Source organism: Myotis daubentonii, chromosome 8 (genome assembly GCF_963259705.1).
Source record: "Myotis daubentonii chromosome 8, mMyoDau2.1, whole genome shotgun sequence".
NCBI classification, from domain to species: Eukaryota; Metazoa; Chordata; class Mammalia; order Chiroptera; family Vespertilionidae; genus Myotis; species Myotis daubentonii.
Genome location: NC_081847.1, coordinates 55,344,203 through 55,488,381, shown reverse-complemented (window position 1 = coordinate 55,488,381; position 144,179 = coordinate 55,344,203). Strand labels below are relative to the sequence as shown.

Genomic DNA, 144,179 nt, shown 5'->3' with positions numbered 1-144,179 from the left:
AGGGCCAGAACGCTTGCCTCATCACTGGGGCGACGAGGCAAGCATTCTGCTCTGGCCGCTCTGTGCCCGCTGCCCAGAGGCCCTCCACAGCCAGGGTGTAATGTTTTCCTCATCGCCATGGCGACAAAGCAAGCATTCCGCCAGGCCACTCACAATGCCCGCTCTCAGTGGCCACCCCCTGGGACTGGGGGACTCCGGCAGGGCTGAGAGGACTGGGCACTGCCATCTTGTGGCTATGGGCACTGCCATCTTTGTGGAAGAGTGATGGTCAATTTGCATATTCCCTCTTTATTAGATAGGATATACTTTCTCTTAGTACAAATTTTTTTTTAATGTTCCACAAGATACGATTGCTAATAGCCCCAAATAATTTTAGTTCCTCTATAATATGAAGCAAAGCATAAATAAACCTATGTTCGGTAACACTAATCCTTACCCAAACTCTTACTATAGCACACAATAAACTAAAAAAAAAAAAAACACACAATTTTCCACACTAAGCCATTCCTCTGCTGGTCCTCTGTAGACTGACATTCTTTCTGCCTCACCTTTTCCTCTCCATGTCTGCTGAGGTAAATTGAACTGCCTCAGCAAAATGGTGCCACCTGAAGCAATGAGAATGGTCTCTGGCTTGCTTCCTGGCAAAGCTAAGCTACCTTGGGCATTCACTGGATGCCAATACCACAGGCTCAAGACACAAGCGCCACATGCGTCAGAAAGGAAACTCAGATGCTCCTGCAATATCTGACACCTTAGGAGACAGAATCACATGATGAACCACTGTAGATACCTGAATATCATTATTTTCTTTACATTGCTAATAAATCACTCTTTAGAAACTGTTCTAAACTTTAACTACTAAGAATCATCGTGACCTTTTAGTTTCCAGAATTCATCATCTGAAGTTTCCCTCTCTGAAATTGTAAAATTTGCCATGCTATGAGTTTCTCAGATTACCTACAAAGGACACAATTTCATTTACGTAATATTTCTCATTTTTACAAGACCATGCATCCAGACTGACCCTGGTCTTATTTTAAGTGCTAAGAACACTGTTACTATTCCATTTAAATACTAATACTCTTAAAACTAACAAATAATTCTTCTACCTCTAGTCTATATATATAGACAGAGAGAGAGAGACAGAGGGGGGGTTAATATGCAAATTAGGCCGGGATGCCATAACAGTCATGACCAGCTCAGGAAGAGGGGCCTGGTGCAGGCCCAGAACCTGAGAGAACAACACACAGGGCAGCCGGCCCCCAACCCCAGCCCCGTGGCCGCGGCGCTGGGGCCGGAGCGGAGACAAAAACCCGCAGGGGGGCCAGGTTTGATTCTGATCAAGGGCATGTACCTAGGTTACAGGTTACTCCCTGGCCAGGGCCCAGGTCAGGGCTCATGCAGGAGGCAACCAATCAAAGTGTGCCTCTCACATTGATGTTTCTCTCTGTCTGTCTCACTCTCTTCCACATTCTCTAAAAATCAATGGGAAAATATCCTCATGCGAGGATAAAAAATAAAAAAAATAAAGAAATGTCACCCTGACCGGTTAGGCTCAGTGGATAGAGCATCGGCCTACGGACTAAAAGGTCCCGGGTTCGATTCCAGTAAAGGGCATGTACCTGGGTTGCGGGCACATCCCCAGTAAGGAATGTGCAGGAGGCAGCTGATCGATGTTTCTTTCTCATCGATGTTTCTAACTCTCTATCCCTCTCCCTTCCTCTCTGTAAAAAATCAATAAAATATATTTCTTAAAAAAAGAAAGGTCATATCCTATGAGACATCTTGAAAATGCCTAAAGAAAGCTGTCATTTTTTGCCCTAACCAGTTTGGCTCAGTGGATAGAGCATCGGCCTGCAGACTCAAGGGTCCCAGGTACAATTTCAGTCAAGGGCATGTACCTTGGTTGTGGGCACATCCCCAGGGAAGAGTGTGCAGAAGGCAGCTTATCGATGTTTCTCTCTCATCGATGTTTCTAACTCTCTATCCCTCTCCCTTCCTCTCTGTAAAAAAATCAATAATATATATATATATTAAAAAAAAAAAAAGCTGTCATTTTTTCGTGGTGAAGGAACTGGAAACTGTGTTCATGAAAACACCTTGGTGGCTGCAGTGGCCGGCAGTGGCAGCAGCAGCGGGGTGATGGTGGTGGCACCTTCCCCTGATAAGCCCAATCGCCTCCCACAGAGGGAGCAGGCCTAAGCTGTCAGTAGGACATCCCCTGAGGGCTCCCGGCCTGTGAGAGGGGTCAAGCTGGGCTGAGGGACCGCTCCAGTGCATGAATTTCATGCACCAGGCCTCTAGTCTATATATATATAAAACTCTAACGACTGTCCAACCATTCACCCAGTAACTATGACACACAATGACCACCAGGGAGCAGACACTCTGATCAGTAGGGGAGGGAGCCCAATTCCTCATGGAATCGGCCATGGGTTAGGTTGCTGCTGGGCACTGTTGGCCCTGAATCTGCTTCACCCGCATCCCAGACACAGAGAGGAGGGAGGAGGGAGCCCAATTTTTCACATAATCGACTGTGGGTTAGGTTGCTGCTGAGGAGAGGATAGGAAGAGATTAACCAAAGATCTTATATGCATACTATAGGCCCGGTGCACAGATTCGTGCACGGGTGGTGTCCCTCGGCCTGGCACACAGGGATCGGGCCGAAACCAGCTCTCTGACATCCCCCAAAGGGTCCCGGATTGCAAGAGGGCAAAGGCCAGGCCAAGGGACCTCACTGGTGCATGAATCCATGCACTGGGCCTCTATCTACACTAATAAAAGAGAAACATGCAAATTGGTGTCACTCGCTACACCCACCAGCCAATCAGGATGAGTATGCAAATTAACCCAACAAAGACGGCGGTTAATTTGCATATGCAGGCACGGAGCAACGACTGAAGAGGCTTGGCTTCTCCACTGCAGCCAGAGCGGAGAAGCCAAGCCTCGCTGTGGCCGGAGCGAAGAAGCCAAGCCTCACTGCTGTGGACGGAGTGGAGAAGCCAAGCCTCAAGGCTTGGCTTCTCTGCTATGGCCAGACCAAAGGCCTGGGTCCTGGGTGCCGGAGGAAAACTGGTGCCGGAAGCCAGGGTAAGGAAGGCCTATTGCACGAATCTTTGTGCAACAGGCCTCTAGTCTATATATATATAGAAAGCCAGCGACCATAACACCAGAACGACCCAAATGACTGGTCACTATGACACCTACTAAAGCCAGCAAACCCGCCCAATCAAGGGTGGGGCCAGAAGGCCAACCTCCCACGGCCCCTTCCCCCAGCTGTCCCTGACCCTGATCGGCCTGCCCTACCCTGAACGGCCTGCAGCCCTTCTCACCCCGCCGGCCACACCCCTGATCACTCCCCCTACAGGGGCAGGGCCAGCTGGTCAACCACCTGCCCGGCCCCTCCCCCTGGGCAGCCCCCCCACCACAATCAGGGCAGGGCAGGCCGGCCAACTGCCTGTGGCTCCTCCCCCCGGGCAGCCCCGCCCCTGATGGGCCCCCACCACCCCATTCGGGGGTGGGGCCAACTGGCCCACTGCCCACAGCCAGTCCTGCCCCCAATCAGCCACTCACCCCAACAGGGAGCGGGGACCGCTGGCCAATAGCCCTCAGCCCCCTCCCCCAAGCTGGCCCAGCCCTAACTGGGCCCAATCAAGGCGGGCCAGCCAGCCAACCTCCCACCATCTTCTCCTCCCGACAGGCCCGACTTCGATCCGCCCCGACTGGGACCGGGCTGGCCGGACCCCGCCCATGCACTAATTCGTGCACTGGGCCTCTGGTCTATACAGTAGGTTCTCGGGTTACATCGGAGATCCATTCCTACAGCACAACATAACGCAATTTTCGCCATAAGTCGGAACCCACCTACATAAACACCTACGTAACTCACATGGAGCACATACACAGCAGTAATGAAGTGAAACTGTAGAAGGCCCCCTGGGAAGGCACATGGGCATTTTTCCTTAATAAGTGTCAGCTGAACCCAAGGCAACAGGCAGAGCCCCATCTTAGATACACATCTTACCAAGAAGGCAGAAGTGTTCTCAGCACTGACTTTCATCTTTGCTCTGGTGTCGGGGAGTAGGTTTTTGTTATGTAAATCTAGTCTAGCACCAGGAATGAATACTACTCGGGCCCACCCAAGCTCCTCTATCTTTCAGTTTTGGTGAAACCTCCAGGTATTTGGGGTATAAAATAAATATGCTACTTCGGTGCTGGGTCCGTCTCTCTCTCAGAAGAGGATGGCAGTCCCACCTGGTCCCAGCCTTTTCCTTCCATCTTTGTGTCTTGTCTCTTTATTTCATTTCTCAATCCCCAGACCCCCTATTCAAAGAACCAGATCATTCTCTTTCTGTGCTGGACACGGAAAAGAGAGACCCCGCCACATGAAACAGTAAAAAAAACTTAAAAAGATAACAATTCCTGACCTTTACTTGTGGTAAATAACAAAAAACATAAAGCACGTATGTACATACATTGAAATGACAGAACTTTTTTTCTATATAAACTAGTGGCCCGGTGCACGAAATTCGTGCACGGGGGAGGGTGTGTTCCTCAGCCTGGCCTGCACCCTCTCCAATTTGGGACCCCTCGAAAAATGTCCTGCCAGTTTACAGGGATTGGTCCTAAACCAGTAGTTGGACATCCCTCTCATAATCCGGGACTGCTCTGCCCACACTGCAGCCACCGACCGCTACTGCCTCAGCCACTGCCTGCCCAAGATCCATGGCTGTGGGGAGAGGGCCCGCGCCCACGCCCCGCAGAGAATCAGCTGGGTGGGAGTGCTGTACGCTGGCAGTGGGGCCAAGGACCGGTCCCTGGACCCCGCCAAGTGGGCCCAGCTGCAGAGGAGCCTGGATAAGAAGCTGGGCGAGCTAAGCAGCCAGAGGAGGAGCAAAAGGAGGGAGAAGGAGATGTGAGCCAGCCCTCACACCCTCCGGCCTTTTCTTAGCAAATGCAAGTGGGAGCAAGCGGCTGTCCATGGTGCTTTCTGTGCCTTATAGCTGCTCCGGTGATGTGACCAGGGCTGCATGAGCAAGCCAGGGGCCTCTGGGAGGGGGTGGGTGGGCCCAGCGTGCCATGCCTTGCGCTGGGGTGGGGGCGGGCTGCAGTGGCTGTTCTCTGGACCTTCTGGGGAGAGCCGCCCCAGGTCTGTTTTGCTGGCACCAGGGCCCCCTGGGGCTCTCCGAGGTCCCTTGCCAACTGCCTTAAGAGAACCTTTAAGAGAGGTTCCGGGAGTCCGGGTTGTGGCCTGGCCTGCGCCCCACCCTCCTGCCCTCGGATCGCCATGGCAATGGAGGGGCGCAGGCCCTCCCGCCCTTCAGTTGCCATGGTGGGGGTCCAGGGTTGATGCCTGGACTGTGCCCCGCCCTCCTGCCCTCCGATCGCCATGGCGATTGAGGGACGCAGGCCCTCCCGTCCTTCAATTGCCATGGTGGGGGTCTGCGGCTGCTGCCTGGCCTGCGCTCCAGCCTTCCTGCCCTCCGATTGCCATGGCGGGGGTCCAGGGTTGCTGCCTCGCCTGCGCTCAGGCCCTCCCGCCCTCCGATCACCATGGCAATTGAGGGACGCAGGCCCTCCCGCCCATTGGTTGCCATGGTGGGGGTCCGGGGTTGCGGCCTGGCCTGCACCCCCCCCTCCCGCCCATCGACCGCCATGGTGGGGGTCCGCGGTTGCTGCCTGGCCTGCAACACGGCCCTCCCGCCATCCTATCGCCATGGCGGTGGTCCGGTGTTGCGGCCTGGCCTGCGCTCCGGCCCTATGCCCTTCAATCGCCATGGTGGGGGTCCGTGGCTGCTGCCTGGCCTGCGCTCCGGCCCTCCTGCCCTCCGATCGCCATGGCGGGGGTCCAGGGTTGCTGCCTGGCCTGCGCTCAGGCCCTCCCGCCATCCGATCGCCATGGAGAGGGTCCGGGGTTGCTGCCTGGCCTGCAACACGGCCCTCCCGCCCTCCGATCGCCATGGTGATCGAGGAACACAGGCCCTCCCGCCCTTCAATTGCCATGGCAGGGGTCTGGGGTTGATGCCGCCCTCCCATCGCCATGGCGGAGGGGGTTGCGGCCTGGCCTGCGCCCTGCCCTCCCGCCCTTCAATTGCCATGGTGGGGGTCCGTGGTTGCTGCCTGGCCTGCAACACGGCCCTCCCGCCCTCCGATCACCATGCCGGGGGTCCGGGGTTGCTGCCTGGCCTGCACCCTGCCCTCCCGCCCTTCCACCGCCATGGTGGAGGTCCGCGGTTGCCGCCTGGCCTGGCTCCGGCCCTCCTGCCCTCCAATTGCCCTGGCGATCAGGGCCACAGGCCAGCCGGCAACCCCAGCTTTCCCATGGCAATCACCCGCTGGGGGGTGGGGAAAGGCAGCCGTTGCCCACCCCCCAACTCTTGCCTGCCGCCTGGGTTGCTGATCACCATTCTTCAGTCCTTCCCCTTTCGCCTCTCATCATTGTGAGTATGCAAATTAACCGCCATTCGTGCACTGGGTGGGGGGGGGTGTCCCTCAGCCCAGCCTGCCCCCTCTCACATACTGGGAGCCCTCAGGCGTTGACCCCCATCACCCTCCAATCGCAGGATCGGCCCCTTGCCCAGGCCTGACGCCTCTGGCCTAGGCGTCCGGCCCGGGCAGCGGGGACCGGCAGTTGCAGCAGCCCCATGATCGTGGGCTCCGCTTTAGGCCCAGGCAAGGGACCCCTAGCTCCTGGGACTTCCAGCTTCGACCGTGCCCAGCTCCCATCACTGGCTCCACCCCTACTTCCTGCTATCACTGGCCAGGGCGGCAAAGGCGCCTGATTCTCCAATCATGGCTGGGGGGCAGGGCAAAGGCGGCCCCAGGGCCGCCTTTGCCCTGCCCCCCAGCTCTTAGCTCCCCCCTGGGTTTCCGATCACTGTCAGTGGCAGGGGGCTTCTTCCTGCTTTCCCTTTCACCTCCCTGCATTGTGCCTACATATGCAAATTAACCGCCATCTTGTTGGCAGTTAACTGCCAATCTTAGTTGGCAGTTAATTTGCATATAGCCCTGATTAGCCAATGAAAAGGGTAGCTCGTACGCCAATTACCATTTTTCTCTTTTATTAGTGTTGATAAATGGGAAATGGCGACATAACCACAAAATGACATACATCGAGTCCAACATAACCCCAGGACTGTCTGTACTAATAAAAGCCTAAGTGATCCTCACGCAACACCCTCACAATGTCACAAGATGGCCAGCAGGGGAGGGCAGTTGGGGGCGACCAGGCCAGGATTAGGCATAAACGGGCAGTTGGACATCCCTTGAGGGGTCCCAGATTGGAGAGGGTGCAGGCTGGGCTGAGGGACACACCCCCTCCAGTGCACGAATTTCATGCACCGGGCCTCTAGTCTACACTAATAAAAGACAAAGATGCTAATTGACCGTACCTTCACTATGCCCACCAGCCAATCAGAAGAGTATGCAAATTAACCCAACAAAGATGACCATTAAATTTGCATACTGAAGGTGGGGCGGGCCATGCCAGACACCGCCCGCAGGATCTGGACCACAGATTGGGGACCAGGGAGGCTGGGCGGGCAGCGCCAGAAGCCACCCAGAAAGGCGGAGCCGGCAATCACCCCGGCCAGAAGCCTGAGGCCTGGGCAGGGGCAGAGCCCGCTATCTGAGTACACTGGGGATTCCCTGCCCAGGCCTAACGCCCTTCTGGCCTAGGCAGGGGCGGAGCCTGCGATCGCATGGGGCTGGGGGTCCCCTATCCTGGCCTAATGCCCTGGACAGAGACCTGAGGCCTGGGCAGGGGCGGAGCCTGCGATTGAAGCGGGCTGGGGGGTCCCTGCCCAGGCCTAACGCCCCAGCCAGAGGCCTGAGGCCTGGGTAGGCAATCGGAGCGGGCTGGGGGTCCCCTGTCCAGGCCTAATGCCCTGACCAGAGGCCAGAGGCCTGAGGCCTGGGCAGGGGCATAGCTGGCAATTGCCCAAGGCTGGGGGTCCCCTGCCCAGGCCTAATGCCCTGGCCAGAAGCCTGAGGCCTGGGTAGGGGCAGAGCCGGCGATCGCACGGGGCTGGGGGTCCCCTGACCAGGCCTAACACCCCAGTCAGAGTCCTAAGGCCTGGGCAGGGGCAGAGCCGGGGATCGGTGTGAACTACAGAGGAAACACCTTTTCTGACCGCTCACTGGCTAAGCTCCCTGTATGCCAATGGTAATATTCTTAGTAACTTGGGTAATAAGAATCCAAGAAGGTGATGTAGGGTTTTTCCACCTCTCTCCTGGAGAAAAAAATGAAGGTCTGCTGCTGGAGGAGATAAGAAATATCATATCCTGCCCTAGCTGGTTTGGCTCAGTAGATAATGCCTCAGCCTGCCTACCACAGGGACTGGGTTCAATTCTGACCAAGGCATGTACCTAGGTTGCAGGCTCTTCCCTGGCTGGGGCCCAGGTCAGTGCTCATGCAGAAGGCAACCAATCAAAGTGTTCCTCTCACTTTGATGTTTCTGTCTGTCTTTCCCTTTCTCTTCCACATTCTCTAAAAATCAATGGGAACATATCCTCAGGTGAGGATTTAAAAAAATAATAAAGAAATGTCATATCCTATGAAACACATCTTGAAAATGCCTAAAGATAGTTGTCATTTTTTCATGGTGAAGGAACTGGAGTCCATGTTGAAAACACCTTGGTGACTGCGGTGACTGGCAGTGGCTGCAGCAGTGGGATGATGGGGCTGGTGCCTTCCCCTGATCAGCCCAGTCGCCTCCCACAAAGGGAGGTCAGACTGTGGCTTAGGCCCGCTCCCCAAGGGGAGCAGGGAGCAGGCCTAAGCCATCAGTAGGACATCCCCTGAGGGCTCCCAGTATGTGAGAGGGGGCAGGCTGGGCTGAGGGTATAGGCCCCTAGTCTATATTATAAAAGGCCAGTTACCATAACGCCATAATGGCCAAACGACCAGTCACCAGGAGGTGCATTGATTGGTCCCATGGCACAGTGGGTCTCTGGGTCCCGCAATGCGGCGGGTCTGTGTCTCATGCAATTTCATACGCTGGGCCTCTAGTCCTATATAATAAAGACGTAGTATGCAAATGGTCATTACACCTTGACACGTAACAACCGGATCACGGATCAGCAGGAGGGTGGGGCAGCAAGCTACAAGCAGGCAGCAGGGAGTTATGGGAGGGGACAGGGCAGCAAGCTATGAGGGAGGCGGGGAGAGCTACAGGAGGGCAGGGCAGTGGGCGGAGAGCTACAAGAGAGCGGGAGCAAGCTATTGGCGCATGAATTCGTGCACAGGGCTACTAATCTATATCCTATGTAATAAGAGAAACGTAAATTAACTGTCCCTCTGCTATGCTCACCAGCCAATCAGAGTGAGTACGCAAATTAACCTGACAAAGATGGCGGATTAATTTGCATACACAGGGCGGGGAAGTTCTGGCTCCGTGGCCGCTTGCGCGCACAGGCACCAGGGAGCCAGGAGGTGGGGTGCGAGGACGCCAAGGGCGGATCGGCGCACACAGACACTAGGGAAGCTCCGCCTGGCTGGCGTGCGTGCACAGGCTACAGGGACCTGGGTTCGGGGCGGTGCACATGGGCGCCGGGGGGGCAGGGCAGCGTGCTGGGGAGCCAGGGTCAGGGCAGTGTGTGAGGAAGCTGGGGATGGGGCCTAGGGCTTCCCCCTACGTCGTCATGGCCCTATTGGAGTGCGTGTGCGGACGTCGGCAGAGGTTCTTGCTCTGCGGCCGCTTGCATGCACGCCAGCACCAAAAGGCCTGTGTCCTCGGGACAGGCATCCTCGGGAGCCAGGCCACCCCAAACCTGTAGGCCCGCGCCTAAGCCCCTAGTGGCTGGGGTCCCGGAACGTGTCAGAGGGTGCACATTGGGCTGAGGGGTCTCCCCCCACCCCCATGCATGAATTTCATGCACCGGGCTTCTAGTCTTACCGAATAATAGACAAACATGTAAATTAACCGTCCCTCCGCTACGCTCACCAGCCAATCAGGAGAGTATGCAAATTAACCCAACAAAGATGGCGGTTAATTTGCATATGTAGGGGCAATGCAGAGACTGAAGGCTCCGTCCAGAGCCATTAAGATTGAAGGCTCCGTCCGGAGCCGCGAAGACTGAAGGCTCCGGCTGGAGCAAAGGCCTGGGTCCTGGGTGCCAGAGGAAAACCGGTGCCGGCAACCAGGGGAAGGGAAGCCCTATTGCATGAATCTCTTTGTGCAACGGGCCTCTAGTATATATATATTAGAGAAATATGCTAATTAACTGAGACGCTGTAAAGGGTCCACCAGACAGGAGTAGGTTGCGCGCACAGTGGGGGACTGGGATGCAGGGGCCTCCACACACCTGCGCTGGGGGAGGGCCTGATCAGCAGCAGTTGCAGCTGCTTCAAGGGCCAGAGAGGGAGGCAGGGCCAGACCAGCGACTCAAGGGTGGGCAGCGCCATGCGATTTCGAATCACGCACTGGGCTCCTAGCCTACACTAATAAAAGAGAAAGATACAAATTGACCATACCTTCACAACGCCCACCAGCCAATGAGTATGCAAATTAGCCCAACAAAGTTGGAGGATTAATTTGCATACACAGGCACTGGGGAGCCGGGTCAGGGTGGGTACTTCCCCCGTGTCACCATGGCGATGCTGGGAAAATTCCCGTTCTGCAACCCCTTGCACACACGCAGGCGCTGGGGAACCGGGGTCGGGGCAGCAGGCAGAAGCTGGGGGCGGGGCCTGGAGCTTCCCCCGCGTCACCATGGCGATGTGGGGCAAGCTCCCGCCCTACTAGAGTGCATGCGCGGGCACCAGCGGAGGTTCTCGCTCCACAGCCGCTTGCGTGTGCACCAGCACCAAAAGGCCTGTGTTCCGGGACAGGCATCCTTGGGAGCTAGGCCACCCCCTAGGCCCGGAGCAGCCAGTGTCCTGGAACGTGACCGAAGGTTCACGTCAGGCTGAGGGGACGTCCACCCCCCCCCCCCGTGCAAGAATTTCATGCACTGGGCCCCTAGTCCTAGCTAATAAGAGTAATATGCAAATTAGGGGTCACTCCGCAACAAAGATGGCAGCACCCATAGATGCTGGGCAGGACACTGGCAGCGTCTCCCCGGCAACGTGAGCCCAGCAGGCAAGCAGGGCTGCAGGCAACATCCGGCAGGGCCTGCTGGATGGTTGAGGCAGCGACCCGCGGGCAGGCAAGTGGGGCCAGCAAGCAGCACCCAGCAGGGCCTGTTGGGAGGTGGCAGCAGCGACCTGCAGACAGCACCCAGCAGGGCCTGCTGGGCAGTCACAGCGGAGCCCAGGCAGCAGGTAATCGGGGCCCGCAGGCAGCACCCAGCAGGTCTTGCTTGCCCATCCTAGTGGTATGGAGCAGGCAGGCCCCACAGAGAGCAGAGAACCATGGGGAGTGAGCCCAAGCTGTCAGTAGCACATCCCGAGGGCTCCCAAATTGGAGAGGGTGTAGGTCGGGCTGAGGGACCTCCCCACCCTTCACCCCTCTCCCATGCACGAATTTCGTGCACCAGGCCTCTAGTCTACACTAATAAAAGAGAAACATGGTAATTGGCGTACGACTGCTACCCTTCCCATTGGCTAATCAGCGAGATATGCAAATTAACTGGCAGCCAAGATGGCGGCCGGCAGCCAGGCAGCTGATGCGAACAGGGAGGCTTGCTTGCCGCAGCATGAGGAAGCCAAGGTTCCCCGTCTGCAGCTGGGGGGCTCTGAGCTCCTGAAGCAACAACTCCAAAAGATACAATGTTTCAATTATAGAAGCTATAAGATGGCGGTTAATTTGCATACTCAGGCTCCAAGCGAAGCGAAGCCAAACAGCCCTGAAGCGGCAGGGCAGAGAGGCCTCAGGACCCCGGGATCAGCGGAGCCGAGAGGCGTCCCGGCCCAGGATCAGCGGAGCCAAGAGGCCTCCCGGCCTGGGATCAGCTGAGCCGCGAGGCCTCAGGACCCCGGGATCAGCGGAGCCGAGAGGCGTCCCGGCCCGGGGATCAGCGGAGCTGCGAGGCCTCAGGACCCCGGGATCAGCGGAGCCGAGAGGCCTCCCGGGCCCGGTTATCAGCGGAGCTGAGAGGCCTCCGGCCCGGGATCAAAGGAGCAGAGAGGCCTCAGGACCCCAGGATCAGCGGAGCCAAGAGGCCTCCCGGCCCGGGAGCCGCAGAGCCGCGAGGCCTCAGGATCCCGGGATCAGCAGAGCCGAGAGGCCTCCTGGCCCGGGATCAGCGGAGCGAGAGGGGTCCTGGCCCTGGGATCAGCGAAGCAAGGAGACCTCCCAGCACCGGGATCAGCATGACAGGGGGCAGCGACCAAACCCCTGATCACCCTGCAGCTCTGTGCATGACAGGGGGCGGCACCCCAACTCCCCAATCGGCCCTGCTCTGAGCCTGACCAGGGGCTGCACCTAGGGATTGGGCCTGCCCTCTGCCACCCAGGAGCAGGCCTAAGCCAGCAGGTCGTTATCTCCCGAGGGGTCCCAGACTGCGAGAGGGCACAGGCCGGGCTGAGGGACCCCCCCCACCGCCGAGTGCACAAATTTTTGTGCACGGGGCCTCTAGTATATATATATAAAAGTCTAAGCAACCACACAGCTAGTAGCTATGATATGCACTGACCGCCAGGGGGCAGACACTCAATATGGGAGCTGCCAAGCTGTGGTGACTTGGCAGCAGTGGTTCTTGGGTAACGCACCCCGAAACCAGAGAGGAGGGAGCCTAATTCCAGGGTGTATCACTCAAGAACCACCCTCTCACAATCCAGGACCCCTCAGAGGATGTTGGAGAGCCAGGTTCAGCTGGGTCCCCACAGGCCAGGCTGAAAGACCCGACCTGCCAGAGGGATCCCACTCACTCTGCAGATGCCCTTCAAGCCCTGGCAGCACTGCCCCAGGTGCAGATGGCCAGGGAGGGACTGTGGGGGTTGGCTCCATGGTGTGTCTGGCCCGTCTCGGCCAGTACCGCCCCACCAGCCACCTTCTAATTAATTTCCTTTCAATGCACACAAATCTATGCACTGGGTCACTAGTCCTATCTAATAAAAGATAAACAGGGTAATTGACCGTACCTTCGCTACACTTCCCATTGGCTAATCAGGGTGATATGCAAATTAACTGCCAAGAAAGATGGTGGTTAATTTGCATATGTAGGTGCAATGATGGGAGGCAAAAGGTGAAGGACAGAAGAACGGTGATCGGAAACCCAGGTGGCAAGCAAGAGCTGGCCACCCCCCTAGGGGCCACCTTTGCCCTGCCCCCTGGCCCTGGATCAGAGAACTGGGGCGCCTTTGCTTGCCCCCAGCCGGTGACTGCAATTGGAAAACTGGGCTGCAGGCAAGGCGGCACCCCTGGGACCCAGGAGCCGCCTTGCCTGCGGCCCGTGATTCTGATCGCAAAGGCTTAGAGGCGGCTCCGGCTGGGGCCGTGAAGGCTTGGAGGCAGCTCCAGCCGAAACAGACACGGACAGGGACAGGGGGCTGGCCTGCAGCCTCCGCAGCGAAGCACAGGCCTGGAGAGGAGACGGCGGGCCTGCCTCCCACAGAAGCAGCACAGGTCCCTTCCACCTCCCACAGAATCTGCATGAGTCCCTCCATGCTCCAGCAGATGTGGCGTGACTCCCTCCCACCTCCCATGGAATCAGCGCGGCTACCTCCTGCCTCCGGTGGAAGCAGCACATCTCCGGGCGGTGCACTGCGTTTCCTACCAGCTCCCACGGAAGCAGTGGGCAGCCTACTGCGCAATATTGCGCAATGGGCTACTGGTCCTATATAAAAGCCTAATATGATGCAAATTTTCCCCTTGGGCAGTCCTTCGACCAGGAGTTCAACCACTCGCTATGACGTATGTTGACCACCAGGGGGGTGATGCAGAACATGGCAGGCGTCAGCAACACGCTGCGACCCCTCGCCCGCTACCTTGGATGGGGGTGTCGAGGATGGAGGTGCTATGAGAATGTGAGGTATCTGCCCAGCTCACTCTCACCCCACCCCCCCGCTACCCTCCCTAGGGATGCCAGGGCTCATGCACTGGGGAAGTCCCTGCACTTAGGTGCTGGGCACCCACAAGGAGCCCGCCCCACAGCCACAAGGCCTCTTCTGGGTGAGCCAGGCCGCAGCCACCAGGACCACAGGGGCCGGTTGGGCTCCCCGTGGGTTCGTGCAGAAACCGGTCTGCGAGGCCAGCCAGGAAAGAACACACTGCCCGCCCTGCTCCTGTGCGGTGCTGCTGGGCATCCCAGAAGCCCACGCTGTGCCCCAGCCCGTGGCATCCACCTGCACTCATCGCATCTCCACATGGGGACTCGGGCACTCAGGCAGAGGGGGGCACGTGGGGGGGGCCGGGGACCCATGTGCTGCCCAGGGCCCAGAGGTCATCTGGTACCTGCCCTTTCACACCAGACGCTCATACTTCTATCGCCAGCCAGGCCTAGGGACCGCACCCATGCAGGAATTTCATGCACCTGGCCTCTAGTTGAAAAATAAAAATCATAGTGACAGAAATGAACTGAGACAGGGCTGGCCTCACTTGGACCTTAGCCACTTATCCTAGCCACTGCCCCATGCCTCACATCCTGCCTGCCTCTTGTGTTAGGTCCTCCCCACTGCTCACCTCACACCTCAAGACCCAGCCATGCTATTCCCAGGTCACCACTTGCCGCATGTCTGCCAGCCACCTGCCTCATACCTGAAACATCATTCTTGACTCAAGTGGGCCAACTTTCTCTCCTTATGTCCACTCTGCTCCCTTCAAGTTAAACACACCTCTTGCATCAATTCCCACTCTGCCACACACATCATGGCAGGCTTTCTGCTTCAGGTTCACAGCAAGGCTAATCCCCTAACTTCCAGATCCAGCTCCAGCCTCAAGTCCAACCATGCCCCTCTACTCCAACGTGGCCCTGCCTTACCACTCAGGAAAAGGCCCTAGTGCTAGTTTTACCTGTGACTACTGTTTGCCTCGTGTCCCCACACCATTTATGATATAACTAGAGACCCCATGCACTGATTCTTGCACTGGTGGGGGCGTACAATCTGTGGGAATTGGCCCGCTGCAGGAGCACCGCTCATCCCGGTCAGCCAAGTGGTGCTCCCACTGTGGGAGTGCACTGACCACCAGGGGGCAGCTTCTGCATTGAGCATCTGCCCCCTGGTGGTCAGTGTGCATCATAGCAACTGGTTGACCCGTCTTTCTGGTCATTCTGCCATTCGGTCGCTGAGCTTTTATTATATAGGACTAGAGGCCCAGTGCACAAAAATTTGTGCACTGGTGGGAGGGGGCGGGGGGTGTCCCTCAGCCCGACCTGTGCCCTCTCACAGTCTGGGACCCCTCAGGAGATAACCACCTGCTGGCTTAGGCCCGCTCCCCAGGTGGCAGGCCCAGATCCTGTGCTGGGTCACACCGCCCCGGGTTGCACACAGCAGGCCCGGATGGCAGCAGGCAGGAGGCAGATTGTGCTGTCCCACCCTGCCTGCAGTATGCAAATTTAACAGCCATCTTTGTTGGGTTAATTTGCATACTCTTCTGATTGGCTGATGGGCGTAACAAAGGTATGGTCAATTAGCATCTTTGTCTTTTATTAGTGTAGATAGGATACACATTTTTTTCTAATGTCCTGAAGAGACATGTTTATCATACAGAATTTACCTACAGATTTGGGTCTAATACTATACCTTCTATTCTGTTCCATTAACTCATCTATTTGGAAGTAGTGCATTCCCAAATCCTGACCAAAGGAGGTGATCACAAAAAGTATTCACAGGCCCGGACACATACTGGACTCAAGCCAGAATGGAAATTTTACCCACAGGTCTACTGTGTCCTTCTCCAGACACCCCTCTTCTCAATAGCTAGATGGAGCCAGGATAGAAAATCCACCTCCAGCTCTCTTATCCCTTACCTGAGGACTCCCAATGCAACTCACATAGCAGACAATAGATAAGTGGATCCTAAGAAAAAAGGTACCTACTATGAAGGGCTCCTGCTGGATAACTGGGCTCAAATATTTTAGAAAAACAGAGCCTCATGTTCATTTCTACACAGGGGCTTCTCATGCAAACCTCAGCTCAGGGAGTGACCTTCAAACTTCCTCCCACATTGAACTGACATCTAGGTTGGGCAAAGAAAAAATGACAGGACCAGACTGGAACACATGGATTAGAGTAGAGCAGTTGTTTAGCCTGAAAGGGAACTCGTCCAGAGCAGCCTCACCCCAGGGTCTCCTCAAAGCCATAATGCTTCATAATTAAAAAGTAGCACTATAGCTAGCCAGTGTTGCTCAGTGGTTGAGTGTCAACTTATGAACCAGAAAGTTATGGTTTGATTCCCAGTCAGGGCACATGCCCAGGTGGTGGGCTCAAACCCCAGTGGAGGGCATGCAGGAGGAAGCCAGTCAATGGTCCTCTCTAATCATTGGTGTTTCTCTCTTTCTCTCTCCCTTCATCTCTGAAATCAATTAAAGGAAAAAAAAACCAACTATGAGATACCACCTCACACTTGTTAGAGTGGCCATTATCAATAAAATAAGCAATAACAAGTGTTGGAGAGGTTATGGAAAAAAGGGATCCCTCATCCACTGCTGTTGATTCCTCAAAAAATTGAGAATAGAGCTAACATACAACCCAGAAATTCTTCTCCTGGGTTTATACCCGAAAACCTCAAAATCGTGTATTCACAAAGATATACACACTCCTATGTTCATTGCAGCATTAATCAAGGTGGTCAAGACATGGAAAGAACCAAAGTGTCCCACAATGGACGACTGGATAAAGATGATGTGGTACACTGTTCAAATCCTGCCATTCTTTACAAATGATGTGAAATGATTTTTTTCTTGCATTATCAACATTTAAAGGGTGCAGTCAGCTGTTAGTAACTGTGTAGTAAATAAAACCCTGTGGTGTCTCAACTAATAGTTAAGAGTCTCAGTTGATTTCTATAACGTTTGACCTAATAACAGCCCATTTCACTCTGAACAGACATCGTATCACCTTGGAGGCATCAGCCCAGGGGTCCATTCCAATGTATCCTGCCCTTGGGAGAATGAGTGAGTGTCACCACGGGAGCTTCTGAAGTGTTTTCTCACAGACACAGGGAGGCCAGCTTTGTTTCAGAACAATTCTCTTCACCCATTCTCTGTCATGGTGTTGGGACTGTGTCTCCTGGCTTGCTTTCATTTCTACTGCTAAAATTCTGTCTTGATCACCTTCCTCTTCTGTTCCCGCTCCCTCTTAGATGCCTATATGATGCTGTGAACAGAAATAAATTATTTATACAAGTAAAAAAAAAGAAAAAGATGTATATATATATATACAATGAAATGCTACTCAGCCATATAAAAGAATGAAATAGCACCATTTACAACAACATGGATGGACCTCGATAACATTAAACTAAGAGAAATAAGTCAGTTAGGAAAAGCTAAGCAGCAGATGATTTCACTCATATGTGGGATATAACACTGAAACTCATGAACAGAAACAGCAGTGTGTAGGAAAAAAAAAAAAACACAAAACAGAAACAGCAGTGTAGTGGTTGCCAGAAGGAAGGGAGGTTGGAGAAGGGGGTCCCACTATACGGTGACAGAAGATCTGCCGAAACCGGTTTGACTCAGTGGATAGAGCGTCGGCCTGTGGACTGAAGGGTCCCAGGTTCGATTCCGGTCAGGGGCGTGTACCTGGGTTGCGTGCACATCCCCAGTGGAAGATGTGCAGGAGGCAGCTGATCCATGTTTCTCTCTCGTCGATGTTTCTAACTCTCTATCTCTCTCCCTTCCTCTCTGTAAAAAATCAATAAAATATATAAAAAGTGCCGGGGTCCAAACCCAGCAGGTCCAGGGGTCCCCAAAGGTGTGGACGGAGTCGGCGAAGAAGGAAGGGCATGGAGACAGCGTTCAGTTGATCAGCAGCCTAGCCAGGATCTCTAGCCTGGATCTCCAGCCAAGTTCTGGTCTGGATCTCCAGAGAGGTTCTGTGTCCATGTTCTCTTGCTAGGTTCTCCAGCCAGGTTCTGTCCAGGCTCTCCAGTCAGGTTCAGTGTCCAGGTTCCAGTCAGGTTCTCCTGCCAATCTCTGTAGTCAGGTTCAGTCCAGGATCCCTTGCCATGTTCTCCCACTAGGCTCTGTCTCTAGGCTCCGAGGCCAGTCCCTCTCCAGGATCCTCCGGCATGCTCTCTCCAGCGAAGTTCTTCTGTCTCTAGGCTCCGTGTAGGTTCTGTCTCCTTGATTCTGTTCTAAGTTCTGAGAGTTTCTGTCTTGTTACAACTGTATTTACACCAGTTGATTCAATCCTATCAATCTCTATTACAAAGGTTAGGGCGTTTCTTATCTCCATTCCAGGGAGAAAAGATTATGTAGTTTAAGCATGATTGTTCGTAGTTAAAGGGATTAATTACCTGCCTGGCACTTAGTTGAGGGGTTTTATTCCCTCCCTAACTTCAGGGGAAAATCCCTACCTGGGGATTCAACCTTTCTCGGAGAGATGACTTTGGTTAAAACACAGCGCCAAGAAGGTGAGCAAACATATTAAGAACCATATGCCATATATGCCAGGTCCCTTGAAACAGCAAGGATGGACCGGCTCCCGGCAAATTCCCCCTTTTTTATTTTTTAAAAGCAAGCATTAAAAAGAAAAACCTGAAACGCTCTCTTGTATCCATTTTAAGAGTAGGATTGGCACTTTCTGCTATTACCTGAGTCCTGATCTATCACCCCAGGGAGAGCTTGCCAATCCTGCACTTTCCCGGGGTGGAAAGGCTGCAGTGGGGTTAAGGATAAGGCTCCTTGGGCCTACCTTCTTCCATGCCTCTACATTTACCTTTCCGGCACCTTTCCTTCCTCAGAAAAGCATGGACGTATTTCTTGTATAAAATGTTCTGTCTGACTGGGAGTAACCTTAATTCCTCTGCTAACAAGCATATATGTTAAAAGATCAATACAGAGTCTTTTTTCTTTAGACTCAGTATGGCACATCTTCTTAATCTAAAGTTCAATACAGAGTCTTCTTTCTTTGGACTCAGTATGGCACATCTTCTCAATCTAAGTTCTGTACTATCCACCTTCTTACCCTATTTATCCTCTATTGCCGGGAGCCGGTCCATCCTTGCTGTTTCAAGGGACCTGGCATATATGGCATACGGTTCTTAATATGTTTGCTCACCTTCTTGGCTCTGTGTTTTAACCAAGGTCACCTCTCCGAGAAAGGTTGTTTCCCCAGGTAGGGATTTTCCCCTGAAGTTAGGGAGGGAATAAAACCCCTCAACTAAGTGCCAGGCGGGTAATTAATCCCTTTAACTACGAACAATCATGCTTAAACTACATAATCTTTTCTCCCTGGAATGGAGATAAGAAACGCCCTAACCTTTGTAATAGAGATTGATAGGATTGAATCAACTGGTATAAATACAGTTGTAACAAGACAGAAACACACAGAACTTAGAACAGAATCAACAAGACAGAACTTCAGAGACAGAATTCAGAAGACAGAACCTTTGGGGACCCCTGGACCTGCTGGGGCTGGACCCCAGCACTCTATAGGGGGGTCTGTAGCACCCTGGTGGAGTCCTATCCATCCCGAGCGTGGGGGTTCTCAATGGGGGGGGGGGCTTACCTATGGGAATCCTGTTCCAGGGGTTCCCAAAGGTGTGGACGGAGTCGGCGAAGACTATCCACCTTCTTCCTACGGTGGAGTCCTATCCGTCCCGAGTGCAGGGCGCTTTACCTAGGGGTCCCTGTTCGGGCGCCAGATGCCGGGGTCCAACCCCAGCAGGTCCAGGGGTCCCCACAGGTGTGGACGGAGTCGGCGAAGACTAAATGACACGGATGCTGAGTTCAGTTGATCATCATAGCCGGGTTCTCTTGTCAGGGTCTGGTCAGGATCTCTAGAGAGGTTCTGCTCTGGATCTCCAGCCAGGTTCAGTCCAGGTTCTCCAGGCAGGTCCAGTCACCAGGTTCTAGTCAGGTTCTCTTGCCAATTTCTGTAGTCAGGTTCAGTCCAGGATCTTTTGCCATGTTCTCTCGCTAGGTTCTGTCTCTAGGTTCTGAGGCCAGTTTCTGTCCAGGATCTTTTGCCATGCTCTCTCCAGCGAAGCTCCCCCGTCTCTAGGCGCTGTCTTCTGAATTCTGTCTCATGAGTTCTGTGTTCTAAGTTCTGGGTGTTTCTGTCTTGCTACAACTGTATTTATACCAGTTGATTCAATCCTATCAATCTCTATTACAAAGGTTAGGGCGTTTCTTATCTCCATTCCAGGGAGAAAAGATTATGTAGTTTAAGCATGATTGTTCGTAGTTAAAGGGATTAATTACCCGCCTGGCACTTAGTTGAGGGGTTTTATTCCCTCCCTAACTTCAGGGGAAAATCCCTACCTGGGGATTCAACCTTTCTCGGAGAGGTGACCTTGGTTAAAACACAGCGCCAAGAAGGTGAGCAAACATATTAAGAACCGTATGCCATATATGCCAGGTCCCTTGAAACAGCAAGGATGGACCGGCTCCCGGCAAAAAAGAAAAAGAAGATCTGACTTCAGGTGGTGGGCACATGGTGCAACTATAGAGATCTTGTAACATAGAAACCCATACCTGAAACCTATTATGTTCATGTTGACCAATGTCACCCCAATAAATTTAATTTAAAAATAAGTAAAATAAAAAATTACAATACTGTTTTTCCGTGTTCTCCTGTGCTATCTTTTTTGCTGTCAAAATCTTACATTTTATTTCTATATATGTGATAAAACCATGACTTATAGTTAAAATTTAATCAGCCAATTTTCATTTTTTAAAATTTAAAGATAATTTTTGGTTTCTACATTTTACTATTTTTAGTGATTCATATGTTATCATTTCTGGCACTTTTTTATTTTAATTAAGTCTTTATTGTTCAGATTATTACAGTTGTTCCTCTTTTTTCCCCCCATGGCTTCCCTCCACCCAGTCCCCACCCCACCTTCTACCCTTACCCTCCCACTGTCCTCATCCATAGGTGTACGATTTTTTTCCAGTCTCTTCCCCCGCCCCCAACACCTCCTTCCCCCTAAGAATTGTCAGTCCACTCCCTTTCTATGCCCCTGATTCTATTCTATTCACCAGTTTATTCTGTTCATCAGATTATTTATTCACTTGATTTTTAGATTCACTTGTTGATAGATATATATCTGTTGTTCATAATTTTTATCTTTACCTTTTTCTTCTTCCTCTTCTTAAAGGATGCCTTTCAGCATTTCATATAATACTGGTTTGGTGGTGATGAACTCCTTTAGCTTTTTCTTATCTGTGAAGCTCTTTATCTGACCTTCAATTCTGAATGATAGCTTTGCTGGGTAAAGTAATCCTGGTTGTAGGTTCTTGGCATTCATCACTTTGAATATTTCTTGCCACTCCCTTCTGACCTGCATAGTTTCTATTGAGAAATCAGCTGACAGTCGTATGGGTACTCCCTTGTAGGTAACTATTTTTCTCTTGCTGCTTTTAAGATTCTCTCTTTGTCTTTTGCTCTTGGCATTTTAATTATGATGAGTCTTGGTGTGGTCCTCTTTTGATTCCTTTTGTTTGGGGTTCTCTGCACATCCTGGACTTGTAAGTCTATTTCTTTCACCAGGTAGGGGTAGTTTTCTGTCATTATTTCTTAAATTGGTTTTCAATATCTTGCTCTCTCTGCTCTTCTGGCACCCCTATAATTCAGATGTTGGTACGCTTGAAGTTGTCCCAGAGGCTCCTTACACTATCTTGATATTTTTGGATTCTTTTTTCTTTTTGCTTTTCCAGTTGGGTGATTTTTGCATCTTTGTATTTCAAATCTTTGACTTTATTCTTGGGATCCTCTTGTCTACTGTTGGATCTCTGTATATTATTCTTTATTTCAGTCAGTGTATGCTTAATTTCTAGTTGGTCCTTTTTCATATCCTCAAGGGGCTCACTAAATTTATCGGAGGTTTCTAGAAAATTCTTGAAAAACCTTATAACCATGGTTTTGAACTCTATATCCTGTAGTTTGCTTTCCTCCATTTCTGTCATTTGTGACCTGTTTCTTTGTCTCTGCATTTTTTATGCTTCCCTGTGTTGATAGAGTGGCTTTGTGTGCTAGGTGTCCTATAGGGCCCAGTGGATCATCAGCCTCCGCAATTACCTGAGGTGGCCACTCTTGGTGCACCCCTTTGTGGGCTTTGTGCACAGTCTTGTTGTAGTTAAGCCTTGATTGTTGTAGGTATCACTGGGAGGAATTGACCTCCAGGCCAATTGGCTGTGAGGATCAGCTGTGTCTACAGTGGGAGAACTTCTGTGCTGAAGACACCCTCATGGGGCAATACCTGCTTCAGTAGGGCTTTGGTGCTCACTGAGTCTGCCCCTTGAGTGTGTCCCTTATGGATCTGAGGAGTTGTAATCTGGATGGTCCCAATCTAACCACTGGGTACAGGGGCTCTTGGATCTCTAAGGAGGTGCTAATTTAGCCTCTGCCTGAGGCTACCCAGAAGGAGCTATGGAGAGATCTGCAGGTTCCTCTTCCTTGTTTGGGGTTTGGAGGTGCCCAGATGAGGCCCAGCTGTGAAACAGTGCAAGCTGCTGTGGGGCCTTGAGCCTTCTTTTAGATGTTCTGGGTCTGTCTGACTCAGCTGCAGTTAGGCAATTTTAGATCTCAAAGGGCCAGCCCATTCATATACAAAAGCCTCTGCTCGCAGCTTGGGTTGGGTGGGGTCTCAGGGAATCAACAGGGCAGAGCAAACAGCTATGGCTGATCCTCAGTCCTGCCCTAAGAGGCCCCGGGGTCTCAGTGTCCCACGGTAATCGCTGCAAGCACCTCTGAGAGAAAGCTGCCCTCGAGTTCTGACTAATGCCAGATAGTCCAGTTTCTCCCCATATGAGTCTGGGTCCCCAGAGACTCGCCCAGAACTGGAGTTCAGAGCCATCGGGAGCTTGTGTCTCCCTCCCGATTGAAAAAGACACCGGCGTCCTCAGGTGCCAGCCCTTTTCCACGCACGCCTCTGTACCTCTGCACTTTACTTCCGCACCTCCTCTGAGTCTCAATGTGCTTTTCTCTTTCCTCCTAGTTGTAGAATTTCCACTCAGCCAGCCTTCCTGTGGTTCTGGATGATGTCCGTTCTCTCCTTTAGTTGTATTTTTGAAGTGGTTGTGCGAGGCAGCAATTCCCGGTGTTTACCTATGCCGCCATCTTGGTTTCTCTTGGCACTTTTATTTTTGTATTTTTTTTCAGTTTAGACTTTTTGTCAGAATATAACAGTTAATGTATAATTCACATTGTGTCATGTCAAGAGGGATTCAGAGTCTGATAACTTAATTTGGTGGCTCCCACCAGATTTATACATTATTTAAAAATACTTTGAGTTTGTTAATATTCGGTTCCCCAATTAACTTGCACCCAATGGCTATCCCACCCATTGATAATTCTTGCCTGAATAAATTATTACATCAGTGACTACAGAAAGATGATTTTGTAACATTATCACTAATTACATATTTTTTCACCCAACATTCTTCTGAAAAAGAAATTTTCCAATCTCCCACCCTTCTCTCTTTTTTTTGGGGGGGGGGGATGTTGATTTTTGTTGTTCAATGTGTTCAAATAATTTGTAACCAGGTTGTTTTGACATTTAAATCCCTCAAATTTGGACAGTAGGAGCCTCTCAATGCCTCCATCAGTCTTTATGCACTTCCTTGCTTTCTGGCATATTAACTCACCTTGTACCTTCTCTCACCCAAACCTTTATCAATTCTCCAAACAGATTACCTTTGTTTACTGGAAAATAATATTAGGAACTAATTCTCTGGCATACTGGAGAAATCATTCTTATGTGTAGTCTTCATTTGTCATTTACCTGCTATCCTTCTTTTCTGATGTTTTGTAGTATCCAAGGAAAGATCACATGTTGGGCCTTTCTGAATATCATGTTTTTAATAAGACTGTTATACTATGTAGGTATGCCATTACCTCAAGAATATTGTGGGAGAGGGGCTGGGCCCAGTAAATTATAGGGTTTTTTTTTATATGTTTATACTAGAAGCCTGGTGCACAAATTCGTGTACTGATGGGGTCCCTCCGGGTGGCCTGCAGAGATCGGGCCCCAGCTCATGCCCCTAGTCTTGCAGCCCCAGCTTGCACCCCCAGCCTTGCAGCCCCACAGCCCCGCCTGGCTCCTTGCCTTGGCCTGGTGCCGCCCCCTCACCTGCTACACCATCTCGCCTGTGGGGTGATCAATCGGGGCCAGGCTCCCCCACCCCAGCCGGCTTCCTCAGTGCCTGGGAGCTGGACCGGGGTGATGGGGCCCCTGCTCACACCTGCCTTGGCCTGGCACCACCCACTCACCTGCTCCACCATCCCACTGTGGTCCACTCTGGTCGGGGCCCATCGGGGCCCGCAACGCCTCCACTGCCACCCGCTGACAGCGCCACACCCACCATGTTCCACGCTGTCCCTTGGTGGTCAGCACACGTCATATCGAGTGGTCAAACTCCCGGGTTCCTGGTCGAGCGACCACCTGAGGGGACATTTTGCATAGTAGGCTTTTATTATATAGGATTTATTCCACACCACATTTCAAAAAGTATATGAGATACCTTACAATGTATAAAGAGACTGCAAGTAACTTTTTATATAATGCAAAGAAAATTAAAGGCCAAAGACAGATTATGTTGCCTGATATATATGCCTAGAGCCCTTTATTCCTACTACAGTTCATGTGCATTATCCCATTTAATTCATAACACAGTCCTAGAAAGTGGAGCCTGGCCTGTGTGGTTTAATGGTTGAGTGTCAACCTATGAACGAGGAGGTCACAGCTGGATTCCCAGTCAGGGCACATGCCCAGGTTGTGGGCTTGATCCCCAGTTGGGGGAGTGCAGGAGGTAGCAGATCAATGATTCTCTCTTGTTGATGTTTCTCCCTCTCCCTTCCTCTTTGAAATCATTGTAGAGGGCCGCCTGGGAGGCACCTAGGCATTTTCTTATAATTATTGTCAGCTGAACTCAGAGCATAGGCAGAGCCACGCCCTGGGAACATGCTTCCCCAATAAGGCTGGACATGTTAATCAGGCAGGGGCAGAACTAGATATGTAAATCTAGGCCTTTAAAATAAACCTGCTGTGTGGCTCAGCCCGCCTTTTGCCGCCTCTCCATCAGAGAGGATGGCGTCCACCTGGCCCCAGCTTAAAATCTATTTCTGCGTCTTGGTCTTTCTTTAATTTCTTAATCCCCAGCTCCTCCACTCAGCAAATGGACTGTTTCCTTTTCTATGCGGGACATGGAAAAGAGAGAAACAGCCCCCCACAAATCATTAAAAATATATACTAGTATATATTAAAAAAAAAAAAGGAAGTGGAAAGACTGGGCATAATCAACCCAACTGTACAGATGAGGAAACTGTGTTACAAAAAGCTTTAATGATTTTCTCAAGTAAAGTAGGCTAGGACCAGATCTAAATAGCCTGACTTCTACATTTCCTAATTTCCTAACTGAGCTCAGTGCTCAGTTTCTGATGCCTGGGATGCCAGGGTGGGAGAGACCCAGGGAAAGCTGGCATGGCCCACCCAACACTTTTTTGACCTGTCTGAGGTTCAAGTCCCTCTGCTGTTTGCTGGCTCCCCAGCACCCCTGCCAGAGCTGTTGCCATCCTTCACTCCTCCTTCTCACCCTGACTGAGACGCATTGAGACTCACTTTTTAAGAATATATATTTTTTATTGATTTCAATAAAAGAGGAAGGAAGAGGGAGAGAGAATAGAAACATCAGTGATGAGAATCATTGATCTGGCTGCCTCTTGCACGCCCCACAATGGGGACTGAGTCCGCAACCTGGGCATATGCCCTCACCCAGAACCGAACTGTGACTTCTTGGTTCATAGGTCGACTCTCAACCACTGAGCCACGCAGCTGAGGGGTGCTTCTTAATCAGCACAGTTATTCTATGCCTTTATCCTGAAAAAAAAAAAAAAAAAAAAAAGCCCAATCTCCCTCAGGGGCCAAGTAAGGATCAGCAGAGCATAAACATGAGGAGTATGTATTGTTATACAAAGGGCTGAGGTCCCAGAAAACCTCAGCCTACTGTTCTTGGATTCCAAAGACAGCTGTCAAAGACATGGATTTAGTAGAGCTTAAGTGCGCAGCGGTGTCCACCGGTGCTGGTGTCGTTGACTGGGGCACCAGCTGCCACCAATGAGGCTGACCTGCCAGGTCCCACACAGCCTTCGGCAGGCGGCGCCACTGTTTCGCCACTACCCTGACTTTCCAAACACAAGGTTTTACAGAGTACAGCACAGAAAACAGAGAAAACCAGGGCGTGCAGAGGGAGGGGGTGTGTTTTTGCACAAACTGTGTGAGATCAAAACTGCTAGCTGTTTTTTTGGGGTTTTTTGACCGAAGAGCTGGCTAGGCTCCCAAGATCTCAGCATCGGCTTGCTGACGGCCTCCGTCATCTCCCCACAGGGTGGGAGAGGGAGCTGGAGCACGGGAAGGGCGCCCATGTTCCCGTTTACCACACATGTACGTCAGGGCCAAGCATGAACCGAAGGTCATAATTATAGAGCATGTTTTGGTCGCAATAAAATAAAGATCCTTCTAAGAACACAGTTAGTTGTCTATGCCCGGAGTGTGCTGGGCGGGTGGCGAGGGGAGGCGCTGTAGGGTAGCAGGCCCCCATCCCTGCAGCAGCTCCCACGCGGGCTCCTGCCCACCCGCCGGGGAGAGACGGGCAGGGTCGCCTTGGCCTCTGCTTCCAACTCCTCCAGGTTTTAGGAAGAGTGTGAGTGTGAGTGTGTGTGTGTGTGTGTGTTTTCTTCAAAACTTTTTGCTATGCGTAAATATAACATAAATAATGGGTTAAAAACCAATTAGGTACATTTACGCAATGGAACATCACTCTGTTGTCAAAAAGGAAATCAATCTCCCGCGCGCCCCCCCCCCACCTCCCACGCCCCCCACACACAAAAGCATGATGGACCTGGAGAGCATCCATGCCAACTGAAATGAGCCAGCCAGAGAAAGACAAGCACCACACGACCCCACTGATATGTACAATCCCGCGAACAAAAACAAACCAACAACATGAACAGGCTCTTTCCATTCGAGACCATATGGTACTTCCCTCTTATTATTCTTACCTACCACAGAAATGGTCCTGTCGAAGCTTGTCAAGACACAGTCCAGTCTCTTTGCTGCCTCTCACGAGACAGCACTTCCCTCTTGTGACGCAGCAGCTTGTTGCAATGGCAGCTTCCCGCGATAAGAGCCTGTCTCTCGCGATAGTAGCCTGCCTCTCGCGATAGTAGCCTGCCTCTCGCGATAGTAGCAGCTTCTTGCCACAGCGCCCAGCCCGCAATTAATTTCTGGCACTTTTAGTTTTTTACGTAACTCACTTGTCTTGTTTTCATTTAGGCCATTTGTAAAAGGAACTGTGGCGCCCGAGCTGAGGTGCTTTCTGACGTGTGTGAATTTTGATGTACACACATTTAAACAGTAACAGTAAATGATAGTGACGTGCAGCTGTAGACAGGCACATAGAGCATCCAAATGTCTCTCCTCCCTGCAGCCATTGTTTCATTCATCTATCTATCTAAAGAATTTGATGGCCCTAACTGGTTTGGCTCAGTGGATAGAGCACCGGCCTGCGGACTGAAGGGTCCCAGGTTCGATTCCGGTCAAGGGCATGTACCTTGGTTGCAGGCACATCCCCAGTAGGGGGTTGCAGGAGGCAGCTGATCGATGTTTCTCTCCCATCAGTATTTCTAACTCTATCTCTCTCCCTTCCTTTCTTTAAAAAATCGATAAAATATATTAAAAAAAAAAAAAAAGAATTTGATGGCAGAATGAGCTGAAAGTAGCCAGTTAGAAGGGCATCCAAGTATAACCTGGGCTTGAATTCGACACTTGTCCCCTGTTGACTGGGTGGGAAATTCACCTCTTGAGCTGATCTGACTGCTTCCTTACCAAAGCTGGGAGTGGGCGGAGAGCATTCATGTACTGGTACCTGATAAGTTGTTTGATAATAAGTGAGGCTTTCTTTAAAGGCACATTCTGAGATTTGCCATAAGAAAAAAAAGTGTGATTTTTTTATTTTGATGTTTCAATAGAATGTAGTTCCTAAGAGTGTGTTTTGCATGTGTGTAGCAATTACAGTCTCTGCCCCTAGGAGTCTCTGGTCAATCCTGTGGGAGAGGCAGGTGAGACTTTACTTTTTGCAGCCAAGCAAACCAGCGGAGAGTTAAGCGGCTTTTCTTGGTTTGTGGTAAGTAGCCGGAAAGTTGGAGCTAAGTGGAGTGATTGACTTATTTCCTAGCATATGCCACTTCAAAATGAGCACAAGTCTTTTAAAAATAGAGTTTTGCCCCAGCCGGTTTGCTCAGTGGATAGAGCGTCGGCCTGCAGACTGAAGGGTCCTCGGTTCAATTCTGGTCCAGGGCACATGCCTGGATTGCAGGCTCGACCTCCGGTGGGAGGCGTGCAGGAGGCAGCCAACCAATGGTTCTCATCATTGATGTTCCTATCTCTCTCCCCCTCTCCCTTCCTCTCTAAAATCAATAGAAATATTTTTAAATGGAGTTTTAACTGTGTGGTAATCATTGACCTCAATGAGAGGTGGCAGAGCCGCTGAAGCTCAGTAAGGGCGGCCAAATGCGTGCACTGTCCCGCAGCGGCAGGGGAGACCAGGGTTGGCGAAGGGCCTGCGCTGTCACTCGCTGTGATTTCAGAGGAAGGACAAGAAGCAGAGTGTCTCAGCTTGCGTTTGGCTGTTCGCAATCTCTAACAATGGTTTCCAGCCTGGGAAACGTGGGAAACCCTAGAGAAGATAATTCAGGTCAAACAACGAAAAGCTGTAAGAGAAGAGGTGCTGTCAAAGACAGGCAGCCTGGAAGCCCAGTGACAAACTGCTGAGAGCAAAGCAGAGGGGACTGCACCACCCCTGCCTGTAACCTGGGGACTGCACCACCCCTGCCTGTAACCTGGGGACTGCACCACCCCTGCCTGTAACCTGGGGACTGCACCACCCCTGCCTGTAACCTGGGGACTGCACCACCCCTGCCTGTAACCTGGGGACTGCACCACCCCTGCCTGTAACCTGGGGACTGCACCACCCCTGCCTGTAACCTGGGGACTGCACCACCCCTGCCTGTAACCTGGCAGCCGCAAATGTTCCCACTTTCAAAAAGGATGGGTTTGTGATCAGCCCAGGCTTCTGCTGCTTGAAGAAAAACTTTGCCAAAGTTAGGACTGAGTCATGTCTAATAGGACCTGAGTGATTCTATGGGAACACAGCCCTTGACCTGCCTAATTCCAACCTCATTTCAGATTCAGAGAAAACTCAAACCTCCAGCCCCCCAAAACCCTGACAACAATGGCTCCTCCCCGTCCACGGAGGCCTCTGGAACCTGGGTTGGGGGTAGAAGAAAACCTGGCAGCCCACACAGCCCAGTGGCCAGGAGGGACCCCCTCAGGCGGCTGGAACACCTTTTGGGAGGGGCTCTGGCACTTCCCTCAGCCCTATGCCTGCTCAGCTTGTGCCAAGGAAGGGCAGAAAGTCTTTGTTCTTTAAAACCACAGGACCTGAGGGGCGCCCAGGTCCTCTCTTTGCTGGAAAGGGATGGTGTTCCTTCTGGGTTTCTCCTGTGGGGACTGAATTTCATGTCCAGTTGGAAAACACCACCTTTATGTTACCGCTAGACCCCAGACCTCACTGCCCTCGCCTTTCCCATTGGGAAAGCATGCTTAAATCAGCTAGTCTTTTTTGTTCTTTGCAAATAAGGACCAGCCTGCTACACTGGCTATTGTGGATAATGCTGCCATGCACATGGGTGTACAGATATTGTACTCATGTGCTTCCCACTCATACTCTGAATGTCCAGGGTACCAGTATGGCTCAAATATAAAGTACATGTGTCACAAATAAGTGACATGCAGTAAGGCCCCAGCCACACATGGGTGGTGAGGCTAGGAGTGATTTTCTTCTTTGTGTTTTTCTGCATTTTACAAATTTTCTAAAATTAATGTGTATTTATTTGTCTAAAAATGTAAGTAGTGTGTCCTCTAACAGTTTACAGCTGGAAAGTGACTAAATTCAATTGATCCATGAAGCGACTGTACACAGAGATGCTGATGTCATTGTTGAAGTAAGGGGCTGCTTGATTGTGCAAAAGTTTCAAAGCTTGGAGTTTGAGAAGCAGGGAGCAGGTTGTCTAGTTGGCTGTTATCACTCCCAATCGCGAAGTTCTAGGATAATCAAGTAATGAAATGTCTTTACTACCTTTGAAACTTGAGTGGAAGGGAACAACAAGCAGTACCTTATAGGAGCAAGTCCTCCTGCCAAAACCAGCCTCACGAAAGTGTTCTCGAAACTGTTTTCCTCCTGCTCTGCTTACATTCACTAAGCAAAAGGCTGCAGGTGTGGTCTTCACAGTGTTTCCGGGATGGTCTCAGAGGTGGAGATGCCCTCATGGTTCCCCCGCTCTGCCCCAGGAGTCCAGGGTTGGAAACTGCCTGGGGAGTTACAATCAAGGGGCCAGAAGACAGCAGCAAAAAAAAAAAAAAAAAAAAAAAAAAAGTTGTTGAAAAAAAACCTCATCACCACCTGGAGAGTCTGAACAGTTGCCTGCCAGGCCCACTCACACCACCTGCGCTGCCTGTGGAGCTGGCAACCATTTCTAGCAACCATTTCTCCTGCCTCTTTCCTGAAATTCTGTTTCCTGAATTTCCTGAAATTCATGGCTTATTCTCCATATACCCACTGAATTCTATTATGTGCAAGTCTCTGTTGATGCTGGGGATAAAGCAGTAAAATACAGAGCCCCCAAGCTTAAGTGGCAGCCTGTACGGTGTCTGCAGGATCAGGGAGAAGGACAGAACAGAGATGTGGGATCAGAGTCCGAAAAGCTTACAAACTCTTGCTGTTATTTTGCTGAGTAAATACGCCTGGTATTACTCATGTGGCAGTGTGTCCGTGTGCCTGCATCAAGAGCTTCACACTGCCCACCTCTTCCCCCTCCTTCCCACTCAGTCATAAATGGGGGCAAAACACCTCCGGGAACACACAGGTTGGGGAGGACCTGGCATGGGGAGCAGGAAGGAAGCCAAGGTTGGATGGGGCAGGAAGAGATGATAGCCATTGTCAGCGCACGTGCAGTGAGGAGGATTTCTGCACATGGGAGAAGCCCAAGTGTGCATAGGGCAGCCAAGTGTGGAATGGGACCAGAGGGGGCACTGGCTTGACAGGGGGTGTTGAACCTGCACATGGGTTAGTAGGGAACCTGCATAGAGAAGAGTCCTGGTAGCTGACCCCCTCTTACCATGTATGTGTACTCATGTGTTGTTAGTGCACACACATGCACATAGCTAGTTCTGTCTCTGGGAGGCCTGGAAGCAGGGTGGAAAGCTTGACTATTAAATACCATTTTCCACAAAAGGAACCAGAGCTCCTGGGAAAAAAAGGCTGCTTGTCTGAGGCAGGAAAAGTATAAGGTGAACATGAAACATCTTGTTGAACCAGAAAGCAAGAACATGCTTCAGGGACGATGGGGGGTGTAATGAAGATCCAGAAGCCAGCTTGAAGAGACTCCCACTGGCCAAATCCGAGACATTTTGACATCAAAATAAATAATGATGGATTGTAATTCATTGAATAAGATAGGAATCCACGCCGAAACCGGTTTGGCTAAGTGGATAGAGCATTGGCCTGCGGACTGAGAGGTCCCAGGTTCGATTCCGGTCAGGGGCATGTACCTGGGTTGCGGGCATATCCCCAGTGGGAGATGTGTAGGAGGCAGCTGATCGATGATTCTCTCTCATCGATGTTTCTAACTATCTCTCTCCCTTCCTCTCTGTAAAAAATCAATAAAATATGTTTAAAAAAAAAAAAAGATAGGAATCCACAAGCTTATACTGATAGAAATGAATTACTTGAAATTTGATGAGGAATAATATTTCCATAGTCTCAAAATACCTCCCTAGAAAGTACTTAATTACAAAGGGAGAAAGAATAGCTTTTTGGTGGGGAAGCCTGACAGGATTGACCACCTTGATGGTGTGGTCAGGGTAATAATGGACATCAGCAGTAATGGGACAAATCAAAATGGTGTGCCATCTGTTCAAGGGTATGAAGAACAGCGTTACTTCTGTGATTATTCCTGCCAAAAGGACATTACCCAAAACTTACCATGGGGTATCCTCAGACAAAACCAAATTACAAAATAACTGTAGCCTTCAGAAGTGTCAAGGACATGAAAATAAAGGAAGGCTGAAAAACAGTTACAGATTGAAGGCGATTGAAGACAATTAACTGTGATGAGTGATTCTGAACTGGCCATTTTATTGTAAAGGACATTATTGAGGCAAGGGGCGAAGTGGGAATGAGGTCAGGCATTAGATGGTTGTAACGTATCAATATTAACTTCTTGACTGGGGGGATCATCAAAGGAGATATTTAAAATATTTTCATTGATTTGGGAGAAGGAGAGAGAGACAGAGAGAAACATCAATTTGTTGTTCCATTTATTTATACATTCATTGGTTGCTTCTGCTCTGACCTAGGATCCAACCTACAACCTTGGCATATTGGGATGACTGTCTAACCAAATGAGCTACCCGGCCAGGGCACGAAATATTATTTAATAGGAAAATCCAGTGCTGGGAGCCAGGATATCTGGATCCTCATGAAGAAAATTTAAAATTTAGGTATAAATGAATATAATGAGGAATTTAGGATCTACTCTTTTACAATTTCTAAATACACAATACAGTATTATTAACTATAGTCACCTTTAGGGAGCGGCTATAGGGTTAAGCCTCAGACTGACCTGTGGCAGGGCCACAAACAAGTCCCAGCTTGGAGGGCAGAGCCCACCTAGCACAATTAAGCTTGACCTTATAGTCCTCCCTTGTTCCTAGGTAGCTAATGGGCTGTGGGAGGTGCAGCAAGTGATGCCAAAATAAGGCTTGAGTAAGGAAATAGACTTGAAACATGCAAGAACATTGTAAACATGTTGACCACGCCCCTTGTTTTGCTTTGTGTGCTCTGACTATAAAATAAAGCTTCGGGCTTACAGGCTGGGTCACTGTGTCCTCATCCAGGCACAAGTGAACCTACCTAGCCCCAACTGTATTCTCTTGTCTGTCTTCTTGAATCCTTCACTGCCCCTCCTCAGGTTCACCCCTGGCCACGCTGGATGCGGTTCAGTCACCATTCTGTACTACAACTTCATGACTTAGTTTACAACTGAAAGTTTGTACCTTTTTAGCCTGTCTCCCATTTCTCCCTCCCTCAACCCCTTTGGCAACCACCAATCTGTTTACTGTATCTTTTGTTGTTTGTTTTCAATTCCACATACAAGTGAGATCATACTGTATCTGTCTTTCTCTGTCTGACTTATTTCACTTACAATGCCCTCAAGCTCCATCCATGTCACATTGTGCAAGATTTCATTATTTTGTGGCTGAATAATATCCCATTGTATGTATGTACATCTTTATTCATTTTCCAGTGATAGACGCTTAGGTTGTTTCCATATCTTGGCTATTGAAAATAATGCTACAATGAACATAGGGACACATATATTTTTAAAATTAATGTTTCTTTGTGTGTTTTTTAATCCAGAAGTGGGATGATAATGTGTTATTGCAAATTTTGCAAACCACAGTATATTTAGGAGGAGCTGTGTAAGAATTCAGAAAAGCTTTTTCAAAAGGACTTCAAAAGAAGGTTATAGACCTAAGACACATCAATCTCCCACCAAATATGTCTATTATTTGGTAATTTAAAATGTTTGGACCCATTTTCTCATCTGTATAATGAGGATAATATTTGCCTCATGGAGAACATGTGAAGATTAAGTGAAAAAATATGACCCATGACAGCCCTGGCCAGTGTGGCTCTTTTGGTTGGAGCATTCTCCCCTGCACCAAAGGGTCATGAGTTTGATTCCCGGTCAGGGCACATGCCCAGGTTGCGGGTTCAATCCCTGGTCAAACCTGGTCAAGTTGAATCTGGTCAGGAAGTGTACAGGAGGCAACTAATAGATGTTTCTCACATCAATGTCTCTTCCTCTCTCTCTCTCTCTCTCTCTCTCTCTCTCTCTCTCATCAATAAAAACATATCCTCGGGTGAGGCTTAAAAAATATGTAAATATATGACCCATGACAGGCACATCGTAAGTATTCCAGGCATCCCACCAGAGCTATACGTTTATCTGTTTTGTTGTTAACACTGATATTCTCTGTTATTTAGAACACAACTGAAGAACACAAAGAAAATGTTTTTATTCTTTGATATATAAAACCAAGAGAACTTTAACACATAATACAATATTGTTTGCTTTTTAAAGAAAATGGCAGAAGTATAGACCTGGGTAGAAAAATACACGCAAGCAGCTATTCCAAGCAGTTCATAACTCCTAAAATTCTGAATAGCGCACAATCTTTTTTTTTTTTAAAAAATTTATTCACATTTGCTTAACAACTTAAAACATGGTAAGAAATATAACTTTATTTCTTGGTAACAGACCCAGTTATTCAACAAGATACTCTCGAACCAGCAATAACTTAGTAAAATAACATTTCCTTTGTGGTAGTATGTTAGCATTAGAGTTTTGGTTCTATTATACGTGTCATGGTAGAGAAAAAAAAATACCTCCGACTGCTGGGGCACCAAACAAGATGCTTGCACAGTTCATTGGAGCCCATAAATTTGGAAGTGTGTACGCTCTCACCAGGACCTCAAAGTGGGGAGTGTCTTTGGTCTTCCCTGTGCCTAGGGGAAAATGGGTAGGAGAGAGACGGGCATTCAAATAAAAATATCAAACGTAGGCGCAGGGAACAAGTACTCAATAAAAGCTATTTCTGAACAATAAATACTTTATGCACGAAAGGAAAATAATTTGCTTTTCACTTAACAAGTTCAGGAAAAATGAAAACAGTGAGAGAGTTTTCAGATAGTCTGACATCCATGAAGGAAGGACAGTTCTGCCATTGACCAGCAGTGGGTGCTGGGCCACAGCGGAAGCAGCTGCAATGAAAGGCCACCTAAAAAAATATTTTTACCTGTAGTTATAGGAAAGCTTTATTTGGTCAAAGGTTAGTCCTCAAAATATAACTGTAACATTTTCTCCTCAATATCGGATTCAAACAGAATATACACTTCATATAAAACTTCATTGGTATAAACGTGGAATAAAACATTCGAAATTCCTAAATATGTAAATATTGCTACAAGATCAAAGGGAAGTGGCAATGGATTGAATCTGTGTTAAAAAATCATTACGTTTCATACGAAGATATTTTAAAATGAAGATAACAGACATCGGCCCAAATGTCTGTGAGCTTTCAAAGGCTTGCCTGGAGGTGGGGTAGGGTTGTCCAACATTTCTATGGAAACATTTCAGAAAGTGAAGTCATGGAAAAGACTGGCTTTTTATCTCCAAGTAAATACTGGCTTTTGATCACAAAAGGTATTGGGGAGCAGAGCTGGCTGCTTTCCTGAGGGCAACTGACAGCCCTCAGGGCGTCCCAGGTCACCGGGCATGACCTCAGTCAGGAGCGCTCCTTTTCCCAGTGAGGTCTGGGGGTGCAGCTCCCATTTGGCTATTTGAAACAGGACTATAACTGACAATTTGAAATTTGTCTTCTACAGCCATACCTATTAGAGATGTGGGTGAGTCTGTTCTTAAAAATCAGTCTTTCCCTTCCTGCCACGTACCTTCTTCACAGCGTCCAGCCCACCAGAAGGATCCACGCGAAACACAGAAGACGCGGTGCCAACAAGTAGGTGTGTTTGCATCGCTCAAGTTAAAAACATGAATTTGCCCTTTGAAAGGGTAATTTTAAAGCTTCGTTTAAAAAAATAAAGTCTTTTTAAAATTTTAAAAAGGACGTATTTCCTACACTTGGTCAGAAAATAACTTTACAAAGGCCCTGGACCTGCAATGGGCCTGGTGTGTGCGCACAAGTGTGCACCTTCTGTTTGTGGAGAGATTTATAAAAAATAGGCAGTATTTTTATTTTCTGTCCATAAAATGAAACATCGAGTAGGGTTGTGGAAGCAAAGGGAGGGATAAATAAAAACACAGAGGAGGGGGTGACATATACAATTATCTTATTTTAAAAACGGGAGGGGACTGGTCCCTGCCGCCAGACTGTGGTCAGGACGCTCAGGCTGGGACAGGATGCTACAGGGAGATGCCCGGCGCTGCAGGGTGGCCCCGCGCTAAAGGGTGACAGCCGGCCCGTGCTCCTCCACGCCGCCAGGGGGCAGCGCCAGGCTGTGGTGGATGTCGGGCGGAAACGAGCTGAGCAGCCTGAGCACGCGGCTATCGCGCCCAGGGCCGTGCAGTCCGGAGGCTGGGCCCGCACCATTGACGCGGCTGAGGCTGCCGGGAGGGAGCCGCGGCATCGACCGGGGCTCCAGGTCACCCTCCAGCACCACGTCGGGCTCCTCGTCGCTCTCCATGTCGTCGGCGGGCAGGCTGTGGGGCGCAGGGGCCTGCAGGCTGTGGCGGCTGGCCGTGCTGTCCGAGGAGCGGCCGGAGCTGCCGGAGGCGGCGCGGCTGCCGCGCAGCACGTTGTTCCGCTGGTTGGCCGGCTTGACCGTGACGATGAGGTTGTGGCTGTTGGCGATCATCATGTCCGTGACCTGGTCCAGCGTCTTCCCCGCCACCTCGATGCCATTCACCTCCAGCACCTCGTCGTCCACGGCCAGAAGCCCGGTGCTCTCGGCCAGGCCCCCCGGCACCATGCGCGAGATGAAGATGCCCGGCACCTTCTCCAGCCCCTGCGGCGCCACCCGCACGCTCATGCCGTCGCGGATGTAGAAGCCCAGAGGTTTCTGGCAGCCGTGCCGGTACAGCCGCACACGCCGGTGCGTCTCGGGCAGGATGTCCACGTCGATGATGGAGGACACGGGGCGGAAGTCGTGCGGGAGCCCGATGTGCAGGTGCGCGCGCCGGCGGGGCCCCTCCTCCCGCAGCGCCAGCGCCTTCTTGCGCCGCGAGAGCGAGCCGGTCGCCAGGCCCTGCTCGGCCTCCTCTGGAAGAGAAGATGAGAGTCAGGACCGAGGACGCCGGAGACAAAGCGCAACAAAACAACGCAGCCACCTGGAGCCCGGCCTGCATGGGTGCATCTCTGCTCTTCCTGCTGCTCACCTTTCATCCGCTTCTCACAGTCCCCACGGGACCCCGGGGACATCGGAAGAGTGGGCACCACTAACCCCAGCCCCCCAAGTCACACACACACACACACACACACACACACACACACACACACACACACACACACACTTCGGAGCTGAACTGTCAGTTCCTTCTGTCACACGTCCCTGTTCTGGAAAGTATCAAATAGCCTCGGGGATGATGTGCGCACAGCCATCCTCGCAGCAGCGGGGCTGGCCCAACATATTCACTAGGCAAATGTTTGAGGCCAGGTTCAAGTGCAGCCACGTCCCTCCAACTGACTTTCTACAAATCTCAAAACGGCCCCACGGCAACCAATGAGACGGTGGAAAGATTACGAGGTACTAACAAGACACTGCGATAAAGAGAATTAACAATAGACGGAAGGGTTAGGAGTGCCTGTCAGGATTCTGGGAAGATGGTGGAGAGGAAGTACCAGGAATTTCTCTCCCCAGCAGGACAACTGCAGGGGCAGCATCTGTCTGACGTCACCACTTGGGAACTCTGGAGTCTGTATCGAAGGTCTGCAATTTCAAGAAGACGAGTTGGACAGTGATAATGGTCCATTTGGGTAAATTCCATTGACTAGCACAGTGAGGCTGCCCATCCTCCGCCCCAACTCCCTGGCAGGCAGCTGTGCACATGGTTTTGTACACAGCAGCTCGTACAGACTGTGGAAGCCAATGTGGTCAAAAAGACTCTGTCTTCCAAATACTGGGAGTCGGTGCTGAGAGCTGATTGCTACTTCTGGCTAAAGAGATGCAGACAAAGAGGTGGGTAGCCATTGTCGTTGCCCCTCCTCCTCGGTATGAAGCCCCTCCCCGGCTCAAGTGGCCTCTGTGAGATTTAAAGGGAGAATGCCGGGAGCCAGACATTAAAGTCACATTCAAAAACAACTGGCACCTTGGCCTGGTGGCTCAGTTGGTTGGGGTGTTGTCCAGAGAACCAAAATGTTGCGGATCCAATTCCTGGTTAAGGCACATACCCAGGTTGCCCATTCGAACCCTGATGGGGGTGAATATGGGAGGCAGCCAATCTCTCTCGTTCCTGAGTTTCCTCTCTCTCTAAAATCGATGGAAACATAGCTTCAGGTGGGGATTTTTTTTTTAAAAAAAAATCACAAAAACAACTGCACATAGAGGAAAATTACAAAGTGGCAACACATCCCCAGAAAAGACCCGAGGAAACATCTCAGGCTCATCCGAGGCACAGAGAGAGCCTATAAAAAAAATAAAAAATAAATAAAAAGACTAAACCAGCAAACCCTGGGGAAGGGGGAGAATCTGATTTCCAGAGTTAAGTTATTAGATCCAAATGTCCAGTGTTCAAGAAAAAATCCACAAGATACTCAAAGCAACAGGAGAGTATGTTCCATTAAAAAAAAGAAACAAGCCAGGCAAGACCAGAAAGCAAGGTGTAAACAAAATGGAAATATCACTAAATGATAGAAAACCTAAGAGGAAACCAAATAGAAATTCTGGAGCTGAAAGATATATATAACTGAAGTACAAAATTCACTAGGGGGATTCAAAGTCAGCTTTGAATAAGTAAAAGAAGAAATCAATGAGCTTAAGATAGGACAATATGAATTATTATTGCTGAGAAACTAAAAGAAAAAAAATTAGAGAAAAGTGAATGTATGGTGCCTCAGGGACCTGTGGGACACCACAAAGCTCACTGTAAACAATGATAAAAACGGAGTCCCTTTAAAATGGAGCCGGAGCTGCCCTCCCAAAGGAACTGCCTTGCATGTCTTATGCCTCAAATCTTTGGATATTAAAGCAGGGCAAAATAACTGTGGACTGGGCCGAAGCAATTTTGAGCCCCCCATTGTTTGCAAAGATAATAAGAAAACAGTTACTATGACTACTAGATTGATGGCTACTATACTGAAAATTGAAAGCATTATTCAGAATTGGCGTCACTATGTTATGTTATCTGCATCTATAGAAATGCCTTCCTTCTATGCATATAATTGTTCCTCTTCCCTGTCTCATAAATACTCATTGCCTTTGTCTCCTAACCAGAACACTATTTGGGCTTCTACCTGAATCAGTGCTTCCTGAATAGCTATTCTTACTGCTCTCAAATAAACATGCGCTTGCTTCTCATTTTGAAAGGCCTTTTTTTTTTAGGCTAACAAAACCAACATGTGCATCATGGGAGTTCCAGAAGAAGAGAAAGGGATGGAGAGAGAATATTTGAAGAGATAATGCCTGAAACTCTCAAATTTGATGAAATGCATGAATATAAACATCCAAGAAGCTCAATGAACTCTATGTAAGATGAAGTCAAGGAGACCCAAACTGAGATACATTACAATCAAAATTTCAAAAGACAAAGAGAAATCTTAAAAGCAAGAGAGAAGAGAGTCATCACATACAAGGGAGCATCAGTAAGATTATCTGCAGATTTCTTAGCAGAAAATTTGGAGAACAGAAGGCGATGGGCTGATATAGTCAAAGTGCTAAAAGAAAAAGAACTGTTTCCCTAGCCAATTTGGCTCAGTGAGTAGAGCATCGGTCTGCAGACTAAAGGGTCCCAGGTTCAATTCCAGCTAAGGGCATATGCCTGGGTTGCAGACTCAATCCCCAGTGTGGGGGGTGCAGGAGGAAACCAATCAATGATTCTCTTTCATCATTGATGTTTCTATCTATCTCGCCCTCTCCCTTCCTCTCTGAAATCAATAAAATATTTTTTTAAAAGAATCCTTTAAAAAAAAAGAAAGAAAGAAAAAGAACTGTCAACCAAGAATCTTACATCCAGCAAAACTGTGAGAAATCCAAATATTACCAGATAAAAGCTGAGTAGTTTCTGAGCACTAGATCTATCCTGCAAGAAATGCTCAAGGGTGCCCTAGCCAGGGTGGCTCAGTTGATTGGACATTGTCCTGTGCACCTGGGGTTTGCCAGTTCGATTGTGGTCAGGATACATGTCCAGATTGCAGGTTTGACCCCAGTAGGGGGTATGCAGGAGGCAGCAGATCAATGTTATGCTCTCACTTCGATGTTTCTCTCTCTAAAAATCAATTGAAACTACATAAAAAAAGTCTTAGACATAGAAGCATCAGACCGTCAAAATTCAGAGGGAAGGCAGGAGGGTGGTGGGGGTCAGAGATCAACCAAAGGACTTGTATGCATGCATATAAGCATAACCAATGGACACAGACAGTAGTGGGATGAGGGCCTGTGCTGGGGGGGGGGGGGGCGGTGGGAGCGGGCTGGAAGAGGTCAATGGGGGAAAAGGAGACATATGTAATACTTTTAACAATAAGGAATTTAAATTAAAAACATAAACATCTTTTTTAAAAATGCTCAAGAGAGTTCTGTAGGTCAAATGAAAGAACAACTTGAAGATAGCAACTTGAAGCTGACTGGGGAAATAAAGATCTCAATAACAGTAAATACATGTGCAGTTATAAAAGCTAGTATTATATTATTGTAACAATGGTTTAGAAATGCACTTTTTGTTTTTCCATGATTTAAGAGACAAATATATTTAAAGGAAAAAATTATTTGTCTAAAAAGTAGTATTACTGTTACTTTGGTTTGAAATTTCAAATCCTATTTTCTACATTACTTAAAAGACTAAAGCATTTACAGGAATTATTAATTTACTAGACCCCCAGTGCACGAATTCGTGCACAGGTGGGGTCCCTTGGGGTTGGCCTGCGCGCATCAGGCCGAAACCCGCAGTCCAATGCTGCCTGCTGCTCCCACTCATCCCGGTCTTGCTGCGCCCAGTCAGTCCCCATCAGGAGAGGCTCATGCGCCACAGCAGTGCTCTAGAGCCATGAGTCCTGCATCTGGCGCCTGTCCCGAGGGGGGAGGGCGGGAAGCGATCGGCCCATGGGTGGGCGGTGGGACACCCTTGCCGGTCTGGATCCATCCCGCTGATGTTTGCACCGGTTGTCGCGAGCCACCTGGCAGCCACTTTTATATCGTTTCTTCCTCACAGAGCGTCTAGGGAGGGGAAGTGGTCACAGTGCCCGAGGCTGACTTACAGGAGGCCGGAGGTTGCTGTCGGGATCATGCCAGTGGCGCAGGTCCATCGGTGCCTGGCCATTCTCTAGAGATTGGACCTGCAGGACTACTGAGGGAGTAAGTGGCTGCCGCTGGGCTGGTGGGCTGCCAAGACTGGTAGGTCAGCTAAGCGGTGCTCCCGCTGTGGGAATGCACTGACCACTGGGGGGCAGCTCCTGCGTTGAGCATCGGCCCCTGGTGGTCAGTGTGTGGCATAGCGACCAGTGTCAACTGGCTGACTGGTCGACCGGTCATTTGGTCGCTTAGGCTTTTATATATATAGATAGGAGTCAATAGAACAAGAAGATATAGCAATTATAAACATTTATACATCTACTGACAGCAAAAACTGAGAAAACTTAAAGAAGTGAGTTCTATAATAGTAGTTGGACTTCAATACACTACCCACAAAAATGACCAGAGAGAAGATAAGTAAGGAAAGAGAAAACTTAACACAATAACCCACTATATCTAATGGACTTATACAGAACACTCCACCCAATAACAACAGCTCCAACCACTGAGCACACCATCCAGGGCCAAATTGATTACTTAGATGAAATGGACAAATTCCTAGAAACTCAAAACCTACAAAGTCTAAATCATGAAGAAAGTTTAAAAAGCTGAATAGACCTATAGTAAAGGAGATTAATTGCCGGAGACCATTCATCGTCTTCACTAGCTGAGTTTAGACAGAGACCCCCCAAAAGCTAGTAGTCATTGAAAGTCCTAGTAAAGGTCAGGGCTTGAAAGTCCTAGCAAAGGTCAGGGCTGTGCACCACCCAGTTAATCTAGGAACCACTCAGTTAATCTAGGTAATAATAGTTGAAGCATCCCCACCTTAGTTCCCTTAATTCCTTAGATACTTATGTAGATTCTTGTTGATTATTGTTAATCAGATACCCTGCCTACTCCCGGAAACCTATTGATGAACTAATCAGATACTTAGTCTATTCCTGGAATTTGTTTGCTGATCTGTGTGTCATTGAAACCTCCTTACCCTAGGGCTACCCCGAAACAAACCTCCTTACCCTAGGGCTACCCCAGACAAACCTCCTTACCCTAGGGCTACCCCAGACAAACCTCCTTACCCTAGGGCTACCCCGAAACAAACCTCCTTACCCTAGGGCTACCCCAGACAAACCTCCTTACCCTAGGGCTACCCCGAAACAAACCTCCTTACCCTAGGGCTACCCCAGACAGACCTCCTTACCCTAGGGCTACCCCAGACAAACCTCCTTACCCTAGGGCTACCCCGAAACAAACCTCCTTACCCTAGGGCTACCCCAGACAAACCTCCTTACCCTAGGGCTACCCCGAAACAAACCTCCTTACCCTAGGGCTACCCCAGACAAACCTCCTTACCCTAGGGCTACCCCAGACAAACCTCCTTACCCTAGGGCTACCCCGAAACAAACCTCCTTACCCTAGGGCTACCCCAGACAAACCTCCTTACCCTAGGGCTACCCCGAAACAAACCTCCTTACCCTAGGGCTACCCCAGACAAACCTCCTTACCCTAGGGCTACCCCAGACAGACCTCCTTACCCTAGGGCTACCCCGAAACAAACCTCCTTACCCTAGGGCTACCCCAGACAAACCTCCTTACCCTAGGGCTACCCCAGACAAACCTCCTTACCCTAGGGCTACCCCGAAACAAACCTCCTTACCCTAGGGCTACCCCGAAACAAACCTCCTTACCCTAGGGCTACCCCAGACAAACCTCCTTACCCTAGGGCTACCCCAGACAAACCTCCTTACCCTAGGGCTACCCCAAACAAACCTCCTTACCCTAGGGCTACCCTAGACCAAATAAGAGGTTGGAACGGCCTGAGCGGCCTGAGCATCGATGGAAGTCCCTCTCCTTGAGTTGGACTTGCCCGCCTGGACCTCCAATATTGCAAAATTATCTCGTGTCTTTTTCTCTCATTTGTTGTGCGGCTCCTCTTTCAGGTACCGAACCCTACCCCATGCGGGCCGTGGAAGGAAACACTCGACAATTAATAAGTAATCAAAAATCTCCCCAAAAAGAAGAGCCATGGACCTGGTGGTTTCACTGGCGAATTCTGTCAAACATTTAAAGAACAAATATCAATCCTTCTCAAACTTTCCTCAAAATCAAAGAGGAAGGAACACTTCCCAAATTATTCGATGAGGCCAGCACTGCCCTGATCCCAAAGACACTGAAGGAAAAAAAGCTACACACCAATATTCCTTATAAGCACTGATGTAACAATATTCAACAAAATACTAGAAAACAAAACATTCAACAGCAGATTAAAAGAATTCTATACCAAGACCAAATGAGATTTTTTCCTGGGATGCAAGGTTTAACAGGGGGGGAAAAATCAATATAATAAGACACATTAACAAAATGAAGGGGCGGGGGGGGGGGCGGGGTGGACATGGTCATCTCAATTGATGCAGAAAAAACACCTGACAAAATCCACATGCTTTCATTATAAAAACTCTCAACAAACTAGGAACAGAAGGAAACTCCTTAACATAGTAAAAGTGGTGTCTGAAAAACCCAGAGCAAACATCAGATCCAAGGTGGACGACTGAAAACGTTTCCTCTAAGATCAGGAATAAGACTCGGGTGTCCACGTTCACCACTTCTGTTCACCACAGTACTGGAAGTTCTGGCCAGAGCAGTTAGACAAGAAAAAGAAAGAAAAGGCCTAACAACTGGGGGGAAAGAAGTAAAATGGTCTCTGTTTTCAGATATGATCCCACACACAGAAAATCCTAAGGACACCACAAAAAGTTGTGAGATCTAATAAATGAACTCGGCAAAGTAGCAGGTTACAAAGTCAGTGCACAAAAAGCAGCTGCATTGCTATCCACGAGCAAGGAATGATTTGAAAAGGAAATGACCTGTCAGGCAGGTGGCACTGGGAAACACTGAGGTAAACAGTTTCTCATGTGAGACAAACAGCATGTTTGGTTTATGTCTGTTTTCTTTTTTTTATACTATGCCTCTTTTTTTTCTTTTGACGTGGGAAAAGTATAAGAAAAGTCCTGGGAGCAGATGGAGGTGGTTTATGGGGGCAGGAGATGAGGGCTGTGCACAGACAAGAGGAGGAGCCATCCCCAAAGGTGTGCCCACTCCCACACGCGCATGTCGTGTTTGGCGTGGATGGTCCTGTGGAACTTCTGCTGCATCCAAGAGCTTCCCCTGTTTGGGGTGGGAGCCGTCTCCATTGCTTTGCTAATGAAAAACCTGACAAGAGCGCTGCGTCTTCTCCAGATCTGAGGCTAGAAACAGACCCCCAGGCAACTGGGCTTTGCACTTCACCGAGCAGGCTCACCACCTGAGAGTTCTTCTGGGGATTGCAGAACTTGGTCACAGCTCAGGAAAGGACTTCAAAGACAAAGTAACTTCCACGTGCAGAGCAGGAATTCAGGCAGCTTGGAGCGGAGGCCTCGACAGCCCTCATGCAGACACAAGCTGAATGCCAGGACACCTGGGCGTGATGAGGACCCAGTCCTGGGAGCCAGAATCCTATGCCAGCCTTCAGCAGATTGATCAATGAATTAATTACAGCATCAACCAAATTATCATCTCCTTTTAGTCCTCACCCAAGGATAGCTTCTTATTGATTACAGAATTGGAGGAAGGGAGGGGAAGAAAGAGAACATTGATGTATGAGAGAAACATCAACCGGTTGCCTTCCAACCAGGGATTGGGTATGTGCCCTGATTGGGAATCAAATCTTCAACCTTCTGGTGTATGGGACGATGCTCCAACCAACTGAACCACACTGGCCAGAGCAAATTATCATCATTTTTTTATTCCATATTGACATAGCAAGGTCCAGAAGGACTTCTGAAATAAAGTGATTTTTTAAAAAAATTATAACATATGAACATATTCTGCTCTGCTCCACAGACATGCCCCCAACATGTGGATCTATCGGGCCCCTTCCATACATTCACTGGGTCCACGTATGGCTGTATGTGGTTTTGTTCCTTGGCTTCCAATACTGATGACTGACCAGTGTGTGTTCCTGGCCAGCCTGCAGCCTCTGTACTCAGCACATGCTCTTACTGGCATCAGGCCCTGTGACTTTAGCAACACAGTGATGAGTTAGAGAAAGTCTGTCTTGAAGAAACCATGAAGCTAGTGGGAGGGAGAGAGGGAAGAGAGGGAAGGAGGGAGGGAGGGGGAGAGGGAGAGAGAGAGAGAGAGAGAGAGAGAGAGAGAGAGAGAGAGAGAGAGACACGCAGGCATAATTTTAAATGAAACTGGAAAACGCTGTAAGAAGAGTATGTTCTGGACTTGATGGGAACAGTGAGGGTGGAGCATCCTGCCTTAGGTCTGCGGGAACTCGCCTCCCACCAGCTACAAGGCAGAGTAACAGGAGAGACAAAGTCAGACCCACACAAACATTAATTAAAGGAAAGCATGAGATGCTCCACTGACGTCAGATAAAGGAGACTTCAGGCAAAGGCGCCGAGAGGAACAGGGATAGGAAGGGACACATCCTAACCCACCACATTATGGGAACTCTGTGCAAGTTCTGGGAAGCAAAACTAACAAACTGAAAAGACAAGCAAAATCTTGGAAGAGCTGAAAGAAACAGACCCCCAGTTACCGTTGGAGACACCAACCCTCCTCTCAACAGTTCATAGAACAAGTCTGCCAAGAATTAGCAATACACTCAATAGGACGGTTGACCAACAGAACCCAGCAGACACAACGGAACAGCCAACAACAGCGGACTCCCATTCAAGTGCCCGTGGAACGTAGCCAAGATAGACCAGATCCTGGGCCATGCAAAGCTCAACAAATCCTTAAAAACTGCAACCACACTGCGTGTGCTCTCTGAGAGTATGCTTGTGAATCATGACTCAAACTAGAAATCAATACCAGAGACCACAGGAAAATCTCCAAACACTCAGGAAATAACACACTTGTAAATAATGTATGGGTCCAAGAGGAAGGTTCCAAGGAAGAAACCACACTGACCTGGGTGAACACAAAACACGGCTGAGGGAGCCATGCGGACCAGCGCAGGGGGCAGGGGGGGCGGGGTGGGGTGGGAGGTGCAGCACCAAATGCATCAGAGAGGGAAAGTCAAGTCAGTAATCTAGGCCCCAACCTCAGAAACCTAGAAAAAGAGCAACATAAGCCCAAGTGAGACAAAGGAAGAAAATTGTAAGGATAAACAGTGACTCAATAAAACTACAAACAGAAAAAGACCAGAGAAAATCAACGAAGCTAACAACTGGGTCTTTCTGCTGCAGTGGGACGAGGCCAGAGCTGTGGTCCTGGCCGCGTCCCGTCTCTGCTGCCCCCGTACCCAGCTCTACCAGGGCCTGTCCTCCTTCTGCCTCACACGCTATGACACCAAGTCAAAACACCGGTCTTTTTCCTGGAATCCAGACCCTTCAAATTTAAGGGAATTCCCTCCATGACATGTTCTCTTCTTGTCTAAAAGATGAGAGCTTATAACTTTCATTTCAGTTTCTGTGGGGTCCACATTGCTCTTCCCTACTGTCCTGTCTGAATGTCGTGTCCAGAGCAGAGCTCACCATCGGTCCTGGGCCTCCCGGGGCCCTCGGAGAGGATGGCGTGTAGGGGAGCCTTCTGATAACAACCTATAAGCCCAGCCAACCTCACATTGCAATGCATGCTTGTTGTAAATGGTGTTGAATTGCTAACCTAGGAAGTTGCCAGAAAGTCATTTATCATTTCCATTGATTTTTTGAGTGACAAACCTACCACTTTGTCCCCATCTGGGCCTGTAAACAAAGGCTGTGGCTCTTGGTTTGTGTTTTTCCTTCTGGAAGGAAGGCAGGGACACCCACAGTGCTACCTGACACACAGCCTGGCTCCCCGAGGCCAGGGGCTGGGTCGGCGAAGGCCTCGTGCCACCACACCCACGACTGTGTTCCTGCTCCCTGTCCATTCCCAAGGGAAGCCAGCAAGGGTCTGTCAACGGGAGTCCCGGCCCACATCCCGGGAAACCCCAACGAGGCAGCACAGTCTGGGGGTGTCAGCTGCTGAACGCAGTGGCCTCCCCACCTGCAGGACACCAGGACTCCTCATCCTGGTGGAAAGCTCTGGAATTAGATTCTGAGAAGGGCGGAAAGCTGGTAAGAAGGCCAGGAGCCGTGTTGGCGGCGGGTGAATGATCCGTGTCCTTAGGGCCTACAGCCTGGCTGGCGCTCTCGGTCTAGGATGGCAAAGTAGGTCAGGGAAATGAGAGAGTCTCCCATGCCCTTACTTTCTAGCAATTCACAAACAGAAATACAACAATTTCTCCTATTTGCCTAATTATAAGTCAGACAGTGACCATAGTCGAAACCAGCCCTTACTTTTAAATGCTACACTACATTTTTGTCGTTCAAATCACTGTTAATTCCATCTAGCAACTATATCTGCATGGCAGTGTCCAAGTTCCTTAATCACCCTGACTTTTTGTACACAGTTTTGATTGACACTTTTTTTGAACCACATATTATTATTATAGACTCGTTTCTCAACATTAAGACTGTTCATCTGTTTTTTAAAAAAATCTTTATTGTTGAAAGTATTACATATGTCCCTTTTCCACCCCCCACTGACCCCTAACCTGCACCCTCCCCCCTGCCCCAGTCTTTCAGCACACTATTGTTGGTGCCCACGGGTTATGCATGTTAATGTTTTAACTAATAAAATATTCTACCTGTACCAAATAAATATTTGAAACTGAATGTTGGTATTAGTTATCAGACTAAGTGCACATATATATGTTCACATACCTCCCCGTCCATTAGAATCTAAGGACATCAACAACTTTATTGGAAGCAACTTATTTCAACCTCCCCGTCAGGGTGTGACCCCAGAACCACCCTTCCAACATAAGAAAACAAGAAACTGCTCTGTCCAGCTTATTTGAAAACAAAACAATATTTTCAATTTTCCACTAAATGTTCTCAGCAGATTATCAGACAAGTGGGGGAGACACTTGTGGATTCCAGCCTGTTCTCACAGCTACAGGCACTTGAGGTTTATAAAGTGTTTCCAGCTTCTCCGGGGGTCAAGGCAACGCGAGCCCAGCAGACCAGGCACACGGGCGCTGGGGCTAAAAGCCCAGGTCCGAGGTGGCCACAGCCGTGTGTGCGGCAGGGGTGAGGGCTTTGTTCCTGCAGCATGTCACTCACCCTTGTCCACCCCTGCGGTGTGGAGGTTGGAGGACGAGAGGAGATGGGGCTGGGGCTCAGTTCCTCATCCACACCTTGTGTCTCCCTTCTTTAGGGACCCCACAACTGCAACCACTGGAAGGCCCCACACACTGGGGCCCCTAACGTTTGACCTTTGTCACACATGCTAAAATGATGATTCCTGCGTGTCCAGAGACCCTGATTCATTTAACCAAGCCTCCAAGGGAGTTGAAGCAAATGGAAAGCTGACCCAAAGTGTCACTGCACTGGGCACTTGTTATGTTTCAGTAAAGGACCCTGGTCGGTCATAACAGAGAAAAGACAACTACAACTGGGGCCCCTCATCTACTGCGAAACACGTGTCCTCCAGGCTGGTCTGGGATGCTCAGCAGGAGGGGACCCAGGACAAGTGTGCTCAGGGCACTTTTGAGGTTCCTGCTTTGTAAATGGACTGATGCCTCTCGCTGACCCTGTAACTGAGGCGGGCTGACCTGCAGAACCAGGGGACACCTCTACCACCTCCAAGTTTTCTTAATTGAGGTAGTAACATTGGTTAATAACATTTTATAAGTTGGAAAACAGTTGTTTAAATGAAAAAGTGGTCCTGGCCAGTATGCTCAGTGGTTAGAGTGCCAGCCTTCACACCAAAGGGTCTTGGGTTAGATTCCCAGTCAAGGGCAAAGACCTGGGTTGCAGGTTCGATTGGGCCTTGGGTCGGGACACATGCGGGAGGCAACCAATCGATGTGTCCCTCTCACATCAATATCTGTCTCTGTCTCTCTCCCTGTCTCTCCCCCTCCTCCCTCCTTTCCACTCTCTGAAAAGCAATGGGAAGAAATATCACTGGGTGAGGATTAACAAAAACAGATAAATAAGCTGAAAGGTGAACAGGTCTAGGCGTCTGTCGGAGTAGGTCGCTCAGAGGTGGTGACGTGCAGACGGCCTGGTGAGGAGGAGGGACAGTGACTGTGAGCCCAGCTGTTCTCGCCGTCCTGACAGGTGGGGTCGGCCCCAGTGAAGGGGTGAAGGTGCACAGCGCCCTCCTGGCCTGCCCAGGGCGGAAGGTGCCCGGAAGGAAGCGGCAGGGCACCTGGGCTACAGCACCTCAGAGCTGCAGACACAGCCCGCCCGCCGCTGTTTACACAGGAGCATGTGCACTTTATCAGTCAAAAATTCCCAACTGTCCTAAAAACACAATTTCTCCTACAGAATGTCCCTTTCCTAAGATTCCAACATGGGTTCCTAAAATAGCTTTCTACAAGAGTAAACATCGTCACAGCTCTTCTATCAAGCAATCTGTTACATCTTGTATTTTCCACAAAGTAAACAATTAGGACAGGTACTTATTGTTTAGGCAAATGTCCACCCACCCTCTCTCCATCCTGTTTCCCATGTCCACTCCAATTAAATGATATTTCCTTCTCTACTTCTATTTCCGACATCAGCAGGAGGAGAAACAGAAGCCAGCCAGTGCAGGAGCGTGGTTGCCACAGGTCCAAGTCCTCACTCAGGCTCCCATGACACCAGGGAGCTTCTCTGTAAGAAAGTGCTTCTTGCCCAGCTGGAGTGGCTCAGGGGTTGAGCATGACCTATGAACCAGGAGGCTACCGTTCGATTCCCAGTCAGGGCACATGCCCGGGTTGCGGGCTCGACCCCCAGTGGCATGCAGGAGGCAGCCAATCAATTATCTCTCATCATTGATGTTTCCATCTGTCTCTCCCTCTCCCTTTCCCTTCCTCTCAGAAATCTATCTATCTATCTATCTATCTATCTATCTATCTATCTATCTATCTATATTTAAGTGCTTCTTAGGATCATCTTCAGTTTGAAGACCTATAATGTCACAGTGTCATAGGACCAGCCGACCAGCAACCTGATGGAGGCAGACTCTCCCTCTCACTGTGGGAGCTTCGTCCAGGGACCAACTCCTAAAAGACACACCCGGCAAGCAAGTCCAGCGTTCGAGGGTAGGAAGCCCACGCACCGCCACGGAACCACGTGGAGCCTGGTGGGCTGAGGACGAGGCACGCCTGCTAACCCAGCTTTCCCGTCAATGCTGCAGGTTAGGAACATGTGCTCAGAAGACATTCTGCTCTGAGATACTTTTATAGACTCATGAGACCCCAATAGATGGATCTACGTGAACTTATTTAACCTCACCCTTGCAGCTGCACTCTTGCTTCGATTTCACTTTTAATCTTACAAGGAGCAGTGAGGGCGCGCGCGGCTGTGACCAGCTCTGACTGTGGAATTCCCGGGTCAGCCGATGAGTGTATCACGGAGACTCTCGGTGTCACATAAAATGACCGCAGCCATGCCCGTTTGCCTCACACAACCAGGCATCACAGTGACAACATGAAAACAAACACGAGAAAGCGCCATCCACAGAGCTGAAACGTGCAATTACAGGCGTGGTCGTGTGCGCACAGCAACTGTCAGACCGCAAAGAAACAGCTTGGCGCAGATATTCAGCAGAAATGACACTGAGAGTCAGGCTTCGTGCAGAAGGACATCAAACGGCAGGCACTGCACCCCGCAGGGTGTCTGGGTGCGCAGGGCGGGGCGCAGGTGCTCTACCCACGCACTTGATTCTCGGAGCAGAGACCGAGGTGCAGGGCAGAGAACCCATCAGTCAGAGGGTGGCTGCGGGAGGAGCGGCTTCACAGGCACCCGCTCCACCTGACAGGCTGGCTCTGCCCTGGTCCACACCCGCCCTTTCCTCCCAGGAGCCACTAGCTGACTTCACAGCATCATGAAGAGAAGAGCTTCCTGATCAGCCAAACTTGGCAGCAGGGTCACAAGATGAGCAGCTAGGAGCCCATCCCACCTGGTCACCTGGGAGAATCATCAGGGCTAGTGAGCAAGTAAATGGCTGCTGGCTTCAAAGCAAGAGAATTCTAGAAATAAAGAGGTGGGGGGAGGGCTGTTTGTCACCATCTGCGATGCACCCAGCACGGGAGGCCTGAGTGCTCCCACAAGAGACTGGAGTCAGCCTTCAGCACGGCCGCTGCGAACGCCGGCTCCAGTCTCAGCTTGTCCAGGGCAGGCAGACCACACAGCTCCCCTTCCCACACCTGAGCGAACACGCAGACACACGCAAACCTTCTGGAAGGACTGCTCCACTGGATCAAAGCAAGTCAGAACAAGACTTCACTCTCCCTGACTCCAGAAATGTCAGCACTATCAAAGTCTGCCACATGGGTCGAAAAACAAAAGGTGCGACATTTGACAAAGGAATCCAAGACTCCCAGCAGTTTTCTCTCCCCCCAAACTTGGTCTTGAAGCCTGAAGCTGTCTCCTTACTCTACAGGCCCCTCCCGCCCTCAGCCCTCCGAGGAGGCCGGCTGGTCAGGTTCTCCAGTCTTGCACGAGCACAGTCCCTCAGGTGTGCTGCCCTGATGTCTGCTTGGGATGTCTCACTCTGCACATAGGCCCGTCCATCACAGAAAGTGGCTACATGGGTTCCAAGTGTCTGTCCTGCACTGTGGTTGCTTTTATCAGTGCTGGTTCAAGATTCAAAGCAAGTCTAATGAACATTTCTAGGAAATGACTCAAACTGAATGCAGATACGATGCAGGGCTGCAAGTCCATTGGGACCTCTAGTAGCAACAGCTCCAATGACAAAGGAAACTTCTTAGCTGAAAACTGCAGGGTTGGGTAGATCACCCACCATGTTAATCTGTCCCTTCCTGCTTTGAGGGCAGCTGCTCCATCCTGAGCCCCCTACAGCCCTCCCCCTGGAGCCCCCTGACTCAGGCCACTCCCGAATCAAGGACTTGGCTGGGGCTGCAGTCACATGGCTCAGGCCAAGTACTTTGAGATGCTAGCCTCACTCCAGCCCTGAGCAAATACTAACCATTTTCTCTCTATGGATTTGCCAATTCTGGACATTTCATATAAGTGGAATCATACACCGTGTGGCCTTTGTGTCTGACTTCTTTCACTTAGCACAATTTTTTAAGGTTCATGTGTGTTGTAGCATCTATCAGTACTTCCTTTCTTTTTGCAGCCAAATAGTTTCCATTGTGTGGATGGATACATTCTGCTTATCCATGTATTCCTGACCGACATGAGTTCTTTCCACTTTATGTGAATAAGGCTGCTATGAAAATTCATGAGCAAGTTTTTGTGTGGACACGTGTGTTCATTTCTGTTGGGTAAAGATCCAGGAGTGGAACTGCTGGGTCGTGTGGCAGCTCTCTGTCTGGCTGTCTCAGGCATCACCACCAGCGGTGTCTGAAGGGCCGAATTCTCACATCCTCAGCATTTGTTTTTATCCGTGTTTTATGTTTTCATGTGCATGTTGGCCATCTGTATATCTCTTGGAAGGAATCGCTATTCATATGCTTTGCCCATTTTAAGTTGCTGCTGTGAGTTTTTTATATATAAGTTCTTATAAGATATATGACTTGAATCCAGGCGGTGTGGCTCAGTGGTTGAGTGTCGGCCTATAAACCAGGAGGTCACAATTCGATTCCCGGTCAGAGCACATGCCTGGGTTGCTGGCTCAATCCCCAGTTGGGGGTGTGCAGGAGGCAGCCAATCAATGATTCCCTTCCATCATGGATGTTTCTATCTTTCTCTCCCTCTCCCTTCTTCTCTGAAATTAAAATAAAATAAAAAATTTTTAAGATATATGACTTGAAACCATTTTTTTCTATTCTGTGGTTTGTCTTTTCATTTTATGTTGTGTCCTTTGACATCCAAAAGTTTTAAATTTTGATGAAATCCAACTTATCTAGTTTTTTCTTTTGATGCTGTGCTTTTGGTGCTATAATTAGGAAACCATCACCTAATCCAAGGTCACGTCCCTGTCCATTTCTAAGTAAAGTAGCAAACAAAAGTAGCTGTGGCCTGATTTAAAAAAAACCACCAGAAACATAAATAACACCCTGTGCTTGGGGTCTGGCCTCATGAGCTCCTGCTGTCTGCCCTGGAGAGGCGGCCCTGCCCAAAATAGCAGGCGTTAGTAGAAGTCGCCTGGAACCAGCGTGACATGAACATGAACAGACCAAGCGCTCAATGTGGAAAGTCCTAATTTAAGAAATTAAGTCCCATCAAGTCCAGCTACCAGCTTCCCCAACTTGGTACGAGTGTGATACACGCCCGGAAGTATGTTGCTCTGGGCTGAGGAGTGTGTCATGGAGAAGACAAGATGCGACCACACGCACAGGAGTGGCACCTGCCAGGCAGGGCAGCCGACCCTGGGCAGCCACCACCTAGAAGAGGGGGAGAAAGCACAAACCTATCTTCATTTTTTCTGTTACAAGTTTCTTCAAACAACGGATCTTTCCCGAAAGCACCTCAAAATATAAATAAAGTCAACTCTGAAACAATTTTCTCTGCCAAAAGGAGGCCATGCTCAGATTTTGGGGGGCTTTGAACTGCTCCCCGAAAGGTTTGCTGAGATGCTCTCAGAGTGCACAGTGATGATTGTGGGGCTCCTGGCAGCACCCAAAGTCCTCCACTGAGATTTTGGGTCCATGTTGCTGACGAGACCACTAAGGTCACAGAATCTGCTCCTCTTGGCTTCACGGCTTCAGGACAGTGGGAGGAGCCGGTCCACAGCCCAGCTGTCAGCTGAGGCAAGTCATCTGCCGTTCCTAAGCCAGTCCTGATGTCTCCCTGAGCATGAAATGCAAAGACTCCTGCCAACACCAACCCTACTGCATGTTCACCATCTGAACCATCCTCTCCAACCTGCTCTGGGTGCTGGGCAGCATCCCAGGACCCGCCCTTCCAGCCCAGCATCCCCCAGGTCCACAGACAAGGGGCAGATGCAGGGGCCTGGAGACACTCCCAGGGGACTTTCCTGAGGCCCAAGTCAGCTGAGCACATCCTCCTAGAAGCTGGGCCCAATCAGAGCTCTCCGCCCCCCCCCCCCCACTTCCGCTTGGTCCTCACAGTCCTTGACACCTTCCTTCAACAAGTGAGGAAACTGAGGCTAGAGGCCACTGGTGCCTGGTAACAGGACGAGCCGGTGCAGCGGCTACTGCACTGTTACATTCTTCTCTGTTAAAGTGAAGGCGTCCTTGGGAAACTCACATCATCTTTGCTCACTCGTCACTCATCTACACCAGATGCAGAGAAAGTGCTCAAATCCACGTGTTGGGAGCAGAATGTAAAGAGATTGGATCAAATGGGTTAAAAAAGCAAAATAGAAAGAAAATGCCCCAAATAATCATGCCCTTTCCAAACAGTCTAGTGCACATTTCCCCGCACTGTTTAGTGCAACCAAAACACACGCGTGTCAGGCAGGATTCTCCAGAGAAACGGAACCAACGGGAGAGATACAGACGAACAGAAAAGATTTGTCACGGGAACTGGCTCAGGCAGTTACAAAGGCCAAGAAGTCCCCAAATCTGCCGCACGCAAGCAGGAGAGCCAGGAGCTTCGATGTCCAAGGGCTGGAGAAGACGGACGCTCAGCTCAAGGAGAGAGAGGATTCCCCTCCCTCACCTTTGCGTTCCATGCAGGCCCTCGACAGACTGGACGGGGCCCACTGGCTGCTCTACTCAGTCTGCTGGTTGAAATGCTAACTCACCTGAAAACATCCTCCCCCCTCACCTGGAAGTCATGTCTAACCAGCTATCTGGGCACCCTTCAAGCCAGTCAAGTTGACACATGAAATTAACCATCAAAATATCCCATACTGATCATACAAAGAGTAACTGTTCAGTAATTGTTTTGTTGCAGAATTGGGACCATCCGAGGTTACTCCTCCAGCTGCTCTAACAGAACAGCACCGAGGGGCGGTTCAAATGACATTCGCCCTCACAGTTCTGGAGGCTGGAGGCTGCTCTGGGGCCTGGCTGCTGGGATCAGGCGAGGCCTCTTCCTGGGGGGCAGATCCCTGTGTCCTCGCTGTGAGAGCCAGTGAGACAGGCTCTTCCTCCTCTTGTGAGGACACAGCCCGGTTAGGTCCGGCCCCTCCCGTGACTCTTTTAACCTTAGTTACCCCCTGAAGACCCTCACACTGGGGTTAGGGCTTCAACAGGTGGGTTGTGGGCACAACTAGTGCCCAGCCCTGAGCTCGCTGTTCCAGCCATCGCTTCACTTTCTGTCAGGACAGAGTGCCCAGCTGTGACCACTGTCGAGGGCACACTGTGCTTCTCTCTGGAGTGGGGGTGCCGGGCTTTGAGTCAACATATAGGAAGAGACATTCTCCACCTGCTCTGTGACAGCCCTGCGGGCCTCTCCACCTACAATGACCCCAGCAGCCCGCTGTGATGTCATTCTGCTCCGAGGGCAATAAATCCCCAAGGCTTCCTGAAGGAGGTGCTCTGGAAGAAGAGGAGAGGTTTGTTGGAGGAGGGAGAAGCCATGACGAAGAGAGAAAGTTGGGAGGAGGTCAAAGGCGGTGGGGGGAACTAAAGGACACTTCTTTTTTTTAATATATTTTTATCGATTTCAGAGAGGAAAAGAGAGGGAGAGAGAGAGATAGAAACATCAATGATGAGAGAGAATCGTTGATTGGCTGCCTCCTGCAGGCCCCACACTGGGGATCGAACCCGCAACCCGGGTTATGTGCCCTGACCGGAAATTGCACCGTGATCTCCCAGTTCATAGGTCGATGCTCAACCGCTGAGACATGCCGATCGGGCTAAAGGACACTTCTTGAAACTATCGGCATTCACGTTTTAACTGGAAAGTATTAGTAATGGGGAGAAGTATATGAAAGAGGAGGGAATGGTGGCTAAAGGGACAGATGACAACAGAAACCCGCGCAGATACTTGGCCAGTCTTAAAGTATGTGCACATGCGCTTTTTAACCAAGCTTTTTCTCATTTCTCACCTGGAAAAGTTCGACACACTGAGAAAAGGCTGATGGGTGTGCTCGTGTGTTAAGTTTAAACTTAGAATGTATTTTTCAGAACCAGGTACCCTACTTATACCGTGTATTTCCTACTCCCTTCAAAACCGAAAACAAAATTGACCCCAAAACCCCAAACAACAAAGCCAGCAGCTGCTGTGGGATCTCAGCTCTGCCAGCCTCGGCCGGGAGGCGGGCACAGCACTCCCCGGCCGGCCTTCCAGGCTTCCGCTGCTGGGCGGCCTGAACGGTGGCCCTGCCGTGGGCACGAGGCCCCGAACTGCGGCAGGATGGGAGGCCGGGGCCACAGACAAAGCTTTGCTTAGGGAAGCAGCCTTTCCCGGCCCTGAAACCAGAGGAAGACACGGGATAGACTGCAGTCCCATGAAATAGCATGTGTTGCCAAAGACGGGAGGCTGGGACTATTTAGTGTTCAAATTTGCCAGATAGTGTGCTGTGCTCTGCTCCTAAAACCACACGAGTGCACACAACTGAACCAAGGAGCACAGGAACCTGACCAGGTGGGTGGAGCGCACCGGCGTGTGACAACTTTGTAGAACGGCACCATCGGGGGAAACGGCAAATACACGGGGATCTGTGGATCATTGCTGACAACTGCAATCTTCTAAAAGAAAATCTCAATAAAAAACCCACCCCAGCAGAGGGGGCTCCCAAGTGCCCGTCCACTGGGGACACGGGCAGAAACCTCTGCCTCTGGCTGAGGCACTGCAAACTTTGTGCCTTCGGGGCCAAGTCCTCCCTGAGCTCGTGAGCCTGTGAGCGCAGCTCCAAGGCTCTACCGCCCAGCCCATACCTCCAAGTGGCTGCACTCACACGGGAAACTTCTCCAGAGCCCTCTGTTCTCTGCGATGCAGAGACGAGCACAGACGCTGAGAGCCCACAGGGAGCTCCCAGGATCCCTCATGTGTCCTGCTGGCCAGCTGGCCCCACACTGCACACTCCCCGGACATGCTTTAGGGCTGGCCCACTTTAAGACAGCAATTTTTAAGGGGGTAGGAGGGCGGGGCACTGAGTTTGAAGGCGCATCCCCTTGAGCACCACCCTCTTATCACGGTCCTTTTAGAAAACCAAAGAGTGTCTCCATAACACACACTCAGAAAACCAGTCAACAAGTGTAGGTGGAGGGAGACCTCCCTGGCGAGGGGCACATGGGGGCTGGCTGCTCTCAGCTGCTCAGAAGGGATGCGGACCAAAGACAAAAGGGCCGGAAGACACCGCTTCAGGGGCACCTGGAGCCTTCAACGTGACTTCCCTGAATGTCCCTCCCTAAGCCCACTCTTCTCTCCCTCATCCAGGCCCAGGTCGACTCCAAAGCGGCCCAAGGTTTCATGCCATTTGCGCCTCATCCTGGAAGCAGGGACAGTGGATGAGTAACACTCGAGTCCAGGGAACAAAAGAGCTAACCCTCCAATTTCCTACATTTTTGCATGAGCCACGAAGGGGGGCTGAGAACAAAGCACTCATGGTTCCAGCCTCGAGCCCACATGGGAGGGCTTTTGGCCAAACCTCCCGGCATTGTGCCCACGGCCGTGCCCACGGGGCGTGGCCCCTCGCCTGCAAAGGGGAGGGTCTGGAAGGATGCCTGCAGTCACATTTCGAACCAGAGGGCGGGGGGAATATTTTTACTCCGTCATCCAGGAGCTGCAGTCACTCAGGTGTTCTCAGGGAAGCAGTCTCAGACAGAGCGAGGCCAGGGCAGGGTGAAATCACCTGCAAGCAGGCCGGCAGGCCCCAAAGTGCAGCAACACGCCTCCTGCCCACTCCACCCCTGGGGAAAACATTCCTTTCCTTTCAGGGCCACATCCTGGTTCCACCGGCAGCCGAGAGCGGGGGCTCCGTGGCAAACCTCGTACAACCAGCTTCCAACAGTGAGGTTCTGTGATGGTCCTGGTATAACCGAGAGTCGGGACCGGGGCTCTGTGACAGTTCAGTACAGTCGGCAGCCAAGAGCCAGGGCTCCGTGAGGTTTTGGTAGAATCGGCAGCTAAGAGCCAGGATCCCATTGGCTGTGGTTCAGCCCTGCCCCCGCCCTGCAGGTTCCCCGTGCGCCCGGCATAGATAGCTGTCCCACCTGGAGGCATAGGTCTGACTGGAGTGCCCACTGTGCCTCTGGCCGTAATAAAAGGGCGGTGCTCTGCAGAGAGGGGCTGTAGGTAGCCCTGTGCACTGGATAAGGGACAGGAAGGCTGGGCCTGGTGGGTAGACTCGACCTTGAGCTCCATCTGCTCTGGGCAGTAGAGTCCTGGCAGCCCCGCTGACCAGAGGCTGGGGCAGGGTGTGGGCAGTGATCACTGGGTGACAGCAGGCAGGGATAGGCAGCGTGGCCCACAGTGCAGCACTCGGCTCTGTTCCTAGGGGAGCGGACTCGCCCTGCACAGGCTACCACTGTCCTGAGAGCGAGGTCACCCACCCAGAACCACAGCCCATGCTCATGCTGGCTGCCCTGGGCACTCCCCGCACTGATCAGACTAGACTCAGGGTGGGGCCCAGGACACAGAGTCCCTGTTCTTCCCAGTCCTGTGATGCTAACTGCAGCAGAGCTGGGGACCACCCAAAGGCTGGGGCCTGCAGCCTCCCTGGAAGTTTCCGGAAGGATCATCGCAATTTTAGAATTATTCGTCTCTGTCACACCAGTGACAGGCGCTCTACAAGGTGTAAAAAGCAGGTGGGGCCCACCTCCTGCCTGCGACTTCCACGCACGCACCACATACCCAAGACCCAGAGGCGGTCCACCCTCAGCCTGCAAGCCCAGGGACTTGCCATGACTGACCCCAAGGCTGCCCAGCCCCAGGGCACACGTGGTGACGGTGGAGATGCTTGTGGTTGTCATAACTGGGGGTGCTCCTGGCAAAATGTGGGTGGGGCCAGAGGTAAACACCCCACAATGCTCAGGATGCCCTGAGGCAAAGAGTCATCCACCAGACTGCCCCTAGTGCCGTGGGCGGGAGCACCTGTGGTACACGCGTTTCCGGAGGCAGGAGCCCTGCAGAGCCAGCTGTCCTAAGGCCTGAAACTAACGAGCCATGGCCACGTGAAAACAGGGTCACACCAGAGAGACAGTGGGGACAGTGGGTGGGGTGGGTGCAGCCCAGTCCCGCTGAGTGGGGCCTCGGGATTCCCATGGAGACGCCTAGAGAAGTGACCCTTCTTCCCCAACGACCCTCACACGGCATCCGACCCCGGGCAGCCAGGGCCCCGCTGCACCCTGGGCCCCATGGGTGCTGAGAGGAGGCCTGGCCTTGGCCCTCATTTTGCTTGGTGGGGCTGCCTGCCGCTTGGGCCATCTTCATGCCGACCTTGTCCCTCCCTGTGTGAGGTGCTGCAGGGCTTGCTGGGCAGGGGGGACCATGGAGCTGTCCCCCTGAACTAGACAGCAGAATCCCACCCCGCCAAGACCCAGGACCACGGCACCTGGCAGCCCACGTGGAGCTCCCATGTACCTGCATCTGACTCCACCCCTCCCCTCGTTAGCAGGGAAACTGAGGCCGGAATCAGGGCCACCCAGGCACTCAAGGCCTCCTGCGCTACGACGTGATGTCACCTTCGACTTGGACTACTGTGTCCCTCTCCTGAAACCCTGGGCCTCCTCGGCCACCTTTGCTGATGGGCTCTGAAAAATGGGAGCCCCCCACCCCAGCCCTGCTTTCCCCCATCCCTCATCCTCGGAGAGGCAGACACAGGGGAGGGGTGATGCTGGAGGAACAAGCTCCGTCCGAGTCCGGACTCTGGCACTGCAATGAAATCTATTCGCTCCCTCGGATACTAAGCACACTTCCTTGTCCCTTGTTAACGGCCGAGGGATCGATCTCCAGGTGTCGACACCTCAGCTCTGAATTTATTTCCAGTAGCATCTAAAACACACACTAAAAATTAATTCACATTTTAAGGTACTGTTTTTGGCCCAAGTGTCCGAGAACAAACACAAACTGCATAAAGACAACTTTCACAGGAAAAAATAAAACAGGTGCTAATCCAACATTTCCTTCAATTACCCAGAAACCATCTGGGAGGCGGTCCAACAGCCCAAGGTCCGTTCTGAGCCAGCCAATTCTCGGCCATGGTGCACACACAGCTCACCAACGCTCAGATGAATTCCTTTAAAAAGTACAGTTATTATTTGGGCAGGACACACATGCACGAACACCTTTGTAATCCAAGGACACAGTTTCACTTTTTAGCTCTGGGTGCAGGGCTGGCTGGACACTCGGCTGAAGCTGACAGGTGCCAAAAGGCTGAGGTGCCTCATTTAACGGCAGGGGTCCCTGCTTCAGCCTTCCCTCTGCCTTATGCGGCCGGGCCTCCAGGAGGAGCCGGCAGGGTGGGCAGTCTGGGCAGGCAGTCAGGGGGCCCAGGCGGCCTCCCTCGGAGACTGCATCCCAACCCACCCTGTGAGCTCCCTGTCTGAAGGAGGACTCTAGAGGGAAACTGAGGAAGAAAGGGGCTGGCCACATGAAAGATGGTGACAGCTTATTTCTATGAAACAGGCCATGAATGAGCACGGGGGGAGAGGGGATGGGGGGACGGGGAGGGGGACAAAACAGCCACAGTGAAAAGTATGCTGGTCTTCCCAATACTGCTTCTGAAAAATAAAACTGAAAAACCCAAGGACAAAAAACTGCCAGCATCATTCTCCTCCCTTTATTTTACAGTCAAAAAACTCCCAGCAGCCCCGAGGGCACACGCTGGCCACCAGTCACAGCAGGGTGGGACCGTCTAGCCTCCACTCAGAACTGAGCCAGCCTCACACACACACACACACACACACACACACACACACACACACACACACACACACCCCGAGCACCAGGCAGTCTGGTTAGGAATCCATTTCATCTTCTGTCTCCATCTCTGCGCTATGAATAACAAGCACTTCTCCGCTGAGGCTGGGAGAAACCTCTCATTTGTTTCTGCAGACATTCCTTTGGCTTTAGCACGCCACTGTTCCCCAGACCACGAAGATATGAATTTAGCAAAAGCAGTCAGAATGATCTTTCTATACCAAAACCAGCCTTAACAACATTTTATACAACTTTTAAACAAAAAGGAATGGAAAATACAATACAACGAATCCTCTAAATAAAGCTGTGGTATAAAGTTTAAATTCCCCGAGTCAGGAAATCAACTCAGATGTCTTCATGTGTGCCAAGAGCACATGGGACACAAGGAAACCACACGTAGTCACAAGCCAAAACTGTAATTCCAGCGACATGTGTGCAGTGAAAGTTGACATGGCTAAAAGTGTTTTAACTCCTGTTTTTATGGTCTTTCTTTTTATAACGATGTTAGTGGTCAGGTAGCTCTATATTCTTTGATCCTTTTTATTTCCAAAACAAGATGAAATTAAGACTCCCTCTCCACACACCCCCGCCCCCCATGCACTTGCCCTGAAGTAAGAAACAAACACTAGGGTCTTCTGCCTGATAAGGGGCTTTCACACATAAAAAACACAGTGAATCTCATGCTCATTGATGGAAGACTGGATGATTCCCCCACCCCAAGACCAGGAACAGGACTGTGGACCCTGAGAAAGGAGGTACCTACTAAGAACAGCTCCTGGTGGTTAACTGGGCTCAAATGTAAGAGTAGAGTCTATCGGCCATTTCTACACAGCGGCCTCTCATGCAAACAGCACTTTAAAAGAGAAGTCTGCACAGAACTGCCCGCCTGTACTGTGTTCCTGCCATATGAGCTGCTGCATCCTTACAAAGGAGTTCTTGGAATCCTATTTCAACCAATAGGTCTGAGGCTTTCCCCATCCAATCAGAGATTTGCAGTTCTATCCATCAGCATCTTTTTTTTAAATATATTTTTTATTGATTAAGATATTACATATGTGCATCAGCATCTTCACTGACCAATAAGAGCAGCTCTATCCTGCCCAATCAGGACAATGCCTTTTGGACTAATCAATCCAAAGATTTGGAGCCCTCGTTTGGATGAGTATGAAGCAATCAGGGACTAGGAACAGGGACTTCTGTCAATATAAGCCAGCCCCTGTGGCTCAGGGAGCGAACTTTTCCTTTCCACCAAGGACTTATGATCGCGCCAGGGCACAGCAGAACAGAGCGGAACAGAGCTGTCCAGTCGGAGAGAGGCATGTCCCAGTCTACCCCACAGCCATGTTGCTTCATAACTGAGCTGTTTGCACTGAATAAAGTTTCCTTCTTCACCACTCCAAACTGGGAATTCCTGTTGGTTCACCTGCCCTTCTATTGGACACTACACTGGAGGTTCTAGACGGGCATTTAGGCAAGAAAAGGAAATAAAAGGCATCCAGGTGGGAAAGTAAAACCATGTCTAGGAATGGAACTGCTGAGTCACATGGTAACCCTATGTTTAACATTTTGAGGAACTGCCAAACTGAACTGAACACAAATATCTACACATAAACTTGTACAAGAATGTTCACAGCAGCATTATCCACAATAGCCAAAAGGTGGAAAATAACAAAGTGTCCATCAACTTAGGAATGGATAAACCAAGTGTGGTCTATGTGATGGAATATTATTCAGCCATGAAAAAGGAATGAAGTACTGACACGTGCTATGATGTGGATGAACTTGGGGACATTATGCTAAGTGAGAGAAGCCAGGTGACAAAAGATTGAATGTTACATGATCCCATTTATGTGAAATGCCCAGAATAGGCATACCCATAGAGACAGGAAGTGGATTTGTGTTTGCTGGGGACGGGGGAGAGACTACTTAATGGGCTCAGAGTTTCTTTCTGGGGTGAAGAAAATGTTCTAAAACTGAATGTGGATATTCAATTCTGTGAACATCCTAGAAACCAACAAACTGCACACTTTAAATGGGTGAATTATATCTCAATATAAATTGAGATATAAAATCAAATAAATCCTATATAATAAAGAACTAATATGCTAATTAGACTGAACAGCAGAATGACCATCTGGATGACCTTTGGGACGAAGCCAGGGCTACGAGGGTGGAGCCCCTTGCACGAATTTCATGCACCTGGCCTCTAGTTAATAAATAAAATGGTTCCTTCCAGCTTTCGGAGGAACAAACATAAATACTAGTACTAGGTCCCACAGACCTATGGCTCAGTGCTTTTCTAGTTGCTGCAATCTCAGAATGCCTTTTAAGAAGAAGATATCAGTGAAAGTCTAACCTTTTCCCTACTTTTGATGTATTCTTCTTCCCTCAATTAGGCTAAAATCAACATCAATGAGTTAAAGCCTAACAGTGTTTGCCTTTACCACACTGTCTAGTACAAGCTTTGCTTTATAAGTTCATATTCTCTACTTCAAACAGGCTCACCAGTACCTGTGTCCCAGGACAAAGATCCCACAAGAGCAGAGACAGGAGCTGTCCCCCCCTCCCCACCCCAGGTTCCCAGGGACCCAGCTGGGGAGTCCTGGCCAGCAGCAGACACTGGTGAGGTGCCAGGCTTCACAACTGAACTGTTTTGAGATGTGTTTCCATTTTTGTTGAAGGCTCTTTTTCCTCCTGACTGTTTTGGATTGTTTTCATTTTTGTTACAAACTTGGGAGTTTTCAGTCATTCCAGGAGGTTCCATCTTGGCTTCTGTGCAGGTCTCTGAGGTGGCACTGGTGAGGACACAGGCTTTGCAGAAGGAAGGAGCAGCAATCCAAACACCTGTCCTGATTTCAGTCCACAGGGAGAGAGGCGAGTGGCAGACGAACCTGCTAATTATTGTAGCTTCAATGATGCTTCAAACACAGGGCCTTGCTTTTCAGAAGAAGCTGTAGGTCATCTGCCCACATTATTTCATTAACTGTAATAGCACCTTTGTCAGACAAGCACCCAACAATAACATCATCCTCATTTGCAGAGGGCAGAGATTAAGGTAAGAGTTGATGAAAGTCTGAGACGATGATCCCAAAGGAAAAATGTGCTCTGTTCCTTCTGAATTCACCAGGTTAGTGACACTCGAGCAGCCCTGGGAGCCTGTGCCCACTCCTTGTGCCCACTGAAAGCAGCGTCCACTCAGCCTTGCTGCTGCCTCATTCCCTGGGGACAGGTGTGAGCCAGTGGTCCTACCGGCCACCAGCACAGTCCTCTGAGGTGGCTCAGTGAGGAGGAGCACAGGATCCAAAGCAAAGCCAAACCTAATCAGACAACAGTTTACCCGCTGGCGCAGCAGGAAGACAGAGGCTGAGCTGAGCAGGTAAATCCAGAGGACGAGGTCGGCTTGTTCGCAGGCAACCTTCTCAGCTGTCTGCGCAGGAGCTCCAGGTTCTGCTGTAGACACAAGGAAACTTCTTTCTTGTGTATTATTTGAAAATCACATTGTCTACAATGACCTAGAACAGGGTGGGGAACGTCCAGACCGGGGGTCATATGAGGCCCGAGAAATCATTTGGGCTGGCCCTGCCAAGGCAACCGCAGACGGGACTCGAAATTCAGTAAATCTAGGAGCTTTTTTTTTTTTTTTAAATCCTCACCAGAGGATATTTTTCCATCGATTTTTAGAGAGAGGGTGGAAGAGAGAGGGAAAGACAGAGAAACATTTATGTGAGAAACATATTGCCTCCTGCAGGAGCCACGACCAGAGCCCGGGCTGGGGAGGACTCTGCAACTGAGATAGGTGCCCTTGTCCTGAATTGAACCTGGGACCTTTCAGTCCACAGGCCGACGCTTTACCCACTGAGCCAAACCAGCTAGGGCTAGGAGCTTTTTTCATAGCAACATACATTTATATCAAGTGAATTATACTAAGCGAATGATGTTATAAATATCCAAATGGCCCTTGGTAGAAAAAAGGTTCCCTACCCCTGACCTAGAGGGTCAGGCACTCAGGGGTGTGGCCTGGGTTTTTCCAGTACCTTCCCTGATTAATAAAGTCAGGTGCCGACTCGCTTTGCTGAGCTGAGTAATTAATTTCCTTGGGCATACAGGTGGCAAAACCACAGCGTCTCTACTTACAGACCCATGTGGAATGGTCAATTATGTCCTCAGAAGGTGGTTTACTTGTAATGCACTAGGAAGAAGTGATTTTAAACTGATTTTAATGAAAGTAAGTTGATTTTCAGTGTTTCCTATCTAGTCAAACTTGAAGCCAAACTCACACCACCCTGAGGCAAAATTATTTCAAGCACAAAACCAAAGACCCTGGGACATCATGGTACATGCATGCACATATGCCATGCACACATATGCACAAACCACGTACATACATGTCACACACATGCACACACCAACCCTTAGCTGTGCACATCTGAAATCAAGCATTAATAAGCACTTCATCTGTAGTTGCTACTCCTTCCACTGTTCTGTTTTTTTGTTTTTTTTAATCCTCACCCAAAGATATTTTTTCCATTGATTTTTAGAGAGAGTGAAGGGGGGGAGGGAGAAAGAGAGAAACATCAATGTGAGAGAGGCACATTGATTGCCTGCTTCCCACACGTGCCCCCACAGGAGCTGGGGACTGAACCTGCAACCGAGGTACATGTCCTAGACAGGGAAACAAACTCCCAACCCTTCGGTCCATGGGCTGATGCTCTAACCACTGAGCACCAGCCAGGTTTCCTTCCACTGTTTTAAAAGTAATATATAACATTTTACCATCAATCCCTAACATCTACTTCATGATTAATGTCTTTTCATCTTTTCTGGTTTTCAGAACCATCCTAAGAAATCAAGGAAAAAATCCAATAAGACTTACTCCATTAGGCTTCTTCCCATGGCAGGGTGGCCTGGTTCTGCTGGGGGAGGGTGGGGGGTGGTTGGCAGCGCACAGGTTCTGCACATCGACTCCTTCCCCGTGAGAACTCAACATGCAACACCGGGCTTAACTGTCCTTAACTTTTGCTCCAGGTGGAAGGAACAGGTGTCCCACAGCCGGAGACAGGCAGTGTGAGAACTACGGCTCTGTGGGCCTGACGACCAGGTCTGCGAGGGGATGCGCAGCAGCCGATCAGGTGCCGAAGGGAACCAGGCAGACCCAGCCGTCCTTGTTGCTTCTCAGAGACCAGGATCCCCAGGACACACCCTCAGCTCCCATCTCACCTCCTGGCACCACAGAAGAGGGGGAGGAGGAGGACAGCTCACACTCAGCAAAGCCCCAATGTGCCAGGCACCGTTCTGAGGGACTTCCAAATATTTAATCACCTCAAACCGGGGTTCAGCGGGTGGGGAAACCAAGGCCCAGGAGAGATGAAGTCACCTGCCCAAGGCCACATGCCGATAAGCCAAGGAAGCAGGCTCACTAACCACTGTGTGTGTCCAGGGGCCCCCGCAGCCCAGCAGCTAGAGGACACTGGTGCTTTCAGGGAGCTGGATGGAAAACACTCGTGTTCTGGGAGCTGAGCTCGGACAGAAAGCTTAACTAAAAATGCAGCGAATGCCTGGACTCCGTCAACCCTCTTGCTTTATAGGATTTCTACCTCTTCTGAGTTGTGAGGCTGTAGTTGACACTATTTTATCTTAAGTCACCGATCCAGACACAGTTCTCCCCGGGGAGGGGGGCTGAGCTCCCTCAGGCCCTCCTGTGGCCTGTGTGCTGTCTCTCCCAGCTGCAAACCCAGGTTCCAACACCCAGAACTGAGATGCTAGCAGTTCTAGGGTCTGACCACTCCTGTCAGCCTTCCAACCCGGCCAGTTAACAAGCCACATGGCTGTGCCCCGCTGGCCCATGGCCTGGGCACGACACTCCAGCAGGAAGATTAGTGCTCTCCTCTCATCAGCCCCTGCAAACTGTGCTGAAGGCCAAGCTGAGCTCTACCCACCTCCCCAGTCATCCGGCCCCTCCACGTCCCACAAGTCGGCTTCCCACTCTCTCTCACTGAAATCTTTTCATGGTGTAGGAGGAAGGAGATGGGGGGAAAGTGCCCCACGAGAACGCAGGCAGGACAGACTGCGCTCGGCCTCTCAGGAGCCTGTTAGGACTGCTGCCTGGTCACTCTGTCCTGGGTCAGCTTGTCTGACAGTGGTCAGACTTGGAGGGTGGCTGGGATCTCTGCAGCGACGTGCCCTCAGTTCACCAGTTCACAGTGGGTCTGATATGAGCGACTTCAGTGTCTGAGCAGAGGCTGTGTGAAGAGCAGCCTCCATGGACTCTGTCTCCCCAGAGACGCTCCTGAGAACCTCAGGGGAACCCCCGTCACCTCCAGGAAGAGCGTGGCCGTCCATGTGTCCACGTCCCAGCTGACTCCGCAGCCTGGGGCTGTGACTCGCTCAGCCTGTATTTACAGGACGCTACAGTGGTGACCCGAGAGGACAACTGTAATCAAACAGCCGAAAATAACTGCTGGCAGGAAAGCCCCTACTTAGAGCAGACCCTCCAGCAACTCGCACGGTGGCAGTCGGCAGCCCTGGCTTGGCCAGTGCACCAAGCCAACCGTCCTCTTCCCTCACAAAGGAGATCGAAGGAGCCCCACCCAGGGGTGCCAGCCAGGTCCTCAGCCCTTTCCAACCCAGCCAAGGGCCCTGCCTCCCTCAGCTGCCCCATCAGCCAAGTCCAGCGCAAACACAGTGGCAGGCCCTTCCTAAGCAGAGGGTCGCTGGGCAGGACTAAGTGCCAACGGGCCAATGTCTCTGCTCCTCTGAGCCTCCCAAGATGCTGCCCACGTCAGCTGTCCATCACTGTGCCTGCTGCTCCTGAGCACAGAGGCTGGGAGAAGCTCTCACAGTGACTGGGGTGGAGCCCGGGCCTGTGTTTCCCACTCAGTAGACCCTGAAGACCCTGAGGGACACTGCTTCACGGGGTCCCCACAGTCATCTCTGTTAGACGAGACCCTCCTTCCAGAGAAGGAGCAGAGCACCAGCTTCAAGGCCAGGTTCTAGGACAGTTAGACTGAGACATCGGGTGGTACCTGGCTTACCTGCCACTGAGTGCATGCGTGAATGTGCACAATTCCACAGCTCCTGGTGCATCTGCTGCCTACTTCACAGATTTTCATTACCCCAAAAAGACACCCCTGAGTGACGCAGGGCTCTACACCCCAGCTCGACATGTGCTCCCAAAAGGCTGGCAGCATCTCCACACTTTTTTGGTGGTTTCTGAAGCTGAGCGCCCCACTGAGGTCACATGGAGGATGGGCAGGGGCCATTCGGGGCCCATCTACATAGGAGCCCAGAAGAGGCCGCAACCAACCATCAGCCCCAACTGCAGCCCACGCCATGGTGAGCCAAGGCCAGGGGGGGCAGACCTGACAGCGCGGAGGCTGCGCTGTGCTGGGCAGGACCACGGGGGCATCCCCTGCACTCACACCACCCCCCAGCAAGCAGCTTAGGCGTAAATAGCTGCAAACTCCACTGTCGGTCCCACCCAGTGCCCTGTCTGCATCTGTTAAAGGCCACAAAGTGCCTCGGTGTTTACGAGAACCGGGTGCAGGTGGAGCCTGGGTGCTGAGTCACTTTCCCACAGGAGAGATGGAAAGGACAGAGATACAGGGGAAAAAACAGGAAGACACACCACGGTGCAAGAGGAAATCCCAATCTTGCTTACGCTGCTGGAAAAGAAGAGGTCATGGTGGAAAGTTTTATATCTCTGGACTCCAAACTGGTGCAGGTAACATCCCTTACACAACAAGCTGCTCCACACTAACGGGCCTCGGAGTCCACTGCTTCTCAGGAGGGGCCATTGTGGTGGCGGCCCAGGAGCTGCGTGTCCACTGGGGGCTCCGTATGTTGTGCTGCCAGGTTAGGGCTGGCTGGCTGACCGGGCACCGTCGTCCAGGTCAAAGGGCAATGAAGGAAGGACTGGCCTTTTGGAAGGTGCCAGAGGCCAACACCTCTGTGCTGACATCTGTGGCCAACCAACCCCCAGGAGGGCCACAGAGCTCACATTTAACCCCGTGTTCCCCAAAGCCCAGAGGGGCGGGCACTTCTCGCCCTGCCATCCTTCAGCGACATTTAATAAAACATCACACCAGGTTCTAACCCCATGCTCTTGGGACTCAGCAGGTCCCGCCTCCCAAACTGCACGCCTACTGCAGGAGACACTGAGCAGTGTAAGCCTCGGCTTAAACCTCCCCCTTGTCCCCATCAGACTCACCACCACCTGCCCGCAGGTGCTCTGCTGACCTATCCTGACAGTATCTAAACATGTACCACACAGTTTATAATAACGAAAAATTGGAACAGTTGAAATATAAATTAATAAAGAATTGGTTAAATTCTGTTACATTCATACAACTGATATGTCCATTAACAGGATCATATAGCCCTGGCCGGTTGCTCAGTCGTTAGAGCATCAGCCTGCAGATCGAAGGGTGGCTGGTTCAATCCCCGGTCAAGGACACATACCTCAGTTGCAAGTTCCCCAGCCCAGGTAGGGGTGCGTGCAGGAGGCAACCAATCAATGTCTTCCTCCCTCCCATCTCTCTCGCCTCCCTCCCTTTCACTCTCTCTAAAAATCAATGGCAAAAATATCCTTGGGTGAGGATTAAAAAAAAAGGATCATCTATATCTACATATATGTACAGAAAGTCAAAAATATAATTTTAGGTTAAAATAATCTCTACAGGACACATATTATGACCCCATTTATGTACCACGAGGTCCCACGGACTGTCAGCACCACGGGTCTGGAGGGGCTCACCAAAATGGACACAGTGATCACCTCCAGGCAGTGTTGCTTCCACGCTGTTTGAGTTTTCTTTTATGAAGATGTTATAAACAGAAAAGACTTTTAAAAACAAACAGTTTTACAAATAACTTAATGACATAGGACATGGTTATTTATGATGTTAAGTTTTTTAAATGCATGAATCCAAATTATAAATTATACTCTGGGCTTGACTATGTAAAAGGACATATGACTAGAAAATAAGAAAAAAGTAGAATCCAATTCCACTGCGTAAACTCTGACTGGAGGGGAAGAGGCAGCGCCCAGACTCAGGTGGACTGTACCGGTCAGAGCCTGCAGGCCGGCCCGCAGGACAAGGCCTGGGTTCTGTGGACAGTGGGCGGCTGGCCTTTGTTTTCCTTTTCACGAACTGCATCAGCACATTCTCTCCCCATCACTCCCACTCCTGGGGGAAGGGGGGCGCTGGGTCAGGCATTTTGTTTTCTCCATGTTCCCACGGGAGGCAGTGGGAGAGGTTTTGCCCTTTTTTCAATTTAAAAAAAAAAAAAAAAGGGAAAGAAATTCTTCAAATACTCAAACTTCCAAGACACAGTGACAATTAAAGAAGCAGACGTGTCTCATGAAAAAGCTCCAGATTCCAGGGTGTAGGGACATGAGGAGCCCAACCCGGCAAACCTACACCTTTACTCACAACTCAAAGAGCCTCGACAGCCTGGGCCGCGTCTGAGGAAGAATGAAACGGGTGGGGATACAGAGATTCAGTGGTGGCAGCTTTAATTCCTGCTACACAGCGAGCCTCCAACTTAAAACCAAACACATCTCCAGCTACTTTTAATACAGAATCCAAGAAAAGCCATCATCATCAGGGTTCATATGCCTGGTAACATTCTGCCAATGTCTAAACCAAACTCTCAATAAGTCTATACATTTTACTTGGAAGAACACGCCTGAATTACTTTGTCTGGCAACTCGCTTAAGTGGAATCACAAGCAAACAGACACACACCCTCGCCCCAGCTCCCAATCATGCAACTTCTGATAAATCAAAAAGTTTATAAATGTGTCTTCCTCATTCGAGAAACCCAAAGAATTGCCAGAGAACAGTTAACAGATACAAGCAAGTGTGCTATATTTAGGCTAGTTTTAAAGTAAACAGTTCAGAGCACTCTGATTGTTCCGAAAGCCTTGTAGTATAATGAAGACTTCATCAACCTCCTCTTGATGCCCGGGCAGTGGTACCCCAGGGACAGAGAGCAAATGAAATTCAATTAGGATTCCACCTCGACTCCTGGGTTGGGGCCCGAGAGGTAAAGAGGCCCATCTCTTAAATAACAAGAGTACAGGCACAGGGTAGTTGAAGTAATTATTCGATGGGTATTTGCACTTCCTGTTTATTCTGCTAAAATTAGAAAGAGACACTCCAAGCATCTCTGCTGGTCTTGTCCTGCGTTCTCTCTGGCCGGGCCAGCTTCCTCGGGAAGGACAGGCGTCCGCAGGGCACAGAGAGACGAGCTTCCCTGACACTGGCTGGGTCTGTCGCCCAAATATGCAAACAGGACTCCTGATGCTGCCTCTGACTGCTTTATTCTCTTACTAAAATGGGCAAAGCATGAAAGTGAAAGGCATAATAACATCTGTTATTTAACCCAGGGAAAACCCCACAGCTTTTAACAGTAGCCCAGCCTGGACAGAGGGCTCAGAAGTCTAGTAAATGCAGAAGAGCCTGTAGAAGTGAAGCCAAAGGGGTGGCCCTCTGCCCCTCGGGCAAAAACACCACCCAGCCTCCGCAGGAAAAGTCCCCTGACTGGTTCCGGGCCTGTTGTCTGAGCTCCCAAATGCTGACTGCAACAGGGTCCTTGCCCCAGTGCCCAGAACCCTCAGCCATCTCATAGTGCTGGGGAATGCCTTCTCGGGGTAGCATTTTTAAAGGCATAAAGTAAAATACATGGGATTACAGAGGAAATGATCACTTTGAAGACAACTATCAAAATATTAAAGCAATATGTATACAATATCCATAAGGGAATTGGTCCAGGATTCCACCTCCCTCCTGATATAAAAATCCATGAATACTCAAGTCCCTTATATAAAATGGTTTAGTGTTTGCATATATCCTACGGACATCCTCCCATACACTTTAAATCACCTCTAGATTACTTATAATACCTAACACAATTTAAATGCTATATACATAATTTAAATGCTATATAATGCTGTATTGTTTAGGGAAGGACAAGGGAAAGTCTGCACGTGTTTAGTATAGATACAGCCATTGTAGGAGGCCTCACTGTGTAGCACATCAGCAAAAAACAAAACATTTCCCCCCAAATATTTCCGATCTGTAGTTGGTTGAACCCATGGATGTGGAACCCACAGACATGGAGGGCTGACTGTATGTGATTTCTCACTAACACTTTAAATAACAATCTGTACCACTGTTTTAAAATAATGACTAACTATCAATGATATTCAAGATATCTGGCTACAACTAACACGACATGAACACGTCTGTGACTTCTATTGGCGGGTCCTGCCGATCCTGTGCAGGGACACAGTCTTCCTGTGTCAGCCAGAAAACACCCTGAGGTGGGTGCCTCAGCTGAGGACAGGAGGGCTTGCTGGTCACAGCCAGGGAGCAAGTGCTGGAGGGGCAGTCTCAGGTGCTTCGAGCTCCTGCTGCCACATGACAGAGAAAGGCAGGGGCTGCAGGTGACAGCCTCACGCTGAGTATAAGAGGGATCGGAACCGTAAGCCAGCTCGTTCATCTCTGGGCTATTTCTCTGCTGCCACAGGAAGGAGGAAAAGTAAATAATGAAGACAGGATGCAAGACCTCGGCCCTGCGGAGAGGAAAAGCCTGGGAGTTAATGCAACCCCACCTGCACACACAGACCCGGAGCTTCCCGTGTCTCAGCGTCGGGGAATCAAGAGCGAGGGTGCCAGGTGTCATGAGGACCGGCCTCGTAAAGGGCAGACAGTGCCTCTGTCCTGCTCCACGCCCAGCCCACACGCAGCGGTACAGAGACGCGTTCCCTTCCCACAGAGGACAAAGCCCGCGTCCCCTGCAGTCCACGTGGCGCCTCACACCCACTGCTCACCTCCCACACCAGTGAGCCGACAGCACGACCTGTGTGGGCAGAGCTGTGGGACAAGCCAGCCCTGAGAGCAGCGAGCAGCCACAGCAGAGAGAGCCGATGGGCAGGCGGGCACCTTGGGTAGAGCGTTTGGGACCAGGCCCTCCTGAGAGGGGGGCGCGAACACCTGCCCACGTGATGTGCGGTGGGGGCCGCAGGGACAGGGAGGATGCAGCAGCCACAGCAAAGCCAGGGCCTGCAGAGGCAGAAGAGGGTCCGACGCCTCAGCCACTCCCCCAGGCCACCTGAGGAAGTGACAGCTGTGTTGACGTCTGGAACGCAGAGGCAGAGCTTTCTGATCTTGTGCCAGAAAAAAGTCCAGAGTGAGGTCAGCGGTCTCCTGGTGCTCCCTCTCCACATGCATTCCCTCCGTCACTACAAACAGGATGTGACAGCTCATTCCCGGAGCACGGACCACCGGCCAGTGTGCTCTGAGCTGTGCACATGCTGCCGCTCACCTCAGGACAACCTGCGCGGGAGAGTAGCACCTGCCACACCGAGCCCCAGGCCCGTGTCCCCGAGGGCCTCCCCCCAGCACTCGTGGCTGTGGCTGCTGCTTTAGTGGGTGCTTAGGCTCTGCCCCCATCCAGAGACCAGGACCGTCCCCTCCTGCTAAGATCAAAGTCACAGTAGCACACACACGGGCTGCGGGTCTTCCCGAGGCCTCTGTTCTTTAAGGGCACCCAGTGCTCACATGTGACAGAAGGTGCTCTCGGAGAAGGGGGACAGTCATGACCAAGTCAACCATAAAACACCATTTTTCCATTTCCCGAAAATCAAGTGTCACCTCAGGGGGTTCTTTCCGTCAGTACGGTTGACCCTTGAACAACCTTTGTGGGTCCACTTACACGTGGACGGCCTTCAATAAACACCTGCTCTGACTCTGATCTGTGGCTAGGAGCTCGAGGATGCAGGGGGCTGACCGTATTCATTGATCTAGGCTGTCCTATAGAGGGGACTTGAGCATCCCTGGATTCTGGTACCAGCAGGGGGTCCTGGAATGGATCCCCTGTAAGTGCCCAGGGACAGCAGCACTCTATGGAGTCAAAAGTTATACGTGGGTTTTTAAGTGCAAGGTGGTTGGCACCCCTAACCCCCATGTTGTTCAAAGGTATATAATTTTGAAATGTTAACGTTCTCCCAAACTTAGCGAAGAGAAAACAAATAAAAAATGTGGCTCTGATGTTGTCACAGCAAAACTAGGTCTTCAGAGCTCAAGTTAACCAAAGTAACAATTTGAAACTAACATCTTCTTCCAACCCCAAAAACACAGTGGAAAACATACTGGCAACCTTAAGTTTCATTCTTGGGTTACTGACTAAGGCCTTTTCGTTACTGAATTAACTTGCTTCCAGTTAAAATAATGAAAGTATCAATATTACTTTTTTTCCTCAGTATTTAAAAATCAGAAGTCAACACTACAGTGGAAAATACCGTTTAGATATTTTTAAGCCTTTCTAATAAAGTAATGTTGACCAAACAAATGTTAATGCCTTTCGTCTCTTACCACCGGCGAGAAAACAAAATCTCAGGCTCTGTCATGACAGACAAAACTGAGGACTGTGCTCAGCGCTGAGATGAGTGCCGAGCCAGGGAAGCCGTACCTCGTTTCTGGATGAAGACCCTGAGCAGGGGGTTTGCGCTCGAGACCGCCTTGCAGAAGTTGTCATCGTTGTTGATGGGCAGCAGGTCGCCGTGCACGTCTGCGTAGCCGATGGTCACTTCGGTGTTGGCGATGTGGTGGGTGTGCACAACCAGCTGGTAGAAATCTTCAAACTTCCCAGGCTTTTGGCGGTCTAAGGAGAACCTTCGGAACTCAGCCCCAAACTACAATGCAAGATACGGGCGTAAGTGAACAACAGGGAAAGGGCACCAAAGATTAATAAGTGTTTACTGAGCTTCTACAAGGCCTGGAACACCGTGGCAATCAGGGCCCCTGTCCTCAGAGAGCTCACATGAGCCCACGAGGGAACAGCTGGCTCAACAAGTCCTGAGAGCAGGACAGGCGCCATGCTCAGGCTGTACGGGGAAAGCAGGATCAAAATTAACTGTAAGCACAGCCGATGGAATAAAACACCTATTTCATTCCTCACGGGGTCTGAGGCCCGGGACCACGCCAGCACGCCCTGAGCAGCTCAGACACTCGGAGGCAGGGGAGGCAAGTGCAGCTGACACTTCGGGACTTTTTCCTACGGGCACAGGAAGTCCTGGAACAATTTTAACTTTAAGCAAGGATTTAATATAATTTGCATTTAAAAAACAAAAACAAGTAGCTGTACTTCAAAAGGATCAGAAATGGAAGCAAAATAGAAAATTAGAAAGAAAGACAGAAAAAGAAAGGAAGGAAGGAAGGAAGGAAGGAAGGAAGGAAGGAAGGAAGGAAGGAAGGAAGGAAGGAAGGAAAGAAGGAAGGGAGGGAGGGAGGGACAGGTGGGGGGCCTGGTAAAAACGACGATTCACAAATCTCGGGGAGACAGAGAGCGTAGGCTCTGGAACTGGCCACAGAGACGGAGGTCTCTCTTCAAAAAAAAAAAAAAAAAAAAAAAAAAGGCCCTGCCCTGGCCAGGTGGCTCAATTGGTTGGAGTATCAACCCCTACACCAAAGGTTGTGGGTTTGAATCCAAGTCAGGGCACATACCTGGGTTGTGGGCTCAAACCCCAGTTGGGGCACATAGGGAGACAACTAATTGATATTTCTCTCTGACATCGATGTTCCTCTTCTATCTCTCTCTCTCTCTCTCTCTCTCTCTCTCTCTCTCTCTCTCTCTCTCTCTTCTCTCTCTCTCTCTCCTTGAAAAATAAATAAAAAACATATCCTCGGGTGAAGATTAAAAAAACACTCTTCCTGCTCTGGGAATTGCCCAGGCCCCTCTTTCCTGGCCTCCCAGCCCTGGCCTGGCTCAGATACCCACAGAGTTGCCTGCAGAGCTCTGGGCCACCTGCCTGGAGAGGACCCCAGGTCACCTCCCACCGGGTGAACTGTCCAGGGACCCAAAGACACCGCCTGTTTGTTTGGAGTGAGGGTTCTGGCTGTTGTTCCTCACTTGGCAACAGGGACCTTCCTGCATCAGGCAGGACAGATTCTGTGCTCTTCAATAAAACTGCACATGGACTATACTGGTTCCAAAATACACAAAAATGAAATGCCTAATGTTTATACAAAAGCCAGTCGCCATATCCTCTGGACATGATGTCAAGAGCAAACCCACTCCAACCATACAGGTCTGCACGTTTCTCACATCTGGGCAGGCACCAGCCACCGAGATGCCCAAGCTCTAGAATTGGCAGCTCTAAAATTTGCATTTTTACACGTTCCCAGGAGAAGCAGATGCTGCTGGGACCGCACACATAAAACCACTGGTTTTAAGGGAATTAGTCTCCAGACGTCAACTTCCACAGATCTTGGAGAACCGTCTCCTGAGGCATTTCCCTTTAAAAAGCAAAGGAAAACAAATGCTCACCCATCCTGCACTGCCCCAGGAATAAGAAAACTTCAAGGCACACAGCTGTGGGACAACCCAAAGCACTGGTTTGGGGAAAGCTGTCTTCAATGGCTGAGTTAGGGAAGAAAGGTTCTGAACTCAGCAGGGCCTGGAAGGGGCCAGGGGAGGGCTGGGGCCGATGCCCAGAGCAGAGCAAACCTAAAGCCCCCCCATTACTTACAGATAAGCAATAATTTTCTTCTCAATATTTACTAGTATTCTAAGAATACACCATTGGCAGGCCCACACATGGGCTTTAAAACTTCTTAAGACAGAAGAGATCAAGCCTACCACATAGGTTTAATGTGATTTTTTCAGATTTGGTTAGTCAATCACATCACATATGCTTACTTCAATATCAACCATCATTTCCCATCTCATATATCTAATATACTAGAGGTCCGATGCACAAAATTCGTGCCAAGGGGCTTGGCTCTCGAAGTCCCGGCTGCCTCACGGCCCCACCCTCCACCCATTGGTCGTTCCGGAAGATCGTTCTGGAAGTCACCATATCCTCTGGACATGATGTCAATAGCAAACCCACTCCAACCATACAGACCTGCACATGTTAAGGTTCTACTGTCTGGTCTAATTAGCATATTAGCTCTTTATTATATAGGATGCTAATTTCCTGGGCAATTAGTTTTTGATCAGTATACACCATCTTCACCATTCTTCTATCTCATTTTTTTTCACTAAATATATAAAATGACTTTAATCATGTCTAATAAGACTAGTAAGAGTATTTCTGACTTCTATAAATAAATCTTATTCCCCCAAAACTGGGCACAACATGCTCATTTTCACTTAGGGACTCAGGCCTGCCCTCATTCCTCTCACGCCTCCTCGATTTATGCCCCATCCTGCAATTTAAGTAATGAGAAACAGCAGCCATTAAATAACTTATTCTGTAATGTTTCAGTCTAAGTGCATTTGCACTTGATCTAAGACGCACCTCAATTTGTTTCTCAGTTCTTTTAATAATTTTCCTCAAAATATGTTTTAAGATGTTAAGGTTTAATTTTTTTTTAATTTAAGTATAGTTGGTATACAAACTTATATTGACTACATTAGTTTCAGCTATACCATATACGGATTTTATAAAAAATATTTTTTATTGATTTCAGAGAATAAGAGAGAGGGAAAGAGAGATAGAAACATTAATGATGAGAGAGAATCACTGATCATCGGCTTCCTGCATGCCCCCAACAGGGGATTGAGCCTGTAAGGCATAAGCCACACATGTGCCCTGACCAGGGATCGAACTGTGACCTCTGGTTCACAGGTTGATGCTAAACCACTGAACCATGCTGGCTGGGCTACAATATACTGATTTGAAATGATAATGAATTCAGATGATTCCCTGACAGAAGCAGGTCTGATTTGTGTTTGGTCATGAGGCCCTATGGTGAACATGCTTCATATGCTGCATGAGCTCCAAAGTCTGGAAAAAGAGGTGTGAAACTTGATAGGATCAAAGCATTTTTCCCAATTTTTTTTAAAATATATATTTTATTGACCTTTTACAGAGAGGAAGGGAGCGAGATAGAGAGTCAGAAACATCGATGAGAGAGAAACATCGATCAGCTGCCTCCTGCACATCTCCCACTGGGGATGTGTCCGCAACCAAGGCACATGCCCCTGACCGGAATCGAACCCGGGACCTTTCAGTCCACAGGCCGATGCTCTATCCACTGAGCCAAACCGGTTTCGGCTCCAATATTTTTATTGTGGCAAAATACACATAACAAAATTTACCATCTTCATCATTCTTTTATTTCATTTTTTATTTTTCAGTATCAGGTAACACACAATATTACATTCGTTTCAGGTGTAGAACAGCGTGGTTAGACAATCATACACTTTAAAAAGTGATTCCCCCAGATAAGTCTGGTGCTCACCTGGCACCATACATAGTTATTACAATATTACGGACTCTATTCCTTCTGCTGTGCTTTACACCCCATGACTATTTTGTAACTGCCAACTTGTCCTTAATCCCTTCACCTTTTTCACTCAGTCCCCCAAACCCCTCCTATTTGGCAACTGTCAAAATGGTCTTTGTGTCTATGAGTTTGTTTTATTTTGTTTCTTAGATTCCAGTTATAAGTGAAATCACATGGTATATTTCTTTCTCTGTCTGACCTATTTCACTGAGCATAATACCCTCTAGGTCCAATCATGTTGTCACAAATGCTAAGGTTTCATTCTTTCCTATGGCCTTGTAATATTCCATTGTATATATATATTCCACTGCTTCTTTATTCTTTCATCTATCGATAGACACTTAGGTTGCTTCCATATCTTGATTATTGTATATTAAATGTTGTTCTTTTTAGTCTGTTTTAAAGCCTATTTTGTCCGATATAAAAGTATTGCTACCCCATCTTTTTTTTTTTCTATATTTGCATAAAATGTTTTCCATCCCTTTACTTTCAGTCTCTGAGTGTCTTTAGATCTGAAGTGGGTTTCTTGTAGACAGCATATGTAAGGGTCTTGTTTTCTTATCCATTCAGCCACCCTATGTCTTTTTATTTTTTATTGATTTCAGAGAGGAAGGGAGAGGGAGAGAGAGATAGAAACATCAATGATGAGAGAGAATCATTGATCGGCTACCTCCTGCATGCCCCCCACTGGGGATCAAGCCCACAACTCAGGCACGTGTCCTTGACTGGAATCAACCCTGGGACCCTTCAGTCTGCAGGCTGACGCTCTATCCACTGAGCCAAACCAGCTAGGGCCACCCTATGTCTTTTTAAAAAATATCTGTTTGTGGATTTTTAGGGAGAGAGAAAGAGAGAGAGAGAGAAACATCAATGAGAGCAAAGCATCGATAGGCTGCGTCCTGCACCTCCGCCCCCAACCAGGGATTGAGCCCACAACCCGGGCATGTGTCCTGACCAGGAATCAAACTGGCAACCTCTTGGTTCATGGGTCAACGCTCAACCTCTGGGCCACCCTGGCCGGGCAATCTAATATATTCTTCATGTCAGTTACTGTATTCTTTATTTCTAACTGGTTCTTTTTTATAGTTTCTATCTCTCTGTGTAAGTTCTCACTGAGTTCACTTATTCTTCCTGTAAATTCATTGAGCACCCTTATAACCAGTGTTTTGAACTCTGCATCTGATAGATTGCTTGCCTCCATTTCATTTAGTTCATTTCTGGAATTGTATCCTGTTCTTTCATTTGGGACAGGTTTCTTTTTTCCCTCATTTTGGTTGTTTCCCTGTGTTTGTGATCTGCTACGTCTCCTGGTCTTGGCAGAGTGGCCTTATGTAGCAGGTGTCCTGTAGGGCCCAGTGGCACAGACACCCTAGTCACCTGAAGACTATTGGGGTCAAACCAAAAGGACTCAGGAACTAGCTTGAGTAATCTCCCAAGAGCCAAAGATGGGATTTTTTAAAAAAATATATTTTCTTGATTTTTTACAGAGAGGAAGAGAGAGAAATAGAGAGTTAGAAACATCGATGAGAGAGAAACATTGATCAGCTGCCTCCTGCACACTCCCTACTGGGGATGTGCCCGCAACCAAGGTACATGCCCTTGACCAGAATCGAACCTGAGACCCTTCAGTCTGCAGGCTGACGCTCTATCCACTGAGCCAAACTGGTTAGGGCAAGATGGGATTATTTGTGTATTTGATCACCAATATGGATCATAATTATGGGTTTAAACACAAGCAATATGTATCGATACATTTGTTTATAATTACCAAAAATTTATTTTTCACTTTTTGGATGATGCTATGGGAACCAATCCGTTATTTTGAAAACTGGTTAAAAAAAAAAAAAATCAAGCACTTTTTCATTCATTATCAGGAAATTCACAGAGGTACTCCTTATTTCCCAGAGCTTGCAGACAAATAAACTGTCATTCTATTATTATTTTGATGATATTTATTGTATTTCATAGCTGAACCCAACTATTTTTCCTACAGCAAAATAGTAAAAGCGGGGGGGGGGGGGGGGGTTATCTCATAAAATTAAAAAACATCATCTCAAAGACAAAGGAGGCCAATAATAAAAGTGAATCAACTTGTAAATGTGATTCCTTTATATTCCCCTTAAAAATATTAAATAATAATAATATGATCATTATACTGTAATTAGAAAAGAAAGAGTCTACCTACCTACCTACCCACTTATCTCATTTCATGTTGTAGTTAAGAAGGGGAGGCTCCTGCAAGTGCTACTGGAGTAAATCATACCAGTTGCTACAAAAGGCATGTGCTACCTAGTAAACTATGTGACTGATAAGCTTCTTTGTCAAAGAGCAAGACCCTTCTCCTTGGTTAAGAAGCAAGGAGACAAAAGGGGGTAGAAACCCAAGATGATGGCCAAGAGCTTGGGAAGCGCAGCGTATTTGCTGTTTTAAGACATCAACTCAAAGCACCTCTGGAACAGTCGAGTAATAATCTGCAAAGCCCCACTCCTAAAGCCATCAGAACATGGGCAAAAAGGGTCAAAATAAATTTTTTGAGAATTGTGGAGTTTAACAAAGGCTTTCAACAATCCAAGGAGGGTTTATTCTGAATCTCAGAGCAGCAATCTGTGTGGTTTAACTTCCTGTCTCCGTCTCCTCAGCTTTGAAAACCAGCAGCCTAACAGCCTGAGGGGGGCACAACCGGTTTGCTGCCCCCCAAAACCCCTCACCCACAGAACTGTCACTGCTAGACCGCCCTAGGGAGCCCTACTCACAGGGGAAAGCCCCTTCCTCCGGGCATTTGTTAGAACAATCAGCAGCAATTGTTTAATGATAAAAGTTATATTTTAAATGAAAATTTTACAACATGCTGGAAACTGTATACTTTGTAACTATATTTAATATGAGAAAATTAGATGCAACTTGCAAATACATTATAATCTGTATAGAGGTAATTCTCAAAATTCTTTCAGGGGGGCTGTGATGTTTGAAGACTTTAGGGTATAGGAATCGCTCTGAAAGTACCTGCAGTAAGATGCCAGCTGAAGCAAACAAGAACTGGACAAACACAATAAAAAGGAATGCTGGGGATTCACACCTCTTAGGATGACAACTATAAATACACGCACACGCGCGCACACACACACACACACACACACACACACACACCCCAAAAAGCAAGTGTTGGTGAGCATATGGAGAAATCAGAACCCTTTTGCACTGTTGATGAGAATGTAAAATGGCACATCTACTGTAGAACATACTATGGAGGTTCCTCAAAAAATTAAAAATAGAATTATCCTTTGACACGGCAATTTCACTTCTGAGTATATATCCAGGAAAACAGAAGGTAGGGTCTCAAAAAAGCCATTTGTACAACCATGTAGCTTAATTATTCACAATAGCTAAAATGCAGATGCAACTCAACTGTCCATCGACAGATGACTGGACAAGCAAAGTGCGGTCCATCCATGCAAGGGAATATTATTCAGCCTTAAAAGGAAGAGATTCGGGCTTATGCTACAACTTTATGATCCCACTTATATTTGGTGTACTTAATGAGTCGTCAAAATCATAGAGACAGAGAGTGGAACGGTGGCTGCCAGGGGCTGGGAGGAGGGGCAATGGGAAGCTGTTGCTTCACGGGTATAGGGTATAGAGTTTCAGCTGTATAAGTCAGAAAGAGTGTGGGGACAGATGGTGGTGATGGCTGCCCAACCATGCAAATGCGTTTAACAACACTGAACTGTGCACTTAAAAATAGTTAAGATGGTAACTTTTGTTATGTGTACTTTACTGTAATAAAAAAAAAAAAAAGAGGGGAAAAAAGAGATGCTGGGCAATGAGACGTCCACGGGCAGCTTTGAAAAGCTCTGATATATTCTCAGAGATCTGGAAGGCCACCCGCGTGTACAGGGCTGTGTGCAGGTCAGGAAAGTCCCGAAAAGCCTGTAATCCCCTCACATCTGGCTGACCTCGGAATTCCGTGCAATCAGGACCTGGAGGCTAAAGGTGTGAAGTGCCGGAGGGCTGAAGATGTGCTCCAACACGAACACAGAGCCCCTGACCACAGCAGAAAGGCTGACTGCTCAAATCACTTATGGACCTCTCTGTCCAATCATCAGCTGAACCGAGCTAACCAAGCAGAGACATCAGTGGTCACACTCCCCACGGTGATCACAGATTCAACTCAACCATATTAAAATATTGGCTGCTTTTTTGCAGATATTGACCAACTATTCCTAAAATTTAAATATAAATGCAAGGGACCCCAGAAATCTAAAAGATTCTGGAAGAACAGAGTTGGAGGACGCACACTTTTCAATTTCAGAACTCACAGTGAAGGGTTGGCATAAAAATAGACATACAATCAATAGAATAGGATCAGGAGTCCAGAAAAGAACAACCTTACATTTGCGATCAATTGACTTTTGATAAGAATGCCAGGAAAATTCAACGGTGGAAAAGAACAGTCTTTTCAACAGATGGTGCTGGCTTGATACCCACATGCAAACAATGAGGTTGGATGCCTTATTCATATCATAAGCAAAAATTAACTCAGGTTGGATATAGACCTAATGTGAAAAATGAATTTATAAGACTTTTAGAAGACATAGGATAAACTTTCATTACTTGGGTTAGGCAATGATTCTTTGATAGGATTCTTTGACAATGCGTGGGGAAGAGTGGAGGAATCTGAACTCTCAGGCGCAGCTGGTACGAATGTAAAACAGTGGAGCTGCTTTGATAATCAGTTTGGCAGCTCCAAAAAATATTGTATATAGGGCCCAGAAATTTCACTCCTAGGTGTACACCCAGGATTAAGGAACACATATGTCCACACAAAACCTGTACATGAATGTTCACAGCAGCATTATTTACAAAAGCCAAGAGTGGAAACAACCCAAATGTCCATCACTGACACTGGATAAACAAAATGCTGTCTATCCTTTTCTGTTTTTTAATCCTCACACAAGGATGTGCTTTTTAAGTTGATTTGAGAGAGAGAGAGAGAAATAGCGATGTGAGAGAGAAACATCGATCAGTTGCCTCCTTTACAAGCCCTGACCAGGGATCAAACCTGCAACCGAGGTATGTGCCCTGACCGGGAATCGAACCTGAGACCTTTTGGTGTATGGGACAATGCTCCAAACAAATGAGCCTCCTGGCCAGGGCTGGTCTATCCGTATAACTGCATATTATTTGGCCACAGAAAGAAATGAAGTACTGACATACGCTAAGGGAAAGACATTATGTTAAATGAAAGATGCCAGACACAAAGACCACATATTGTGTGATTCCATTTATGCTAAATGCATAGAGAAAGTAGACTAGTGGTTGCCAGGGATTGGGGGACGGGAGGTATTGAGAATAATTGCTAATGGGTATGGGGTGAAGAAATGTTCTAAAATTAGATAGTGGTCATGACTGCACAACTCTAAATGTACTAAAAACTACCCGATTTACACTTAAAAAGGTGTGGTTTTTATTTCATGTGAATTATAGCTCCTAGAGCTATTTTTTAAATACTACACCTTAAAGAATAGTTTAAAAATAAAAACAGCCGGTTGAAGGCTGATTGAAAGGCACATCCAGAAACATGGAAACCACAGAAGGACCGCTTTCTCCAGACAGACGGGAACCCCAAGGGACCAGGGGTCCAACTACCTGCTGTCAGCGCTCATCAGTTTGGAAGATAAAGACCTAAGAGCTGGGGGAAGGCCCCCAATGATGCCGGGCCCTGCAGGGGAGAAGCAAGAGATGATACTCGTCCAAGCTGGCAGGGCCAGCTTTTCCAGTTCCAATGGGTCCCACAAAGTTGAACTGGGAAGGAGGACGGAGGGCAGGACTCTGAACAGGACAGAACTTGCCATCTCTCTCCCGCCCCTCTCCACCCTGGCCACAAACTGCAGAAGGCCTTCCGTCTCTCCTCTCCAATTCAGGAACTAAAACTTTATATGAATGATATTTCTGGAGTCACCAGGCTCTGACAATATAAATCTATTTTCATCATTCAATGTCATGTGACCCCAAAGATAATCATGACCATGATCATTTCTTTTTTTCCAGGTTAAAAATATTAAGTAAATTTTCCCTTTTCTTGATACCTCAGGAGGTCTCTCCACACTTACCGGCATGTTTAAACAAGTCAATTGTGTGTACAAACAAGTTTAACTCCGAGCAGGAGAGGCGTGCTTGGTGGGCGCCTCAAGTCCGGCTGGCTGTCCTCATGCCCACAATCACACCGGCAAGCTCCCCCGCCTTCCCGCCTCTACCCCGAGTGCGCCTGTGGAGGAGGCAGCTCGGACTCACAGATGCTCTGCACCTGAGAAAGGTTAAGTCACCTGGCTCTTGGTTTGCAAGATGCCCACAGGGCATGATGGGGTGTCGTCAGACTCACCAGGCAAGGCCACAGGAGCCAGGCATGAAGGAAGTCATTACCAGTTAAAATCTGCTTAGTAAGTAGGTCACTGTAAGACACCTCCCAAACCCCAAGCAGCCACAAATGTTTAATCACTGCATGAGCGAGGGCAGGAGAGGACCACAGCTCACAACTAGAGGGGCCCGTGAGAGCAGGGTCTCGTGTTGCAGCCTAGCTCACATCCTGTATACAGCAGGCACTCGAATCTTCATTCAATTCATAAATTAAACTTTTGCTAACCATTTTTAAATAAAACTCTAGAATTTCAATTAAGTTAACACTGACTGACAGTCACTAAACAGGAAGCCAGCCCTGGCCAGCATGCTCGGTGGTTAGAGCATCAGCCCATGCACGGAAGGGTCGCAGGTTTGATTCCCAGTCAAGGGCACCTACCTGGGTTACAGTTTGCTCCCCGGCCCCGTCGGGGCAAGATCTGGAGGCAACCAATCAATGTGTCTCTCTCACATCAATGCTTTTCTCTTTCTCTCTCTCCCTCTCCCCCCCACCCCCACTCCCTCCTTCTTTCCACTCTCTAATGGAAAAAATATCCTCTGGTGAGGATTAACAAAAACAACAACAAAACACAGGAAGTCAGATGTGAGCATGGAGTCAGGCTGGGTGCCTGTCTGCACTAGCCTCGCCTGGTGTACCTGCCACAGCCCATCCACCTGAGGCCGATGACACGTGTCATCAGGAAGGTGAAGATGTTTTCACAGGCGCAACCCAGAAGGCATGTTGGAATATTTGCAAATGGGCGAGGGAAGAGCGACCTGGGGGTCTCTAAGCGAGTAAAACACACACTCTGCAGGAAGCCAGCAGGGCACTGGCTTTGACTTTATTTCAGACGTCAAAGCTCAGCATTAAATGCCAATTTGAAAGATACTCAGCCTTGTGTGCTCGCAGCTATGCCCAGCGCTCCCTGAAGGTACTGGGTGTTTTCCTTAAAAAAAGGCTTTGCTTCCAAATTACTTTCCCCAGAAGGAGGTGCAGCCATCGTTCTCTCCCTCTGCTCCCTTTCACAAGAGTGACCCCAAGTACCCCAAACCACCAGCACACTTTTACAAAAGTGTCATTTTAAGTGACATGTGTCTTTTGACTGAACTCCCTTCTCCAAACTGCCAATAGGAACTTTTTAAAAAATATATTATTTTTATTGATTTCAGAGAGGAAGGGAGAGAGAGAAACATCAATGATGAGAGAGAATCATTAACCAGCATGCTTCATACTGGGGGGTCAAGCCCGCAACCCGGGCATGTGTCCTGATCAGGAATCAAACTGTGACCTCCTAGTTCATAGGTCTACACTTAACCAGTGACCCACACTGGCCGGGCAGCCAATGGAACTTATTAAACAGACACTATCCTGCCCTGGGCTTTTCAGTCATAAATTTTTTTTTAAATGTGATCTTGCTTCATCCCCCACAGACCTCAGTAACAGTAGGCACTCAAAATGCATTCAGAGAATGAACAATGAGTGTGAGGTGTGGGCCCTGCTTGCAATCATCCTCAGATTTTTATGAAATAGCTCTAAGTGTGTACTGTCTGTCCTACACACTGGGGAATGCCGTGAACAAAACAGAAAAAAATGCCTGTCCTTACGGAACTGACATCCCAGTAGGGAAGAGAGACAGTGCAAGTAATGAATACCTAAATCATTCAATATGTGAGAAGGTGATAGTGCCAGAGGGAAAAAGAAGAGAACACCAAGGAGATGGGAGGGACCACATCAACTACATAATCCGCTGGGGGCAACGTGGGGCCAAGGCCATGCCAGCTCCGGGGCCTGGGTCCATTCCCCTCGTCCTGCACTGGCGCTGCTCCGGGCGTGGGGACAAGCCCCAGGCCTCTCTGGACTCCTGTTCCCCACGTGTGTGACGGGGCTGTGGGGCCTCATAAAGCCATACACAGCGGTCAGGGATGCGACCTCTCCAGTCCTGATGCAATCACTGCCCTAATCTCCAGGGACCAAGTGTCCTGACACGAGACCTTCCTGTTCCAATATCCCCAGAGCGGTCCTTGCCAGGGGCCTCGGTCATTTCCTATTGTCAGAGGCTGCGTTCATCTGGGACACGAGATACTCCTGGGGGGCACCTGGGGGCTACACTACCCTTCACAGGACATCCTCTGATAGCTGTCCTACAACGCAGACCTGAAATGTGCAAGCAGGTGACCCTGGGGTCCCCGCAGCTCTGAGCTCCTTGCTGCTGGGAGGGCAGACAAGGCCCCACCCACCGAGGCCTGCCCCACCAGCCGGACAGCACCCAGCTGGGCCCCACCCCTACTGAGGCCCCAGCCCCTCCTGTCAGGTGAGAGCAGTGGCAGGTCATCAGAAACACAGAGGGATGAGGATGGAAAATGTTCATCAAAATATTTACGATAGTGAAGGACGGAAGCTGTAAATGCCCATCAAACAGGAAGCACATGCCCAGGGATGAAATGAAGAAGCCAACAGAGCTGTTTCAGGGCTAATGACTCAGGAAGCCTTTACAACACGGAAACTCAAGGAAAACACAACTGAATGTGATCCCAATGAGGTCAAAAGTCACAGAACCAGCAGCAGGGCCTGGCCCAGAGAGGGAATTCTCGGAGCCAGGAGCGGGAGCCCTGCACACCTGGCCCGCCCACCCCGGCCATGAGCCAGGGGCTCTGGAGCTGGGCCCAGGCTCCCAGGTTCTAAATCCCAGCTCCTGCCCTGCCTGGCGTGGCTCAATTGGTTGGATTGTGGTCCTGTGCACCAAAGGGTCACAGGTTTGATTCCTGGTCGGGGCACATGTGAGGGTTACAGAGATGTTTCCCTCTTTCCCTTCCTCTCTCTCTAAAAAGCAATAAAAACATTGCCCAAGTCACACAGGCTCCTGTGTTACATCTTCAGATGAGATGTGTGGAAATGTATTGGAATAAAAGAAGTTCATAAATATGCATTGAAAAAAATCAATAAAAACATATCCTCCATGAGGATTAATAAAAAATAACAATAATAAAATAAAACCCAGGTCCTGCTCCTCATGGTGCAGCAGCAGCAATGCCTGGGCCTGCTGAGATGCACAGTGTGTATTCCAACAAGACTCCCAGGGTGCACACTGGCCTGAAGAGCAGGGTTGGAAACGTCCAGTAAGCACCCTGCTAGTCACCACTAAGGGCTGGTTCACTCAACAAAATTTTACTAAATGCCAGATGGGGCCGGGCCCTGAGCTCCTGTGAGTGTCCTCATGGGCTGACGGTTTGTTTGGCAGCCAGATGATGCACAGTAATCACACGTGCAAATGTGCAATTACAAACTAAGAAATGCAAGTGAAGACACCGTAGGACACAGGCCTGGATTTAAAGAGCAGAGAGCACAGGGGCACTTCACCCACAGCACCGCCCATGGGAGACAGCCCAGGAACCAGGAGTGCAGTGCAGGTGGTGGTTCTGTGGCTGGTATCTCTGATGCCCCCCTCTTCTTCAAGGTGGGTCCAACAATCAACACAACATTCAGAGGAAGAGGACCCTCTGTCTCATTGTCGGGGTTTGGGGGTTGGAGGTCACATGCCCCTCTGAACCAATCACTGCAGGGGAGCGGGGCTCCCTGAGACCATCAGAACCCCCCTAAGAGCAGGGTCAGGGCTTCTGTCAGGAAGGGGGCTGGACCCAATCACAAAAGGAGCATGCATCTGTAGGGTCCATGCAAGCATCGCAGGACCGCTGTTGGGACAGGGCCAGGAGCTTGTGTGCACATGCACACCATATAGAAAACGTAGAAAGGCCTCCGTTTGCGGAACGCTCACAAAGCACAGCCTGCACCTGACAAGGCATCTGAGTCTGTTGGAGCGTGGGGCCTTGCCATGGCACGACTTCCTGGGCTGGCACGTTGGGACAGTTTAAAATCGGGCCACAGACCTGTGAGTCAGACAGGGTGGAGCTGAGAGAGAGCCTGGCCCCTTCCTGTGCCCAGTCCACCCACTGCGATCCGGAGCGATGACGGGGCTGCCGTGGGCACCTGCAGAACTGCCCCGACAAGCCCACGTCCTGCCCGAGGCTGCCCAGGACTGCGGGAGCCTGAGGACCCACTGCACTTGTGGTCACCTCTGTGAGCACACGTGTCATCTGCAGCCATGGACCCAGCACTGCTATGCAGGCATGGGGCAGGGCAGAAGCGGGAGGACACAGATTCAAGAACGTGGTCTTTGGCCTCTGCCCAGCAGGGATTTCTAGTTTGGGGAGAAGATGTGGCTGGTGCCAAGCTTTGTGCGCAGGCCCTTTAACCCTAACTCCTACAAGAGGTGTCACTGTTCCCACTCACAGACAGCAGCCTGGGACCCGGAAGGACTCAGTAAGCTGCTCACAGTCACACGCTAGTAAACAGAGAAATCGAGGCTAATACAGGGAATTTAGGCAATCCTGAAGAGCCTCAATGGCAGGGCGGGAATTCCACATGGAAGGTCAGGCAGGGACGGGGCGCCCCACGTGGGAAGGGATTCCCCGGTGGGACAGGACAGCTGCCAGTGTGGACAAGGAGGGGCTGCTCTAGGAGCTGGGGTGCAGGTATGGGGAGACCCTGGTGCTGTGAGAGGTGAGCTGCAGGCGGGCCTACTACTCATGGCTGCCACTTCCATGGAACATTCCCGAAGCATAAAACCACAGGCGGAGGAGCCTGGACCCTGGGCTGTGCAGGGAAGCGGGGTCACAATGTGAGCTTACGATGGATGGGCACAGGTTGAGGAGGGATGCGGTCGGGTCAGGGGTGTCTTACCAACACAGACAGTAGGGCAGAGTCGTTCAGAGCAAGGCTGGATCGACACACCAGGTTCAAATTCCTGACTCACCTTTACTGGCTGCGTGACTCTGGGCCATTTCAACCTCTCTGACTGAATTTCCTTCTTTGTATAAAAGGGACAAAAGCACATTCCTAATAGGGTTGTTGTCAGGATCAAATGCGAGTTGTGTGCCGAGAGATCCAGCAAAAGGCAATTGCTCACCAGTGGCTATGACCAGCCCGTCCACAGAGCACCCCCTACTCTTGGCCAACAGAGCTCGTGGGGTCAGGGAGCACACTGCCTCCTGGAGCAGACCTTCCACGGGCACACACAGGCCACCTCTGCAAACACAGTAAGGACGCCTCCTGCATGTGCAGCTTCATAACAGCAGATCCTCAGCTCGTCGTGGGCGCCCCCTTTCCTTCGGTGAGGCGCCTCCTCATTGCCGACTGAAGCCACTGCTTTCTTAGGCCCTGCACCTCCCACCGCGGGCAGGCAGTTGCTCCTCAGGGCCATTTTTTCAAAACGAAACCACCTTTTCATAATTCCATAAGAGAAAAGCTGTGCTCACCATGGAGACTGAGCCCAGCAGACGCTGCCAGCCCCACCGTGAACTTCAAGGGGCCTCTGCTAAGTGACATGTCCAGGTGTGCTAGGGCCCTGGGAAGTCACAGACGACACTCTGGCGACAGCTGCAGAGAGCCTATGCAGCAGGACAGGAGGAGGTGAGACAGGCAGCCAGGTCCCCCTGCAGCCACCCCCGCCCACACACACTGGCTGTGCACGGCCAGAGCTCACAGGGGTTCACAGAAAGCAGCCCAGCCCCGAGCTGCTGACCAGGACATGTGGGGAGGGAGGTGTTGGAACACGTGACATGACTTCAGAGCACGTTGGAGCAGGTAGGTGTTATCTATTTCCCAGGAGGTGGAATCCCGGGGTAGGGGAACTGGATGGGAGCAGGTGTAGCAGCTGAGGGTTTGAGACCTGGTTCTGCCACAGCTGAGACTTCGGGTGGCTGGGTGAGGGAACAGCCAGGTCAAGCCCCCGGGGCCTCCTCTCTGCAGCCCATGTGTAAGGCATCATGGGCATCAGGAAAACAGCATTGCCATGTGCCCACCGGCAAGAGGGCTGGCAAAAGCCCAGCACACACCTGATGCTCCAAGAAATGACACTTCACTGAAACTGACACGCTCACACCCACCTGGACTCTCCTCCACCTGGTCTGACCTAGAGGCAGCTGTTCCCACCAGGCTGGACGGGGCACCCAGGGCAGGGAGAGAACCCAGAGGCCAGGTGCCCCCCAGAAACACACTTGAGTTGGAACTACAGGGCAGTCCCAAAAGCCGGTCCATTCGCAAGGGCCAGGTGCTGGTGCTCAGCCCGGTTGTGACTAGGGTCCATGACCGCTTGGGCCAAGAAGAGGCCCCACTGCCCTGGCTGGCGTAGTTCAGTGGTTAGAGCATTGGCCTGTGCATCAAGGTCATGTGCCTGGATTGTGGGTTCACTCCCTGCCCCTGGTTGGGGCGTATGGCAGGCAACCAATCGGTGTGTGTCTCTCTCACATCGATGTTTCTCTCTTTCTCTCTCTCTTCCTCCCTCTTTCCTTTCCCCCTTCTTCCCTCCCCTCTCTCTCTTCCACTCTCTCTGAAAAAGCAATGGAAAGAATATCCTCAGGTGAGGATTAACCAAAAGAAAGAAAGAAAAGAAGCCCGGCCACCGTGGCTCAGTGGTTGAGCTTCGACCTATGAACCAGGAGGTCATGGTTCGATTCCCAGTCAGGGCACATGCCTGGGTTGCGGGCTCGATCCCTAGTGTGGGGCATGTGGGAGGCAGCTGATCAATGATTCTCTCTCATCATTGATGTTTCTATCTCTCTCTCCCTCTCCCTTCCTCTCTGAAATCAATAAAAATATTTTTTTAAAAAAAGAAGAAGAAGAGGCACCACTGACAAGCACTGGGCCACATCCTGGGAAATGTTCCCAGCTCAGGAAGGGGGTGGACAGGACAGGTGACTCTGAGCGCAAGGTGAAGTGCGGAGTGGGGCTTCCTCAACACCCCGTTTCTCATAAAAGCATTCCTTGATGTCTGGAACGTCTGTCCGATGTCTGTCCAGACATACAGAGCTTCTACACCTCCCAGTAACAGGAGGATGCTCTTGTTGGACCTCTGCCTTCTTATGCCTGCACCTGTGCAGCTGCTGATGGAGCCAAGGTGAGCACAGGCCAGGGGCTGGGGGCCACCTCCTCCTCCATGTGGGACCATCCTACCAGCAGGGAAGTTTGTTTTGTCCCATAGCAACACCCCATTATTATTCCAGACCAGCGAGGGAAGTGAGGTCAGGACTTGTGGGTGGGGAGCCGATGGTTAGGCCCCCAAGCCATGGAAAACAGGATACTAGCATTACTTTAGTCTCCAATTCCCCTAGCGCCGCTGACAAATGGCCCTCACGCTCCTCTCTTCCACGGCCCTCATCCAGGGACCTCGGGGCCCTTCCACAACAGCACACGCCCCACAGGAGGCCGCTGGCAGGGGGCTTTCTGGACTGCACACCCGTCCTCACGTCCTGTCTCAGAAGCTCAGGCCCAGAGGGCTCTGCTGGGAGGTCTGACGTGGAATCCAGCTTCTGACAAGCATTCTGATGTCAAAGGGAAAATGAATGCACCCGCTCACTGGGCAGACTCTCAGGGGGAGCAGAGAAGCTCCTGGTCAGTCACACAGAACACATCCACCTCCTCAGGTGTGCACAGGGCCTCAGGTCTCCACGGCCCACCACGCTGCAGGCCACTGGGGGTTCATTCCACCTGGAAACTCACTGTGCGTGCGTGTGCGTGTGCGTGTGTGTGTGTGTGTGTTGTGTGTGTGGTGTGAGTGTGTGCGTGTGTGTGTGTGTTGTGTGTGTGTGTGTGGTGTGAGTGTGTGCGTGTGTGGTGTGTTTGTGTGTGTGTGTGTGTGTGTGTCTGAATCCTCACCCTAGGATATTTTTTTCCATTGATTTTTAGAGAGAATGGAAGGGAGGAAGAGAGGGGGGAGAGAGAGAGAGAAACATCGAATCATTGATGTGAGAGACACACATTGACTGGTTGCCTCCTGCATGCATCCTGACCGGGGTCGGGGGTCAAACCTGCTATCCTGATACATGCCCTTGACCTGGAATCAAACTTTCGACCCGTCAGTGTGCGGGTTGATGCTCTAACCACTGAGCAACCAGCCAGGGCAGGAACTCACACTTTTTGAAAGGAAGATTTTTCAGTGTCATCAAAGAGCCTGTAGCCTTAGCTGTCCTGTGACCTGCCAAGGAGCACCAGCCCCACCCGTGCTCACCTGTCCCACCTTCTCCCTTGATGCTCGGCCCACCAGAAGGGCTCACAGAAGCAGGTATGGACTAACGGAAATCCAGGAAAAGCATGAGAGCAACAATTCGAACCACAGAATTAAATGAAGGACTCTGAGAGCACAGGAGTGGTGGGAACTCTAAGCTCTAAGGCAAGGAATATCGTCCTGTGTCATTTTGATGTATTAATCAACAAATACTTAATAAGCTGTAGTCAACGTCTTCGGGAACTCCCAAGTCCTCAGACGTCTATGGCAGCGCAGGCCAGGGTCCCCTTCTGCACACCTGAGTCGAGAACAGCCCCCCAAGTTGTGGGTGAGGCTGACCAGGACCACGCCGGGCAGCTCTGTGTCCTGTGAAGCCGGAGCACAGCAGCCGCGCAAGTGGCCACTGAGAACCGAAGAGGAGCTCGCATGCAGCCACCAGAGGAGGTGCGCGTGCGGCTCTCGGCACCAAACGGCAGGAAGAGCCCAGACCTCAACCCAGACTGATGCACAGAGGAATGCCCGGCTCCCCTGAAAAATACCCCCTACTTCCCCCGCACAGCATGGACCGCACAGCGTGGACGGGCCTACGGACACAGGAGTGCATCGTGAATCACATCGTGACAGAGATCCTGGTGGTGGTCACACGGCAGGGGGGTGCTGACTAGGCAGCAGGAAGGAGCCTTCCTGGATGCTGGAATGTTCCACACCTTGACCTGAATTGTGGTCACCCAGGTGTACACACATAAAGTTGGATCCAGCTGCATGCCTGAGATTAGTGCCCTTTGCTGTCACACCCACTGGACGTCACACAGGAGACCCAGCGTGGAAAGGTAGTCAGGAGCAGCTTCCTGAAAGGCTGAGCGTCCATGGGCAAGAGTAGGAAAGGGTGGGGTTGCTGGACGGTCAGCCACGGACCAGGAGATGTGAAGGACCCCACACCCAGCCCACCCCAATCTGCTCACTTGCTGACTGAACCTTCGCTGGCCTGTAACTTGTAAGGGGGGATGCGGTCTGTCCTGGCTACCTCTGTGCCCCAGCACCAGCCCCAGGTCTGGCACACAGCAGCTGTGAGTAAACAAATGAATGGCTGGTGGACCCAGACTTTTAGGGACAGCTCCTAGCCGGGGACACCTGCACCTGGATCTCAGGGCTGCCTGAGGGAGAGGAGTCAGGACCCCCTCCCCCCAGGGCCACGGACAGTTTGTGGGAAAGCACGTGACTCTCTGACCTTGGGCGCTTCCTGAGACTCCCTGGACATCAGCGTTGTCAGAATGGAGCTGAAAACAGAACCCGTCCTGCAGAGCTGTGATGAGGACAAATCAATGAATATTTGCCATCACTATGTATTTTGAACAGTGTCTGACACATAAGCACCTATCTATATTGGGGTGGGTGGTTAATAAGTTTGAAGAAATACTTGTGAACACACCCTACCCAGAGAGCAGTGTCCAGACTGGGCCGTCAGAGGCTGCCATTGCTCCGGGTTCACGGTAGAGCAAAATCTGTGGCCAGGACGCGGACAGTCAGTAAACCTGACAAGAACCGGCTGAACAAGTGTGACACCTGACCCTCAGGACCCTGGCCCATCTGCGTCGTCACGGGGCTGCTGCTGTCCTCACTCCAGGCTCCTTTCTTTCTAGTCTCCAAAGCCCAGGGGGCCCTGTCAGGATGCCTCCCCTCTTTGCTGATTCACAAATGGTAGAGCCTGACACCTTGACCGGCTGCATCTTTCGACCCCTGACACTCCTCCCTTCCCTGGAGTGGGGAGAATCCTCTGTCTGAAATGCCATGGGTCCCAGGCAAGGGCTTGAACCCAGGAAGGTCCGTAGGGCTTTCTATTGCTCCCAAGCTTGTCATTGACACCAGCAGTGCCCACACACTGACATCCCGACCTGGGTCCCTGAGAGTCTCCTTTAGGTGCAACGTCCCACATCAAGTTCCCAAACCTGTTTGAACGTGGCATGCACAGATACAGCAAAACCGGAACCTTATAAGGGTGCAGCTGACACACAGGTGAGTCAAACTGTGTCAGGCGGTTCTCAACGGGCCCTCGGAAGGCAAGGGCCAGCACCCGTGGGGAGCCTGGCCAGGAACCAGCGCAACAGACGGAAGGGTGTGTCCCTGCAGGCCAGGCCAGGCACCCAGCACCCTCAGCCAGAGGCAAGATGTGGGGACCAGGGGACACACCGACTTACAACACTGTCACCCCAGCCCCTCTGGCACTGAATGGACAAGCAGCTCCAAAGCCCAATGAAAACAAGAAAAGTAACAGAAGAAAGGTGCAGGGAAGAAACAGATGTACAAACAGCCAACAGATGTAAAAAGTTTCAGTTCACTAACACCTAAGACACAAATTAAAACCAATGGACAGTGTTTCACTAATCTAACTGGAAGAGAATAAGAAAACAGAGTTTTGGAGGGACGGGGAGGGATGAAACAGGGCATATAACTTTCTATAAGAAAACTTAGCAATAGGTATCCAAAGCCTTCACCCAGCAATTCCACTTCTAGGAATTTGTCCTCAAAAATAATGAGAGTTCTGAGCTGATTTAACAGAATCAGGATTCTTTATATACTTTATATATTTATATAAAGATTTAAATATAAAGATGTTATTCACAGCATCGTTTATCATAGAAAAAACTAGAAGCCCAGTGCACAAAATTTGTGCACTTGGGGGGGGGGGTTGTCCCTCAGCCTGGCCTGCTCCCTCTCACAGTCTGGGAGCCCTCAGGGACTGTCCGGCTGCCGTGGAGGTGGGAGAGGCTCCGACCACCGCCAGTGCACTCACCAGCCATGAGCCCGGCTTCTGGCTAAGTGGCGCTCCCCCAGTGGGAGCACATTGACCACCAGAGCCCAGCTCCTGCATGGAACGTCTGGTCCCTGGTGGTCAGTGCGTGTCATAGCGACCAGTCATTCTGCCCTTTGGTCGATTTTCACATTAGCCTTTTATTATATAAGATTGGAAATACGATATTGGTTAAATTAATTATGGTTTAAACGTAAGATGGAAAATAGTATGTAGTCATTTTAAAAATATGTTTTCTAAAAATATTTATGACAGGAGAAAACATTTGCAATATACACCGCGAAGTGGGAGAGGGAAAGTATAACATGCCGACAAAATACAATCCTGATTCTGTAAAGCAAAGACGAATGCACACATTCTGGATATAAAGGGTCAGAAGGCCGTGCAGCAGCCCTAAGCAGTGGCTCATCTTTGGACCAGAAAATTAACCCGCCCACCCACTCCCCACCCCTGCCTAATAAGGTCTATAAGGACAAATGTATTTGTTTATATTCCAAAAAGGCCTCCAACATTAGTTAAACAAGTTAGTGAAAACTGTATTAAAGCCTCCCGTAGTGTTATTCTCCCCCAAACACAGCAGATACGCCCTGTGAGTGTAAACATGGTCCTCCGTCCCTACTCTGAAAAGTACCCCTGTGCGAGCACTGTGACCAGGGCCCTGGGACGAGGGAAGCGCGGAAGAGGGGTCAGAGACAGAGGAGCCTGCCTGTTGGGTAGAAACATGGGATGGGCTTATAGGAGGGTCTTCAGGACAGAGAAGACTCAGAGACAGCATTTTGGGTGGGGCCAGGGAACATGGATGAGACCATTGTGCGACCCAAAATGGGGCTCCAACCAGAGGGTGGGGTGAGGGTGCAGCACCCTGCTGAGATAGTGTAACTGTGTTCCTTCGCTTTCTCAGGCTACAGGGAAAGGCACCGTTGAGAGTTCTCCATGGTACTGTGTTGCTTCCTATCTTCTCCTCAAATGACAACTCATCACCAATTGCTTTGTCCCCTACAGACTCTCCCAGCACTGGCTTTCTTGCTACCCTCTGGTGGGCCACGACTTGCTCCTCCAAATACCTGCAAGGCCCCTCCCTCCCAAGTAAGCGGAAAAACAGTGGCCCCACAGCCAGAACTGGGGAATCACAAGTATTAAGGCAGAAATGTTTGGGGAAGTGTAAGAGGCTACATGATGGGGGAGAGCCACCAGGTCAAGAAATAATGTCCCCAAAGCTCTGGGAATTGACCAGCTGTGACAGGTGGCTGACCTCAACTATTTTGAGTGGATCAGAGATGGTTTTCAGACCCAAGATCCTGAAATGCAATGGAATCCTGACCTGCAGACTTAACTCTTACGACGTGGGTGCTGTGCAGTTTTCAAAGTGCTTTCTCATGCATCGCCTCATTGGGTCTGAGGAGGTAACAGAGCAGGTACCATGCCCATTTCACAGATGAATAACTGAGGCTCAGAAAATTTAAAGGACTTGCATGAAAGCTCACAGGGTAGTAGGTGGCAGAATCATCTGGATTCGGCTCCCCTGGCACCAGTTTCCTCACATACAAACCCAGGTGTTACGGTGCTGCTGCATTTAGGTTAAAGTCATCACTGCCTTAGTGGTTTGGCTCAGTGGATAGAGCATCGGCCTGTGGACCAAAAGGTCCTGGGTTCGATTCCGATCAAGGGCAGGCACCTCTGTTGCAGGTTCCTCCCTGGCCCACGGTGCACGCAGGAGGCAACCAATCAATGTGTGTCTCTCACATAAATGTTTCTCTCTGTCTTTCCCTCTCTCTTTAAAATCAATAGAAAAATATCCTCACATTTGAAGAGTCACAACAGGAGAACCAAGATGGCGGCATAGGTTAACGCTGGAATTACCTGCTTTGAACAACTACTTCCAAAGTGAAACTAAAAGACGGAACGGACATCACCCAGAACCACAGGAACGCTGGCTGAGTGGAAGTCCTACAACTAGGAGGAAAGAGAAACGCATACGGACACTCAGAGGAGGCGCAGTGCTGAAGTCAAATTCTGAGGTGCGGAGTGCGCGGAGCGGGCTGGAGGCAGAGGGCGCGGTTGGCATTTTCAATCGGGAGGGAGTCGCAGACCCTGAGCTCCTGATACAGGCGAGTCTTTAGGGACCCAGACTCAAACGGGAGAAGCGGGACTGTCTGGCTTCGGTCAGAGCGAGTGCAGCTTTCTCTCCGAGCTTTGCAGCGGGTGCTGGGACTCAGAGAGGCAGAGCCCCTTGGGACAGGACTGAGAGCCGCCATAACTGCTCTCTCTGGCCCACCCTGTTGATCCTGTGCAACCCGCCCTACCCAAGCCCTGCACAGAGGCATTTGCCGGATAGCCTCAGGCAAAGGCTAGATTAGCACCTCCCTAGAGGACAGAAGTTCTCTCACTGCTGACACAGCTGATTCTCATAGCCACTTGGCCTGGAGGTCAAACCCTCCCTGGTATTAGCTACAACAATCAAGGTTTAATATAAGACTGCAAACAAAGACCACTAGGGGGTGCACCAAGGAAGCATAACAAAATGCGGAGACGAAGAAACAGGACAAAGTTGTCAATGGAAGATATAGAGTTCAGAACCACACTTTTAAGGTCTCTCAAGAACTGTTTAGAAGCCGCCGATAAACTTAATGAGATCTACAAGAAAACTAATGAGACCCTCGATGTTATATTGGGGAACCAACTAGAAATTAAGCATACACGGACTGAAATAACGAATATTATACAGACTCCCGACAGCAGACCAGAGGAGCGCAAGAATCAAGTCAATGATTTGAAATGCGAGGAAGCAAAAAACACCCAACCGGAAAAGCAAAATGAAAAAAGAATCCAAAAATGCGAGGATAATGTAAGGAGCCTCTGGGACAGCTTCAAGCGTACCAACATCAGAATTATAGGGGTGCCAGAAGATGAGAGAGAGCAAGATATTGAAAACCTATTTGAAGAAATAATGACAGAAAACTTCCCCCACCTGGTGAAAGAAATAGACTTACAGGTCCAGGAAGCACAGAGAACCCCAAACAAAAGGAATCCAAAGAGGACCACACCAAGACACATCATAATTAAAATGCCAAGAGCAAAAGACAAAGAGAGAATCTTAAAAGCAGCAAGAGAAAGAAACCCAGTTACCTACAAGGGAATACCCATACGACTGTCAGCTGATTTCTCAACAGAAACTTTGCAGGCCAGAAGGGAGTGGCAAGAAATATTCAAAGTGATGAATACCAAGAACCTACAACCAAGATTACTTTATCCAGCAAAGCTATCATTCAGAATTGAAGGTCAGATAAAGAGCTTCACAGATAAGGAAAAGCTAAAGGAGTTCATCACCACCAAACCAGGATTATATGAAATGCTGAAAGGTATCCTTTAAGAAGAGGAAGAGGAAGAAAAAGGTAAAGATACAAATTATGAACAACAAATATGCATCTATCAACAAGTGAATCTAAGAATCAAGTGAATAAATAATCTGATGAACAGAATGAACTGGTGATTATAATAGAATCAGGGACATAGAAAGGGAATGGACTGACTATTCTTGGGGGGGGAAGGGGTGTGGGAGATTCGGGAAGAGACTGGACAAAAATCGTGTACCTATGGATGAGGACAGTGGGTGGGGAGTGAGGGTGGAGGGTGGGGCGGGAACTAGGAGGAGGGGAGTTATGGGGGGGGGGGGGAAGAGAAACAAATGTAATAATCTGAACAATAAAGATTTAATAAAAAAAAAAAAAAAGAAAGAAAAATATCCTCGGTGAGGATTTAAAAAATTAACAAAGACATCACTGACATGGAGTTCTGCCTCCTGTGCTTTGACAGCAGAAGTAAAGGCTCCTGCAGAGAGGGATTCCATGAGAGCAAACATTTACTAAGAGGGTCAGCGGGAGGGTGAACGCAGAGGGAAGAGCCTTGTGGAGCCTCTGTACAAACAGCAAGGTGAGGCCATCCCCTGAAAGGGGCGGGGGGTGTAGAACCAGCCAGCCTAGTGGGGCCCACTTGGTATGGTCCTTCCAGGAGTGCTTCCAAATTCAACGAAACCTCTGGCTCTGCCACTCACCTCCAGGGGAGCATTCACTGCCTCTGAACTTGAACTCAGGATCAGGGAGGCAGAATGCACCCCACTGGGCTGCCAGCACACCCACACCCCCAGTCCCCAAGGAGAGGCTAAGACAGACCCTTACTCTCCAACCCCCAGCAGCCTGCATGGACAGGCAATCCAGAAGAGCTGGGTAAGAGCTTTGGGAGGGCATTGCCTCCAGAGGGATCCTGTACACCAGGCAGCGCCCCCCTCTGGCCCCGCCTGTGGGACTAAGCATGGGGATCGTGGCTAGTGCAATCCAGGAATAGTATTAGCGTTAGTGTCACTCAGTGCACACTTAGAATCAAGTAGCCATGTGAAGGGGCAGCAGGAGGGACCTTGTGACAGTGCTGGTGGTGACAGGAATGTGCACACCACCTCCACACGTGCTCAGGTCCTGGATGTGACACTGGCTACAAGAAGTCACTTGGAGGAGTCTCTGTATTTTATTCCACAACAGCCTGTTAATCTATGATGATCTCAAAAGAAAAATTTTTAAAAATGAAACACCACACTGCTATTGTAGTGGACAATGAGCTCAAAAAGCCCGATTCCCACTGAGCTAAAGAAATGGACAATATCTGGAGCTCCTACTCATGCCTGCGGGTTCTTCTCCCACAGGACTCAGGGGGCACATTTGATTTGGGGGGTGGGGGCGCTCTGCCAGGCTAAAGACTGGATGGGTGGGGGTGAGGACCACGGAATCAGCACTGGGGGGAAGGGTGCGAACTTACTGGAAACGAGGGGTTCATAGAAAATCTGTAAGACTGAAGATGAGAATGAAATCCTGCAACTCACTGCAGCTTCGAAACCCCCAGCCCCCTTCTTCGGCGGATGTCCTGGAAACCCTACACCAGAGGATCCCCCTAGTCAGCAGGGGCGCTGGTACAGGGACCCGGGGATTTGTCTCCCCCAAGGCCCGGCCAGGGTGTACGCGCCCGCGCAGGTGGGGATCCGAGCCCACCCTCCGGCCCCGCCCCTCCCACCAAGCAGGCTGCTTGGCCGGACTTGACCGCGGGGAGGGGGCACAGAGAGAAAGGACAAGAGGGCCGGCTTCCAAGCAGCACGCAGCGAAAGGCCCGAGGGGCCCCCTTCTCCAGGACCCCGAACAACTGCAGCTCCGCCTCTGCCCGAGGGGTCCCCCATCAAGACCATCGCAGACAAAAGCGTCTGGGCGAAGAAGCCGCCTCTGCAAAGTACAGAAGCGCCAGATCCTATCAGCCAGGAACCCAAACGCGCACTGCTGCCCGCAAGTTCGGGCACGCTCGAGCCGGGCGCGGGCAGCGGGAGAAGCCGCCGGCCAGGCGCGCCCTGGGAGGCTGGGCCGGGGGCGCGCCCTGCGGCTGGGGTCCGGTCCGGGGGTTGGGGCTGGCTATGGTCTCCTCGTCGCCGGTTCCGAGGCTACTCCGGGGAAGTAGGCGGCACGGTCAGGGACCTCCCCCGGCCCGGGCCCCTGAAGCCCCTCCACCGTGCGGCGTGCCGGGCGCCTTCGGCTCGTGGAACAAAAGAGCCGCTCCCGCGGAGGGTCCGGAGCCCGCGCAGACCGGCCGATGGCTCAGCCCTCCGAGCGCCTGAGCCCCAGCTGGACCCCACAAGGCTGCGGGCTTTGTGTCCGCGCAGGGGCGGGAAGGATGGCCGGACCCTGAATATCACAGACGGCGCCCGCGCTCCAAAGCTGTCGCCAGAGCGGGCCGGCCCCCGTAGCGCCCAGTGCCCTATGGGGCACCCATTCATTCTCAGGGGGCGCAGAGCTGGCCCGAGCTCACCTTGCTCTTGACTTCCACCGCACTGCAGTCGTAGAAGCGCAGGGTCTGAGACTTGTGGAAACTCCGGTTCATGATTCCGGCCCCACTCAGCCTCGTCTTCGCCCTCGCCCCGCTCCAGGGGTTCCAGAAAGACGTTGGGGGCGGCGCCCACCGCCGTGGCCTCGGTCCCAGCCCGCGCTCTTCGGCCGCGGGGCTGGTGGGACTGCGGCGGCCCGAGCTGGGCTGGCCGCGCGCCTCGGGGACTTCAGCGGCCGCGCGCGGGAGGAGCGGAGGACGCCGGCGCGCGCCGCCCAGAGCACCCGCACCCCGAGCACCCGCCGCAAATCTCCACCCCGCGCCCAAGGAACCGCCCCCTCCAGGAGCCACCCTGCAACCGAGAGCCCGCCCTAGGACCCGCCCCCCTAAGGCCCGCCCCGCGCCCCGAGGACCCGCCCTCGAGCCCTAAGGACCCTAGTCCACCCCAAACCAGAGCACCCGCCCTGCGAGGAACCGCCCCGCGAGGACCTGCCCCCGAGCACTCGCGCCAATAAAACTCTCTCCGGGCGGCCGGAGGACCCTCCTCCAAGTCCCACCCTGCACGCGGAGGACCGATCTCCCGAGGACCCGCCCCCAAGGCTACTAATCTGGTGTGGTGCGCGCTTCTGTACGCACTATGCCAAGCTCGGGCGAAGAAGCATCGCCTCACCCCCACCCCCACCCCCACCTCGGGTGCCTCATCTCAACCTCCGCACCCGGGCTTTCTCTCTCCAGCTCACCCCGCTTCGACTACCCTGCCCGGGACGGGGGTGGCTTTGGGCTAAGTTTTGCCATCATCTTGGATGATATGGGAACCACACCAGGCCATAGAGTATGAATATCACTCAACCCTTTAATACAGATTGCATTACCCAAAATTTGATTTTCATTTAATTTCACTACATGTCCTTTTACTGCAGGATACGATCATAGAAGCACAGAATTACAGTCCCTTCCCATAAGAGAGAAACAGGCTGGCCAGGGGCCAGACATACAGAGTTCCAAAGCAAGGTGCATGGGAAGTAAGCAAGCCAACAAAAATGCCAGGAGATTCCCACAGAGGCAGGGGAAACTATTCCACACAGAAGGTTGAGGATGTCTGTTGGTCTAAAAGGTGGAAAGGATGGTATATTAGTTTATTATCTATGCAAAATTTAACAAATTCCAGGTTTCCAAAAGACACACATTGAGCAAGCTCAGAGAGAGCAAACTGCACAGAGGTGCCGACTTTCTCTCAAAGGACAATTTCCTAAGCTGAATGCCAACCCCGAGAAAAGTCACAGGTCACTGTTGGTTGCTGACAGTGGACATTATTGTTCTGTGTGGGTAGGAGAGGCTCAGAGGCATGCTCAGGCAGGACAAGGGGTTGGGGTGAGGGGGGAATTCTAGGGTGGGATGGCACCTACTAGCAAACTTAGGACTTGAAGAGTGGGAGAAAAGGCTAGAAGTTCCAGAATTCCAAGCCCGATGGGATGAACGCATGTCTGTCACACCTGTGGTACAGTGTGGTCCGAGGCCCAGCAGCCCCTGCTCCAGCAAGCACTGGGGAGGCATTCCCACCCAGATCCACTGAAGTGGGCTCTGCACTTGTACAAGATCTTGGGAGGTTCTTGGGTGGCAGCTACCTGCTACCCTGTCAATTCTTGATTGGCAAGATCAGCAGGAGAAAAGGCTGGGAAAGCTGGCAGTTCCCACGTGGAGCCTGAGTTTTCAGCCACAACTTGGCTAGGGCTTCAAGCCTATGGGTAGGCAAGAACAGCTGAGCCTTCGGCTGGAAAGCTTCTTTTTTGGTCCAGCAGCACGGTTGTAAATCTCTCCACTGGTCCTGGCCTGACACACAGCCGTGGGAGGCCCATGGGCGGGCTCTCTCTAGCTGGCAGGTGGGCTCCAAATGGTGCAAACTTGCCCCAGTCACGTGCTGATTGCAACTGTCAGTTATCTCTGAGCCAGCACCTCAGCAAGGCATTCAGAGATTTCAGTGATATTAAATGTGGAGACTCAGCAAAGGGGCTGGGAATTTGGGGAAGCCTTGTATTTCCACTATGGTCTGCAGGCATCTCATGGAGGACCTGACCCTAAGATGACCTAGATGACCTTAGACAATTCACTTAACTGACCTCAGTTTTCGTTTGTGAGGTGAATGCTGCAGTGCTTCTCTGGCCTGTTTCATGGCGATATCCTGGCAACCAAAAGACCATCAGATGAGGCCCTGCTTTGAAATCATTAACCTGCTCTGCCAGTACAACTTGCAGGAGGGGTGTTGTGCCTTCCCAGGGTGAGTGCCAGGAGTGGGCACCTTCCCCTTTAGATGAACTAACACGCCAGCCAGAGGCATTCCTTCCCTGCGGTTGGGGCTACAGAGGTACACACTCACATTTATACAGGGCTCACTGCTAGCTTCAGGGAGGGGGAGGGGTCGAATCCTCCTCAAATTACCCATCCAGAATTGGTGCCCGAGCCCCCAGGATCCAAAAGGAAACATGCTGTAGACTCAGGAAAATGTGTTCCCCCAAAGCCCTAGGTGTTCCTTTCAGCTGTCAGTAGCTTAAATGGAAGTAACCGTCGTTTTTAAATCTCTAACTTCAAGGTACATGGTGACTAAAGGCAATTTCATCAGAAAGAAAGGGGGATTTAATAAATAACAGAGATAAATTGTTTTTTAAATCCTGATAATAGAGAGAGAAAAGGTCAACCTCATGTGAGTTGCTGAATCAGCAGATCTTGTTGATGGAGAGGATACTGTGACGGAGAAGAGACCATGGAGGTTAGGACACGACAGAGAAGAGACTGTGGTGGAGAGGAGACCATGACGGGAGAAGACCATGGTGGGAGGAAACCAGGAGACTGTGGAGGGGAGTGTGGCGGGGAGCAGATGGTTGTGGAGAGGAGACTGTGATGAAAAGAGATGGTGACAGGGAGGAGACTATGGAAGCGAGGAGACCATGGCAGAGAATGGACCATTGTGGGGAAGAAACTGTGACATGGAGAGACTGGTGGGAAGGAAACCGTGCGGAGAAGGGACGGTGACGGGAGGAGACTGTGAAGGAGGCCGTGGCGGGGGGGGGGGGGGGGGGGGGGGGGGGCGGAGAGGAGACCATGGAGACGGATGTGCATAGTACATTCCCAGGGAAATCTGGCCCAAAGATACTTAACTACTTTAGCAAGAAAGTTCAGCAGTATTATCTGTGTAGTGAACTTTTTAAAAAATAATTTTGTTAATAATCTTAGAGTATGCACACAAATGGTGCTTTATTTTTAATGAGGAATAGGACATATGCATAATCTCAAAGTACCTTCCCACCTAGCCATTAACTGCAAAGGGAAATAGTGTAATTTCACAGTGGATGTCTGGCAGACACCCTTTGATAAAGTGATTAAAGTGAATGCCAGTAACGGGACAAACCAAAATTGTTCACCACCTGACTGCATGCAGCAGTGTGTTAGTAGTGAGAAAAACTGTTGGGAAAACATAACATTACCAAATGTAGGTAGCATTTTTAAATAAATACATTTCAAATAAAATTATCCATTCCAGCATTCTTTTTCTGATGGTCTCTCCTGCAAATCATCTGTCCTTTGAGGCAGATGAACCTGCCTGTTGAGGAACATAGAGCATGTAAGGAAAGACAGTCTTTCAGGATTTTTATGCTAATCTCAGTAGTTTGAGTCATGCAGCCAAATGATTTGGATTGAGACAGACTTTTATGACAAAGCAAAGACTGTTCCGGTTATCCTTGAAAGTATACTGTTATTTGCATCTTCCTGTCGAATCTTTTTTATTATCATTATTTGCAGTCCCTTTCAAAACCAGTGGGATGGAGAGCACAGTATGGATGCCAACTAATCTATCCTAATGCAGATCACTGCAAGTAAGCAGCTTCTAATTAACCACTCAGGAAGTGGCAAAGACCCATTCTCTTTTTCTAGTGCATGGAAAATAGAGTGTATGATTATACTTGGACCACTTCTTATGAAATAAGGAAGAACTCACCTCCTCCCTGCCATTTTCTAAGTGGGAAAACAGGCAAAGTGGGACAAGAACTTGGCATAGATCCTCAGATGTGATAGAATAAGGTTAAGCAGTTCATATTCAGAACTTTTTAAGTGTTGAGGAATTAGGTTAGGTATATTGTTTAAACTTCAGATATTGTGGGTATTTTGATCCTGATCGGCTCTGACAAGTCAGGCCTAGGGACCCCACCCGTGCACGAATTTGTGCACCAGGCCTCTAGTAAAATGAATAAAAGTAACCAAATATTATCTTCCCTGAAAGATGCATAATTTCTCTAAAATGATCTCATGCAGCCCTAACCGGTTTGGCTCAGTGGATAGAGCGTCGGCCTGTGGACTGAAAGGTCCCAGGTTCGATTCCGGTCAAGGGCATGTACCTTGGTTGCGGACGCATCCCCAGTGGGGGGTGTGCAGGAGGCAGCTGAATCGATGTTTCTCTCTCATCGATGTTTCTTACTCTCTATCCTTCTCCTTTCCTCTCTGTAAAAAACCAATAAAATATATTTAAAAAAAATAAAATGATCTCATGCATTTCCCATTGTTTTCAGAAGTCATCTTCCACAAAACAGCAGCAAACTGCATGAAGCTCCTGTCCTTTTTAGGACCAAAGACATTTTCCATGTAATGATAAGACCTTATCTCTAAATCTGCCTGAAAGTCCCTTCCAGCATTCTCAGGAAAACTGTCTTAAGAAAACTATCCAACCCAGTAAAGCCTTAGTGTTATTCATTGCTATTCTTACTCAGTTTTCACCCTGGCTGAGTAGCTAAGTTGGTTAGAGCATCATCATGATACACCAAGATTGCTGGTTTGCTCCCTGGGGATGGCACATACAAGAATCAACCAATGAATGGATAAATAAGTGCATCAACAATCCACTTATTTAAATGTTTCTCTCTGTAAAAACAATAAATTAAAAAATGTTTTTAATTATTCAATATCGTCGAGTTTACTTTTACATAAATTTAACATTAAAATGTCCATATTGTAGATTGTAAACTGCAAGAAACTATGTTCTGTAAAGATATTTATGACAACTAATTTTGAATTTGTATTTGAAGGTATGACCACACTGAAGTATGGTAGCAATCATCTCAGGTAGAAACTATAGTTTAACTTTAACCCCACTGTTTGGCTTCTGTACTTATTTGCTTTAACAATAGAAAAGTTATTTTGACTTTCTGAATTATATAAATTATCCCATTGGTTGTGGTCATTACTGGTCTTAGAAAGCACATTTTCCTTTACCTGGGAAGGACAGCACAGTTATCCCAAGGTCAGAGGGCTCCAGTTAATGTGTCCCTGTTTACTCAGTTTTTCAGGAGACCCCAAACTGTAATTTAGATAACATGCTTAAGTCTGACCAGGTTCCTCATTCCAGACCCTAGGCTCTAGATAATGTGTTTCTATCAATTCAGTGATCCAGAGACCCAAAACTGTAATTTAGATAACATGCTGCTTCTGCTTCTATAAACTGCTTTTTTGCAAACCAGGTTCCTCATTCCAAACCTTACGATGTAATCAATACCTTTGTGATCTTTGCCTATATAAGTCTGGCTTTGCCACCATCTTGTCACTATGAGATTTGGGGAATGGCCCCTCGTAGTACCGGATTGCAATAAGTGTGACTCTTTAATTCGACTTCTTGAGGCGTCCTTCTGTGATTCGTGGGGTACATTACAACACACAATCTTAGTTTATGCACAGTAAACATGTCTATATGGTTGCTAAAGTTGGTTTATAATTTAAATATTAGTAAAATTTTAAATCTTTTTTTTTAAATATATTTTATTGATTTTTTACAGAGAGGAAGGGAGATAGTTAGAAACATCGATGAGAGAGAAACATCGATCAGCTGCCTCCTGCACATCTCCCATTGGAGATATGCCCACAACCCAGGTACATGCCCTTGACCGGAATCGAACCTGGGACCTTTCAGTCCGCAGGCCGACGCTCTATCCACTGAGCCAAACTGGTTTCGGCTAAAATTTTAAATCTTTATTGGAAAAGCTTTCCTTCTGAAAGAGACTTTTACTTTTGTTTAAAAATAAATAATTGCCCTGCCTGCATGGCTCAGTGGTTGAGCACCAACCTATGAACCAGGAGGTCACAATTCAATTCCCAGTCAGATACATGCCTGCATTACAGGCTCTATCCCATGTGGGGCATGCAGGAAGCAGCCAATCAATGATTTTTCTCTCATCACTGATGTTCCTATCTATCTCTCCTGTCCTCTCTGAAATCAATTAAAAAAATATTTAAAAAATAAAAATAAACAATCATAGCCCTGGCTGGGTGGCTCAGCAGGTTAGAGCATCATCCTGATACACCAGGGTTGCAGATTTGATCCCGGGTCAGGGCACATATAAGAGGCTTCTCTTTTTCTCTCTCCCTTCCTTCCTCTCTCTTTCTCCAAAAAAATAAATAAATCAACAATCATATTGCTCATGATTTTATGAGTGGGATAAAGTGGTTGAGCAAGTACCTTCTTTAAAAAGTTGTGGAAAACTAACCTCAGCTACTATTTAGCAGCAAGCATTATTTTTTTCCTCTCAAAATGTGTAACTATATCATTTGTGTGAATGATGGTATTACATTTGTTTTTAAACTGACAATATGGTGGATTTAAAGATCCCTAGCGATACAACAGATTTTGGCCATGTGTGCTTACCTGACTGCTCACATCTGTCCTGGTCCCTCACTGCCTTCATCAAGACTTTTGCCCTGTGGTCCATGTTACAGAAGACACTGAAGGTGTATGCTCCCTGCAGCTTTGTGGAAGTCACACTGAGATTTGCCTGGGTCCCTCTCACTCATTCACTGTTAACAAGTGAATTGATGTGGTTTTTATTTACTAAAAAATAACATCAAATAAAGTTAAATTAATTCAGAGAAGCTAAAATAGTATGCTACATTTAACTAAATAGACTTTAAATATGTAAAGCTGATGTACTCTGGCCGGTGTTGCTAAGTGATTAGAGCATCAGCCCAAGTACCAAGAATTAAACAGTTCTGTTTGCAGTGGTATAACAAATTTTAATTCAAAATAGACACTCTGAAAACAACAGGTAAAAAAAAAAAAATAAACTTCAACAAGCTCTTTTTGAATTTATAACAGAGTACACCAATACTCACAGACCAGTTTCACAATTGCCCCCAAAATGCACATTATAGCAATTACATGCAAGTATTATATTTAAAACCCATATAGTAACATTATCTTATTTTCCAGAGACTGTCAGATCCTCTGAATACATTGGAAAGGTCCCTCTGCTGTGTATCACCAGCAATAAATATGACTTAAGGTCTAACCTGGTTGGTCTCCATTACTGGTTCTGGTGCTTTAAGTTCTTTTACACTGTTATGTGAAAAGAAAAAAGAAAAAAGAAAAAAAAAAAAACCCAAGGTTTAACTGTCCAAAGAACAGTAACACAATGGAGTTCATTCCCTATACCCATCCCATTAGTCAGACATTGGGCTATGGAACACCCATTTCCCTAGTATGAATACGCTGACTTCTAGGAAACTGTCAAAAATTAATGACCCAACCATGGAACTTAGCTCTTGGTCTACTGATTTCCCCTTGTCCCTGAAAACTTATATTTCAGTATCCACACTCAGGGGTAAAAATTTTATTCCTGAGTAACATGGTCCTTCCCTTTCACTGGTTTATGAACAGTTAGATTAGTAGGAGAGTGTGTGTGTATTTTCAATGTTTATTCTAAAGGCACTAAAGATTTATTGTCTTACCTTTGAATGGAAATATGACTTACCACCATATCAAAAAGAGGGGAGAAATCTACACTGCAAAGAATTACTTTATTTGTAATAGAACTCTTATGAGCTAAAATACCAGACTTCAGGTTCAGTATATTTTTTTAACAAAAACATTTGGTTTTCTATGAGTTATAATCAAAAATGGCTAAGACAAACCTTAAAAAAGGTAAATGAAAACTATAATCTAATAAGCAAATATCTTACAAAAATAAATCAGCATAGTGAATGCCATGCACCCTTAACAGCTGCACACATCACAAAGGTCTGTGCTCACTTCTCTACACATTTACGGCATCATTTGCAGCTATGTGTAAAGCTGAGAGAGATCAAAGTTTTAATTTGCAGTTAACTAATAATCTGAAATAAGCTGAAATTTCCTTAAATGAAAAAACAAACAAATGTAGATTTCAGTTTTTAACATATGATCCTGACACTACTGGAAAAACAAGGTGTGCACAAAATATCGAAAGATTTAATTTACACAACAGAGGAAAAAAACTAAAAATTGTGACAAAATCCAACTGCAGAGAATTATAACTTTAAAAGAACTATCACTTCTTCATACGAAGTCTTGCTGAGCACCTGAAATACATCTAGAGCAGCATAAAGACCACTGAAATTGATTAGTTCAACATACAGTGAAGAAAATAACATTTTTAAAATCTCAATTAAAAAAACTAATTTCCTAATTTTTTATAAGTTTTGTGGTTCATACTCAAAGTTCAATCTATGTTTAACATTTTTAAGTTCAGACATATCAAAGCCTAAAAGGACAGAAGGCTTGTGACTTTTTATTGCTTTCATGCAAATATATCTTCTTTTCCCAAAAAATGAAGCCACATCAATTTTCCACACCCACAAAAGTGAGGACAACAGCTCTACTTCCTTTTTACTAGGATATGGTCTCTTGTGGAAATAATCTTTAAGAAACTGCTTTTTTTCTTCATAAGAACGGTCTTCGTATTTTTTGGGATTTAATGCTAAAATCTGAAGAGCGTCATCATTAACAACAAGCGGTCCCTCCGTCCTGCTTTCATTCCTTTGTCTTTTAAGAGGAACGACACTGATTACCTTCTCTGGAGCTGGGGGCACATCGGTGTTTATGGCCAGAGGTCGTTGCTCCCCTTCCTGCTGGTCTTCTGCCACAAAGTGGCCATCAGGCAGCTTTCTCTTTACTGAAAAGCTGGAGTCGTGCAGCACCTCACCATTGACTACAAGCAGCTCGCTGTTCTCAATGAAATTCGGCTGGACTTGCAGGTCTGAGCTGCTGTCCTTTGGAGCACTTCTGCAGCGTAGGAGGTGGATGGCAATGGCCGCCAGGGTCATGTTTCCAGTGTAAACACCACAGCAGTGAATGCACTTGAAAGCTGGAGATTTCAAAATTGTGTGGACTGTTGGCGTGATGTGGTGCCTGTCCTTCAAATGGAGCTCATAGGCCTCAGTTGTCGCAAAGGTGCCAAAGCAAAAGGGGCAGGTCAATACCTGTTTGCTGGGTGCACCCTCCATCTGAGGCCTCACTTTAATATACACCGGCACGAGTGACTTGGAGTGTATCCCAGCCAGTATTGCCAAGTAGACTTCCCGCTCCCCCAACTCTTCCTTTGGCAACATGGTAATGAAATCAAGATGGGGAAACAGCAGGTTGCCATTGGCATCAATATCCAGTTGGAAACCTTTGTTACGGTAATCCACAGGTACCTTCTTCTTCCCCAGGTGCATGGTCCTACTGTGCTCTGAAAGATCTTTAATGTCATGGAAAGTGCGTGGGCAGAACAGGCACCCCAGGCCATGCCTCAATAGGTGATGCATGAGCTCTTCCTCCGATATTAAGCATTTACAAGAGAGACACCGAACTGTTTTCTCTCTCATCCACTTTAAAAATGGTGCACATGCAGCCAGTTTTTCTGGCTCCAGTTTTTCAGCAGATTTGGACTCACCGTGCTTATGAGCCACTTCCATATGGACCTGGTAGACATTGGAAGGGAAGAGCTCATTGCAAACTGGACATGTTTTCCATTGCTTCGCCTGTTTGAGCACGGGGCTCACCTCTGCCACAGAGGAGGGCTGAATGAACACATTCGGAGCTGCATTCACCACCACTGGGGGAGAGGGCATGCCAGCCATGGGACTGGCCATCTGTGCGGCTGTGCCAGACGGTAGGAGCTGGATAGGCACCTGGGGTGGGGCAACACCTGCAACACCTCCAGGTGGCACAGGCAAAGTGACAGATACTGGAGCAAGTGTATACGTGGGAATCCCATTCACCTGCTTTCCTGTAGGTATCAGCTGCCTAAGAATGGAGCCTGATGTCAGGAAAGTTGTGTTTTGTGAAGCACCAGGTCTAACTGGCTGATTGGCAGGTAGAATGTTGGTATTCACAGACTGATTAAGGTGCACGACCCCAGGCCTCACTGGCTGGCTCACAGGAAGAACTCCTGACATGACTGGCTGGCTGAGATGAAGCACACCAGAATTCACAACCTGGTTCCCAGGGAGAATGCTTGACGAGACTGTTTGGTTGGGAGAAAGGAGCCCTGGTGGAACCACCTGGCCTGCAGGGAGAACACGCAGGGGGACCGTCTGACCAGGAGGGAGTGCCCGTGGTGGAACTGCCAGCCCAGTGGGGAGAACCCCTGACGGAGCTGTCTGGCCAATGGGGAGAACCCCAGATTGGACCATCTGGCCAGCAGGGAGAACCCCGGAAGTTGCTGTCTGTCCTGAAGGGATAACCCCAGCTGGGGTCATTTGGCCTGCAGGAAGGACACCTGATGGGACAGTCCGATTTACAGAAATCACCCCTGGAGAGACTGCTTGAAGAACCCCAGGGGTGACAGAGGGACTGACAGGAAGGACAGTGGACCCAACAGGTCTGTTTACTGAGAGAACCCCAGAACCAACTGGTCGGTTTACAGGCCCAACAGGCTGGTTAAGGGGTAAAACCCCTGGGCAGATGGTCTGGTTTATGGGGAGGATACCTGTTCCAGCAGACTTACTGACAGGTCTAACTGGCTGACTCAAGGGCAACACAGGAGGATTTGCTGACTGATGTAGTGGGACTCCGTGAGAAAGGAAGACAGGCTGTGGCCCTGAGGGTGGCACAGCGAGGCTGCTCTGGCCCCCAGGCAGGGGACTGGAGACGAGAGTCACATGGGACTGGGCAGTGGCAGGCGGAGAATGAGTGAGGCTTCCAGAAGCACCTGAGGCCACAGTCACTGGCTGGACTGAGCCCTGAACTGGCTGGATAGCAGTCTGGCTTTGACTATTTGGCGGCAAGGCAAGGTGAAAACAAGATGTGGCAGGGACACCCGGAGTGCTGCTGCTCGGTGGTATGGTCATGTGTGCAGCTGGTTTGGGAGCAATATGCATTTGCTTCAAAAGTCCAGTCTTCCTAATATGTTCTGAAATCACGGACCTAAGCTTATTCTCCAAATCCCTGTGTATATCTGACGTCAAAATATGATACATTAATGCATCCTGACTGCTAGCATTGGCGTTACACTTTTTACAGTAATACTTGTCAGAGGGTGGCATCTTCTCTGTAGAAGGGGGATCATCAGTTTTAGATTGCTCAACCATTTCCTCAGTTCGTAGACCAAAGTACGAGTTAATTAAGTAGTGAAAATGGGCTACCAGCACATGCTTCTTCATGCTGTAGTACAAAGTGTTTGAAAAGTTACATTTTAAACATGTAAAACTGATGACATCACTCCTGGACGACTTAGTCTCGCCTAAGATGTTCACTGTGTAGCTCTGCACTTTCCGAACAGGTGCGTGGAACATTTTGAAGTGCCTTCCCACCACTTTGGGCTGAGAGGTAAATACACAGTTTGGGCAAGGGATCACCAGCTCTTGATCAATTTCATCTTCGTGGTAACGATGCAAATGATTTTTTAATGAAGTAAGCAGTTTTGTAGAGTATTTACAGAGGCCACAACAGTATGGCTTTGTTCGATATCTCTGTTAAAAGAAAAAGGCCAGCATCATTTAATAAAGCTATTATATGTGAGATACACCTATAGTTCACAAGTATATGACTCTTTTTTGTTTTAACATGCTAGATAACTTAACACTATCACCCCTCAAAAAACAATGTGTTTTTAAATATGTATACATATATATATATATATATATATTTTTTTTTATTGATTTTAGAGAGGAAGGGAGAAAGATAGAAACATCAATGATGAGAGAGAATCATTGATCAGCTGCTAACTGCACACCCCATACCAAGGATCAAGCCTGCAACCTGGGCATGTGCCCTGACCGTGAATCAAACCAGTGACCTCCTGGTTCATAGGTTGACACTCAACCGCTGAGCCATACCAGCTGGGCAAGAACAATGTGTTTTAAGCCAGGGCAAGATTTTTCTTAAAGGGCCAAAGAGTAAATATTTTAGGCTTTGTCGGCCACCCAAGAGCTTCAGTGGCAACCACTCAGTGCTGCTTGGTAAGACAAAAGCACCCACAGCTGGGGCGGGGAGTGGGGGAGGGCTAGAAGGGGGTTAATGGGGGGAAAGAAGGGGACATATGCAATACTTTCAACAATAAAGATTTAATTAAAAAATATACCTCAAAGGGGAAAAAAAAGCACCCATAGGTGACATGAATATCCATACAGACACTCATTCAAATTTCATATCATTTTCATATCACAAAACAATATTCTTTTCATTTTTTTCTTCTCAAACGTTTAAAAATTTAACAACTATTCTTAGCTCATAGTTCATATAAATATATGACGTGACTAGTTTCCAAACCATCCACTAAAACTGCAGATCTCATTACTTAGTCCTTATACTTTGAATTAACTGCTTCATCCTATTTCTCCAATGTTGTTTTTATTCCAAATTCTAAAACCTCTGCAACTTATCTACAAATAACCTAACTTGCAAATTATGAAACCCATCATTAATATCTTTTATTTCCCGTTTCTACTCTTAGGGAAGGTAAGAGCCACACTGACAGTGCTTAGCAAGTATAAGTAAACTATGTAACAAACAGTAAATATAGAGGGACTATGCCAAAATCACCACAAATGACCATAAGGTAAGTTTCAAGCCACAGAATATATTGCTGACAATTTGGAATTTCTCTTTAAGGCACACGAGGGGTTATTCAACAAGCTCAGAGCATAAGAACAGACACTTGAACCACCCTGGCCAACAGAGGAGTGCAATGCAATAAACTGTTGGTCTGTGATGATGTAAGAGCACTGCACCCTCTGGACTCAAGAGGCTCTAGACCAGCGGTTCTCAACCTGTGGGTCCAGACCCCTTTGGGGGTCGAATGATCCTTTCACAGGGGTCGCCTAAGACCATCAGAAAACACATATATAATTACATATTGTTCTTGTGATTAATCACTATGCTTTAATTAAGTTCAATTTGTAACAATGAAAATACATCCTGCCTATCAGATATTTACAGTACGATTTATAACAGTAGCAAAATTACAGTTATGAAGTAGCAACGAAAGTAATTTTATGGCTGGGGGTCACCACAAGATAAGGAACTGTATTAAAGGGTCATGGCATTAGGAAAGTTGAGAACCACTGCTCTAGACCCTGGAGCTGTGAACCACAGAACACCTGGCTCTCGTTCCACAAAGGAGGAGGGTGAGACCTGAACAGACTGAATGCTTCATCGGGTCCCACCATGGGCTGTGCAGATATTGTCCCACGTGGGGACACTGATCCTTGCTACACAGTGGCCACAGTTCAGACCCACCCTTCTTAGATCTGCTTTTATGATCAGTCCTTCTCATACCACACAGTGCCCCCATTCTGTGACTGTCTCCTACTCATGTGCTTGGTCCTCTTGGGTTACAGGTTAGAGAAATCACCAAACACATTCAACAACATTTTGCTACTTCTCTGCAATTAGCAAAACCCCAGAGTCTGGCATTTCTGGCAGGATCTATAATAAACCCAGGGCTGAAAAACCCCATATATCTGAAATCTGGGAATACTTTACAACTGATGGTTCTGTGCTAAACAGTTTAAGTGGAGTATGACTTTGGTTTTATTAAGGGTTCATTAAAAAGGGTGTCATATATTCAATGAAATACTGTATTGAAAAACAGGATACTCAGCAAAAATTACACTTAATGAGTCAACAAAACTCATTAACAACTGTACATTATTATCTATTAATGTGGAATAGGTCTCTGGGTCGGGAGAAAATGTCTTAACTGTGAGACCAGAAATATTCGTAAAAGGAAAAAATAATAAACTAGATTTCATCGAAGTAAGCAAGCTTCTACTCTTTGAAAGAAACTATTTTAACACATTGTTTGCGGGTAGTTTTTATCGCGCGCTTTTTTGCTAATTTTTTGCGCAAATGGCCACATTCAGTAAAATTACGATAACTTTAGTTTTACATATTTTTTTTCAATGAAACTTTTTGTGATTTACTATAAAATGTATACTGAATTATTTTTCTTAGAATCGCACTGAATGCATGGTGAGGCAGAGAATTGTGTGAAGGGATGACTCTACGCAGTTGAATAGATTACCGTTATACCTGGAAGTACATACATAATTCACCATTGTATGTATTAGAGACCCAAATTTTGTCCTTTGGAATTCGTATGTCTGCATGTTAGCATCCCTTTAGAGCAATAAAAAAGTATAAAAATAAACGTATTTATACGTTACCCGCATTCTACCGCTAGTCTATAAAAAAGGTATTAATACGTGTCCCACGCTCTTACTACCAGTCAACGTAAAACATATAAATATGTTTCCCACATACAATGTTTTAAAAACGAAAAGAGAAACCATAGGCTGGGAGACAGTATTTGCAAGCCACCTCCTCCCCATTCATTCATTAGTAACCCCAGTACAAGTGACAACCCTCAAAAGTGAACTGACCTTTACCCTCAACTTTTGAGAAAACATGAAAATCAAATACAAAGATACATACCACTTTCTTTCCAGAAGGTTCCCAGAGAGAAATATCTCCCCATGATGTATTATAAAAGTACTTCTCTCCTGGATCAAAGTCTTTAAGGTCCTTTCAAAATGGGAGAAAAAGAGAAAAATCATGCAATTTCAGCAGATAAAGAAATATTTCATTAGAAACTTATGGGATTACTTGGCACCTAAGAAATCTACTTGGGAAAGTGAAGTGAAAATGCAGACCCTGAGCAAACTGTGACAGAGCCATTAAGTATATAAAACCCAAGGATTAGGCCAGTGATGGCGAACCTTTTGAGCTCAGCGTGTCAGCATTTTGAAAAACCCTAACTTAACTCTGGTGCTGTGTCATATATAGAAATTTTTTGATATTTGCAACCATAGTAAAACAAAGATTTATATTTTTGATATTTATTTTATATATTTAAATGCCATTTAACAAAGAAAAATCAACCAAAAAAATGAGTTCACGTGTCATCTCTGACACGTGTGTCATAGGTTCACCATCACTGGATTAGGCTGAAATAATCCAAGTTAAAATTATAGCTTCATAAGAAATAAACATATTTCCCACAAATAATTAAAACACACACACACACACACACACACACACACACATACACCAGCACACACCACCTCCCATCAGTGGTGAGTACTTTGGGGAAGAATTTCAGAGTGCTGAGAGTATAAAGTGGGAGCTTCGAGTGTGTGCGTATCAAGAGCACCGGTGTCGGCCACAAGGAGGGTGGACCATGTAGACCAGGGTGTGTCGAACATGGCAGCAGGGGAGGAGACGGAAGGAGATGGTGTCACTGAGAACCTAGCAACCAGATTTTTTTAAAAAAATGTATTTTATTGATTTTTTACAGAGAGGAAGGGAGAGGGATAGAGTTAGAAACATCCATGAGAGAGAAACATCCATCAGCTGCCTCCTGCACAACCCCTACTGGGGATGTGCCTGCTACCAAGGTACATGCCCTTGACGGAATTGAACCTGGGACTCTTCAGTCCACAGGCCGATGCTCTAGCCACTGAGCCAAACTGGTCAGGGCCTAGCAACCAGATTTGATGGGAGTCCAGACTGAATCCTGGTTCAAACAAACCAAGTGTAAAAAATTTGGGGGGAAACTGGAGAAATCTGAATATAAAGTGGGTAATAGGTAAGACAAACAATTATTTAATGACACAGAAAGATGAAAGTCACAGAAAAAAGCAAAGTAATAAAAAAGCATGGTGAATATGAGCTTAAATTGGTAAAGCCTACACACATACACAGAGAGAAGGCTAAACAATAAGATATTAATAATGGTAATCTCTGAGTGGTAGAAACATGGCATTTAAAATTTTATTTTCTAACAAAGTAATTTCCTGTACTTTCTCTTTCAGTTGATATCACTGTCCTTATAATAACTAAAGGTCATTTAATCCTCACCTGAGGATATTTTTTAAATTGATTTTTTAGAGAGGAAGGGAGATATATATATATATATATATATATACACATATATATATACACACATCCATGTGAGAGAGAAACATCAATCGGTTGCCTCCTGTACACACCCCAATCAATCAAACCAGCAATTTTTTGGTGTACGGGACAATGCTCCAACCAACTGAGCCACCTGGCTAGGAGCAAATGTCTTTTTAATATATTACTAAATATTAGGTAAGCCAGAGAAAGAGTCCTATCTAATAAAAGAGAAACATGGTAATTGGCGTACGACCGATACCCTTTTCATTGGCTAATCAGCGAGTTATGCAAATTAACTGTCAGCCAAGATGGCGGCCGGCAGCCAGGCAGCTTGAAACTAACATGAGGCTTGGTTGCCTCAGTGACGGAGGAAACCAACGTTCCCCGCCTGCCGCTGCCTCTGAGCGGGCAGTTTAAGAAACTCTGTAACAAATACGCCCAACTTCAGCCAGCAGATTCGCAACATTGTAAGCAAAGGCCAGAAACCTACTTTCAGCCGGAGGCCTAAGAGCTGGAGCCAAGCCTCAAGCTAAAGCTGGCCCAGAATTAAAAAAAAAAAAAGGAAAAAAGGAGCGTTTGGGAGTTCAGTCACCCCCAGCCTGAAAACAGCCCTCAGCCCCTCACCCAGACTGGCCAGGCACCCCAGTGGGGACCCCCACCCTGGTCCAGGACACCCTTCAGGGCAAACCAGCCAGCCCCCACCCATGCACCAGGCCTCAATTCTATATAGTAAAAGGGTAATATGCCTCCCAGCACCGGGATCAGCGGAGCCGTGAGGCCTCCCGGCACTGGGATCAGCGTGACAGGGGGCAGCGCCCAAACCCCCTGATCGCCCTGCGGCTCTGTGTGTGACGGGGGGCGGGGCCACAACCTCCCTATCCACCCTGCTCTGTGCCTGATAGGGGGGAGCTCCCCAACCACCCCCCCCCCACGGGCCCTGCTCTGTGTGTGACGGGGTAGAGCCATAACCTCCCCCTCGGCCCTGCCCTGAGTGTGAGAGTGGCGGCGCCCCAACCCCCTGATCCACCCTGCTCTGTGGGTGATAGAGGGCAGCACCCCAACCCCCCTGATGGGCCCTGCTCTGTGTGTGACAGGGGGTTGCTCCACAACCTCCCCATCGACCCTGCCTTGAGTGTGACAGGGGGCGGTGCCCCAACTCCCCAATCAGCCCTGCTCTGTGCATGACAGGGGGCGGCGCCCCAACTCCCCAATTGCCCTGCTCTGTGCATGACAGGGGGCGGTGCCCCAACTCCCCAATCGGCCCTGCTCTGAGCCCGACCAGGGGCTGCACCTAGGGATTGGGCCTGCCCTCTGCCACCCGAGAGCAGGCCTAAGCCAGCAGGTCGTTATCTCCCGAGGGGTCCCAGACTGCTAGAGGGCACAGGCCAGGCTGAGGGATCCCCCCCCCCCGAGTGCACAAATTTTTGTGCACCGGGCCTCTAGTCTATATAATAAAGAGGTAATATGCAAATTGACCATCATGCCCTCACATAAGATGGCTGCCCCCATGTGGTCAAAGATGGCCAGCAGGGGAGGGCAGTTGTGGGGGCCCAGGCCTGCAGGGGAGAGCAGTTGTGGGGGCTCAGGCCTGCAGGGAAGGGCAGTTGTGGGGGCCCAGGCCTGCAGGGGAGGGCAGTTGTGGGGGCCAAGGCCTGCAGGGGAGGGCAGTTGGGGGCATTTGGGCTGGCAAGGGAGCAGTTAGGCGTCGATTAGGCTGGCAGGGGAGTGGTTAGGGCAGGGGTGGGCAAACTTTTTGACTCGAGGGCCACAATGGGTTCTTAAACTGGACCGGAGGGCCGGAACAAAAGCATGGATGGAATGTTTGTGTGAACTAATACAAATTCAAAGTAAACATCATTACATAAAAGGGTACGGTCTTTTTTTTTTTTTTAGTTTTATTCATTTCAAACGGGCCGGATCCGGCCCGCGGGCCGTAGTTTGCCCACGGCTGGGTTAGGGGGTGATCAGGCTGGCAGGCAGGCGAGTGGTTGGGAGCCAGCAGTCCCGGAATGTGAGAGAGATGTCCAACTACCGGTTTAGGCCCGATCCCTGGGATCCAAATTGTCCCTTCGGGTGGTCATTCAACTGCTCGCTATGATGTGCACTGACCACCAGTGGGTGGCGCGAAACATGGCAGGCATCAGAGATGCGCTACAACCTCTCACAGGTTTCTTGGGGGTGGGGGTGACGGGGATGGAGGTACGGTAAGAATGCAGGTTGTCTGCCGAGCTCGCTCTCACTCCCCCTGCTACCCTTCCCTGGGACACCAGGGCTCAGGTGCCAGAAGCCCATGAGGAGCCTGCATCACACCCGTGAGGCGTCTTCTAGGTGAGCTGGGCCAAGCTGCTAGGACTGCAGGGGCTGGTTGGGCTCCCCATGAGTTTGCACAGGAGCCAGTCTGCGAGGCCGGCTGGAAGAGAGCATGCTGCCCACCTGGCTTCAGTATGGCACCACTGGGTGGCCCAGAGGCCCACGCTGTGCCCTGGCCCACAGCGTTCTACCGCGCTCACTACATCTCTGAATGGGGACTAAGGCGAAGGGGGGCGTGCGGGGGCCCAAGGGCCCAGGTGCTGCCTAGGACCCAGAGGTCAGCTGGGACCTGCCCTTCCATACCAGACACTCGCACTTTGATTGCCGGCCAGGCCTAGGGACCGCACCCATGCACAAATTTCGTGCACCGGGCCTCTAGTGGAAAACATAAAAAGCATAAATAAATAGAACAGAAAACAGACAATAAAAATCAAGGAAACCAAAACCTGTTTCTTTGAAAAGATCAGTAAAATTGATAAACTTCTGTTCAGATTGAACAGGAAAAAAAGAAAAGACTCAAATTACCAATATCAAAATAAAAGAGGGAACATCACTAAGACTCCTATAAGTAAGGAAATAACATAAGAACTTTATGCCAATAAAGTTGTAATGAACAAATTCTTAAAAGAACATAAACTACCAAAATTCACTCAAGCAAAACAACCTGGTAGCCTAAGATCTAGGGAGGAAACTGAATTCATAGTTAAAAACCATCCTACGAAGAAAACTCCAATTCTAGATGAGATACTACAGAAAATGAAAACTTCAGAACATATCCTTCATGAACATAGATATAAAAATCCTTACCCAAAATTTTGCAAACCAATCCAATATGTGAAAAGGACCAAGTGGAATTTTTTTAAAAAATATATATTTTATTGATTTTTTACAGAGAGGAAGGGAGAGGGATAGAGAGTTAGAAACATCAGTGAGAGAGAAGCATTGATCAGCTACCTCCTGCACACTCCCCACTGGGGATGTGCCTGCTACCAAGGTACATGCCCTTGACCAGAATCGAACCTGGGACCCTTCAGACCCCAGGTCAATGCTCTATCCAGTGAGCCAAACTGGCTAGGGCAGGACCAAGTGGAATTTATCTCAGGGAGATGATTGGTTTAGCGGTGTTTTTTTTAATTAAAAAAAATATATATATAATTCACCATATTAGACTAAAAAAGAGAAAAAAATTAAATTAATAGATGCAGAAAAATCACTTGACCAAATTCAATATCCGGTCATAATTTTTGCTTTCAACAAAGAATAAGGAACTTCCTCCCCGGAAAAAGGGATCTACAAAAAAGCCCAGCTAACCATCACACTGTATCATGCATGAGAAACTGAAACCCTCATACACTGGTAACAGAGTACACAATCACACATTGGTTTGGATAAAGAACTAGCTGCTTCCTAAAAACTAAATATACAATCTTATACTTCCACATCTAGATAATTTTCCCAGAGAAATCAAGACATGTCCACAAAAATATTTTCATAAGAATATACATCGCCCTGGCCTAGCTGGTTTGGCTCAGTTGGCCCTTGGACTGAAGGGTCTCAGGTTCGATTCCAGTCATGGGCATATACTTTGGTTGCACGCTCAATCCCCAGCCCTGGTCAGAATGCATGCAGGAGGCAACCAATCGATGTAATGTGGTTTCTCTCGTATTGATGTTTCTTTCTCTCTGTCTCTCCCTCTCCCTTTAACTCTAAAAAAAAAAAAAAAAAAATCAGGTTTGGCTTGGTGGATAGAGCGTCAGCCTGCAGACTCAGGGGTCCCAGATTCGATTCCCGTCAAGGGCATGTACCTTGGTTGTGGGCACATCCCCAGTGGGGATTGTTCAATAAAATATATTTTAAAAAAAATATATATATATATATATACATATATATATGAAGAATCTTATTCATAATAACCAAAACCTGTAACAGCCTAAGTGTCCCACAGCCAGGAGAAAGGATCTACAAGTCATTCATGCTGTTGAATACTACTTGGCAACAAACAGGACCAATCATACATACCACCACTGAGAAGACTCTTCCATGGAAGACGTATTATTTCTTTCACATAAAATTGCACAATAGGCAAATCTAATCTACAGTGAAAATTTTCAGAATAGTGGTAGCCAGTGGGATGGGGGCAGGAACTGACTAGAAAAGGGACTGAGGAATCGTTCTGGAGTGATGGACTTGTTCTAGGTCTTCACAGAGACTTGTATAACATTAGTAAAAGCATGTTAAAAACCATCATTAGAGGCTCTGAAGGTGCATTTCACAGCATATAAAGTCCCCTCCCCAAAACTGTAAACAAAGACTAAACTCTGGATAGTGACACATATGCTGAAAGAATTTAAGGGTGAAGTGTACTAATACCTACAACTTTCTTTGAAATGCATAAAAAAAATAAAAAATGTTACAGCCCTGACCAGTGTGGCTCAGTTGGTTGGGTGTCATCTCATGTACCAGAACATGCATGGGTTGTGGGCGCAATCTCTATAGAGGGCCTGCAAAAGGCAGCCAATTAATGTTTTGCACCCACATAAATGTTTCTCACTCTCTCAAAATTGATTTTAAAACAAAAAGAACAGTGGGTGAAGACAGATACATATATGTTAATTTTGTAGAATTTCAGTGGTAGATAGATGGGTTTTCACTGTATAATCCTTTCAAGATTTTTGTAGGGTTAAATTTTTCAAAAGAAAACATTGGGAAGAGAAGTAGGAACAGTAATGTTATATCACAGAAGAGGGAGAAGAGTTTAAAGGAAGAAGTGCTTTCCAGAATGTCAGAAGTGGCAAAAAAAGAACTAGAAAGAAACAATTTAAAAAATTAGAAAATAAATGAAAGGTATTAACAATATTTCAATATATTTTTGTAGATAAGATTTAAAAACGGAATAATAAACATTTCAAAATCTACTTATACATATATAGGTTTCCAAAGATTGCTACAGGAATGGCTTCAGGTATAGGTCTCCAAAGATTACTGTAAGAGCTTTCCGTACATTATCAATTGAAATTTTCTCAGTCTATACACATACACTTGTGTTCTTAGCTTGCTGTTTTTACACTCTGCAAATATTACTTAAATTCAAATACTTACCTATTATTAATAAACTATGTGTACACTATCTACCTTCTCAATCTTGCATCCAAATAATTACCCTGCTATCTTCCTCATGAAAGCCATATTTTAACACTCCTGGGAAATTGGGTCCAGTAAGAGGTTCCACTTCAGTATCTCTACCATCCTTTTATTTCCAAATTAGAGGCCTGGTGCATGGATTTGTGCACCGGTGGAGTCTTTCGGCCTGGCCTGTGCCCTCTTGCTACCTGGGACCCCTTGGGGGATGTTGGACTGTCGGTTTTGGCCCGGTCCCCACAGGCCAGGCCAAGGGACCCCACCACTGCATGAACCCGGCCTCTAGTATGCATATACGGTCTTTGGTTAATCTCTTCCTGCCCCCCACCCCCCAGACCCTTCCCTCTGAGATTTATCAGTCTGTTCCATGTTTCCATGCCTGTGTGTTCAGTGTCTGCCCTCTGGTGGTCAGTGCGCATCATACATACCAGTTGAACAGTTAAACGGTAGCTTAGACTTTTATAAATATAGATGGACTTTCAGTCAGGAAATTATCAAAAGTAGTTCTCTACTGGAGTTTTACTTTCATTGATTCATTTTAAAAATGTTTGTTAAATAAAATGTTTCTGTTAAGCTTCAGTATGCCAGACACAATTCTGATCAAAGGTAGTACAAAACAATGAGGTCCTTGTCTTCTTATACTCAAGTGTAGGAGACAAATAATAAATAAGTAATTTTAGGTACTTGAGGGCTTTGAAGAAAAACAGAGCAAGTAAGAGAACAGAATACAGTGGGAGAGGGCAGCATCTTAGAGGGAAGAGCTCTCTGGGGTGGTAATGTTTAAGCAGAGAACTCTCTGGGGTCCTTATAGAATTAACATTTGTCTACCTGCTGACCATTAATGAGAATCCTGGTAATTATTAGTCTTTCAGTATCAGACTGCCTTTTTTTTTTTTTAATATATTTCATTGATTTTCCACAGAGAGGAAGGGAGAGAGATAGAGAGTCAGAAACATCGATGAGAGAGAAACATCGATCAGCTGCCTCCCGCACACCTCCCACTGGGGATGTGCCAGCAACCAAGGCACACACCCTTGACCGGAATCGAACCTGGGACCCTTGAGTCCGCAGGCCGACGCTCTATCCACTGAGCCAAGCCGGTCACGGCTAGACTGCCTTTTTAATAAATAAAATCAATCTGGTTGAAAGTCTGAGATTTGAAAATTAAGAAGCTGAACTCTTCACAGGCCAATAATACTTTGAATTAAGTTAACTTTAAAAATTTCTAAGCAGACAGGGCTCCTATTTCGATAGTTATGAATAAAAGATGCACAGAATTATCAATGGCTATAGGCTACACAGCATGTCTTATTTAACAATTTTTATTTCTTTACTAGATGTGCCAGCCATATATTCTCAAGTTATAAGAAAGGATAAAATTATAATAGAACACAACTTATCAGTAGATTGTGACTGCCACCTTAATTTTTAAACTTTTGTAAGACTAAATATATTAAGTTCACAAACCAGAAAAACAACACCCAATCATATCATGTTTGTATCCCTATTTATTGTTTCTCTTAATAATCCTGAGAAATTAAACTAGGGTCTCCTTATGCTAAAATAATAAATAATTCAATACATTCTCCTCAAAAATCAAAAACAAATACACAGTTAACCCTTGACAACCCGGAGGTTAGTGGTCCTGACCCCTCCCTCTATCCCTCTGACCGCAGCAAAAAATCCACATTTTAACTTTCAATGCCCCAAAAGCATTGTTGTCCCTGGGCACCTACAGGGGATCGGTTCCAGGACCCCCTAAAAATACCAAAATCTGGGGATGCTCAAGTCCCCTCTATAGTATGGCCTAGATCAATGCACACAGTTGGTCTCCTGCATCCATGATTCCCAACCACAGATCATAGATACTGTTTTTGATCTGCAGTTGGTTGAACCTGTAGATGTGAAACCCAAAGGGCTGACTATATATTTATTGGAAAAAAACTGTGTACCAATGGTCCTGGGAAGTTCAAATCCCTGTTGTTTAAGGGTCAACAGTATTTTAAAACCAATGACTATATATAGCTTACATACTTAGTGTCTGAATGCTTTTATGCTTTATTTCTGGTATCTGAAAATGTCCTTTGTATACAGTAAATGCGGGTACAATGTTCAAAGTAAAACTCTAATAAAGCAAATTAAAAATGCAAGTGCTTTGGCTGGCTGGTGTGGCTGTGATTAGAGCGTCAACCAGTGCACCAAAGGGGCACGGATTCAATTCCCAGTCAAAGACAGGTACCTGGGTTGCAGGTTTGATCCCCAGCTCTCCTATCCATGTCTGTCAGTCTGTTTATCAGTCTCTCTTCCTCTCTCTCCCCTACCCTCCCACTCTCTCTAAAAAAATCAATGGAAAAAATATATCCTCGGGTGAGAATTAGCAACAACAACAAAGCACACTGAACTTGCAATAAAAAAACACACAAAACTTAATGACCATAAAAAGACCCTCATAAAAGTCACTTTTTTTTTTTAAATATATTTTTGTTAATTTTTTACAGAGAGGAAGGGAGAGAGACAGAGAGTCAGAAACATCGATGAGAGAGAAACATCGATCAGCTGCCTCTTGCACATCTCCTACTGGGGATGTGCCCGCAACCCAAGTACATGCCCTTGACCGGAATCGAACCTGGGACCTTCCAGTCCGCAGGCCAACGCTCTATCCACTGAGCCAAACCGGTTTCGGCATAAAAGTCACTTTAAAAACTTGTCTGCTGCCCTAACCAGTTTGGCTCAGTGGATAGAGCATCGGCCTGGGGACTCAAGGGTCCCAGGTTTGATTCCGGTCAAGAGCATGTACCTTAGTTGGGGGCACATACCCAGTAGGGAGTGTGCAGGAGGCAGCTGATCGATGCTTCTCTCTCATTGATGTTTCTAACTCTCTATCACTCTCCCTTCCTCTCTGTAAAAAAATCAATAAAATATATTTTAAAAAAGCAAAAAAACTTGTCTGCTGCCCTAGCTGGTTTTGCTCAGTGGATAGAGCATCGGCCTGCAGAATGAAAGGTCCCAAGTTCGATTCCAGTCAAGGCACATGCCTGGGTTGCCGGCTCAATCCCCAGTAGGGGGCGTGCAGGAGGCAACCAATCAATGATTCTCTCTCATCACTGATGTTTCTATCTCTCTCTCCCCCGCTCCCTTCCTCTCTGAAATCAATAAAAATATATTTAAAAATAAAAAACTTGTCTGCTCTTAATCTGTTACTGATGTCCTCTTACCTTCAGCAACTCCTTGCAGCTGTCAAGCCCAATATCCATAAGAATCCCTTTCACCTTTTTTCGTACCTTCCTGATGTTGTCAAGATTTTCCACAGGAATTTGAAACATTTTTGGAATTTTCCTTAGAAAGAAAGAAAACAAAACTGTAATAAGTAACAGGGTTGGTAAAACACTGAGAGTAATTTTCAACAAATCATGCTGGGACAACTAGTTATCCACATACAAAAGAATGAAGTTGTACTTTAAAAAAAATTTTTTTAAAGTATATTTTTAGTGATTTCAGAAAGGGAGAGGGAGAGATAGAAACATCAATGATGAGATAGGCTGCCTCTTGCACAGCCCTACTGGGGATCGAGCCCACAACCCAGGCATGTACCCTTCACCAGAATCAAACCTGGGACCCTTCAGTCTGCAGGCTGACGCTCTATCCACTGAGCCAAACTGACTAGGGCTAAAGTTGCACTTTTTGCTCACATCATACACAAAAATCAACTCAAAGTGGGTCATACACCTCCACCTAAGAGTTAAAATTTTTTAAACTGTCAGAAATAAACAAGCAGAAATCTTCATGACCTTCGATTGCGCAATGGATTCTTAGATATGACACCAAAAAGCAACGAAAGAAAAACTAGGTAAGTTGGACTTCATGCAAATTTAAAACTTTGGTGCTTCAGCCCTGCTAGTAAGGTTCCATGGTTGAGTGTCAACTTATGAACCAGGAGGTCATGGTTCGATTCCCAGTCAGGACACATGGTCAGGTTCAGACTCAATCCCTAGTAGGGGGCATGCAGGAGGCAGCCAATCAATCAATGATTCTCTGATCATTTATGTTTCTGTCTCTCCCTCTCCCTTTCTCTTCTCTCTCAAATCAATTTTAAAAATAAATAAATAAATGAATGAATAAAACAATTTGTGCTTCAAAGGAAACCACGCAAAAAGCAAATCCACAAAATGGGAGAAATTTTTGCAAATCGTATTTCTGATAAGGAACTTATACCCAGACTATAAAAAGAACTCTGATAACTCAGTAATTAAGCCAACATCCGAACTTAAAAATGGGCAAAGGATCCAAAGAAGTAGCTACTATGCAAATGGCTGTTAAGCACATGGAAAGATGCTGAACAATAGCCATGTGGAAATGCAAATGGAACCACGAGATACTTCTTTATACCATTAGGATGGCTGTAATTTTGAAAAAAGAAAAGAACAAGTGTTGGCAAGGATGTAGGGAAACTGATCTCTACTACATCACTGGCAATAAAACGGTACAGCCAGTTTGGAGGACAGTCTGGCAGTTCCTCAAAGGATTAAATACACAAGCACCACATGAGCCCACAATTCCACCAAAGAGAAATGAAAAACATGCATCCAAACAAAAACTACAAGAATCTTCACAGTAGCACTATTCTTAATAATCAAAAAGTAGAAATAATCCATAAGTCCATCAACTGGTGAATGGATAAAAAAAACAAACAAACAAAAAAAACGTGTTGCATTCATAAAATGGAATATTATTTGGCCCTAAAAAGAAATGAACCTGCCCTAACCGGTATGGCTCAGTGGATAGAGAGTCAGCCTGGGGACTCAAGGGTCCCAGGTTCGATTCCAGTCAAGAGCATGTACCTTGGTTGCGGGCACATCCCCAGTAGGGGGTGTGCAGGAGGCAGCTGATCGATGTTTCTCTCTCATCTATGTTTCTAACTATCCCTTTCCCTTCCTCTCTAAAAAATCAATAAAATAAAAAAAATAAAAAGAAATGAACCACACACACAATCTACAATGGGGATGAGCCTTGGGGAACATGACGCTCAGTGATAGAAGCCAGACACAAAGGATCAAGTGATCTGATTCCATTCCATGAAGTGTTTAGATCAGATAAATTACATACACAAGCAGAAGGTACAACATTGGTTGCCTTGAAGGCTGAGGAGAACTGGGAGATGATGTGGAACAGTTTCTTTTTGGAATAATAGTGTCCTAAAACTGACTGTGGTTATAGCTGCAAATATACTAAAAGCCAGTGAACTGTACACTTTAAATAGGTGAATTGTATGGTATGTAACTTACATGTCAATAAATCTGTTTTTAAAATATCTGAAAAGGCATAAAATTAAAACAAACCCTTGATACTTGACTGGAAAAGAAGGCACAGATGTGACCTTAAATGCTTTTAATATATACATAGATAAAAATAAATGTATGTACATTCCATAGCTCTGCCCACTAAAAGAGCCTAGAAGCAGTTTCCCAGCCCAGTAGCAGTTTGAGCACTCCTAAGACCCAAATCTTAATTTCTAAATACCACTTTCCATTAAAAGGAACCAGGGCTCCTTGTGAAAATGGCTGATTCGAGGGCTGAAACATGGAAAAGACAAGATGCTCCCAGAACATCTTGTGCCAGAAAATAAGGAAGTTGGTCAAAGAATGGTGAGACATATCAAAAGGATTCAAAAGAAGCCAGCCTGAAGTTCTCACAAGCAAAATATGGGACAATCTGGGCATCAAATAATGATAGTAACAGATTATAGCCAGTGCACTAAGTTTTCCAAAGATAATGAAACAGTATCTTCCATCCCACGTGCTCTTCTTCAAATATCACTTTGATACGCCTTCCAAAAAGTAAGGGCATCTATGCCCCCACCTCATGAACCTGGGCAGAACTTTATGGCTGCCTTATCTAATAAAGAATGGCAGAATTAATGTCATGTGACTCCAAGGCTACACCATAAAAATGCCACACTGCTGCCTATTCTCTGGGGACCATCACACTGGAATCCACACACAATGTTGTGAGGAAGCTAAACTAGCCCAATGGAGACTACATGGAGATGTTCCACATCAGCCACTATATGTGCGAGTGAAGATGCTGCTAAGACCCCTGTCAAGTCAACCCCAGCCTTTGAGTCTTCCCAGACTGAGGCCCAGAATTGTGGAACAGAAACAAGCCATTTACCCTACTCCTGCCTGAACTCCTGACCCAAAGAATTATTGAGGTTTTTAAATAAAATGTTTTATTCTACCAAGTTTTGGGGTGGTTTGGTATACAGCAATAACTAAAACATAACCCACTAGAATAGTGGTTCTCAACCTTCCTAATGCCACGACCCTTTAATACAGTTCCTCATGTTGTGATGACCCCCAACCATAAAATTATTTTCGTTGCTACTTCATAACTGTAATTTTGCTACTATTATGAATGTAAATATCTGATATGCAGGATGTAGTTAGGCGATCCCTGTGAAAGGGTCGTTTAACCCCAAAGGGGTCGCGACCCACAGGTTGAGAACCGCTAAACTAGAATATAAACTTAATTCCATGGTGTTATAATTAAATAAATTGAAAGCTTGATGAGAAATGGAATATTTACATGGTTTCCAAACATCTACTCACAAAATACTTAATAATCAAGAAAAAAGAGTAATTCACAGAAGTCTGGCAAACAAGCCCAAATTAAGAGACATTGTAAAAAACAACTAACCTATAATATTCAAAAGTGTCTAGATCATACAAGATAACACTATTCATAGTAGCCAAAATGTGGAAACAATTCACATGTCCATCAGATGGCCAATGGATAAACAAATGTGGTATATCCATACAGCAGAATACTATTTGGCAATGTAAAGCACTAGGTACTAATACATGCTATAACACAAATGAATCTTAAAAGCATAATACTAAATGAAAGAGGATGGATACGAAATCCTCAGATTGTCTGATTCCACTTATAGGAAACATCAAAAAAACACAAATCTACAGAGATGAAGGGTAGCTTAGTGGTTGGCCAGGGTGGGAAGAGGTACTGACTGCAAACAGATAGGTTTGTGGTGGGTGGATGCTGGAAATGTTCTAATATTAGATTGTGGTGATGATTGTACAACTCTGTGAATGTATTTAAAAAAACAATGAATTATACATTTAAAAAGATCATAGAAGGAAAAACTAAGGAACTGTTCCAGATCAAAAGAAACAAGATAACTAAATATACTGTGCAATTCTATCTAGATTCTTTTACTATAAATATTATTGGAACTGGCAAAACTTCAATGGTGATAATGTATTGATTTCCTGATTTGATGGTTGTGTTCTGGATATGTAGGAGAATGTTCTTATTTGTAGGTAACAGACAATATTTGGGGTAATGTGGCATCTTGTTTGGCAACCTACTTTCAAATGAAGGGGGGCAAAATTAAAGATTGATAATATCCTCTAGTAGTGAAGATAAGTAGAAAAATTGTAAGTTCTACATGTTTAGAGAGCAATTTGGCAGTATCTCCCAAGATTTTAAATGACAATTTCTACGAGTCAGCAATTCCACCATGCACCCCTCCTAGGAATCCCCAGAGGAACAAGTTTATACATCTCTCATTGCATTCATCTCACTATATGGTAATTATCTATTTATATATCTATTTTCCCTATTAGACTAAGCTTCAGGGCAGGAATCATGTTTTATTTGCATGGCTGGGCCTTTCACAGAGCATAATACATAGCAAATGTTTATAATAAATTAACAAAAAGGGTAATATAAAACGTTAAGAGTCATGAGACATGTGGAAAGGGCTATGGAGGTTCAAAATGGAATGGCTATAGAAGGTTGCAGAGGTGGAGCCCAAGATGTTCCAGGTGAACACATCAACATCAAAAATGATTGAGGTAAAGGAGGAAAAGTCTGAATATATTTGGCAAAAGGTAATTAAGCCAATGCTGATCAATGTCTCTCTCATCATTGATGTGTCTCTCTCTCTGTCTCTCTCTGTCTCTCAGAAATCAATAAAAAACATACTTAAAAAAAAGTAAATATACTGAATTGGGTTTCAGCCTTCAACAGCATTATCTAACAGAGGAGCTGTCAAGAAACTCATGATGGCTTTCTTTAAAAAGTATGTACAAGGTGACTTTCCAGCCCAGACTGTCTTCTTTAGCCAGAGCAAGGCTCAACAAAAATTTCTATCAGATGCTTTCTACTCAATCAGACTTGCTTTCATTTACTCCTTAAAGTTCCACTGTCCTCTGTATGCTAAGGAAGTTAAGTTTGTTGCTTGCAAATAAGTCTGGCCTTATCTAGCAAGCACTAATCTTATTACAGGATTCTGAGAAGCATGGAGAACAGGGATTGGTGGACTTGCCTGAGCAGCAGTTTTGGGACAGGCTGATTTCATAGGCTGGTTCCTGGGGTCCGTTGAAGAATGGCTGACTCAGGAAGAGGATACTGAAATGAAGTTGTGATTGAGCAAGTTTTAAACATATTCTATAGTAACCCATTCAAGGCTTAGGAACAAGGCCAAGGAATTGTCAGTCTTCTGTTTTAAACTTGGAGACTAGTCCCAGCCAGTGTGGCTCAGTGGCTGAGCATCAACCTATGAACCAAGAGGTCATGGTTTGATTCCTGGTCAGGGCACATGCCCGGGTTTTGGGCTCAATCCCCAGTAGGGGGCATGCAGGAACAGCTGATTAATGATTCTTTCTCATCATTAATGTTTCTACCTCTCTCTCCCTTCCTCTCTGAAATCAATAAACAGATATATATATTCACAGAGGTTCATCTACTGTTAATGTTTTAAAAAATATGAATAGGAAATTTTTAAAATATATATTTTTATTTCAAAGTGGAAAGGAAAGGGAGAGAAAATCAATGATGAGAATCATTGATTGGCTGCCCCCTGCACATCCCCCACTGGGGATTGGGGCAACCTTGGTATGTACCGACCACACCAGCTTAAGACCTAATAAAAAGTGCCCCCATTCCCCCATCATTGTTATTGTGATTTCCCCCAAAACAAGCATTAAAAAAAACTTTCCCTTTTTAGCAGTTTGCTAGCTGTTTAAGGATAACAAAAAAAACATAGGTAAATTATAAAAATTTCATAACCTTTCAAGAGCCCTGGTCTACTGCTGCCAATCACTTTGGGGAAAAGAAGCTGAGTTTTACCATAATTTTTCATTCCAAAATACTATATATTTTATCCATTCCTAGATGCAAGATTCCATACAAAATGCCTAGTGGATTAACCAGGAAAGAAACTTTTCATATTTATAGATCCTCTAATGATGCTGTTCTCTATGTATTCTTAGTACTGTTAAATCTGTACATCTGTAAAAAAAAAATGTGTCTTAGGAAACCACAGGCTAATGCAGCTGCACTAATCTACCTATTTCAGTTCATACTAAATTAATTTTAATTTCACAGTGTGGTAGACATGGACCTACCAAAAAGTCCACTGATATGTACCAGAAACTGTTATTTCCCAAAAAGGCACTTAAAGGGCTTTCCTTTGTTGTTTAGTATCATGACCATTTAAAAATACATCATTAGGTAAAAAAATACACTCTAAAACATAAAGTCAATGAGGTAATAAATACCTTTTAAGCGACAGAACTTTCACTTGAGTTCCTGTGAAATCTAACTTCTAAAAGAATTTCACTTGAGAGGCAACAGCACAAGGATCTCACCAGCAAGGATTCTGGAGCCATTCTGCTCCAGTTCCCATCAACTCCACAGTTTACTAGTTGTGCAATCTTTCGCATATTAATCCCTGGGCCTCAGTTGCCTACCTGTGAAACAGGGAAAGCACAACCTACTCCATGAAGTAGTTGTGGGGATGAGTTAACACAAGAAAAGCACTTAGAATATCCGCATTGAGTCTGCTATGAATCTAATTCTAAAAACTGAAATGAAATGTCACAAGCATTGGAATAAGGGGCTTTAAAAAAAGCCCAAACACATATGCCCTTGCCGGTCTGGCTCAGAGGATGGAGTGTCGGACCGCAGCCTGAAGGGACTGTGATTGGTTCCAGCCAAGGGCAAGTACCTCCGCAGGGGACTTGACCCGGCCCCAGCCAGGGCAGCAACCAATTGATGTGTCTCTCTCACACCGATGTTTCTCCTTCTCTCCCCCTCCTTCCCACGCTCCCTAAAATCAATGGAAAAATATCCTCGGTGAGGATTAACAAAACCAAGGACAGAGGCTCCACAAGGTCCCCGCTCCAAACGAAATAAAGTTTGTTCACTATTTGGCCGACTCTCCAGGAGCAGCTCTAAGTCGATGCGTTACTTGACTCCAACCAGAGATGAACACGCACTTCCCACGGCCCTGCTTTCAGGTGAGCTGCTCTCTCCCACAGGCGCTCTCCACACCAAGGCCGACCTAGACTCCAAGCCCTCCTTTTTGATAAAACCTGCACACCTTCGCATCACAGCGAGTTTTAACAGCATTCAGGCAAGTCTCTCAATCAAATGCAAAAAAAGTAGTTAAAATATGTAATAATTTCCCATTATGCAACTGGGCACGATTCGAACTGGCAGTTAAAATCTCGGACATCCCCAAGCCAAATGTTAGCAGAAAATTTGCAAACAATCTACGTCAACGCAGACGGCACCGGCATAGGAAAAGTTAAAATTTTAATGTTAACACCTGCATATAAACCATCAATATTCACACCAAACGCTCAAGGGTGAAGGAACAGGGATTCGCCGTCGGCTGTTGTTCTTCTGGGTGGAAATACCACGGGGCAGACTAAGGAGTGACCGCATCTTCATGGCCCACTTTCGCGGTCACTCAGGGCTGGTCCCGGGACAGCCTGAGGAGGAACCGGGGCTGCGCGGGGTGCGCTCTGCAGGGGCCGCCCTACCACCCCAACAACCCGGGCCGTCCCCCTCTCCCTTCTCCGTCCCCCACGTCCCCCACCCCCGCCCACTGTCCCCCAGTCCCAGACCTTCGTCTCCCGCCCTGGCCTCGCGGCCCGCTCCCCTCCCCTCCTGGCCCCGCCCCGCGGCGACCACCCCGGTCCCACGTGACACGGAGGGACGACCGGCACCGTTCGGGCCGCGAACCCGCTGCCCGAGAACGCCGCGGGATTCGTGAGGCGGCCGCGGGTGTGGGCGGAACGGGGCGGAGCCGCCGTCGGGACTTCGCGGGCCCGGTCGGGGGCGTCGTCGCGGGGCCGGGCCGGGGGCGTACCTACCGCTGGGCGCCCGGAGCGCCGCCGCGTCCGCTGCCGCCTCTCGCCGCGCCCCGCCGGGGCCCACGCCCGCCTTCGCCCCGCGCGGCGGGACCCCCGCCTCGGCGCGCGCCCACCCCCGCGCGACTCTGTCCCCTCCTCCCAGCTCGGCCAGAAAGAGAAAATGGCGCTCGATTTGCCTCCGGAAGTGACGAATGCACTCATTTGCATGTCGGTGCAGTCAGCCAATGGGATGAGAGGGTACGTGGGACCCCTGGGCCGGGCCTCACAGACCCCTTGGGGACCCTGCCTAAAGCTGGACAGGAGGCTCTGGGGTGGGAGTGGTGGTGTCCTGCAGGAGCCCCTACCTTGACACCCCTCCTGCCACAGTAGACTGGCCTGCTAGTCCCTTACCAGCATCTGTGCAAACTCTCGTGAGAGTTTGAGTGGATGATGACGTCATTGAAGGGGTGGGGCAATTGTGTCATCAACCACATGGCCAATCACGTGAGCTCACCATATCTTTGACTTCATTTGCATGGAATGGGGATGGAGCTAGTAGCTGCAGCAGGAATGGATAGCCCCGCCCACATATCAGAGCCAATAGGAAACTAGCTATGAAGAGAACCCTGCCCTGCCATTGGAGAGTAGAACTTGGGCTATCAGAACTTTTACAAGTATGCCCTTGATTGGCACATCTTGGTGAACTGACTGGATAGGGTCTCCTATTCTTTTCTAAAAAAATTTATGTCACACCTTTTCTTGAGAATTCTGATTTTTAAGTTAGAGCTACTGTATGTTTTGTAGATTAATTACATACATTTGTAAAAGCTAAATGGCCTTAAAATTCACTTTTTCCTTGATTTATTAAATACTGTAATATAGTTTTCAAAATGAATGAAAACATGGAGTAGGAGCTTTCAAAATGGCTTTGGGTCTTCTTTGAGTCAAGCGCCCACAAGGAGCTTGAAGTTTAATGAGGCCAGGTGTGTATATAAACACCTACTTTTACTTATTGGGTCCCTGTCCTAGTCGAGCTCCTTGATGACTATTCCAAACCTTTCCCACTTCATTAAAGTTCCCTGGCAACATCACCCTTCCTCAACTTCCTTTTCAGCAGAAGGTCATGTCTCCTCCTACTTCTTCCAGAACACCAAGACCATCAGACTTGGTGTTCAACCTCCCAGCTCCTACATGCACACCTATTTCCTCAACAATCATCCTACCTTAGAGCTAATTTCAGAAGATATTTCTGTCCACATAGATGGGCTGGTCCATTCATTGTTGCACCTTGTCGGCCTGCCCTACCAGCACCTCATTGTGGAGTCATCCCATGGTCCTCCCCTTCCCCACCTCTTCTGCTCAGTTTTAGCCTAGAGACTAAAAACATAACAGGCACCCAATAAATGTCTGACTTACCATAATTGAAGGACTGCTTACTTTTTAAAAATGTATGAATTGTGATTTAATTTGGTAATGAATTACAGGGATTAGGTACAATATCCCCATATGTATCTGAGAATTTATGGGTGTGATAGAAAGTAAAGTCAAAGCCTTCCAGTCCATCATAATCCAATGAGAGCATTGTATCCAAAGAACACCTCTCCAAAGAACACCTCTGCTCCCTCCACTCTTCAATCTGGTGTTCTCTCACCCCCACCCTCACGCTCTACAGAAATGCTTGGCCACCAGTCAACTACTTGTTGAAGAGATTTTGGTCCTCATCTATTTATAACGCCTCTCCCTTTCCTGAAGTCTTCACCTCCCTGACAGCTCCTAAACATGCCCTTTGATCTTCTTCAACCTCTCTGATTGTTCCTTGCATCTTCATCAGCTTTCTTCAGACCACCCTGGAATGCTGGTCTCCAGGGTCCTGCCTACTTTTGTTCATTTTTCAACCACATTCATTACCTGCATCCCTTGTGCCAGGGACTATACTGGGTATTGAAAAATCCCATACCTTTCATTTATCACTCTGTATCATAACTGCAGATTCAAACTTCATTATTTCAATTCCAACCCAATATACCCACCTCTTCCCAAAGTTTTTTATTTTTTATTTTGGCTGCCGATTGGGCAGCTCCACTTGGGTGTCTCACAGTTACCCCAAATTAAAAATGTTCAAAACTGAACCCATCATCCCCTCTTCAACAGCCTCTTTTACAATAAACGGTGTGCTTACCTATCCTTTATTTTCCCCATTTCCAATTCTCCAATTTTACATCCTAAATATTTCTCAAATGTGTTCCCTCAACTTTATCCCTAATACCATGTACACATTCAGGTCACTTCCTAGCTAGAATACCAACACAAGCACTTACCTACCTTACCTTCAGCTTTAGTGCCTCATGCATTCTCCAGGCAGCCATCTTGATGATCTAGCTAAATTGACATCAGACCCTGTCATTCCCCTTCTTACCTTCAGCCATCCAAAATCTCCCACAGGATCAAGCTCAGAGGGTCAGTATGGCATACAAGCTCTCCAAGATTGACCAGTCCCCAGCCCATCTGCTATTCCTGCAAACACCACAGTGTTTGTTCATTGAATGTCTTCCCTCCCCACTACCTGAATTAATTTCTATTCCATTGCCATTCAAGGCTGAGTTCTGTGGGCCTCTCTTCCAGAGAGATCTCCTTGACCACCTCCACACATACAAACATGACACAATGTAGTGGGTACTTCTTGACATTCCCAAAACATTTTGTGTTTTTCATTACACTCACTGCATTGTTTTATCTTTATCTGCTCATGTGTTTCCCTCAGGGAGTATTACACCAACAGGACCATGTCTTCTTATTCATCATGCCTCCCTGATGCCTAGGTTACTTTAATATGAATAAATTTTAAAGGTAATAAAAATTGTAATAACATTTGAATGAATTAAGTTTTTCTTCAACATCTTATAACATTTTTTGAACATACTGAAATGTTAACATAATTGTACAGTGAACACCATCATCTTGATCTTAAAATTAACTTTTTGCTGTATTTGCCATATCACCCAGCTATCCAACTATTTATCTCTGGATCCACCTTTTTTTGATTTTTTTTTTTTTTTTTTTGGATACAAGCAAAGAAAATTGCAGACATCAGCCCACTATGCGCCTAAATGCTTCAGTATGGATATATAATAAATGACATCTAAAATTACAATCAACAGCTTTGCTGCTGAAAGGATGGTCCCTCCCTACCACAGAAGGAATAAGCAATATGACTGTGTGGAACTGGTCAAGATTAATTAGAAGAAATATTAATCTTGTGTCTCTCCCTCCTCCCCCCCCCTCCCACACACACACACACAGGAGAGGGCTGTTGGGGAGGGTGAAGGGATTGAGCAAAAAAAGAAAAAAGAGAGAAAGAACTCATAGACAGAGACAACAGTGTGGTGGTTGTGGGGGTAAGAAGGGTGAATGGAGGAGGAAGAGGGGATAGGGGGGATAAATGAATGGAACAAAATTAAAAGTTATTTTCAGGAAAGTGCATGACTGAGATGTCATCAAATCATTCTAAATCAGAAGTTAGACCTGAGGACCTATCTGCTGTACATATCACAGCACATGCAAGTTTGTTCTACCTTCTCAGTTTCCTTGGTGTCAGTATGAGCACTGATGCTTATTTTTAGCTGTTCAGTTGAGTTTAAAAGTGAAGATGCTATGCCACACCTTTCCTACTTTCTCATCTGGCTCCCCCTATAACTGGCATCAGCATTGTTAAGATAACCATCCAGCATACAGACAGCAATCTGGGTGACCACAGAACAGAGACAGATCTTAAACTGGCCCCAGAGCCTAATACATCAGCCCACCTTTGTAAAAATGAGAAAAGGAACAAATCCTATGAGCATGTGCTGCCCTGAAGGTTCTAGCTTTGGGATAAAAGTGTTGTTACAAAGTGCCAGCTGCACCTCAGGGTGCAGAGCTGGGCAGCACAGTGGTCTGGATTTCAGTTCCCACTTCCCTGCCATGGCTGGTTTCCATGTAGCATATGCACACTATAAAACCACTGAAATTTTGATAGAAAAGGGAGACATTATTTGTGAACAACAAGTATATGTAATCTTGCGCTTCTCGCCTCTGTTCTACATAGGCTTTGTTTGTGTGTCTACTAGGTGCCAAGCAGACAGGATGAGCAGAAGAGCTGGCTCAATCCTTGCTTTCCTAGAGCTTAAAGCTCAGTGGGGGAGAACATCATTAGTGAAATAACTACACAATGAAAGGTTAATTATAACCTGAGGCAAATGCTTCTAGATAAGGTAGGCTCTCTCTGCCCAGCCCGGGTGGCTCCATGGTTGAGCATCAACCTATGAACCAAGAGGTAATTGGTTCAATTCCTGCCCGGGTTTTGGGCTCAATTCTCAGAAAGGGGAGGGGCAGGAGGCAGCAAATCAATGATATTTCTCTCATCGATGTTTCTATCCCTCTCCCATCTTCTCTTAAAAAAAATCAATTAAAAAAATTTTTTTAAAAGAAGATAGGTTCTCCAAGCATCTGTGAACAAGAAAACGGATCCAGACTAGCAGTCCTGATGAAGAAACAACCAGGACAAGTAGACATTAGAAGATGAAAGCAGTGAGATGGTCAAGGAAGATGACTCCAAGCATCAGGAACAGCCCCTGTGCCCGGAGGGAGCAAACCACAGTCACAGGGATCAAAGAAACAAGAATGACTGGAGTGCAGGTCATTGGAAAGAAAATATTATGAGAGGAGACTACAGATCAGATCATGAAGCTGTTTTGGTCTTTTTAAGACCAATGAAAAGCCAATGAGTGTTTTTAGTGGGTGGGTTGGTAGAATTTTCATTTGGATAGTACAACTGGTATTTTTCTTATCTTCGCATTTGGATAGTACAGCTGCCATTCTTCTTAACTCCAAGTTGGAGTACCACTGAATCTGTGCAGAGCTGTACAAACTCAAGTTCTGCTTCTAATGCATTGTGTGATTGTTTCTCTGAATTTTCATTTTATACTAACTTTTCCTTGCTTACAAATATAGTTAGAATATAAAAATGGCAACAAACTGCACATGATTTCAACATTTAAAAGTCTGCTAAAAGTACTGTACTGCCAAACATTGATGTTGATTTTTACTTATTCTATGAATGTATATATTTGAAAACAGAAATTAGTACTCTACACATTATCTGTAAGCTGTTTGGTTTATATGGTAGATAATTAACTAAGGTAGACTGACCTTGTAATGTAACTGCTCTTGGGCAGTATTCTCTGTACATATTAGCGACAACAGATTCGATTTTTATGTTGACATATTTGGGTATAATGCAACATATTTTGTATGTAAGCAGTTTCAATAAAGTTTGGTCTTCCTCTACTAAACTGATGTTGATGCAATCCTTACAAATGATTGCTTTTTAAATTTTAAGATAGGAAAAGAAATTTATAGAAAGTGTTCTGTTACAAAATATAACTGTTATCATTGGAAATTTCACATCACAGGAGATTATCCATTACCTACCAACTTTCAAGAAATTAATCTTGTTTAATAAGGTGGGAGAAAAAATTGCCTGGCTGATGTGGCTCAGTGCTTGAGCATCAACCCATGAACTAGGTCTGGGTTCCATTCCTGGTCAGGGCACATGCTGGGGTTGCTGGCTCGATCCCTAGAAGGGTGCAGGAGGAAATTAATTGATTATTCTCTCTCATCATTGATGTTTCTAACTCTCCCTCTTCCTTCCTTTCTCTGAAATCAATAAAAACATATTTTTAAAAAATCAACAAAATGGTACAAAAGTACATTGTGCCATTACAACATGTAGTTTTTTGTTTTGTTTTTACAAAGGCTGAATTCAGCAAGGCATTAATGTGCTAAAATGTGAATGACTAACTTTTAAAACTGTAATTTGATTCACATTCTCAAAAGGAGTTGGCATTGATTCATACTACAATATCTCTGTGTTAAACGTGTATGTTTTCCAGTTTGAAGTCATGATGTTTTTAAATCTTATTAAAGTTTCAAAAATCTGGAGAATAAAGAAAAAGAACAGCTGGCTGTTGTGTGGAGGAGGAATGGGGCTAGAGGAAGGGCAGATGTAGGAATAAGAGGAGATTGTTGGAAAGGTCCAGGGAGAAGATGATGGTAATTTTGAACTGAAATTAGTGTAGTAACATTGAAGATAAAGAAAAGCAGATAGCTTTGAGATATTGGAGGTGAAGTGAACAAGACTTGACGATAGTTTGGACATGGCTGTGAGTGAAGTGTCAAAAATGATAACACTGCGGATAGAGAGTGGAAATACTGGGAAGAGAATGAGGGAATTACAAGTTTTGTCTTAATCATGTTGAATATGGCTGTTAAGATTCTAGGTATTGTCATTAGATAGCTGGAAATACAGGTCTGGATCTAAGGAGAGAGAGCCTGGGGTAGAAATTTAAATTTAAAGGTACCATACTATGGATTCTAATTGATGCTATATACATGGATGAGAGAAAATAGTGAACCAAACACAAAGGAATGTACCAGATGATAGTTGTTTTTTGAAGTCACTTGAACCCTGTGATTCTATTACCTTAATACAATAATAGTTAAAAGATAAATCAGCCAAAACCGGTTTGGCTCAGTGGATGGAGCGTCGGCCTGTGGACTGGGGGGTCCCAGGTTCGGTTCCTGTCGGGGATATGTGCCTGGGTTGCAGGCACATCCCCAGTGGGGGATGTGCAGGAGGCAGCTCATCAATGTTTCTGGCTCTCTGTCTCTCTCCCTTCCTCTCTGTGGAAAATCAATGGAATATATTTTTTTAAAAAAAAAGATAAATCACTTTATAGACAATTACTTTCTTAGGTTTTTATGGCAAATAAGATCATGAAGTCTTCCAATCCATGAGCATGGGATGTATTTCCATTCATGACTTCTTAATTTCTTTCAGCAATGTTTTGCAGTTTTCATTGTACAAATCTTTCACCTCCTTGGCTCAGTTAATTCCTGTTTTATTCTTTTCAATGCTATTGTAAATGGAATTGTTTTGTAATTTTTCAGATTGTTCATTGTGATAGAAATGTCATTGATTTTTCTTTTTCTTCTTTTTAAAATATATATTGATTTCAGAGAGGGAGAGATAGAAACACCAATGATGAGAGAGAATCATTGATCGGCTGCCTCCTGCACACCCCACACTGGTAATCGAGCCTGTAACCCAGGAATATTCCCTGACCTGGGACTGAACTATGACCTTCAGGTTCATAGGTCAATGCTCCATCACTGAGCCATGCCAACCAGGCTGTCATTGATTTTTTTTTTTACTTTATTCATTTATTTTTTTAATTAAATCTTTATTGTTCAGATTACTATAGTTGTTCCTCCTTTTTTCCTCCATAGCTCCCCTCCACCCAGTTCCCACCCCAACCTCTGCCCTTACCTACCCCACTGTCCTCATCCACAGGTGTAAGATTTATGTCCAGTCTCTTCCTGCACCCTCCACACTCCTTTCCCCCCGAGAATTGTCAGTCCACTCCCTTCCTATGCCCTGATTCTATTATATTTACCAGTTTATTCTGTTCATCAGATTTTTTATTCACTTGATTTTTAGATTCACTTGTTGGTATGTACTTGTTCATAATTTTTATCTTTACCTTTTTCTCTTTCTTCCTCTTCTTAAAGAATACTTTTCACCATTTCATATAATACTGGTTTGGTGGTGAGGAATTCCTTTAGCTTTTTCTTATCTGTGAAGCTCTTTATCTGACCTTCAATTCTGAATGATAGCTTTGCTGGATAAAGTAATCTTGGTTGTAGGTTCTTGGTATTCATCACTTTGAATATTTCTTGCCAATCCCTCTGGCCTGCATAGTTTCTATTGAGAAGTCATCTGACAATCTTATGGGTACTCCCTTGTAGGTAACTAACTGTTTTTCTCTTGCTGCTTTTAAGATTCTCTTTGTCTTTTGCTCTTGGCATTTTAATTATGATATATCTTGGTGTGGTCCTCTTTGGATTCCTTTTGTTTGGGGTTCTCTGCGCTTCCTGGACTTGTAAAGTCTATTTTTTTCACCAGGTAGGGGAAGTTTTCTGTCATTATTTCTTTAAATAGGTTTTCAATATCTTGCTCTCTCTCTTCTTCTGGCACCCCTATAATTCGGATGTTCGTTCGCTTGAAGTTGTCCCAGAGGCTCCTTACGCTATCTTCAGACTTTTGGATTCTTTTTTCTTTTTGCTTTTCTGGATGGGTGCTTTTTACTTCTGAGTATTTCAAATCTTTGACTTGATTCTTGTGATCCTCTAGTCTGCTGTTGGATCTCTGTATAATATTCTTTATTTCAGTCAGTGTATGCTTAATTTCTATTTGGTCCTTTTTCATATCCTCGAGGGTCTCACTAAATTTATTGGCGGTTTCTAGAAAATTCTTGAAAAACCTTTTAAGTGTGGTTTTGAACTCTATATCCAGTACAGTGGGGCCTTGACTTATGAGTTTAATTCATTCCGAGACTGAGCTCATAAAGGAGCTCATTAACTCAAATTACTCTGTCAACTCAATGCAAAAAATCGGCTGAGAGACAGCTGGTATCTCAAAAAACTCGTTAGTCGGGACACTCGTAAGTCAAGGCCCCACTGTAGTTTGCTTTCCTCCATTTCTGTCATTTGTGACCTGTTTCTTTGTCTCCGCATTTTGGCTGCTTCTCTGTGTTGATAGGGTGGCTTTCTGTGCTAGGTGTCCTATAGGGCCCAGTAGCTCAGCCTCCGCAATTACCTGAGGTGGGCACTCTTGGTGCACCCCTTTATGGGCTTTGTACACAGTCTTGTTGTAGTTAAGCCTTGATTGTAGTTGGTATCACTAGGAGGAATTGACCTCCAGGCCAATTGGCTGTGAGAATCAGCTGTGTCTATGGGGGGAGAACTTCTGTGCTGGAGACACCCTTATGGGACAAATTGCTTCAGTGGGGTTTTGGTGCTCACTGAGTCTTCCCCCTGAGTGTGTCCCTTATGGATCTGAGGAGTTGTAATCTGGATGGTCCCACTCTGACCACCGGGTACACTGGCACTTGGATCTCTAAGGAGGTGCTAATTTAGCCTCTGCCTGAGGCTACCCAGCAGAAGTTACAGAGATCTGCAGATTCCTCTTCTTTGTTTGGGATTTGGAGGTGTCCAGATGAGGCCCAGCTGTGAAGCAGTGCAAGCTGCTGTGGGGCCTTGGGCCTTCTTTTGGATGTTCTGGGTCTCTCTGACCCAGCTGCAATTTGTTAGGTAATTTTAGATTGCAAAGGGCTAGGTCATTCATATGCAAAAGCCTCTGCGCACAGCTTGGGTGAGGCAGGGTCTCAAGGAATCAACAGGGCGGAGCAAACAGCTATGGCTGCTCCTCAGTCCTGCCCTAAGAGGCCCCGGGTCTCAGTGTCCCGTGGTAATCGCTGCAAGCACCTCTGAGAGAAAGCCACCCTCGAGTTCCACCCGCTGCCAGACAGTCCAGTTTCTCCCCTTATGAGTCTGGGTCCTCAGAGACACGCCCGGAACTGGAGTTCAGAGCGGGAGTGTGTGTCTCCCTCCTGATTAAAAAAGACAACCGTGTCCTCAGTTGCCAGCCCTATCCTCGCGCGCCTCCGTACCTCTGCACATTACTTCCACACCTCCTCTGAATCTCAGTGTGCTTTTCTCTTACCTTCTAGTTGTAGAATTTCCACTCAGCCAGCCTTCCTGTGGTTCTGGATGATGTTCGTTTTGTCTTTTAGTTGTATTTTTAAAGTGGTTGTGCGAGGCAGCAATTTCAGGTGTTAACCTACGCCGCCATCTTGGTTTTCTGACATTGATTTTTATATATTGTTCTGTGTCTTGCTATTTGCTGAATTCATTTATTAATTCTAACAGCTTCTGTATAGAGTCTTCAAAATTTTCTACACATAAGATCATATAATCTGCAAAAATAAATAATTTTACCTCTTCATTTCCAATTTGGAGACTTTTTATTTCTTTTTCTTGTCTAATAGTTCTCACTAGAACTTCCAGTACTATGTTTAACAGAAGTGGTGAAAGCCCTGACTGGTTTGGCTCAGTGGATAGAGCGTTGGCCTACGGAATGAAGGGTCCCAGGTTCGATTCCAGTCAAGGGCATGTACCTTGGTTGTGGGCACATCCCTAGTGGGGGGCATGCAGGAGGCAGC

At 48.0% G+C, this 144,179-nt stretch overlaps 2 protein-coding genes across 8 annotated transcripts; both read right to left on the bottom strand.

The window, feature by feature from the left end:
• Window positions 1–34,173: 34,173 nt before the first annotated feature.
• Window positions 34,174–101,616, bottom strand: PARD6G (par-6 family cell polarity regulator gamma). The gene is made up of 3 exons (XM_059706469.1): window positions 101,281–101,616; window positions 74,357–74,579; window positions 34,174–36,953 (listed from the first exon to the last, which is right to left on the bottom strand). Exons 1-3 carry the CDS (start codon window positions 101,350–101,352, stop codon window positions 36,136–36,138), a joined length of 1,113 nt encoding a protein of 370 aa, XP_059562452.1. The 5' UTR covers window positions 101,353–101,616; the 3' UTR covers window positions 34,174–36,135.
• A 7,065-nt stretch (window positions 101,617–108,681) lies between these two features.
• ADNP2 (ADNP homeobox 2) lies at window positions 108,682–134,461 on the bottom strand. Of its 7 annotated transcripts, none has more exons than XM_059706462.1 (5): window positions 134,101–134,234; window positions 131,265–131,347; window positions 126,136–126,256; window positions 116,006–116,095; window positions 108,682–113,040 (listed from the first exon to the last, which is right to left on the bottom strand). In XM_059706462.1, the coding sequence occupies exons 3-5, from the start codon at window positions 126,241–126,243 to the stop codon at window positions 109,777–109,779; spliced, it is 3,462 nt and encodes a 1,153-aa protein (XP_059562445.1). In that variant the 5' UTR covers window positions 126,244–126,256; window positions 131,265–131,347; window positions 134,101–134,234; the 3' UTR covers window positions 108,682–109,776. The 7 variants fall into 7 exon arrangements, with proteins under 7 accessions (XP_059562445.1, XP_059562446.1, XP_059562449.1 ...); XM_059706463.1 differs by having other exon boundaries at window positions 126,202–126,256; XM_059706466.1 differs by lacking the exons at window positions 131,265–131,347; window positions 134,101–134,234 and adding an exon at window positions 134,445–134,461 and having other exon boundaries at window positions 126,202–126,256.
• Window positions 134,462–144,179: the final 9,718 nt, after the last annotated feature.

Bases quoted from the DNA above. Each gene is read 5' to 3' on its own strand.
- PARD6G (XM_059706469.1), bottom strand. From the start codon at position 101,352: ATGAACCGGAGTTTCCACAAGTCTCAGACCCTGCGCTTCTACGACTGC. The intron at 74,580-101,280 runs GTGAGCTCGGGC...CTTGCATTGTAG, and splicing joins CGGTGGAAGTCAAGAGCAAG to TTTGGGGCTGAGTTCCGAAG. The intron at 36,954-74,356 runs GTACGGCTTCCC...CTTCTCTTCCAG, and splicing joins GGTCTTCATCCAGAAACGAG to AGGAGGCCGAGCAGGGCCTG.
- ADNP2 (XM_059706467.1), bottom strand. From the start codon at position 126,243: ATGTTTCAAATTCCTGTGGAAAATCTTGACAACATCAGGAAGGTACGA. The intron at 116,096-126,135 runs GTAAGAGGACAT...CCATTTTGAAAG, and splicing joins GCTGCAAGGAGTTGCTGAAG to GACCTTAAAGACTTTGATCC. The intron at 113,041-116,005 runs GTATGTATCTTT...TTCTTTTAACAG, and splicing joins AACCTTCTGGAAAGAAAGTG to AGATATCGAACAAAGCCATA.